General features: G+C 45.5%; 1 protein-coding gene and 1 long non-coding RNA gene across 2 annotated transcripts; one reads left to right on the forward strand and one right to left on the reverse strand.

The window, feature by feature from the left end:
* The first annotated feature begins 44,396 nt into the window (after positions 1-44,396).
* Positions 44,397-89,743, forward strand: LOC120939938. Its single transcript, XR_005749381.1, has 2 exons — positions 44,397-44,523; positions 89,475-89,743. It is a non-coding gene; the product is annotated as an uncharacterized LOC120939938 (long non-coding RNA).
* LOC120939937 (metalloreductase STEAP4-like) lies at positions 83,599-111,493 on the reverse strand. The gene is made up of 6 exons (XM_040352401.1): positions 111,382-111,493; positions 111,080-111,239; positions 94,053-94,514; positions 88,066-88,593; positions 85,311-85,475; positions 83,599-84,213 (listed from the first exon to the last, which is right to left on the reverse strand). Exons 2-6 carry the CDS (start codon positions 111,101-111,103, stop codon positions 83,944-83,946), a joined length of 1,449 nt encoding a protein of 482 aa, XP_040208335.1. The 5' UTR covers positions 111,104-111,239; positions 111,382-111,493; the 3' UTR covers positions 83,599-83,943.
* Positions 111,494-144,179: the final 32,686 nt, after the last annotated feature.

Below are 144,179 nucleotides of genomic sequence, written 5' to 3' on the forward strand. Positions count from 1 at the left end.
TCTCTTAGCCCCCCTCTCCCCTCCTCCCCAATTAGCTGGTCGTGCCTAGGGCACAAAATTGGCTAGCACTGGCCCTTTTTAGGTAGGTCAGTGTATGTGTCAAGTCACATGTGTTACAAGGGCAAAGGGGGTGGAGTCAGGGGCAGAGCCAAAGTGGGGGCGGCAAAATTAGGTTTCGCCTAGGGTGTCAAAAATCCTTGCACCAGCCCTGGAGGCAAGTGCTTTCTGAATACAGCACTTGCACCGCTAATCTATCTGAATCTAGCCCCATGTATTTAACGTTTAGTCTGTCACATAGTTTTTGTCCTAATTTTTTTTTTATATTTATTTAACATTTTTTTTCCCCGTTCCATAAACTTTAGCTTGTCCCTGATATTAGTATTCAGTATTGGAATTGAATTATGTATGCGTGCAGATTATAGAACGTCTAGAGTACAAGATGCAGGAGACAAACCAGGAATATATTTCAAATTAGTGTTGTTGACACAGAAAAGCCAGCGGAGGAAATTGATTATTTTGTGACAGTAAGAATGGCTCATCTGGGACTCTCAGCACAATGACACAACGCCTGGAGCGAGACCCGAGCAGCTTAACAGATTTTGTGCCGGAGGAGTGGAAAAGGATAGAGTTGTACTTTACAGAACTTTGCCGGCCTCGAAAGCCTCCACCCGTCTAGCCCAAAAACATAACCTCCCGGTCTGGCTCGTCAAACTTATTTTGGAGGAAAATAAAAACATGCTTCTGAAGTTTTGTTTATGCAAGCTGACGCTTGGAAGTGATTTCAGGCGAAAAGCTGATGCAGAATTTTCTCACAGAGTAACCCAAGGATGTTGACACGTTCATTTCAAATAGGTCAGACCGATGCTGGAAAATGTTACTTAAAAATAAAAAAAATCAGCAGTTTATTCTTACCAGTGATGAGGAATGTTTTCAGAACTTGTTTTTAAAGGGGTCCAAGATGGAGAGTAAGGCCGGCCATACATGACTATGGTATACCAGAATACACCCTGACCGCTAAGACCCCTTTACAGTTAATACCCCCACATTACCCCTTAATAAATAATGAGACCACCACTTAATGTTGGAGTAAAAACTGGCCTTAGCAGCCTCCTTTATTTTAAATACTCTTTAAATAATAAATAACCAATAACCATAAAAACAAACACGTAAATTCCTGAGAAAATACCTCTCCTAAAATGGTGTTAGACTTTGCAGGACCCACTAACCACTAAACTTGTTCACATTTTAACTTTGTAACATTGTAACACTTTTTGGCACTGCGGTGTCCTAACCTCTGGTCATAGGCCTCAAGCCGATGCTGGCTCAAAGACGACCATTGACCGCAGTGCCCCCATTCACCAACCTTCCAGCTACATTAGTAGACTGGCAACTAGACAAAAACCCTTCAGAACCCATCCCACCGCTGGGTACTGGTGTCCATCTTTGGGGTAATATCTTCTCCTGCAAAGTCCGAAACACCCGCCACTGCCACGACGACGTAATCCTCAAACCTGCAAAGAAACAAACACAAAAACAGCACCCAAAACACATACCAAATTATCAAATACCATCAGTACCATATTTACTAATCCAAAAATCTAGGGAGGGTGGGTGGGAACTTCGCTCCCCCACGCCTCACTTGCCCGGGAAACTGGATGGTGGGAGATATATATAATCTCCCCTCCCACAGCTCTTACTCCTCCCCCCCCAGCTACCAGGGTTCTGTTAACCCTGTCATGGCCAGCCCTACGCTGACTTGCAGTTGGCTCCGGGCCTCACTTGATAAAAACAAATTTCTGTTCAAGCTGTTCTATTCCCCCATCCACATGTAGCAAAGTCTACGGGCCCCTGAGGCCTAATGGTGACCTTCAGAGTTCAGGGACTGCTAACATCCATCAGTGTAGAGTAGGGTGACCACATGTCCCGGATTGCCCGGCACAGTCCCGCATTTTGCAGGTCTGTCCCGGGCACATTCATTCCAGGACAATACAGTGTCCCGGAATAAAACTGACACAGCCACCCCCCAGCCCAATCTGATGCCCCCAAAAAAGGCAGCCGCATCACCGCTTTACTCACTGACAGTACTTGTCCTGACCGGGAATGCCTGGAGGAGCACAATCCCACCCCCCTGCTTGTGATTGGGAGAAATCATAAATCCCGCCTCTTGTGTCCAATCACTGTGCTGTGATTTGTTACAGCACACGCTGATTTTTGGGAAGGGAGGGTGTCCCTCAGCCCTGGTTCACACTGGGTACGATTTGGAACGATTTGAGATGCGATTTGACATGTCAAATCGCATCTGAAATCGTCGGCAATTGTCGGCAATGTCACTGTCCTAATCAGTGCGATGTCGCATCTGCGATTTCAAAAAGTAGTTCCTGTACTACTTTTTGCGATTTCGGGCCGCGATTTACATTAAATTGCGGCCAAAATCGCGGCAAAATCGCAGCCGCGAAATCGCGGTAAAATCACGCATTTTACCGCGATTTTGAATTCGCAGCAGTGTGAACCTAGGCTGAATGGTAGTTTGGAAATGTGGTCACCCTAGTGTAGAGTCGGTTACAAGCAGGGCCGGATTTACTCCCTTTGCTGCCCCAAGGCCGGGTCCTTCAATGTCGCCCCCCCCCCCCCCAGCCAAAAAAAAACTGAAAGTCCCCCAACGCTGATAACGTAGATGTACTAACGGAAAACTCATACGGGTGCACCTACATAGAAAATGTATGAGGATTTAGCTGTGTACAGTGTATAGGATTGAGGGGTAATCTGTGTATGGGGGTTTGAGGGGTGATCTGTGTACGGTGTGCAGGATTGAGGGGTAATCTGTGTATGGGAAATTGAGGGGTGATTTGTGTACGGTGTGCAGGATTGAGGGGTGAACTGTGTATGGGGGATTGAGGGGTGATCTGTGTACAGTGTGCAGGATTGAGGGGTAACAGTGGGGGGACAGAAGGGACATTTGGGATAAGTGGGGGGGGGGGGGAGATGACGGACATTTGGGATAAGTGGGGGGAGAGGAGGGACATTGGGGATAAGTGGAGGGAGATGACAGACATTTGGAAAAAGTGGGGGGACAGGAGGGACATTTGGGATAAGTGGGAGGAGAGAAGGGACATTTGGTATAAGTGGGGGGGGGGTGACAGACATTGGGCATAAGTGGGGGGAGAGGGGGGGACATTGGGGTTAAGTGGGGGGACAGGAGGGACATTTGGGATAAGTGGGAGGAGAGAAGGGACATTTGGTATAAGTGGGGGGGGGGTGACAGACATTGGGCATAAGTGGGGGGAGAGGGGGGGACATTGGGGTTAAGTGGGGGGACAGGAGGGACATTTGGGATACGTGGTGGGACAGGAGGGACATTTGGGATTTGTGGGGGGACAGGAGGGACATTGGGGATAAGTGGGGGGACAGGAGGGACATTGGGGATAAGTGGGGGGACAGGAGGGACATTGTGGATAAGTGGGGGGACAGGAGGGACATTGTGGATAAGTGGGGGGGGGGAGATGATGGACATTGGGGATAAGTGGGGGGGAGAGGGGGGGCATTGGGGATAAGTGAGAGGGCATTGGGATAAGTGGAGAAGAGGGCGATGCTCTGTGTATGTCTGTAGTGTAGACTGTGTGAGCGTAGTTTGCCCTATGTGACTTTGTTATACATGCTGAGTGACCCAGAGATGTCCATTTACATTTACAGCAGCACACATGTCCATGGAACAGCAGAGGAGCAGAGCTCTGAGCAGTATACTGCATGGACTCATTGGACTGGAAGCAGCTCAGTGTCCCGAGTCTCACAGCCAATAGGAAGCCAGGGAAGTCTGCATGCACTTCTTGTGAGTAGAGAGGCAGAACTCACAGTGCTGGCTTTGCCTTGGAGAGGACGATTAGTTGCAGTAGCAGCTGCTCCCTCGTCTCACCTGCTTTTTTTTGTTCACCATCGATCAGATCTGTCTGCCACACTCACTGGCTGTCTGCCACAACCAATGGGGAATGATGAGTCCCAAAACTGCGGTCAGGAGGAGAGGAGGAGGAGAAAATAGCAAAGGCGGGACTCCAGGAGCATTGAGGACAGGTCAGCCCCGCCGCCTCACATGACCCTGTTCGCCCAATCACAGAGAGCCGGCCGCCCAGCTGACATTAAACATGGCGGCCGGATCACAGGGGGACACAGGAAATAGAAATTAGGCTAACGGAGCCAGAGTTACACACGCTGATACGGGATTTTGCCCCCTCAAATGTTGCGCCTGGTGCCGCGGCCCCCCTTGCACCCCCACACTACGCCACTGCGCGGCGCCACCCCTGCACCCACTGCTGCCCCGAGGCCTGACCTTGGTGACCTTGATATGATTAAACCTTTTTATTTTAAGATTATACAAATTGATAGGGGGTGTACCATCGTCCTAGTATTATGGAATAAATAGAGGGGTCTCAAGGATTCCCCAATGAACCCTGAAACTCCAGTGGAATAATGTGGGCAGGGAGGACTATACCGGTACTTGATAATTAGGTTCAAAAGCCTGAATAGTTCATGTTTAAGAAAATATTTATTAACAAATAAACATTGAAGACAAGAATAAAATTACATAACATAAAAACATTACAGAGATACAAACTTGACCACAATCAGGTCACCGGTTGTGCAATCCCCATTTAACAGACGGGGTAAAGTATCAGTGAGAAAATTGAAATCATGAGACCAGCAGTCTCGAGTCTCGACTAGTTTCGCTTTCGCTTCGTCAGGAGACGGTCTAGAGGCACAAGGTCCCTTGTACCCAGAGAGAGGGTCCCAGTTGGACGGTAAGTGCACGTGAACTCAGACCAAGTCTAGTGGAACAGACCTGTGTGCCCAATTGGGCATTAAAGTGTTGAGGGGGTTATGGGTCCCAGGACATAAAAGTCCTGTAGATAGAGTAGATGCTCGCAGTAATGGCCAGGTAAAGAAGGCCAATGCAGAGGGCTGGTAATAGATCAGTTACCAGTCAGTGGAAATAACCAACAAGCAAGCTTTTGGTTGTAAGGTATGTATATGTCCTGGGACCTGGCTCCGGAGCCAGGTCCCAGGACATATACATACCTTACAACCAAAAGCTTGCTTGTTGGTTATTTCCACTGACTGGTAACTGATCTATTACCAGCCCTCTGCATTGGCCCGGTATAGTCCTCCCTGCCCACATTATTCCACTGGAGTTTCAGGGTTCATTGGGGAATCCTTGAGACCCCTCTATTTATACCTTGGTGACCTTGTCGGGAATCCGCCCCTGGTTACAAGGCATGGTGGGTATGATGCAAGATGAAATGGTGGGTACCAGACACTTTTTGAATGCAAAGAGATTTATTGTCTCTTAAACAGAACTGTGGGAGAGAGAGTTAGGGCCAGGACACCCTTAGGTAGTTGTAAAGATAATTAGCAGACTCTGAAACTTCTATAGGTGGACATCTATGCAGGTGAAGGCCTCCAGCCAGACACCACTTCTGTATAGGTAGGACTTCTGTCTCCTATAACAGTAAAGGTATTCAACTATCTGCAACACGAACAGTTCTCTTTACCCCCACACTTACTCACTGTGGGTCTTCACTCATTGAGCTCCCAGTCTCTCCCACTAGACTTCAGATCCAATAGCCACTGGATCCTCTGAGCTCTCTCACTGTAGCACTCAGCATCTTCCTCAAGTGTCACCCCTGCTTCACTGCTGGGCAGGGCTGGACTGGGACAAAATTTTGGCCCTGGACTTCATCCAGACTGGCCCACTTTGACAGGTCTTTCCAATGGCGGCCGGACAACTCCCGCAACCCGCCACCCAAGCCCCCTCTCCCCCTTCACTAGCCACTAGCCGTTCTACTCTAATAAAGTAAAACGGCTGGTACTTTTATAGGCAGTACCAGTGGGGAAGCTACACATTATTTCACCCGGGGGAAAGGAATCAGTTCGGTGCCCCCCCCCTTATGGGACAAGTTTAGGCAGAAGTGAGAAACTCCCAGGCCATAGCTGTTGAGTTAGCTGTCTGTCCCTTCCCCCATGCTCCTCTGTCGTCCCCCCTGCTCCTCTGTGCCTCCCCTTGCTTCTCTGTTCCCCCCAGGTGAGCGCTGCGGGGAGGGAGAGGAGGTGAGCGCTGCTGGAAGGGAGAGACAGAGGAGCGGAGGGGGGCGGCTGTCTGCTGTCACTGAAGCCGGCCCACTGAGCCATCGGCCCACCGGGAAACTCCCTGTAGTCCCAATGGCCAGTCCATACCTGCTGCTGGGTCCCTGGCTTGGCACTCACAGATAGTCTTCAAGCTTCACCCCTGCTGACACGTTCGGTCCCTGCCTTGGCACTCCACAAGCGTCACCTCTGCTGTCCCGCTGGGTCCCTGACTTGGCACTTGCTGAAGTTTTCCCACTTCTTCACCGTCCCCGGTGGCAAGAAGTCTACTCTGGTACTTGCCACAGCTTACTCACAGTGATCTTGGATAGCAAGTTGGATGGTCCCTTTGCAGTGACAGCTTCCCCTCTACCTCCAACCACAATTGGTTCCCCCGGCTGGCGGAAACCATTACTTCTGGTTGTACTACAAGCCCGCAGTCCCAACCCTAGGCTGCTTTCCTGCTTCTGCATAGGCCCGGGATAGGCCTGAAGTTTCTGACCTAGCAGCCAGGGGGAAAACTGAGAACCGAGTGATCAAACACCACCGATTACTCAGGCTCTCAATGGCTGAGCCGGGTGCCAGTCCAGGCATGTGGGCGAATTCCCAACCATATGGTCACGATCTTTCACGAGCCTGGACGATCTCTGTGACATCACCCACAAGCTTTGGCTGTATTTGTCCTTAAAATTGGTTCTGCCTGATCTAAGATGACTGCTAGAGTCACATGGGGCGACAGAATCCAAATAGATTGCTTCCCCAGTGACCCTGGAAACCATAGAGGAACCAAGTTCCTTTTGACTTCCTCTCCAACTGCAGTGCTACTGCGAAATATCTCCACCTGCAGTGCCGAAAGTAGACTGCACCCACCTACAGATTGACTACAGATTGACTAGTGTACAACCAACTAGCCCATACATGGATCGAAATTAGGCCGGTCCCAGCTGATCCAGCTGAATTTCAAATGAATGGCCAGCTTAGGGGAAGCTGTTATGTATTCGTACCCATGGTCACTGGTCAATTCTAAAGATAGTCATTCAGTAAATTGCAGTAAAGTCTGTACAATTAGACTATTCTGACCCTGCATTGTGGGCCGCCACTCCCCTTATTAATGCACCTGGCCCCCTAATCTACATGCGGGGTGCCTGGACGCATGGATTTTTTCTTTTGCGCATGTGATTAGAGCCAGATGCTCGTATAGGCTTCAAAAAAGGGTGGGCTCAGGGCGCACCCAGTTGTGCGACAATAGGGAATTAATATGCACTATTGTCTTCCTGATTCTCCTCCCTGGTCAATCAGGAAGTGGGTCCTGAGACCCGTCACCCTATTGGTGCAGAGGAAGAGGAGAGCGAAGACGCAGGGGAAACCGTTGTAAAGCACCAGGAGGTGGAGACACTGCCTGCGACCTAGATGGGTAAGTACGGGGCTAGTGACCGATCGACCAGGGGGTGGCGGCAGGTGGATTGTTTGGGAATGTATATTTTCTGAAATCTCTATGCCTGGCCTTGAATGTAGCAGAAAATATTTTATTCTGCAGCAAAAGCAACCACATTTTGGGAGCTAAACACTCCCTTTCATCTGGGCTTTCCACTACCCCTCCATCCCTGCCACTGCCATCTCTTCTTCTGGACCAGACTTATTCTCTCTTTTGCCATTAGGCAGCCGCTGGCAGTAAAACTCCCATGCTGGATTTACATTAACTGGCTCTTTGAATCTTACACTGCACATGCACCACAGGCAGTGTACTAAAGAAAACAAGCTGGCAGAGGGGACTTCTAAAGTCTCCTCTACCAAAATCCTGTACCTCCTAGCAAATTATTTTTCCAACATTAGTTATGCTTTAAAAAGGTTTTAAAGTCAAGACATTTTTTTACTTTAATGCATTCCCTGCATTAGGATAATAAAATGTCCTAGTAGTTGTACAGCCTCCCATACCAACCTTAACACTTACCCAAGTCTTCTTTCGATCCAGCTCCATGCCCGGCTGCTGCTGCGGCGCTTTCTCCTCTTCTTTTTTTCACAGGACGCAGAGGCAGCAGCGGGCCCCTCTAGCACTTCCCAATTAACTCCTGTGAGGAGGGAGCGAGAGGTGGGGCTGAACCACGCTATGTGTGTCTACGGATGCACAAAGCCCAGCTCAGGAGCGTGACCACAGCCGGTTTGCCATGAGGGCACTCACAGAAGAGGAAGAGCGAAAGACAGGGACCCCAGAAGAGGTGGTAGGAGACTGCTCTGTGCAGGTAAGTATAACATCTATTTTATTTTCGAAAAAAAAAATACTGGCCCGGATTCAAAGAGATCTGCGCTCTATTTGCGGAGGCGCAGGGCAACGATTTTGCCCTGCGCCCCCGCAAAAATATTTTGCGCTGCCCTCGATTCACGGAGCAGTAGCTCGGCGTAAGCGCGCGCAATGTAAATGATCCCGCCGGGGGCGGGAATCATTTAAATTAGGCGCGTTCCCGCGCCGATCGTAAAGCGCATGCGCCGTCGGGAAACTTTCCCGACGCGCATTGCGGCAAATGACGTCGCAAGGACGTCATTTGCTTCAAAGTGAACGTGAATGGGGTCCAGCGCCATTCACGTATCACTTACGCAAACGGCGTGAAATTCAAATTTCACGACGCGGGAACGGAGGGTATACTTTAGCATTGGCTGCCCCTACTATTAGAAGGGGCAGCCTTACGCTAAAGACGCCGTACGGAAACTCCGTAACTTGCGTACGCAGGGCCCGCGCAACATTGTGAATCGGCGTAAGTATGCAATTTGCATACTATACGCTGACCACAATGGGAGCGCCCCCTAGCGGTCAACGCAAGAATGCAGCCTAAAATCTGCGTGGCATAAGAGCCTTATGCCACGCAGATTTTAGGCTGCAGTTGGCGTAACGAGTTCTCTGAATCAGGAGAACTCGTTACGCCGGCGCAAGTCAGCAATTGCGCTGCGTAACTATGGTTACGCAGGCGCAATTGCTTACTGAATCTGGGCCATTCTTTATAACCACTTTAATGACTTATAATATCGCATGACAATTGACAGCGGTCCTCTACTCCTTACTAAATTATGATTGGTTATTCAGAAAAGAGTCCACTTAACCAAAAGACAAGCGGTAAAAAGCAGGCGATTAGCGCACAGTAAAGCGAAAAAGAGATCTGACAATGGTAAATATGTAGCATGCAAATGGTTGTCAAGGAACAAATTGTTTCTGTCTCCAGAGACAGCAAAGAAGAGAAAATTGCAGCCAAAGGAAGACATCCGTTACTTCTCCTGTTTTCTCACCTTCTGTTCTGGAACTTTAAATCTCAGATTGCTATGGCGGAAAACTGAGAATTTGTGCCTTTAGCATGCTGTGTGATTTTTTTTTTAGCATTTAATTCTCTGTAACAGGAACTGTTCCTGTCACACTGCACTTTTATGACTTCTGGGATTGTACACTCAACTGCTGATCTGGTGCAGTTGGAGGTTGTAGGGACGCGGGAATAGAAGCTTTTTTGGCAATAATTACTATTACAGTACTATTATTATTATTAGTAATGAAGCGATACCCCTGAAGGAGCTGCTTTTGTTTGTTCAGTCCTTTACTCTGCCTCTCAACCCTAAGGTATTCTATCGGGTTGAGGCCAGTCAAGCTCCTTCCCCCCCAAACTTGCTCCTCCATGTCTTTATGGACCTTGCTTTGTACACTTGTGCGCAGTCATGTTGGAACAGGAAGAGGCCATCCCTGTGACGGTAGTAGAACATATCCCCGTCAAACATTCCCTTCTTCCCATAAAAGAAAATCACCCAATATTCCACGAGTAGAACTCCCTGGAATCGCCGAATAATCCACACATGAGCCAAAGCTTAATGCTGGAACAAGACTCTCTTTAATGGCAGCATTCTGCTAGTTATATACAGTTTACAAGCTAATCATCAAAGAACAATGAAATCTCCACCTCCTTTTCACACACTGGGGCTCCCATACAGATTATAGGTAGACACTCTGGTGCCGACCCTGACAAGGCACATTTCTTTAGATAATGACATCAGTGAAGTTAATTACTACAACAAAGCAATCAGAATAATTAACATGAGCTAATTATCTAATCATTTAGCCTGACGATACAATACACATCTCTTAAGGGTAAACACAGGTCTTCTTCACACACAGACATTAAAATAGCAGGGAGAGAATTAAACTGAAGCATATAGGCAATTGCATAAAAGTCCTTCACAATCCCCAAAACTGTTCCCACAAAGTTGGGAGCATGAAATTGTCCAAAATGTCTTGGTATTCTGACGCCTTAAGATTTCTCTTCACCTGAACTAAGGGGCCAAGCCCAACCCCTTAAAAACAACCCCACACCATAACCCCCCCTCCACCAAATGATTTGGGGGGTCGATCAATACTTTTGGCAATATAGCGTGGATGAACAAGTTTGGGGTTGAGGAACTTGACTGGCCTGCACAGAGTGAGTGAGAAACTTGTACTGTATAGCGCAACACATGCGAACTGAATCGCCTCTGGGCACTTGGTATCCATTCCCTGAGTACCCTTTTTTCTCTCAGAACAGATGGGTTTTAATCTTTCTTCTGAAGGCCAAGTAGTTCACCTCTAATCGGATGCTGGTTGGTACAGCGTTCCAAAGTCTAGGTCCTGACCTCTACCCGATAGAACACCTGGATGAATTCAAGCGGAGACTGCGAGCCAGGTCTTCTCATACAACATCAGTGCCTGACCTCACAAATGCGCTTTTGGAAGATTTGTCAAACATTCCCATAGACCCATAGACACACTTCTAAAACTCGTGGACTGCCTTCCCAGAAGAGTTGAAGCTGTTATAATGGAAAAGGGTGGGCCAACTCAACATTGAACCAAGACTGGGATGCCCTTAAAGGAGTTGTAAAGGAAAAAAAAAATTCACCTTAATGCAATCTATGCATTAAGGTGAAAAAACATCTGATGAGACCGCCCCCCCCCCCGAGCCCCCATTTTACTTACCTGACCCCTCGAAAGTCCCGCGCTCGGTCCCGAGTTCATCTTCGTCGCTCAGCCTGGCCGCTGATTGGCTAGAGCGGATGGATTGAGAGCAGTGCAGCCATTGGCTGGCGCTGCTGTCAATTACATCCAGTAACGCGGCGCGCCGAGGGGCGGGGCCGATTGATACAGTGAGCGGCTATGGCCGCTCGCTGTATCACGGGAGCGCGCCCGCAAGGACTCATCACCATGCAAGCTCTGTCGCATGAATGTAATGAGTTCTTGTGGGGAGGACCAGAGACAGCCGCTGAGGGACCCCAGAAGAAAACGAACTGCACAGTGGAGGTAAGTATAAAATGTTGGTTATTTTAAAGACATTTTTTTTTTCCTTTAGTGACACTTTAATGGTCACGTGCGTGTAAAGGCAGATGTTCCAATACTTTTGAAAATTAAGGCCCGGATTCACAGACACTGGCGCATATTTATGCCGCTGTAGCGTATCTCCTTTACGCTACGCCGACGCAGCGCAGAGAGGCAAGCACTGAATTCACAAAGCCAGTGCTTCCAAATCTGCGCTGGGTTTCCAAGGCGTAAGTCGGCGTAAGTGGAAGTGGGCGTGAGCCATGCTAATGAGGCGTGACCCCATGCAAATGATGGGCCGAGCGCCAAACAGATACCTATCGCCAACTGCGCATGCGCCGTCCCATGGGCGCATCTCAGTGCGCATGCTCACAATCACGTCGGAACAACTACCTAAGATACGTCGGATCACTGCCTATGGCGTGAACGTAACCTACGTCTAGTCATATTCACGTCCTACGTAAAATACGTCGGCTTGAGTTCCCTGGTGCAGCCCTTTGCATGGATGCTGCTGAATTACACCTCCTTTATGGGGCATAACTTTACGCCGGACGTATGACTTTACGCACACTGCTTTGGACGGACGTACGTTCGTGAATCGGCGTATCTCCCTCATTTGCATATTTGAATAGAAAATCAATAGGAGCGCCAAATACGTCCAGCGTAAATATGTGCCCACTCTACGCCGGCGTAGGCAAGTTACGTCGGTCGGATGAAGCCTATTTTCTGGCGTATCTTAGTTTTGTGGGCACGGTGCATAGATACGACGGCGCATATTTGCACTTACGCAGCGTATCTCGAGATACGTCGGCGCAAGTGCTTTGTGAATCCGAGCCATAGTGTATATATAACAACGCTAAATGGAAGAAAGTAAATTCTGGCAACTCATCTGCATTATATATTTAGATATTTTGGTAAAAAGGACACCTATAAACTTGCAGTCATTTTTGCAAAATGAAAACAAATGTGTAGGAAGAGATATAAGCTTATTAGGAATGCCATTGAAATCTCAGACTGCGACACAAACCTGACATGCAGCTGTTACATCCGCCATAAATAATGTATGTGCAGCTCAATGGAGAATCATAATCAGACAATCTCAACCACTATCTGGAACAAAGTACTTGAATCAAACTCAACCACGGGGAGGTTGTCTACAGCATGCTAGTTAGGTAGCTGGCCCCTAGGCTGGGGAAGGGGTTAATGTTCTGTACCTCTGTTCCCAGGCTTTTTGGACCCAGTCTACCCCCCCTGTGATATACAGTAAATAAGGGAGAAAGCCAGGTTCCAGAGCTTCAGCCCACTCAGGAAGATGCCATGATAGCTGTGGAGCATCAAAGGGGGACTACTGCACCCAGCAGTTCGTCAGAGGTCACCGGGAGTCCAGAGAACCGCCACGTCTTGGGAAACACCAATATTGGACTATCACCTGTTGCACTGAATTATTTATGTTGGACTGTGCCTCAAAATGTTCAAGTAAAGTTGCCTAAACTGCTCTAAACCTGGTCTACAGTCATTTAAAGGGGTGCATGATGAAAGAATTATGGTCAGCAAAGCACATATGAGGTATGAAGCAAAGCCACTATAAAAGGTTATTGGTAACAAACAGTGATTGGTAACAAAGAACATTGGCTGTGTCTGGACTAGGGATGAGCCGAACTCCCCCCCGTTCGGTTCGCACCAGAACCTTCGAACGGACCGACCGTTGGCGTGAACATTTAGAACCCCATTGAAGTCTTTGGGACTCGAACGTTCGAATTCAAAAGTGCTCATTTTAAAGCCTAATATGCAAGTTATTGATGGAAAACATCTTTGAGAACCCGGGTCTTGCCCCAGGGAACATGTATTAATGGAAAAAAAAGTTTTAAAAATGGTCGTTTTTTCTGGAGCAGGGATTTTAATGATGCTTAAAGTGAAAAGAAAAAAATGAAAAATTCCTTTAAATATCGTACCTGCTGGGTGTCTATAGTATGCCTGTGAAGTGGCACGTGTTTTGAACAGTCCCTGCACAAAATGAGATTACTATAAAAAAAAAGTAATTGAAAACTGCTTGCGACTTTAATGTAATGTCTGGTCCCTGCAATATGGATGAAAGTCATTGAGAAAAATAGCACAGACAGTACACACACCACGTAGCTTTAGGTGCACACTGCAGAGGACAGAGGCAGTACACCACGTGAGAATACTGCCAGTATATTAGGAAGTGCGGATCTAGCGAAACTATACAGGGCCAGATTCTTAAACGAGATATGACGGTGTATCTCCAGATACGCCGTCGTATCTCTAAGTTGCACGGTCGTATCTATTTCGCTTAGATCCGGCAGGCGTAACTGTGTTACACCTTCATATCGTAAATGCATATTTATGCTGGCCGCTAGGTGGCGCTTCCTTCAAATTCCGCGTCGAGTATGCAAATTAGGTAGATACGCGAATTCCCGAAAATGTACGCCCGGCCGACGCAGTAAAGTTACGCCATTTACGTTAGGCTTTTCCCGGCGTATAGTTGCCCCTGCTATATGGTGGTGTAAGTGCGGCGTAACAATGTTAAGTATGGCCGTCGTTCCCGCGTCGAAATTTGAAAAAGTTACGTTGTTTGCGTAAGTCGTCCGTGAATGGGGCTGGACGTCATTTACGTTCACGTCGAAACCAATGACATCCTTGCGGCGTACTTTGGAGCAATGCAGACTGGGAAATTCCACGGATGGCGCATGCGCCGTTCGGGAAAAAACGTCAATCACGTCGCCCCCCTGATCCAAATTTAAATTAGGCGGGGCTTATGCCGGCCGATTTACGCTACGCCGTCGCAACTTACGGAGCAAGTGTTTTGAGAATACAGCACTTGCCCGTGTAAGTTGCGGAGGCGTAACGTAAATCAGATACGTTACGCCCGCACAATTTTACGCGGATGTACGAGAATCTGGCCCACAGTGTATAAATATATATACAACACCTGGGATGCATATATATCCTCTACACACTGTGGGCCAGATTCACAAAGAGATACGACAGCGTATCTCCTGATACGCCGTCGTATCTCTGAGATCCGACGGTCGGATCTATGCGACTGATTCATAAGAATCAGTTACGCATAGATCTCCCTTATATCCGACAGGTGTAAGTGACTTACACAGTCGGATCTTAGGCTGCAATCTTCCGCTGTCCGCTAGGTGGCATTTCGTGTTGTACTCGCAACTAATATGCAAATGAGGAGATACGCCGATTCAGAAACGAACGCCCGCCCGTCGTTTTTTTTTTACGTCGTTTGCGTTCGGCTTTTTCCGGCGGATAGTTACCCCTGCTATATGAGGGGTAGCTAATGTTAAGTATGGCCGTCGTTCCCGCGCCGAGTTTTGAATTTTTACGTCGTTTGCGTAAGTCGGTCGCGAATACGGATGGCTGTAAGTGACGTCATTTGGAGCATGCGCACTGGGAAATTTCGCCGGCTGCGCATGCGCAGTTAAATCGGCGTGGGGATGCACCTGATTTAAATTGTACACTCCCCCTAGCCGCGGAATTTGAGTTCCGCCGGGGGAGTTACGATCCGCCGGCGCAAGTTTGGAGGTAAGTGCTTTGTGAATACTGCACTAGCCTCTCAAAATTGCGCCGGCGGATCGTAAATCACATAGATTACGCGGATCTAAAGATCCACTAATCTATGTGAATCTAGCCCACTGTTATGAGGCGTACTCAATGTTAAGTATGGCCGTCCTTCCCGCTTAGAAATTTGAAATTTTTACATTGTTTGCGTAAGTCGTTCGCGAATAGGGATTTGCGTAGAATGACGTCACCGTCGGAAGCATTGGCTTGTTCCGGGTTAATTTCGAGCATGCGCACTAGAATACCCCCACAGACGGCGCATGCATGCGGGTCACAACGTATTTACATAAAACACGCCCCCATCACAGCCATTTGAATTCCGCGCCATTACGCCGGCCAAAGATACACTACGCCACCGTAAATTACGCCGCGGATTCTTTGTGGATTAAAAAAAAAAAGTAAGTTACGGCGGCGTAGTGTATCTTGGATACGCTACGCCCGGCGCATAAATGCGCCGCTGTACGAGGATCTGCCCTGTAGTCTCTCAAACACGAAGGCCTCGTACACACGACCGAGGAACTCGGTGGGCGAAACACATCGTTTTCCTCGTCGAGTTCTTGTTAGGCTTGTCGAGGAACTCGACGAACCAATTTTCTCCATTCCCGTCGAGGAAAAAGAGAACATGCTCTCTTTTTGGCTCGAGTTCCTCGACAGTTTCCTCGCTGAAAAATGTACACAAGACCGGTTTCCTCGGCAAAAAAAATCTCCCACCAATTTTCTTGATGGATTCTGCCGAGGAAACCGGTCGTGTGTACGAGGCCTAAGGGCCAGATCCACAAAGAACAATTTGCGCCGTAAGTTACGGAGGCGTAGCATAAATGTGCCGGCGTAAGCGCGCCTAAATCAAATGAGGAACAGGGGGGCGTGTTTTATGTAAACTAAGCATGACCCCACGTAAATGACGCTTTTTTTGGAACGGCACATGCGCGTGCATGCTCAGTCCCGACGTCCATACCTAACATTGTGTACACCTCATAGAGGCAGGGGTAACATTACGCCGAAAAAAGCCTTACGTAAAAAAAATGCGCCAGGCGGACGTACGTTTGAGAATCGGCGTATCTAGCTAATTTGCATACTGTACGCGGAAATCAACGGAAGCGCCACCTAGCGGCCAGCGTAAATATGCACCTAAGATCCGACGGCGTACTAAGACGTACGTCAGTCGGATCGAGCCCACATTCAGTCGTATCTTGTTTTGTGGGTACAAAACAAAGATACGACGGCGCATCGTAGAACTTACGCGGCGTATCAATAGATACACCGCCGTAAGTTCTTTGTGAATCTGGGCCAACAAGTCTAGGATTGCTTCATAATGAAGAGATGACATCAAATCCTTTAGGTGCATACATCGCAGGAAATGAAAACAAGATATATTATGTACCGGACAATAAATTTATAAGAGAGGGAGGGAAATGTTATGAAATCTCCTCAGACGCCTGCGTTGTGTTGTCTGTGATTGTTTGACAGTAGACAGATTGTATTCTCCTCTGTTTGTTCTCCTCTCATGTTATATCAACACCACTGAAGATCCTGAATTATTTATATTCTCCATGATAAGAATGAACCTGTAAACTGTAAAACCGCAAGAAAATCACACAGCTGTACACCGACGGCTCACTTCCACTGTGATTACACATAGCGGAAGTCGATTGGCAGGTACAGGGTACTCTATGTCCTTCAGCGCCCGCCGATTCTCAGGCAGAGACACAGAACTGCAATCTGCCTATGTAAACAAGGCAGATCGCCGTTCTGAAAGGATGGAATGTGTGTGAATAAATTCCATCTCTTGCTCTAGTAAAAGCCCCTCCCACAGTATAGTAAAACACGGGTTAGGCACACAGTTAACCCTTTGGTCGCTCCTGATGTTAACCCCAATTCATGGCCAGTGCCATTATTTTTAGCATATTGCATATTTAGGGCCAGATTCACGTAGCTCAGCGGATCTATAGATCCGCTCGATCTACGTGAATTAAGATCCGCTCCCGCAAGTTTAGGAGGCAAGTGGCTAATTCACAAACAACTTACCTCCAAACTTGCGACGGCGGATCCTAAATCCCCCGGCGGAATTCAAATTCCGAGGCTAGGGGAGTGTCATATTTAAATCAGGCGCGTTCCCGCGCCGATTTAAATGCGCATGCGTCGTCCGGGGAATTTCCCGGCGTGCATTGCTCCCACTGACATCACTAGGACGTCAGTGGTTGCGACGTGAGCGGGACTTGCGACGCGCGTGTTCGTGAATCGGCGTACGCAAACGACGTAGGAAAATTCAAATTCGACGCGGGAACGCCGGCTATACTTAACATTGGCTGCGCCTGATAAAAGAAGGGGTAAGTATACGACGGAAAACCGCTACGGAAACGACGTAAGAACATTGCGACGGGTCCGCGTACGTTCGTGAATTTGCGTATCTCGCTGATTTACATATTATTTATCGTAAATCAGCGGAAACGCCCCTGGCGCCATTTTTTTATTGAAAAAAAGATCCGACAGTGTAACACATTGTAACACTGTCGGATCTAGCCCTATCTATGCGTAATTGATTCTATGAATCAGGCGCATAGATAGGACCAGTGTAAGTCAGAGATACGATGGTGTATCTGTAGATACACCGTCGTATCTCTTTGTGAATCTGGCCCTTAGTGTCACTGGTCCCTAAGAAGTGTCAAAACGTCAGTTATGCCCCGTACACACGATCGGAGATTCCGACAGCAAACGTCCAATGTGAGCTTTTGAACGGAAATTCCGACCGTGTGTGTGCTCCATTAGACTTTCGCTGTTGGAATTTCCGCCAACAAAAGATTGAGTGCTGGTTTTCCTATCCTATCGGAAAATCCTATCCTATCAGAAAATACGATTGACTGTAGCAATACCGATGCACAAAATTCCGACGCATGCTCGGAAACAATTTGACGCATGCTCGGAAGCATTGAACTTAATTTTCTCGGCTCGTCGTAGTGTTGTACATCACCGCGTTCTTGGCAGATGAAAGTTCAGAGAACTTTTGTGTGGCCGTGTGTATGCCAGACAAGCTTGAGCGGAATTCCGTCGGAAAAACCATCCAAGGTTTTTCAGATGGAAAATCCGATCGTGTATACGCGGCATTAGTGTCCTATTTTTCCGCTCCAATATCGCAGACCTGCTAATCCCCACCATTACAGGCTTTGGACTGGTTTCTTTCTCAGGTGTGTCTGTGAAAATTTGGTGTGCCTGGCTGTGCAGGGTGGCGGATCCCATTTCACCTGCAGCTCCTATTGTGATGGAATGCACTAAAATGAATATTTTTGTGTTATGTTACTTTTCTCCTGAGCTACTCAAATGTTGCCTTTCTTTCATTATATCGTTTATTTGTTCTATTTCCTTTTATTGCTTGATCTATATAAGATATATGGAGTTATTATGTATGGGTATATACTACAATACTGTTATTATCCTTACATGAAGAAACAGATAATGTTTTAAAGACACAGTACATATCAGCTTGAAAGGAGACAAAGAGCTATTCAGCTGTCATCCCCCCTCGCTCCTCATTCCAAAGCCCCTCCATATAGTAAAACAAATATGGCGATTGTGGAAGGAACTTTTGTGCCTCGTGACAAGAGAACTGTTTATGCCAAATATGGACTTGCAAGTAGAAACCACCCCTCCTCGCCCTTGTTCCTTGAGCTGCTTATGTCCATATATATGACTCTGAAAAGAAAACCCCTGCAAACTTGGGTTTAAGATCCCTGTATGACACAAAGGCATTTGTGCTAATTAAAGAGTTTTGAAACGTGTGAAGTGTGCCAGGAACAGACGTCACAAGGGCGTGTAATAAGGGACTGAACTATATGAACTGACCAATCTGGATGCTTATGTTTGTGATGTCATGTTGTTAATAAAAGGAGCCGCACAGGCTCCACCCAGTCTCTCTCTGGCTGGACACCGAAAGAAGCAGTTCTGTTTTCTGCAGGCTTTCATGTTTTGGGTCAAACGGCAGAATGGGGTTCGCCCTGAGAATTGTGTCAGGGGTCTCATCTTTATCACTATGTGTGGTGCGCTACATAAATTACTTTTCCTTCTCAATCTGCAGCCTCAGTAATCTTCTCTAAAATTAAATGCAATATGGCAATCTGGTGGCCTTCTGTACACAGATGGCGTTCGGAATTCCCACAGAAATGTAATTTTACTGCTTGTGTGCATGCCTCTCTACACAGTCTCATAGGCCAACATGCCCAGTTGAGGCTGTCAATCTCCTGCTGTGTGCTGGAAGGGGGTGGGGCAATCTTCTGGGATTGTCTGGTGTTGGCACTGTCAGAAGTGACACATGCAGATAGCAGAGGGATGAGAGAGCAGACAGAAATCCCACTCGCTGCTTTGGACCAAGGAAAGTACAACCTATAGAAGGATATGAATTGTTCATTTTTAATTTTAAAGGTTTATAACCACTTTAGTACGTGAAACTCCTCATCGGTGGAAATAATTGTTTCACAACCCTGGTGCCCTGGCTTCTCCCCAATCACGCTCATTCTCAAGTTACAATGTTGCACATAACAAGCTCTATGACTACAGCTGGCTGACTTCCATTCTTTGTTTGCAATCCTTCACTGTCTGAATGGAAAACCAAAAGTTCCTTGGCATCAAAGTTGCAACTTTTTTTGTTTTTCATTTATCTAGAAGAGTGTTTTGATAGCTTTGTCTGTTTTTTTTTTTTGGATTAAATATTTTTACTTTAAAGCGGCTTTCCACACAAAAGTGAAAGCTCTGCTTATCTGCCTCCTCCGCCCTCCAGTGCCACATGTGGCACCTTTCGGGGGGGGGGGGGGGGGGCGGGTACCTGTTTTTGACAGGTACCTGTCCCCACTTCCAAAAGATCTCGCTGGCACATGCGCAGTCGGGAACTGCCTTTAAGCCGAAAGACTTCACTGCTGATTTCCCTTACCACGAATGGCAGCAGCAGCACCTGAGAGCCAATGGACACAGCGCTGGATTTCAGGGCAGGTAAGTGTCCTAATATTAAAAGTCAGCAGCTACAGTATGTAGCCTCTTTAGGTAGAGTATGGCCCCATGCACACGAGACGCTGGTAAACTCATTTGGGCATTTTTTTCAACTGCCCCTGAACACATTTAATGTTATCCTATGTGTCCATGCACACATTCACGTTTTTTTGCGTTTTAAAGCAGTTGGGTTTAGGCTCGTTTTGGGTTCAGACTAGGGTTGTCCCGATACCACTTTTTTAGGACCGAGTACAAGTACCGATACTTTTTTTCAAGTACTCGCCGATACCGAATACCGATACTTTTTTTTTTTTTTAATGTGATGTGACAGTGGCGTTTTTTTCTTTTGTTTGTTTTTTTTTTACTTTTTTTTATTTTATTTTTATTTTTTACAGTGGCGTTTTATTTTTTATTTTTTTAGAGGGGGGTAGTGGATTGTCAGTGTGTTTTTGAATTTTTTTATTACTATTTACATATTTTTTTATTATTTTTTTTATTTATTGCAATTTTTATTTTATTTTTTAATCAGCCCTGTTGGGGGGGGCTTTGGTGAGATATCAGGGGTCTTAACAGACCTCTGACATCTCCCCTTCGAGACAGAGAAAGGGACTAGGGATACAGATTCCCCTGTCCCTTTCTCAGCAGCATCAGCTGCGCTGAAAATGAATGGAGTGAAGACAGCGTCTTCTCTTCATTCATAAACTGAAACATTGTAATCAACAGGTTACGATGTTTCAGTTCTGTGAATGGACAGAGTCATCGCTGACTCTGTCCATTCGGAACAGTAAGGAGCCGGGTTTACCGGCTCCTACCGCCGCTCTCCATCCTGACAGTTCCGGGGGGGGGCACAGGGGAGAGAAGGAAACGGCAGGGGACGCACGGGGGGAGAGAAGGAAACCGCGGGGGGGCATGGGGGAGAGAAGGAAACATTGGGATGCACGGGGGAGAGAAGGAAACATCGGGACGCACGGGGGAGAGAAGGAAACATCGGGGGACACGGAGGAGAGAAGGAAACAACGGGGGACACGGAGGAGAGAAGGAAACGGCGGCGGGGGCACGGAGGGAGAAGGAAACAGCGCCGGGGGCATGGAGGGAGAAGGAAAACACGGCGGGGGGCACAGAGGTTGAGAGACTGCAGAAAAAGGGAGGGGGGGCTGGAGGAGGACACAGGATAAGTATCGGGTGAAGCATCGGGAGCATTTGCCCGAGTACAAGTACTCGGGCAAATGCTTGGTATCGGTCCCGATACCGATACTAGTATCGGTATCGGGACAACCCTAGTTCAGACGCAAACGTTTTTGCGTTTCAAAGCTTTGGTAGGGTCTACAATGTCTTTGTTATGAACGCTGATAGCCGCAAACGCGGTAAAATGCCGCTAAACGCGTCAAAACGCCGTGAAATTCGCTGCAAAAATGGACGTTTTAAACAGCGGTTTTTGCCTTTGAAAACTTGAGTTTACATGTGTTTGCATTTGCTTCTCGTGTGCATGGGGCCTAAGACTTATTGCATATACTCTAGTATAAGCCGACCCAAATATAAGCCGAGGCACCTAATTTTACCCCAAAAAATGGGAAAACGCATTGACTCGAGTATAAGCCTAGGGTGTCCATCTGCATGCCTCACTGTGCCTCACTGTGCCTCACTGTGTCCATGTGTATGCCTCACTGTGTCCATGCCTCACTGTGCCCATGCCTCACTGTGCCCATGCCTCACTGTGTCCATGACTAGACTTACGTTTAACATGGTATATAGAAGGGGTGCCCAGGTTTGAAAAATCGGTGCTATATAGAAGGGGTCCAGGGGACCTACGGACGGCTGGTACCGGGTCCCCAAACTTACCGGAGAAATTACCGTTTAACATGGGAGCCTATTGAAGGGGTGCCCGAATTTGAAAAATCGGTGCTCCCTGGCCGTAGGTCCCCGGACAACAAACTTTGCACACTTGCAGAGGAAGAGTGGGGCTACATGTGCAAAGGTCCCCAAAGTATGGGAGATTAGGCGCAAAAAGGTGACTTGAGTATAAGCCGAGGGGGGCATTTTTAGCACAAAAAAAGTGCTGAAAAACTTGGCTTATACTCGAGTATATACGGTATTCTACCTAAAGCGGGCCCTTCTCAGAAGAGCTTACAATCTAATAGGGTAGGACAGGTGGTACAAAAGGTTGTAACTGTGGGGAATGAGCTGATGGAAGTGGTAAAAGATTAGTTGGAGAAGTGATAGGCTTCCCTGAAGAGATGAGTTTTCAGGGATCGCCTGAAGATAGCAAGAGTAGGGGATAGCCGGACAGCTTGAGGTAGCGAGTTCCAGAGGATGGGAGAGGCTCTGGAGAAATCCTCGAGACGAGAGAGCTTGACAGTAGGTCTTAAGAAGAGCGGAGAGGACGGTTTGGGATGTGTTTGGAGACAACTTGTAGCTTGGGGCAGAGTTTTGGATGGCTTTGTAAGTTGTGGTTAGTATTTTGAATTTAATTCGCTGGGTGATCAGGATAGTAATTATTAGGGATTCTCTCAGACCAGAAAGTTATTTTAAGGGTTCTTCTGTATTGAAAAGGTTGAGAAAAGCTGCATTAGAGAGTCCTTTAATCAGATGGAGTAGTCTATTGGTTGATGCAGTAAATCATTTTGAGGATTTCAATTTGGCGGGTTATTCCTTTTTCCTCCTTTGGAGCTTGGAGCCTTTTTATAGATACAGGCCCGGATTCAGAAAGAAGTTACGACGGTGTATCTCGAGATACGCCGTTGTAACTCCAAATGCGGGCCGTCGCAACTCGGCGCCTGTTTCATAGAATCGGATACGCCTCACAGTTGCCTAGATACGAGCGGCGTAAGTCTCTTACGCCGTCGTATCTGAGTTGCATATTTACGCTGGCCGCTAGATGGCGCTTCCGTAGATTTATGTGTCGAATATGGTAATGAGTTAGATACACCGATTCAGAAACGTACGTGCGGCCGGCGCATTTTTTACGTCGTTTATGTAAGGCTTTTTTTCGGCGTAAGGTTACCCCTGCTCTATGAAGCGTAGCCAATGTTAAGTATGGACGTCGGGCCAGCGTCGAATTTTTGCGTTGTTTACGTACGCGAATAGGGCTGTGCGTAAGTTACGTTCACGTCTAAAGCATTGACTATTTGCTGCGTAATTTGGAGCATGCGCACTGGGATATTTTCAAGGACGGCGCATGCGCCGTTCGTTAAGAACGTCAATTACGTGGGGTCACGGCTAATTAGCATACAACACGCCCCCTACCAGCCTATTTTGAATTACGCGGGCTTACGCCAGCCAATATACGCTACGTCGCCGTAACTTTAGGCGCAAGGTCTTTCTGAATACAGGACTTGCCTCTCAAAGTTACGGCGGCGTAGCGTATATGAGATACGCTACGCCTGCCTAAAGATAGGCAGATGTTTCTGAATCCGGACCACAGTCTTTTCTATTGGAGGAGCCAAGCGTTAGATTTTTTTTTTGGAAAGTGAGTTGCTTTGATGGTGCATTTATAAGCCCATATCAGTTAAACACACCCTTTAAAGCCCCCAAGAACTCTTCGCAAATTCGGCATTCAGTTGTGTAGAGCTTTGCATCTTTAATCTGTTGAGTGTCAGTCCCTGCAAAACAACCAGATGTTTTTAGTTTGAATTGCCAGGAGAAGAAATGTCTCCTAGCAGAGCTGTTGATTTATCAAATGTGAAGGGCTAAACCGACAGCAGAAAGAGCATTTGTGCATGCAAAGCTTTAGAGACTGCTAAATATCTCTCTGCAAACATGTCACATGCACAACTGTGCCTTTGTTCCTCCATTATCTGCCCTCATACCAATTATCCATCAGGTTAGGCTAATTTATACCCAAAATGGCAATAATTAGGCCATGAATTTTCAGCTAGTGGTTCTTCATCTGATTAATACCTGCTAGAGTCTGTCTCTATAAATGATCCTTGTACAACTGTTTTTATAGTTCCCCACATGATCTGCACAATTCATTCAGACATTAAGCCAAGGTTCACACTGGGTACAATTTCCTTCGATTTGAGATGCGATTTCACATGTGAAATCGCATCTCAAATCGGCGGCATTTTCCGGCAATTGTCGGCAATGACACCGTCCTAATCGGTGCGACGCCGCATCTGCGGCGCTGCACCGATTTCAAAAAGTAGTTCCTGGACTACTTTTTGCGATTTTGGGCCGCGATTTACATAGACATCTGTGCAGAAACCTGCACAGATGTCTCTTAAATCGCGGCCGAAATCGGGACTGCCAGCGGGAGTGAAGCTGTGCGAGTTCAGCTGAACTCGCACGGCTTCACTCCCCCAGCCCAGTGTGAACCTGGGCTAAAAGGCCTTATCATTATTGAAGCCATCTCTTGCTGAAACTATGATAGATCTGGTTTTGAATATTGACTACACAAACAATATTGCTTTGTATCTCTAAGGCCCCGTACACACGACCAAACATGTATGCTGAAACTGGTCCGCGGGCCAGTTTCAGCATACATGTTCGGTCGTGTGTAGGCGCGAGCGGGCTGAATTCCAGCAAACATTTGCCCGCTGGGCCTTTTCCCAGCGGGCAAATATTCCTGGACGTGTTTTAAAACCGTCCGCTGGAATCCTGCCCGCTCGGACATGTACGGTCGTCAGTACAGACCTACCGTACATGTCCGAGCGCCCGCCGTCCCTCGCATGCGTCGAATGACTTCGACGCATGCGTGGAAGCCTTTAAATGGCAGGCCCGCCCACGTCGCCGCGTCATCGGCGCGTCATCGTCGCGGCGACGACGCGGACATGCCCCGCGTAGTGTTTACGCGCGGACTTCTGTACGATGGTTAGTACAGCCATCGTACAGAAGCCCTCTGGCAGGCATGTACGGTGAAAACGGTCCGACGGACCGCTTTCATCGTACATGTTTGCTCGTGAGTACCCGGCCTTAGGGTCACTAAAGGATTTTTTTTTTTAGCTAAATAGCTTCCTTTACCTTACTGCAGTACTGGTTTCATGTCCTCATTGCTCGTTTTTGCTTTGATGTTGCTGTAATACTACTCTGTTCTGGACACTTCCTGGTTGTCTGGCTCCTTATGAAAAAAGTCATGGGAGCGTTTAGTTTTGTTTTCCTAGACATGACTCTCTATGGCACTGTCCAGCACAGAGGCATGAAATAGATGCAAAAACTAAACTGAAACTAGTTTAGTCTTTGCATGTTAAGAGGCACATTATATGATTGATTTTTATCTATTTTTAATTGTTTTTAAAACAAATCAGTTAACTATTATGTCTCTATACCCTGTAAACAGTAATTTCAGCAATTTTTTTTTTCCTTTAGTGACCCTTTAAGCCCCATACACACGGTCACACTTTTTGCCAACCAACTTCAAAATCGTCAACTTTTCTAATTTGTGTGACCGTGTGTACGCTCCATCGGACCAACTTTTTCGGGTTTCATCCGACAAAAAGTTGGGTCTGCAAACGGACCAACTTTTCGGCAACAAAAGTCCGATGGTGCCTTGTCTGACTGTGTGTACAGCAAGCCAACCAACTTTTGGACAAAGTGCAAATATGCATGCCCAGAACCAATGTTAAAATCAACCAACAATAGCAGAAGTTAACCAAAGGGTGGCGGTAAAGAGCAGAAAAACCACGTGATGTTGGGTAATTTTTAGAAAAGTTTGCAGAAAAGTCTGACCGTGTGTATGCTATGGGTGTGACTGGACAAATCAATTAAGACAAAAATCCAAGGGAAAGTTTGTTGGATGTGTGACTGTGTGTATGAGCCTTTATGCCGCGTACACACCATCACTTTATGTGATGAAAAAAAATGACGTTTTTAAAAACGTCACTTTAATTGACCGTGTGTGGGGGAAAACGTCGTTTTATGTCTTGTAAAAAACGACAGAAAAAAATTGAAGCATGCTTCAATTTTATGTGTCGTTTTTCAAAAGTGCACTTTTTACTTCACAGAAATTGACCGTGTGTAGCAAAAAACGTTGTTTTCTAAGACGTTTTTTCATCCACGCATGCCCAGAAGCAAGCTTCAATGGTAAAACGTGGTGGAACGTAACCTCACTTTGCAAGATCATTGTGAGAAAACGATGGTGTGTAGGCAACTTCGTCTTAGAAAATTGAAGTTTCAAAAACGTCATTTTTTACTTCACAGAAAGTGTCGTTTTTTTTCATCACATAAAGTGATGGTGTGTACGGGGCATAAGATTCATTGAGAATTTTGATCATATTAGGAATATTATTATTTTTTCTGTGGTGCCAAGCAAGTGTTTTTTGTTTTGCTAAATCTGACATATTTTTTTTTTTTTTGGAGGTACGATTAAAATTAGTTGTTTTTAACAAAAGAAATATTTTTAAAAAACGATTGGGTACTTTCTGGATTGAATTCTTTTTTTTTCTCAAACAAATGTTTTTATTGAGCATATATATATAAAAAAAAACAGTTTACAGTCTCCAGAGCATATTCACATTGAAAACTGGATTGAATTCTTGGAGATATCCCTCCTTAGATGAGTTGCGCCTGGATCTCCTTCAACTTGTCGCCCAGGTACCGACTGACAGGTGGTTAATCCCTCAGTGTCCGGCTACCTTGATCCCCGGTGGTTTGTCCAGGCCCTTTTGGACCGCCAGCCTCTCAATGGTGCTCCTCAGACTGACTCCCCACCGAACAGCAGTACAGCTTGGGATCCTCAAAGGTGGGAACCCAGTCACTCACTGGGTCCCCGTCGCTGTTCAGATGCTCCGGGCCAGCATGGTCCCGGAACCAGGAACACCGCGTGGCACGCACGCCCTGGCCAGGTAGGCCATAACGCCGGGGCGCTGTGATGTGGCCACCCTAAAGGTGGGTGCCACACTGGACGGAAGAAGACCCAGACCAAATGGCGTCTGCCTCATAAATACCCCTCCCAGCATGCACAGCGAGGACAAACCCTCCTGATTCGCTGCTGGGAAAGAGCACCCAAACCTTGACTCCACTGCTGCCACCTATCGCACCGGGGGATGGAAGAACACCCCAGTACAACAAAATAAGCCCACAGCACAGCCAAGCTGAGACAGAGACCCTGTTTTGCATTTAACAATATGGATCAGAGTTTAACTACACTCTGATCTACCCTTAACTATAAAGTACACAGGCGCTACACACCCAAAAATGAAACTTCCACTTTAAAGAAAGGTGACCCCCTGATATCCCACATTTGGCATGTCATTTTTTTTTGGGGGGGGGGGCGGAAACTCTCTTTAATTTAGAGGGTTCCAGCTCCCACTTTCTCCTTAGGTCGCCTCGGCGACCGGAAGAAAGTCACCTCTCCCCCCTCCCTCTCCGCAATCATCTGGAACACGTCGGATGATTGCTCCGCCAATCACGGTGCGCAACGCGGCTCGCGCATGATTAGTGCGTGCCCGGCTGAGAAGCCACAGCCGGGCGCCCACAGTGACAATGCCGGGGCCGCGGAGAGGAGGGGGAGATGAGCGGGGCTTCGTTCCCCCGCATCGATGGATACTGGGACAGTTTTGCCCTCCTGTGACCCATTTTCAGCAGAGAGCAGTCTGTAGTCCTCTCTCTGCTGACGTCACTGGAATCAGTCCAGGCACCGCGTCATCTCTACTCTGGGAGTCTGGATCCTTCAGGTGCCTGTCTAGGCCTCTCAGCGGGCCGCCACAATCCGTCTTGTTTACATAGGCATATTGTCATTCTGCCTATGTCCCATATAATCGACGGGTGCCGGCGGATATCGAGTCCACGGTACCCGCCACTGGGCTCCTGTTGAGTGTGATCGTAGCAGGTCGCGTTAGTCTCAGCCCCGGAAATGTCAGATCACGTACTAGGTACAAGATTTGGCACAGAGCGGACGCTCTGCTGCACTTTATGTACGGTGGACGGTCTGCAAGTGGCCAATCGCCACTTTTATTAAGCTCTTATACCTGTATAATCTTAATGTAGGGTGACCAGACATCCCTGGTTTCAGGGGACAGTCCCCGGATTAAGGACACTGTCCCCGGACCAAGTCTGTCCCCGGTTTTGTCCCCGAATAGGATTTCAACAGGGGCTGGGGCAATTTCAAAGACAGTCAGTGCAGAATGAAAAAAAAAAAAATCTGAATTACAAACCCCCGCTCCGCCGCTCCTACTGGCTTAGGGGGGTGTATTGTTTTCCATTATCTGTGTACCTTTCTGATGATCATGTGCTGGTCGGAGCGGAGGGAATATTTCTTCAGTTTTGGGTGAGTTCCCATTCAGCTCCACTCACATGTTCTTCTGGCTTGGCTCAAGTCCCGGCCAGCTGCCTGCCTGCTTATCTCCTTGCCTTCCCCAGTGGAGTGATCTCCCTCCGCACCCCATCCAGTAGTACCAGGGGCCCGGAGGGTAAGACTTGAGAGGCTGTGAGGCGGGCGGCGGCGGTGATGGGCAGAGTCGCTGATTGCCGCCATTACTAGTAAAAAAAAAATATGTCCCCGGATTTCATTAAAAAAATCTGGTCACCTTATCTTAATGGACCACAAAAATATTTACATTTGCACTGTGGGCCCAATTATTCAGTGATAGCTTTGTCTACTTAAAGTGGATGTAAACCCGATTCATGAAATTTGAGCTGGGTACATATATCTGCAGTGTTTTGTTATCTCTCTTCAAAGAGCTAAGTCCCGTAGCTCTCTCCTGAACCGTTCCTCTGTTATCAGCCTGATAACGCCTGACAAATTCTCTGACACATCAGATAAAAGCAGCCTGACATTTTTGTCAGGGGAGGTTGCTAAAATAGATTAGCAGGAAGCTGGCCTTATTACATAACACCTTTGAGAGTCTCAGCCTATGATGAGAGGGCGTGTGTGCCTTTCCTCCAATCAGCAATGTTATTTATCTTGGCTGTATGCCCAGACATCACACTCTGTGTTAACCAGGAAGAGAAAATATCCTAATGCCCTGTACACGCGATAGGTTAGTCTGATGAAAACGGTCTGATGGGTTCTTCCATCGGTTATCTGATGAAGCTGACTGATGATCAGTCGTGCCTACACACCATCAGTTAAAAAACGATCGTGTCAGACGTAAAACACAACGACGTGCTGAAAAAAATTAAGTTCAATGCTTCCGAGCATGCGTCAACTTGATTCTGAGCATGTCTGGATTTTTAACCGATGGACGTTCCTACAGACAATCGTTTTTTTCTATAGGTTTTTTATCCATCAGATAATTTTAAAACAAGTTCCTATTTTTTTAACCTATGGATAAATAACCGATGGGGCCCACACACGATCGGTTTGGTCTGATGAAAACGGTCCATCAGACCATTTTCATCAGACTAACCTATCGTGTGTAGGCAGTATAACACAATCTGAACTACAGCAGATATACATATAAAACCTATGTAGGGAGATTTGGTTCATCTCTGTGTATCATCTGAGGCTGTTCACTTCACTGGGTGTATGGAGGGTTTACATCCACTGTAGGATGACAAAGTACCGTAATATATACATATATTGCAGCCTGCAATACGCCAGAGGGGTGGTTAAACATTGTCGGCTATGCCGAACGCCGAAGCCGCCTGAAAAAAAGGGTCCGGGACTTGTTTTGAGCTTCAGGCGTACGGCGTTTCGGGCGTTCGGCGTGGAGATGTGAACCATCTCCATAGCCGACAATGTTAAATCACCCCTCCAGCGTATTTCAGGCTGCAATAGCGTCGGGCGTAAAAATGCCTAGGTGTGAATGGAGCCTCAGGCTGGGTTCACACTACTACACTACTTTCATCCTACTTTGCTCTGCTACATTGGTCCTACATTTATCCTACATTGGTCCTACATCCATCCTACTTTCATGAACAGGATACTACTTTGGTCCGACTTCAATGATATTCAATGGGCCTTAAGTAGGATCAATGTAGGACCAAAAGTAGTACAGGGAGCATTTTCAAAGTCCGACCGACTTGTGTAGGACGCTACAAGACGCTCTCATAGGGAAACATTGAACACAGAGCAAAGTAGGATGAAAGTAGTGTAGTAGTGTGAACCTAGCATCAAACTTACACTAAAAAGTGCAAGATCAGGTGCAGAGCATGCCAATGTTTTTTCTAAATGAAAACAAGTTTTGTTTTTTTAACACAAAAAAATTGCAAAAAAAGTTAAATATAAATAGGTAAAATATAAGCAATAATGCAAAAAAAGAATGAAAATAAATTAACAGAACAATAATTGCCATGGGGAGAAGGAGAGGCAGCAAGCATGGGGCTCCAAGTTAGGGCTGATTAGGGTTAACCATAGGTTAATATAGAGTTTTAATAAGAAAAGGCAATATAATGATGTTTCAGAGAATGGCAAAATTACTTGCAAATGAAAAAAGGCGCTTTTTTAAATTGTGCAATTTTTTTTTATGTTACACTGAAAAAATAAAACAAATCAAAACCAAAAAAATGTAAGCAAAAAATATAAAAAAAATGAAATAGTATAGCTAAGGAGAGAAAAGTTACCAGTTAATTAGGGCCAATTGGGGTTATATATGGGTTAATAATCAGCCTAAGCAAACATTATTTCTAGATTGTAAGCTCTAATGAGCAGGGCCCTCTGATCCCTCCTGTATTGAATGTATTGAAACTGTACTGTCTTCACTGATTTGTAAAGCGCTGCACAAACTGTTGGCACTATATAAATCCTGAATAATAATAATAATAATAATAATAATAATAATGAGTTCAATAATTCTGGTACAAAGCGTAGAAAAGTTATTTGCAAATGATTAAAGCTTCGTACACAGAATCAGATTTTCTGTGTACAAAGCGTAGGACTTTTGTCCGAAGGGCGTTGGCCAGAGAGCCCCCCTTACATCGATATCACCAGATAACCCCTCTTTACATCAGGTTCCCAGAGAGCCTCCCCTTACATCAGGGTCCCCAGAGAACTCCTCCTTAAATCAGGGTCCCCAGAGAGCCCCCTTACATCAGGGTCCCCAGAGAGCCCCGCCTTACATCAGGGTCCCCAGAGAGCCCCCCTTACATCAGGGTCCCCAGAGAGTCTCCCCTTGCAACAGGGTCCCCAGATACCCCCTTCTTACATCAGGGTCCCCAGAGAGCCCCCCTTACATCAGGGTCCCCAGAGAGTCTCCCCTTGCAACAGGGTCCCCAGATACCCCCTTCTTACATCAGGGTCCCCAGAGAGCCCCCCTTACATCAGGGTCCCCAGAGAGCCCCCCCTTACATCAGGGTCCCCAGAGAGCCCCCCTTACATCAGGGTTTCCAGATAACCCCCCCTTACATCCGGGTCCCCAGAGAGCCCCCCATACATCAGGGTGCCCAGAGAGCCCCCCATACATTAGGGTTTCCAGAGAGCCCCCCTTACATCATGGTCCACAGAGGCCCCCCTTACACGAGGTTCCTTAGAGGACCCCCCTCTTACATCAGGGTCCCCAGAGAGCCCCCCTTACATTAGGGTCCCCAGACAGCCCCCCCTTCCAGAGGTTCCCAGTGTACCTGACTGGTCTCTGATGTCTGTGCACCTCCAACCCCCCGCACAGGGCGAAGTGGGTGATCGGCAGCTCTATGGTTCCCGTGGATCACGCAATATCCCTGGGGCTTGTAGTTCTCTTCCCGAGATGTATACAGTGGAGAAGGGAGGGGCCTCTGACCTAGGCAGCTATCAACAACAGTGTACAAGCACAGAGCAACTCACTTGGCCCCTCCCCTTTCCACTGTATACACTTGGGAGGAGAACTACAAGCCCCATGGAGATCCCACGGGCACCATAGAGCTGCTAATCGTCATCTCCCACTCCCCCCTCTGCATCCCAAACTGAAAGCCACAGGTGCAGGGGGAGATGCCAGGCCTTGTGCCCCCCCCCCACAGCGGCAGAACGGCAGGGCCCAGACTGCTGCGACCCTGAAAGTTCCGCCACTGGTTCTGCAGTGCTTAGAAGAAGAATGCTTTACTGCATATACAGACTGATTTTACTGTTGTGGGTTTAGTAACACTTTAAGTACAGGCAGATGATTCATGTAGCAAATACTTCCTGGAACCCATCTACCCTTAGCTTAGGCATACAGGGCACCCCTTACATCTGATCCCCCCTTATCTTAGTGTACTCACTTGCTTGTAGGCAGAAGAGAGAAGGGAGGGAGGGGGCAGACTTCGGTCACATACATTGGATGGTGAGCTCTCTCACCCGAGGATGGAGGCTCAGGCATTGACACCCTTGTATCTGCCATTTGCTGAGCTTCAAACTTCCAGCCCACACATCCCTTTCCTGAGGCACAGAACACTGGGGATTAGAGTGAGTAGGCAGACAGAGGGGTAGGGGCAGGAGGAGGAGGAGCAGATCAAGCCCTTTCTCCTCTCCTATTAGTGTAAGGGGGTGGGGTCCATGTGCACACCTATGCACTTGGTGGTTGTGGTACTTGGTGAGTCCATTCTGAATATTGTGTCCGGGTTTCAGGTGGTCAGAAAACCTGGACTGTCCGGGGGAATCCCGGATAGGTGGCAACCCTACCAGGAACCAGGAAGCAGCTGAAGAAATGTAAAAAAACAAGTACATATAATATATCTTCCTATCTATTTACTAATGCTAACAGCATAAGGATTACAAATTCGGGGAAGTTACACCTGCAGGTAAACCTAGATTAAGGCTTACCTGTAGGTGCCTACACGCTCTCGGAGATATTTGCAATTTCCCCGAGCACCGCCACCTTCTGGGCATGCGCCTTCTTGAAAGGGCACTCTGGGGTGCCAAGGTTCGTCTTCACTGACATATAGGGTAGGCTAATACCGCGTACACACGACCGTTTTTCATGACGAGAAAAATTAAATTTTTTAAATTGGTCGTTAAAAAACTATCATGTGTGGGCTCCAGAGCATTTTTCTCGACGAGAAAAAACGGAAAATTGTATCATACTTACCAGTAATTTTCCTTTCCTGGTGCCTATCCATGGCAGGATACTTGTGATAGAGGTCCGCCTCGACTCCTCCTTCAGGGCTAGTGAATAGAATAAATTAAAGGCATAGCCCCTCCCCCAACATTCTCCGTAATATAGAATACCGAGGGTGGGAGCGTATGCTGCCATGGATAGGCACCAGGAAAGGAAAATTACTGGTAAGTATGATACAATTTTCAGTTTTCCTGGTGCCTCCATGGCAGCATACTTGTGATAAATAACTAGCTGATATGGGTGGGATAATGCTTAACAATAAACGTTTAATTAGAAGAAGACATAGCATCCTGAACTGCCCTTCTTCCAAACTCAACAGTCGTGAGAGCTCCTAGACCAATATGGTAGTGTCTGAGGAACGTATGGTGAGAAGACCAGGTGGCGGCCCTGCACACCGTCTTCAACAAAACATTAGCCCTTGCTGCCCAGGAAGCCGAGACTGCCCTTGTAGAATGAGCATTTACTCAGGATGAAGAATATTCTTTACCCTGTAAGCCTACTGGATTAACTTTACAACCCAAGATGCCAGAGTTCTGATGGAAGCTTCTTTGCCCCTGTATTTACTGAACAGTACAATGAAAAGTCTCTCAGTTTTTGAAGGGGTCGTGGCTGCTAGGTAGGCCCTGAGCACTCTGGATACATCCAGCTCACGACAAGACTCTGAACCTGTGTCTGTAAACACTGGTAGTGCCCAGGTTCCAACAGGTGGCTTGGAGTAGCGACCTTAGGTGTGAACCCTCGAAGGGGCGAAGTTCCGCCCTGTTCGGGAAGAAGGAGATGTGGCCGTCACCCATCCCTAAGGTGTGAAGTTCCGAGTTCCTTCTGCCAGATGTAATGGCTAGCAGGAAAGCCGTCTTTAGTGTCAGGTTCCATATTGCTACTTGTTCCACTGGAGCAAAGGGATGGTCAGATAGAATTTCAAGGACCAGGGACAATCCCACTTAGGAAATGATCGTCTGACAGGTGTCGCCGAATCTTCAATACTCCTCTGAGGAAAGTGATTACCAAGAGATCCTCCACCCATCTCTTACTTGTTGCGGCAGAGACTGCTTCTACCTGCACTTTGAGGGAGCTCAGACCAAGCCCCAGATCAAGTCCTGTCTGAATGAAACCTAAAATATTGGACGTAGAGGGAAGGATTGGATCAAATCCATTTCCGGTAGCAGATGACAAGAACTTGTCCCAGATTTTTGATTATATGGCATTAGTTGCCGGTTTTTCTGGCTTTTAGAAGGGTTGTTATGACTCCTGGGGAACACCCTAGGGACTCGAACCCTCGCCTCTCAACCTCCAGATTCGAAGATTCAACTTCTGGAGGGTTTGGATGAACTAGACTGCCCTGCGACAGAAGTTGAGGGACAGGAGGGATCCTGATTGGAGAGCTCACACTGAGGCGCATGGCTAGAGGGAACCAGGGTCTCTTCAGCCAATACGGAAGTACTGCCACCACCTGGACTGACTCCCTGAGGAGCCTCAGGAGGAATTTGAATATTAATGGCCTGGGAGGAAAGCCATATGCTGTGGTGAACCTTCAGGGGCATGACAGGGCATCCACTGCCTCGGCTTGTGGATGCTGCATTCGAGAGAAGAATCTGTCCAGCTTGGTATTCTTTGGGGAGACGAACAGGTCTACCTGAGGGGGATCCCACATGCTGGCAATCTGATGGAAGACGAGGGGGTGGAAAGCCCATTCGTTGTTGTCCAGGAAGTTTCTGGGCAACGTGTCTGCTTCCGTGTTCAACCTGCCCGGCAGATACATTGCTCTGGGGTCCAGGAGGTTCTTCTCTGCCCAGAGTGTGATCAGCATCACCACCTTGAGGAACGACCTGCTGCGAGTGCCTCCTTGCTTCTGCAGATAAGCGACAGCTGCCATGTTGTCTAGATGTAGAAGTATTCTCTGGCCTCTGATTTGGGACGCCAAAGTTAGTGCTAAGAAGGCTGTCCTCATCTCCAAGATGTAGGATACCACTCCCTGGGTAGAACATGACCATCTACCCTGTATTCTGGTTTCCCCGGAATGGGCTCCCCAGCCCTGTCCGCTTGCATCGGACATAATTGTGATCCAAGGATGGGGGACCAGGTGACTAGGTTTGGAGAGGTTTTCTGGAACTGTCCACCAGTGAAGATTCCTGTGCATTACTCCCGTCAGCAGTATCGTCTGGGATAGTCGTCGTTTCTTCCACTGCGCCAAGAAACCTGTCTGGAACTACCTTAAGTGCCAAAGGGCCCAAGGAACCATGGGTATACAAGGAGACACTGTGCAAATGAGGCTCAGACATTGTGAAGCTGCCAGATACGGGCTCCGGATGACCTTGATCATTCTCTGGGTGACAATCCTTGCCTTTGGCGGTGGTAATGACACTGTCCCCTCCTGAGTGTTGAACATTGCACCCAGGTAGATGATCTGCTGTGTGGGTGCTAGTTGACTCCTTTCGGAATTTATTAGCCACCATAGCTCTTTTAGGGACTGTAGAAGAATTTCCCGGTGACATACCAACTGATCCGGATTGCTTGCTAGGAGGAGGATGTCGTCCGAGTAGTGGAATATCCTCAAGCCCCTTTCCCGCAGGGGAACCAAAGCGGATATTAGTATCTTGGTGAACACCCTGGGAGAGGTGCACAGACCGAAAGGCAGGGCTTGAAACTGTAGGTGGGTCCATCCCACTGCAAATCTCAGACATTTTTGAAATGCAGATAGAATTAGAACGTGTAGGTACGCATCCTGCAGAAATCATCCAATCTTATGGCTGGACTGCCTGAATAATCCTCTGCAGGGACTCCATTTTGAAGCTTTTGGGGCATATATACCGGCTGAGCCTCTGAAGGCCTGTCACAGGCCTCCACCCACCTGTCCTCTTTGGGACCAGAAATAGGGTGGAGTAGACGCCTGCAAAGCGCTCTGCCAAGGGAACCAGAACAGCCGCCCCCTGAGGCTGAAGTGACGTTAGGAAGTTTTACAGAGCTTGAGCCCTTGGTGGAGAGGATGGAATCTGTTCCTTTGAAAGAATCCCGAGGTGGGGGGATGAGAGAAATTCCAAAGGTGCCCCCATTGAATTGTAGACAGAACCCAGGGGTCCTGACAGCATGTGGTCCAGACTGGGACAAAGAACTTTAGCCTGGCTCCCACTGGGAGTGCCTGGGCTACTCTGGCGTCAAAAAGACTGCTTCTGCTCCTGTGGAGCCGAAAAGATCCTTCATCTTCCTGTTCAAAAAGAATGTCTGAGTACCTTTCCAAGGTCTTTTGTTGTCTCTGGGCTGTCTTGACTGCCTAAATCTATTGGATTTGTCTGGCGGAATCTAGAGGACCTGCCTCTGAATCTTCGCATCCTTCTGTCCTGGGGAAGCACACCAGACTTCCCTCCTGACAGCCTGGAGATAGCTTTAACCGTTTTGTCTCTGAATAGTGCTTTTCCACTGAATGGGATTTTGCACCAATTTTGTTTGGAGAATAAGTCAGCCAGCCAATCTTCCAGCCAGAAGACTCTCTTCACCATTACTGAATGCAACATGGATCTTGCAGAGCATCTGATCGTGTCAATGGCCGCCACCCTGACAAAGTCTGCTGACAATCTAAGTTCTTCCAAGGCTTTAATTATATCCTCCTTGGGGACATCCTGACGCAAAGCCGTCTCAATATTATATGTCCAAGATCTTATGGCATTTGATACCGATGTGAGGGCGATAGCTGGCTTACATGCTGCTCCCGCGGCTAAATAGCTCCTCTTCAGCTCCAGGTTGGTTCGCATGCCTAGAGGGTCTTTTGAAGGAAGCGGAATCCTCCATTGGTAAAGCGCGCTCTTTTTTTTTTTTACGAGTCGCACCACCGATGCGTTTACCACTGGCATGGATTCTGTTAATGGGTATAGTTTATTGAACCAGCCCCATGAAAGTTTTCTATCAGTCTTTGCCCATTCATTCTGAATGACCTGGCTAATGTCGCCTCAACAAGAAGAGAACCTGCCTCCCTTTGAGGATGGGAAGTAACTCGTAGACCCTTGGGGAGGCTCTTCTGCGTCTTTTCAGGTGACTGCAGTTTTGACTGCCTGGAAGAACAGCTTTACCAAGGAGAGACTGAAGCCAGAAGGTTGACTCCTCTGAAGAGTCTACAGGTGGTGAATCTCTAGCTGGTCAGCCTGACAGTGGCAGAGGTGTACTGACTGCTGCAGGACCAGGGAGATTAGGTTCTGTATCCTGAACCTGGGACAACTGCTGAAGTGGTTGAGCGGGGACCCAAGTCGCAAGCTTGGAGAAAGAGTCCTTCATTGTTCACTTGAGCAGGTCTACAGCGTGCTGATTTTTTAGCTCGCAGCCGGACTCATAGTCCATAAAGCAGTCCTTACAGACCACTCTGGTAGTGGAGTGGCCCCACCTGTCCAGCATTTCTTCTTTGTATAGGTCCTAGGAGAGGGGGAAGGATCTTGTCCTCTGGATCTTGATCTCTCTGATCTATGACGTGAAGAATGAGACCTGCGGTCTGATCTGTCGTCATCACGGTGTCTTGAAGATTTTCTGGACCTCTTGGAGTAGGCAGGGCCACGGTGTAAGGAACTCACATTAGACAGTGAGCACACTTTTTTTCTTCTTTTTTTCAATACTCACATATAGTTGGTCACATACCTAATAGGGGTGCGAGGATCTTTGTTTGCAAGATAAATGATTAATTGCGGAGTTAGGCAAAAGGATCAGCTGCGGAAATTTAGTAAGAAAGGGGGAAAAAAAAAAGGAACTATGGAGTTTTTTTTTTTTTTTAAAGCGGTGGTTCCCCCTAAAACTAATTTCTAACAATAGATTCGTAAGACCCGTTACACTGCGGGTAGGCTGGCTTTTTTTTTTTTTTTTTCGTACATACCTCGATCTCCCCGTCTCGTCCCTAGGCGGTGGGCGGAACTAGTTGATTGACGATCCTCGGAGGGGCGCGTACGTGACGTCACGACTTTCCGAAAGAAGCCGAACGTCGCTGCGCATGCGCCGTATAGAGTCGGCTCTATACGGCGCATGCGCAGCGACGTTCGGCTTCTTTCGGAAAGTCGTGACGTCACGTACGCGCCCCTCCGAGGAACGTCAATCAACTAGGAACGCCCACCGACAAGGAACGAGACGGGGAGATATCGGTATGTACTAAAAAAAAAAAAAAAAAAAAAAAAAGCCAGCCTACCCGCAGTGTAACGGGTCTTACGAATCTATTGTTAGCAATGTGTTTTAGGGGGAACCACCCCTTTAAATAACATACATTTATTTTAATTATTTTATCTAGCACCATTTTTTTTTTTTTTTTGAGAATAAACACAAAAAGGTAGCTACCACAGAGCAGCATCAGTGAAACCTAGCAGGGCACAGCTGAGGAGACTCTGACAGCTAACCCTGAATCTGAACTTAACTAGGCTCAGGTGGATGGGCTAATAATCCCATAAACCATCATTGCAAGCCTGTCAGGATAAAAGGCACCTGCCCCATCAAACTGACCGGACTTAAAGGGAGCATCACAAAAAATAAAACAACAAGCACACCCTTTTTTTTTTTTCTTTTTTTAAAGGAGACCTAACAGGCAAGTTAAAGGAAGGAAGGGATGGGAGAGGGGAGAGACAAAAAACAATATATGCCTAAAAATAAAATGGAAACCACCAGCCTGGAAAGATGTGAGCTGATCCTTTTGCGACTCCACTGCATTCATCATGGATGCGATAGCAGACTTCGTTCCTAAGCGGAAACTCTGCGAAATGACCCCAACAGATCCACAGAGGGGTCTCCCAGACTTATTAGCGCTAAGAGCGGCCCAAGAACAGGGACTGCGCACGGGAAAGGCTAAACCCGGCGGACGCTGCCGACTGCAGAGGTATGGACATACATCTACTCTTCACCAGCACAAGAAGGTATGAGGGAAAAAAGGAGAATGTTGGGGGAGGGGCTATGCCTTTAATTTATTCTATTCACTAGCCCTGAAGGAGGAGTCGAGGCGGAGCTCTATCACAAGTATGCTGCCATGGAGGCACCAGGAAATGGGCATTAAAAATTTAGAACATACTCTATTTTTTCTCGTCGTTTTTCACGTCGTCGTTTTTCTCGTCGTGAACAACAGTCGTGTGTAGGCTTTAACGACGGGAAAAAAACACGCATGCTCAAAAGCAAGTTATGAGAAGGGAAATTTGCATAAGCAGCCCAAAGGGTGGCGCCATCCGAATGGAACTTCCCCTTTATAGTGCCGTCGTACATGTTGTACGTCACCGCGCTTTGCTCAAGCATTTTTTATCACGATCGTGTGTATGCAAGGCAGGCTTGTGTACGCGGCATTAGGAAGACAGTCCTGGCACTTTCACTTTGAAAAAAATTGGGCTAACTTTACTGTTGTCTTATTTTTTAATTCAAAAAAGTTAATTTTTTTCAAAAAAAGTGCGCTTGTAAGACCGCTGCGCAAATACGGTGTGACAAAAAGTATTGCAATGACCACTATTTTATTCTCTAGAGTGTTAGAAAAAATATATATACAATGTTTTGGGGGTTTTAAGTCATTTTCAATCTTTTTTAATCTTGTAAACACAGAGGACCAGATTCAGGTAGGAGAGCGGATCTTTAGATTGGCGTAATGTATGTCATTTACGTTACGCCGCCGCAAGTTTTTCAGGCAAGTGCTTTTCTCACAAAGCACTTGCCTGTAAAGTTGAAGCGGCGTAGCGTAAATCACCCGGCGGAATTCAAATTCGGCGGTTAGGGGGCGTGTATCATTTAAATCAAGCGCGTCCCCGCGCCAAACGGACTGCGCCTGCGCCGGCCGCGACTGAATCCCAGTGCGCATGCTCCAAATGACGTCGGCAAATCGTCATGCTTTCGACGTGAACGTAAATCATGTCCAGCCGTATTCGCGAACGACTTACGCAAACGACATACAAAATTAAAAACTCGGCGCGGGAACGACGGCCATACTTAACATAGGATACGCCGCACATACCCCTCATATAGCAGGGGTAACTTTACGCCAGAAAAAGCCGAACGCAAATGACGTAAAAAAAAAAGCCGGGCGGTCGTTCGTTTCTGAATCGGCGTAAATACGAATTTGCATATTCCTTGCGGAAAAATACGGAAGCGCCACCTAGCGGCCAGCCTGAAATTGCAGCCTAAGATAAGACGGTGTAAGACACTTACACCTGTCGGATCTTAGGAATATCTATGCGGAACCTGATTCTCTGAATCAGGCGCATAGATACGACCGGCCGGCCTTAGAGATACGACGGCGTATCAGAAGATACGCCGTCGTATCTCTTTCTGAATCTGGCCCAGTGTCTGTAAAACAGGCAAGGTCCTTAAGTGGTTAATGCGAGTTATATTTTCTATACAAATCTAAAAATAAATAAAAAATCAGGGACACAGGTGAGAAGAAATATTTGATACAAGTCAGTGCTTTTACTGTCCGCATGCTGCGAGGCTGTAATGACCACATCTTTGAACATGCTGTTAGCAGTATAAATCCCTGCCTGCTTTTATCACCTCGGCATTGTGCAACACTGATTGCCGGCAAGGCCATATAGCACTTCTGTGGCATTAAAAATATTCCAGCAAACAATCTGCTGTCAGATCGTTCCACCCCTGACTTTCTCTGATTGATTCCAACTGAACTGAACATATCATATACAGTGTGGTCTGCAGAGTGAGCTCATGTAAAGCAATAAAGGGAAATATCAGGGATACATTTAATACTATCACACTACACATTCTACTTACATAATTGTTTTCCTTCATTTTGATACAAGAAAAATGTGGGGATCTCTTGATACCAAGCCAAGGTCAGGTGGATCAAGAAAGATTTGGTGCAAGGATAACCTTGGCTGCATGCCGACAAAGGACTAGCAAGAATGATTATTCTTTTTTATTATACAGGGACAAATATTAGAAACATTTAAAGGGTCACTAAAGGAAAACATTTTTTTAGCTGAAATGACTGTTTACAGGGCATAGAGACATAATAGTTAACTGATTCCTTTTAAAAATGATTAAAAATAGATAAAAAAACAATCATATAATGTGCCTGCAGTGTAGTTTCGTTTTTGCTGTTGTTTGCTGGTTCTCTGATGTACAGAGAGCCACTAGAGGGCAGTCAGCCAATAGAGAGCAGTGATACTTTGTCTAAAACCCCTCAGCACCAATCCAGTTTCGTTTTACACACAGTAATCACACCTCCTTGATTAGTGACCACCGTGAGAAATCTCCCAGTACTGTGGTGATCAGGAAACAGGCAACCAGGAAGTGTCCAGAACAGAGAGGATTTACAGCAACATGAAAGCAAAAACGAACAATGAGGTCATGAAACCAGGACTGCAGCAAGGTAAAGGAAGCTATTTAGCTAAAAAAAAAAATTCCTTTAGTGACCCTTTAATGTCATTTTAATTAACCACTTCTCTACTTTGGGTGTTTTTCAGATTTGGTGTTTACAAGACTAAAACAGTTTTTTTTGCTAGAAAATTACTTAAAACCCACAAACATTATATATATATTTTTTTTTTTCTAATACCCTAGAGAATAAAATGGCGATCATTGCAATACTTTTTGTCACACCATATTTGCGCAGCGCTCCTACAAGCGCACTTTTTTTGGAAAAAAAACACTTTTTTGAATTAAAAAATAAGACAGCAATAAATTTGGCCCAATTTTTTTATATATTGTGAAAGATAATGTTACGCCGAGTAAAATGGTACCCAACATGTCACGCTTACAAATTGCGCCCGCTCGTGGCATGGCGTCAAACTTTTACCCTTAAAAATCTTGATAGGTGACGTTTAAAAAATTCTATAGGTTGCATTTTTTGAGTTACAGAGTAGGCCTAAGGCTAAAATGATTGCTCTCGCTCTAACGATCGCGGCGATACCTCACTTGTGTCGTTTGAACACCGTTTTCATATGCAGGCGCTACTCGCGTATGCGCTCGCTTCTGCGCACGAGCTCGTCGGGACGGGGTGCTTTAAAAAATTTTTTTTGTATTTATTTTATTATTTTTTACACTGGAAAAAAATAAATAAAAAAATGATCACTTTTATTCCTATTACAAGGAATGTAAACATCCCTTATAATAGAAAAAAGCATGACAGGTCCTATTAAATATGAGATCTGGGGTCAAAAAGACCTCAGATCTCATATTTAGACTAAAATGCAAAAAAAAAAAAAAAAAAAAATTGAAAAAATTGAAACTATCATTTTTTCACCAGCAGAGCTATGGGGACGGGCGAAGGAGATTTTTCCTTCAGTCTTGTCCCCAGTCAGCAGCCGAACGCACCCGATCTCGTCCGCCGCTACCGACGGCTCCGGTAAGCGGCGGAGGGCGCGGGAGAGCGGCGGGAGGGGGGGGGCCCTTCTCCCGCCGCCGATAACGGTGATCTCGCGGCGAATCCGCCGCAGAGACCACCGTTATCGTTAACAGAATCCGCCGCGGAGACCGCCGTTATCGTTAACAGAACCGCTGACACTAAAGATGGATACCTTGGTTGTGGCAGCAGCTGCTGCCGTTACCGAGATATCTATCTTTAAAGTTAGGCCGTATAAAGACGTACAGCGGTTTGGAAGTGGTTAAGCTCGTCGGTAGAGGTTCAGTCCTCCAAAAAACAAAACAGTTTTTGACAGATGTTGGAGAGTTAGACCCCCTGGTAGTTATTTATAACTCATGGGGTGAAATTTCTATGATGAGTTCCCAGATCTAGAAAATGAAAGGAGGTTCCCTGAAATATTTATATTTTTGAGTTTAGATACATTTTAAGGGGTGTATTTATAAAACTATTTGGGGTAGATCCACATACAATTAGATGGGCGCAGCGTATGTGAGATACGCTACGCCGCTGTAACTTACTTTTGGCAGCTATGAATCCACAAAGAATTTGCGCCGTAAGTTACGGCGGCGTAGTGTATCTCTCGCGGTGTAACGGCGCCTAATTCAAATCGGCGAGTAGGGGGGCGTGTTTCATTTAAATGAAGCGCGTCCCCGCGCCTGAATGAACGGCGCATGCGCTGTTCCTAAATTTCCCGCCGTGCATTGTGCTAAATGACGTCGCAAGGACGTAATTTTTTTTAACGTAGACGTGAATTACGTCCATCCCGATTCACGAACGACTTACACAAAAAAGATAAAAAAAAATTCAAATTAAACGCGGGAACGACGGCCATACTTAACATGCCAGGTTTAACTATACGCGACAAAATAGCAGCTTTAACTATACGCCGGAAAAAGCCGACTACAGACGACGTTCGTGGATCGTCGGAAATAGCTAATTTGCATACCCGACGCGGAAAACAACGTGAACGCCACCCAGCGGATGCCGAAAAAAGGCATCTTAGAACGGAAGGCGTAAGAAGACGTGCACCTGTCGGATCTAACCCAGAAGCCATCATATCTTGGTTTGAGGATTCAAAACAACGATACGACGCAGGAAATTTGAAAGTACGCCAACGTATCAGTAGATACACCGGCGTACTCGGATCTGCCCCTTTGCATAGAAATCCACCCCATGAAAGGGTATGTACATTTACTCTGTGCAAATGGGGCAATTTATTGTGCTGGTCGAATGTTTTTAATTGATTTTAACCTCTTGACCTCTGAGCACAGGTAGGCTGCATTTGATGGGCACTGGTGAGGCTGCATTTGATGGGTGCTGATAGGCTGCATTTGATGAATGCTGGTGAGGCTGCAGCCAATGGCTGCGCTGCTATCAATCCGTCCAGCCTAGCCAATCAACTGCCAGGCTGGAACTTGAAGAGGATCACGAGGACGCGCGCAGGACTTTCGAGGGGTGAGGTAAGAAAAACGGGGGTTCTGGGGGGGGGGGGGTGGTACCATTGGATGTTTACCTTTACAGCCCCTTTAAAGTCCCACCTTTGTCCTTCTTTGTTCTATATATGATTGTTGTATTTTAATTTATTGATTGTAAACGTTCAAATTAAAAAGCAAACAAATATGTTATACCTACCTGCTCTGTGCAATGGTTTTACACAGAGCAGCCCGATCCATCTTCTTGGATCCCCCATATTCACTCCTTGCCCCCCTCCACCAAGTGCCCCTATAATGGCTCGTCCATACAGATCAGCTCCCTTCTCACTGGCTGTGATTGACAGCAGTGTGAGCCAATGGCTTCTGCTACTGTCTCTGAGCCAATAAGGAGTGAGAGAGAGAAGAGAGTCTATGTTCTTGGGCACATCACAGGATCGAGATCAGGGTCAGGTATAAGGGGAGTTTGGGGAGGGGGGGGGGGGGGTCCATCCTGAAGGTATTTTATCTTAATGCAGAGGATACATTAAGATAAAAAAAAAACACCTTCAGTCTTTAGAACCACTTTAGTTATTTTCATTACTGTTCTAGATAATAATAATACATTGTAGCAATTATACTGAACATGTTTTTTATATTTTCCATCAATTTCCTAATGCATCATGTAATATGTTTTTCTCAGTGGTGAACCTTCATCATAAAACATACTGTACTGGTGACCACTTCCTGACCTGTAGAAATAAATCCACAGCAATGAATTTCCGTTGTATTCCCAGGTCTAATATCCAAGTCAGAGATTGCTGTCTCTCCGTCTCTCCGTCAGTATATGATGAAGCCTTGGGTTTTCCCTGGACATGTTACAATTGCAATGTGTAAACGCAAGAGCATGAGAACAGTTGCTGCAGGGTAAGCACAGTATAACGTTGTATTTATACACCAAGGTTTAAAGTGAACCTGCACTCCAGTTATGGGAAATAAATGTTAGTTCCTAACCAGACTAGGGTTGCCACCTGTCTGGGATTCACCTGGACAGTCCAGGTTTCGAATCATGTGTCCGGGTTTCAGACAACCTGAAACCTGGACACAAAATTTATAATAGACTGTGGCTCCCCAAGTAACCAATACCACAATACGTCACAGTACGTCTACAAAAAAGGGGATAGATTTATGGCATTTGTATTAATATATATTTTTTACTAGTAATAGCGGCGATCTGCGATTTTTATCGTGACTGCGACATTATGGCAGACACATCGGACACTTTTGACGCTATTTTGGGACCATTGTCATTTATACAGCGATCAGTGCTATAAAAAATGCACTGATTACTGTATAAATGTAACTGGCAGTGAAGTGGTTAACACTAGGGGGTAAGGAAGGGGTTACGTGTGTCCTAGGGAGTGATTCTAACGGTGGGGGGGGTGGGCTACGAGTGACACGACAGTGATCACTGCTTCCGATGACAGGGAGCAGTAGATCAGTGTCCTGTCACTAGGCAGGACAAGGAAATGCCTTGTTTACATAGGCATCTCCCCGTTCTGCAGCTCCGTGACACGATCGTGGGACACCGGCGGACATCGAGTCCGCGTGGCCGGCCACGGAGCTCGCGGCAGGGGTGCGCACACTCACACGAAGGCAAATTCAAAGCAACTTGCAGGTAGTGCCATTTTGCCGACGTATATCTACAGGCGGAAGTCAGCAAGTGGTTAAACTATAAGACCCCTTTCACACTGAGGCAGTTTTCATGCATTTTAGTGCAAAAAAAACACCTGTAATGTAGTGCCTGTAATCTAGGGTGACCAGACATCCCCAGTTTCAGGGGACAGTCCCCGGATTGAGGACACTGTCCCGGGACCAAGTCTGTCCCTGGTTTTGTCCCCAGATTGGATTTAATAGGGGGCAGGGGCAATTTCAAAGACAGTCGGTGCAAAATTAAAATGAAAAAATTAGAATTACACACCACCGCTCCGCCGTGCCTACTAGCATAGGGGGGTTGTATTTTTCCCATTATCTGTTCCCCTTTCTGATGATCATGTGCTGGTCGGAGCAGAGGGAATATATCCTCAGTTTCGGGTGCATGCCCATTCAGCTCTGCTCGCATGTTCTTCTGCCTTGGCTCATATCCTGGCCAGCCACCTGCCGATCTCCTTGCCTTCCCTGGCGGAGTGATCTTCCTCCGCTCCCCATCCAGTAGTAGCCGGGGCCCAAAGAGTAAGACTTGACAGACTGTGAGGCGGGCGGCGACGGGCAGAGAGTCGCTGATTGTTGCCATTACTAGTAAAGAAAAAATATGTCCCTGGATTTCATTTTAAAAATCTGGTCACCCTACTGTAATCTGCCTCACATGCCTCCCCAGCGTGAAAGCCTGACTGCTTTCACACTGTGGCGGTGCGCTTGCAGAACATGAAAAAAAGTCCTGCAAGCAGCATCTTTGGGGTGGTTTGTGACCGGTGTATACATCGCTCCTACACCGACCCTGCCCATTCAAATGAATGGGCAGCGTTTCCGAAGCACCTGTGAAGCGCCACAACATGGGCGGTTTTAACCCTTTCTTTGGCTGCTAGTGGGGGTTAAAAGCACCCCGCTAGTGGCCGAAATAGCGCCACTAAAACAGCGGTAAAGTGCCCAGAAAATTTGCGGTGCTTTACCGCTAACAGACCCGCTGCCCCAGTCTGAAAGCAGCCTTATTGCTGTCTGTATCCCTTTTGAGGAAATCCCCCTCACTTCCTGTTTTGTCACTGGGGGTGTACTTTGTTTTTGTTTTCTTTATTTAGTGATTGTGAAGATTTTTTGGGGGGGGGGGTATGTTTTTTCTTACATTATATTTTGTGCATTTGATCCTGTTTGTGTATTTGTTATTTGTCTACTGCTGTTTTGATTGTTTTATATTTCATCATCATTTACTCCTAAACAGAAAAAAACAAGGTTACAACGGGCTAAAGAAAAGCAATCATGGACTGTGGATGACTGGATAGAAGTGATATCCAATGATGAATCAACACATCTGTATTGGGCAGGGTGATGATGCCGGAACTTTTGTTTGGTGCCATTCCAATGACATGTATGAAAAAAGCATACAAATTTCCACAATCATTGATGATATGGGGTCGCATGTCAGGTAAAGGTACGGGGGAGATGAGTCATTAAATCCTCAATAAATGCACAAGTTTGTATCGAGATTTGAGACACTTTTCTTTTTCCATCAATTGAAAGGATGTTTGGTGACGATGACATAATTTTTCAGGATGAAATCTGATGCAGATTAGACATGTGTGGTTTGTTTCGTTCCGAATAATAATTAAGATTAATTTTCGTTATTTGGAAATTCGGATGTATTCTAATTTTCGAATTAGAATAGTACCGAATTTAAAACGAATCAGCAATGACGAAAAAAATTTGGACGAAATTCAAATTGTTTTCAAATCGTTTTTGAATACATTTCGAATTCAAAAAGTTTTCAAATTTGAATTCAAAAAGTTTTCAAATTTGAATTCGAAAAGTTTTCAAATTTGAATTCGAAAAGTTTTCAAATTCGAATTTGAAATGTTTTCGAATAGTTTTCCAAATTCCAAAGAGAATTAAATAGAATAGAAAATAAAGGAATAGAATCTAAAAAATATATATAATTTTTTTTTCAGATTATATTCTTTTATTTTCCAGTCTATTATATTATTTTTGGAAATTCGAAAACTAATCAAATTCGTAAACTATTCAAATTCGAAAACTTTTAGAAAACTTTTTCTATACTAAAACTATTCGAAAACTTTTTGAATTTGAAAATTATTTGAAAACTTTTCGAATTCGAAATCGAAAACAATTTTTTTCATGTAAACAAGGAATTTCCCTGTTCTGCCTTGTGACAGGACAGTGATCTTCTGCTCCCTGTCATCGGGAGCAGTAGCCCAGCCCCACCACAGTTAGAATCACTCCCTAGGGCACACTTAACCCCTTCATCGCCCCCTACTGGTTAACCCCTTCCCTGCCAGGGTAATTTACACAGTAATCAGTGCATTTTTATAGCACTGATTGCTGTATAAATGACAATGGTCCCAAAATTGGGTCAAAAGTGTCCGATTTGTCTGCCGCAATATCACAGTCACAATAAAAATTGAAGATAGCCGCCATTACTAGTGTAACGCTCACCCCCGAAGGAGCCGCTGATTGATTTTGAGATCGGCAAATTAAGTTACCCTGACATGGCTCCATGGGGTGCGGTGGTAGAACAGATAGTGAGCGAATGTCCAGACAGTGACTGAAAAGTTTTCAATGCTTTATTTCCAGGCCAAACACGGCCAACATCAACATCAGTTTGGAAGGACAAGGTTGATGAAAAGGATAGTAGGAGAGAACCTTGCAGTATCAGGCCTGGATATTGGATGGAGCAGTCGGTACTGCTCTGCATAACACCAACTTCTATAACACGTCGCAATTATCTTAGAGTGGGTAAAGTGCCCCCAGACAGATCCCTATGATAGGCCTGGCAGCCGAAGCATCACTCTGAATTGTCTGGGAGGAACAGGTCTGTCTCACAGACCCGGCTCTAGGGCCCCTGCTACAGGCCAATTTCAATAAAGGACTTAGGTGAATAAAGAGCATCTCCTCCCAGCAAACTTCTTCCTAAACAGGCTCCTGGATGACAGCAATCATACCTGTCAGTGGTCCGGACACCCAATTCCAGACTGACTGGGATTTTCTCAATAGATTCTGGAACCCAGCGAAACACTGGGGTCCCCTTTCTCCTCAGGATGAGGGTCAATGCAGTCTCGAGCTTTGGCCAGGTGGGCCGCGCTGGCGGGGTCCATGGATGCGCGTACCCTGAAGGTGGGTACCGCACTTGGAATGGGACCCCAAAGTTTTTGGAACACATGACCCCTATCCCAGATATACTCTCCCCCAGCAGGCCTTGCGAGGGAAAACTCCTCTAATTGGCTGCTGGGAAAGCTTGCTCTGCCAGAACCCCTCTAGCGCCAACTGCTGGCCAGGGATGGCACTGCATCCCCAGACCACAGTCTGACCCAGCGGATAATTCTGGAACGACAGAGGTTCCGGAATTTGAACAAATCATGAATGGGAGCAACATAACTCTCCCATTCGCCACTAACTTTGGTGTAGTGCCCATGCTGAAAGCAGGGGGGCGCTACACTAGTAAAACAAATAATAATAAAAATGTCAAACCAATCAATATACACTTATTGCGACTTTTTGGCGCTCTTTTTTGTTTATTTTTTGTTTATAGCGCAAAAAGCCAAAGGCAAACAACGTAAAAAAAAAGCGCCGGGCGGTCGTTCGTTTCTGAATCGGCGTAAATGCTCATTTGCATATTCGACGTGTAAAAGATATGGAAGCGCCACCTAGCGCCCGGCCTGGAATTGCAGCCTAAGATCCGACGGTGTAAGTCACTTACACCTGTGGGATCTTAGGCATATCTATAAAAACTGCAGAGGTGATAAAATATCACCAAAAGAAAACTCTATTTGTTGGGAAAGAAGGACCTCAATTTTGTTTGGGAGCCACGTCGCACGACCGCGCAATTGTCACTTAAAGCGACGCAATGCCGAATCACAAAAAATGGCCCGGTCATTGGGCAGCCAAATCCTCCGGGGCTGAAGCCGTTAATACCACTACAATTTCTCCTTCCCCATTGACTACAATCCATTTAATTTTCCCGAAATCTCCCAATTTTCAACAATATTTTGGGAAAGTGAAAACTCTCAATTTCCATCATCCTTACTCCTCATAAGGGACACAAACAACAATAAAAACAAGACAGAGGCTCCAAACTTTCCCCGCACTATCCAAGGCTTAAACAACATTTTTGCTGGAGAGATTCTTTGGGTGTAAATCACTCACACATTGGGCTAGATTCAGATAGGTTAGCGGATCTTTAGATCTGATTTACGTTACGCCGCCGCTATTTTTTGAGGCAAGTGCTTTATTCAGAAAGCACTTGCCTCTAAATTTGCGGCGGCGTATCGTAAATCCCCCGGCGGAATTCAAATTCCGCGGCTAGGGGGCGTGTACTATTTAAATCAGGCGCGTCCCCGCCCCGATCGAACAGCGCATGCGCCGTCCGCAAATTTTCCCAGCGCGCATTGCTCCAAATGACGTCGCAAGGACGTCATTGGTTTCGACGTTAACGTAAATTACGTCCGGCCGTATTCGCGAACGACTTACGCAAACAACGTAAACAATTCAAAACTCGGTGCGGGAACGACGGCCATACTTAACATAGGATACACCGCACTTACCTCTGCTATAGCAGGGGTAACTTTACGCCGGAAAAAGCCAAAGGCAAACAACGTAAAAAAAAAGCGCCGGGCGGTCGTTCGTTTCTGAATCGGCGTAAATGCTCATTTGCATATTCGACGTGTAAAAGATATGGAAGCGCCATCTAGCGCCCGGCCTGGAATTGCAGCCTAAGATCCGACGGTGTAAGTCACTTACACCTGTGGGATCTTAGGCATATCTATGCGTAACCTGATTTTATGAATCAGGCGCATAGATACGACGGCCGGACTCAGAGATACGACGGCGTATCAGGAGATACACCGTCGTATCTTCTTTCTGAATCCGGCCCATTGAATATAATTTCTTATGCTGATAACTGTTCTAGCAATGTTTCGGGACTGAAGTTAGCCGATATGCGTTCAGTTCCGAGGATCAAAGGCCTGCCAAGGAAAGTGAAGGATTGCGTTGCATATCTAAATAAGCTTTTTGAATTTTTGACCTTTATACATGAAATATACATTAAAAATTTGAACAGATGGTTGCCGAAACGTAGTCCAGCATACTGTGACAACTGACTGGATGCTGCGTTTTACCTGTTGCCAAAATGTTGGATTATTTATTTATACCGTAAGATGAAGAGATGTTTTTAGGGAGGAGGGGGAGGGGAAGACTGTTGTGTCTACTTGGATGTCAAAACTTACTGAAAAAAAAAGGACTACTATAGAGGAAAATATTAAATATAGTTTTCTTGTGACTGTATAGGGTTAAAGTGTATTTACTATAAACCCAAGAATACAATTTAAAATATTGTAGTTACCCAGTCCTATAGTCCTAGTTTTCTCTCCTATATTTTACTTAGATATATCCTGCCAGTAACACTTCCTGTCTTAGGGTGACAACACTAACTCGCTATACAGTATATATGGAGGAGCAGTATTATCACCCTAGAAGAGACTACAAAGACCCCATAGCTGGTAGTGGTGGGGGGATCTGAAGCATGCCGATAAAATGACCAGTTACACTTACCGGTAGCTGTATTTCTGGTAAGTCTTACAGGACGGCACCCTGAGAGATGACTGGCTTCTCCTGACAGGAAACACAATCAAAAAGAGGTTAAAAACCCCGCCCCTTCCCGTGCTCCTCAGTTTGAGATAAAGTATGAACCCACCAGTGCACGGAAAAAACACCACAAAAAAATATAATACAAACCAATAATGTATCCCAAGGGTGGGAAGTAGGCCTGCCGTCCTGTAAGACTTACCAGAAATACAGCTACCGGTAAGTGTAACTGGTCATTTCTCTAGTCGTCTTCCAGGACGGCACCCTGAGAGAGAAGCAAGTAGCTTCAGGCCTACCTTAGGGCGGGACCACTGCTTGCAGGACCTTTCTCCCGAAAACCAAGTCCTGAGGTGACAGTAGGTCAACTCTATAATGTTTCAGGAACGTGTTCTGGCTTGACCACGTCGCTGCTCTGCAAATCTGCTCCACCGAAGCTCCGGCCCTTTCTGCCCAGGAGGTTGCTAGTGATCGTGTGGAGTGTGCTTTAACATTAGGAGCTACCTTACCGGCTTGTACATAAGCTAAGGAAATTGTCTGCCTAATCCATCTGGAAATAGAGGCTCTGGACGCTTGAAGGCCTCTTTTCTGACCCGAAAAACAAATTAATAGATGAGTAGAACGTCTAAAGACTGTAACTCTTTCTAAGTAAGCTAATAGACATCGTCTAACATCCAGACAATGAAAGGAAGCTTCTCCTTCATTCTGGGGATTTGAACAAAAAGAAGGGAGGATTACCTCCTGTGACCTGTGGAACTTTGTCACTACCTTAGGAAGGTAAAGGGGGTCCTGACTTAGAACGACCCTGTCCTCAAATAAGCGAAAAAATGGCTCTTTAATGGAGAGCGCCTGCATATCACCTATCCTCTTGGCCGTTGTGATTGCCAAGAGGAAGGCGAATTTAAAGGTGAGTAACCTGATGGGGATAGTGTCGATTGGCTCAAACGGAGCCTTGGTAAGTTGGTTTAACACTAACGAAAGATCCCAGGGTGGAACCCTAGAGATCTGAACTGGGGACAACCTGTCTCTGGCTATAAGAAACCTCTTAACCAGGGGGTCCAGGGATAAACGTCTATCCAAAAAATATGACAAGGCTGCTACCTGAACCCTTAGTGTTCTCGTGGCTAACCCTTTGTCTACTCCATCTTGGAGAAAATCTAAGATGACCGAGGTCTCCTGCTGAGAAACATGTCTCTCTGAGCACCAGCGAGAGAAGATACCCCAGGTTTTGGCATATATACGCCTAGTGACTACCTTCCTACTGGCTAGAAGCGTGTCAATAACTCTCTCTGAGCAGCCCTTCTCCCTCAGGCTCCGCCTCTCAAGCACCAGGCCGTCAGCTTGAAGAAGCCGGGTTCTGGGTGAAAAATCGGACCCTGACGAAGAAGGTCCGCCCGGACAGGGAGAAGAAGGGGAGGCAACACTGACCCTCGCTCTAGAGCGGGAAACCAGGCCCTCTTGGGCCACCAGGGTGTGACGAGAATGAACTTCCCTACTGCTAGATTTACCTTCTGCAGGACTCTCGGAATTAGGCTCAAAGGAGGGAAGGCATAGGCTAGCTGAAACCTCCACACCTGTGCCAGTGCATCCACCCCCTCCGAGCCGTGTTCTCGGGAGAGAGAGAAGAATCTCTTCACCTTCCGGTTTGCCCTGCGGGCGAAGAGATCTATCTCTGGGCTGCCAAAGTGCTGGCATATTAGACTGAAAATCTCTGTATTTAGTTCCCATTCCCCCTGGAGAATGGGATGGCGACTTAAATAGTCTGCCTCCAGATTGAGGGTCCCTTTCAGGTGTACCGCCGAGAGCGAGAGAATTCTCTGCTCGGCCCAGCCCAGGATCTCTAAGGACAAGTCTAGAAGGGTGCGAGATCTGGTGCCCCCCTGATGGTTGAGGAAGGCCACCGCGGTCGCATTGTCGGAAATGATCTGGACCTCCTGGTCCAAGACTCTGTCCTCGAATGCCTTCAGAGCCTCTCCGACCGCTAATAGCTTGCGGTAATTTGAAGAGGCCCCCTTCTGTCGTTGTCCCCAGGTACCCTGGGCACAGAGATCGTCCAGATGTGCGCCCCACCCCCATGAGCTGGCGTCCGTGGTGATCCTGACCGGATTGGTCTGGCCCCACGACAGACCTTGCTGTAGGTTCTGTGGGATGAGCCACCAACCCAGTGAGAGTTTCACTGGTTCTGGGAGACTGACACTGAGCTCTAGGGATTCCCTTTTTCCGTCCCAGGAGGAGAGAAGGAAAAATTGTAGGGGTCTGGAGTGGAGCTGAGCCCACGGGACTGCTGGAATACAGGAAGTCATTAGACCTAAGACTCTCATGATGTCCCTGAAGGAGGACTCTGCTCTTTCCAACGTTGATCTGACCACTGACATGAGACCTCGGATCTTGTCGCTGGGTAAAAGGAGCTTCCCTCCCAGGGAGTCTATCAGAAACCCTAGATAGAGTTTCTGCTGTTCTGGAAGGAGAGAGGACTTCTCCCTGTTGATGATCCACCCCAAGGACTCGAGGGTAGTCATTGCAGTGGCCAGATCCGCAAGAAGGAGATCCCGACTTTGATTGTATAGTATCAAGTCGTCGAGATAGGGAACTATCGCTATCCCTTGTAGGTGCAGGAAAGCGATCGCCTCCGCCAGGACCTTGGTAAAGACCCTTGGACTGGAGGCCAATCCGAAAGGAAGGGCAGCAAATTGCCAATGCTGCACTCCCTGGACGGAGGCGATCGCGAACCTGAGGAACCTCTGATGCCCCAAGAAAATCGGGACATGGAGGTATGCGTCTCGTAAATCGATGGTGACCATGAATACCTCCCTCAGTAGGAGCCTCCTGAGGCTGTAAATGCTCTCCATACGAAACTTCTTGTGGAGGAGGGAGGTATTCAGGGGCTTCAGATTTATTATCAGACGAAATTTCCCTGAAGGTTTGGGAACCATAAAGATGTGGGAGTACACACCCAACCCTCTCTGGTACACCGGGACTGGGACTATGACCCCCTGATGTGCCAGTTCTGCAACATTTTGTAGAAGGGCTGCTGATTTGAGAGGGTCCCTGGGTAAATGCGTCAAAATAAAGTTTTGAGGGGGAAGCTGACGGAACTCTAGCTTGTAACCTTCCCTTACAATCTGGAGAATATGTGGACTTTGAGTAATACTCTCCCATCTGGGAAGGAACTGGGAGAGTCTTCCCCCGACCTTCCCGTCATTTGGAGTCCTTGTCGCTGGGCTTGGGATTGGAAAAGAGGATACCTCCTTTTTGCTTTTCCTTCCCAGTACCCCAACGCCTGTTGTAAGGGGGCTTTTTCTCTGAGGGACGGTTCTTACCTCCAAATCCACCCTGGGGGCCTCGAAAAAACTTTTTCTTGTTTTGTCTAGGCTTAGCAGGAAAGCGAACCCCTTTCTCTGAGGATCTAGTCAGGGCCTGATCCAGGCCTGAACCAAAGAGCAGGGAGCCCTCAAAGGGAAGACCACAAAGGCGGTTTTTGGACGCAAGGTCCCCGTTCCACATTTTGACCCACACTGCCCTTCTGGCAGAATTGAGGAGGGCTCCTGTTTTTGCAGTAGAACGCACAGTCTCTACAGAGGCGTCTGCTAAATATGCTACTGCGCTCCCTAAGAGTTGAAGGGATTCTAAAATTTCCTTAGAATCTGACCCCTGGGACACATGTTCCTGCAATTTTGAGATCCAGGAATTGGCATTTCTTGCAACACAGGCCGAGGCTAAGGCGGGGCCCAAGGCAGCCGCGTTAGCCTCCCAGGCCCTACGCAAGGAGGTCTCTGCCCGCCGATCCATAGGATCCCTCAAATTGCCTGTGTCCTCAAAAGAGAGATCCGATTGCTTGGAAACTTGCGCGAGCGGAGCGTCTAGTCTAGGAATCTTAAAACAAGTTGATTCCTCCTCCTCCTTAAAGGGGCAACGTCGTTTCCAGGTCTTGTACCTTAAAAGCTTCTTCTCTGGCTCTGCCCATTCCCTGAGGATAATATCCTTTAGGGACTGGTGTACCGGAATAGCCTTGGCCTGAGGTTTTAGCAGGCCCTGGTATAGCCTATCCTGAGTGGAAATTACTTCCGCAGGTTGAGGGATCTCTTCAGAGGCATATACTGCCTCTAGGAGGCCTTCCATATCGTCCGCAGCAAAGACATACCTGCCTGCCCTAGTATCCTCGCTCTCTTCCTCTGCCTGACCAAGAGAGCCACCCTCCTGAGGGGGAATCTCTGAGTCCTCGGAGTCAGATACTAAGGAACCAAGGGATTCCTGGCGGACTCTAAAGATCTGTGAAGAGGAACTCTCCTGAGAAGAGGGCCCTGCGATGGGGGGTTCAGGCTCTTTGCTCTTTAAAGACACATGAAATTCCTTGAGCGTAGAGAGCATTTCTGACTGTACCTCAAGAAACCCCTTCAGAATCTCAGAGGTCTCCTTCCCTGCTAGCTTAACAATACACTTAGCACAAAAGGGTTTGAAATAATCTGAGGGTAATTTGCAACTACAGTAGCCACATTTCTTGGAACGACTAGTGCTGCTTGAACGACTAGCCCCCCCCTGGGCAGTGCAATCCTCCCCTAAAAAGGAAAAGGTACACAGGCATGTATGTAAATGCTGAGAAATCACATTGGATTTTAGCCCACCATACCTGTATTCAAGAAGACTCACCCCCTGTGGTCTCCTCTGCAGCCAGGGTCGAAGATGACCGGCCCTCTCGCTCCATCGCGGGAGGATGATGGCTCTGCTCTCTCTCAGCTGCTGCTGTCCTCTTTCCGGTAGGACGTACCGTGTGTCTCCGGTGTAGTGGTAAGCCGGGACTGGCGTGCTGGAGCTGCGCTGCGCCATCTTTACCAGGCCGACCCGGAAGTGACACACACGCGCGCGCCTGAGTGTGTGACGTCCTTGCCCCGCGCCGCCGGCTCTGAGAGACGCCGGTTTGGCGCCAAAATTCGAACGGCAATGAACGCCCAGGGATCCAGGACGACCCGGCCGCAGCCCCAGAGCGCACAGAAGGCCCCCACCCCCGGAGAGAGCTCGACCCAAAAACCTCCAAGGTAAGGGGAAGGCTCAGGGAGAGAGAGGATCAGCCCCTGGAGCTCCAGAATAGACACCTATCCCCAGGAGACTCCAGCACTCAGGGGGGTTCTTCTGCTCACATAGTGAGGCCCCCCTGAGTAAGAAGGGACCCCCTAGGAGTGGAAGTATTCGCTGAACCCAAAGGCTACCCAGTGCCTGCGGTTCAGTTCCCAGGGGGGGACCACCAGCCCCAGGCCTTAGGTCAGAAAAAAATAAACGTTTCGCTGTGGGGAAACACAATCAAGAACTGAGGAGCACGGGAAGGGGCGGGGTTTTTAACCTCTTTTTGATTGTGTTTCCTGTCAGGAGAAGCCAGTCATCTCTCAGGGTGCCGTCCTGGAAGACGACTAGAGAAAGTGATCTTGCGGAGAATCCGCTGCAGAGACCACTATTATCCTAAAGTGGACCGCCCACTTTTGAAGAGGATACCGGGGTTATGGTAGCTAGCTGCTACCATAACGGTATTCCTCTTCAAAGTAGCGACGTATAACGACGGTGGGCGTCCGTAAGTGGTTAAAGAATATGTTACCTCAACATTTCATATTCCTGATATGTGGCTGGTACCATGTACACCATGCACATTGTATTTGTGTCAAAAAGTATCCTGTTCTCTTTGTATTGCTTCCATTGTGTGAACACCTGGTGTTCCTGCAAGTCCCCCTGCTTCCCTATTGCAAACTAACCATGCTAGACATAAGAGCACATCTATCTCAGTGTGGTCAGTTTTCTGCCTGTCCTCCAATGGCCAAGACTTGTGCTGACACACCTACCTTGCATAGCCATTCACTAAGAAGATCAGTGTACTGCTGTTTCCCCACCCCCACCACACCAAGCCCCTTATGTAACTGAGAACAGAGATTATGAAAGCTCTTATAATAAAATAAAATAAATAAGTATTTTACACACACATCTATATATATATATATTTTCGAACCGTGAAGTTCAGTTTCAAAAAACGGACTGAAGTTCAGTTTCATCGGTCCAAACCGTCCGTGTGTACGCCCCATCGGTCTTTTGTCCTTCGGACAAAAATTTTGAGAACTTGCTTTAAGTTCGAACCGATGGACCGCTGACCGATAGGTCCAAACCGATGGTTAGTACACAAAAGCATCGATTCAAAACCCGCGCATGCTCAGAATCAAGTCGACGCATGTTTGGAAGTATTGAACTTCGTTTTTTCAGCACGTCGTGTGTTTTACGTCCCCGCGTTCTGACCCGATCGGTTTTTGGAACGATGATGTGCACGCATATAAGACCATCAGTCTGCTTCAGCGGTGAACCGATGAAAACAGTCCGTCGGACCATTCTCATCGAATGGATCGACCGTGTGTACGCGGCCTAAGGGGGACTGGCAGTCATACTGATGAGGGGTCTGCACTGGGGGGTCACTGTCTGCCTGTACTACTGGGGGGGTCACTGTCTGCCTGTACTACTGGGGGGTCACTGTCTGCCTGTACTACTGGGGGGGTCACTGTCTGAATGTGCTACTGGGAGGTCATTGTCTGCCTGTACTACTGGGGGGGTCACTGTCTGCCTGTACTACTAGGGGGTGTCTGCACTGAGGGGGGTTACCGTCTTTACTACTGTGTGGGGTGTCTGCACTGGGGGGCGGGGTTACTGTCTTTACTACTGGGGGGTGTCTGTACTGAGGGGGGTGTACTACTGGGGTGTCTGTACTGAGGGGGGGGTCTGTACTGAGGGGACGACGACACCATTTATTTATTTTTTTGCACCAGGTGACACCAACCCTAGTGATGCCACTGCAGTGGGGGAGATGTGAATATTACAGTGGGGGAGGGAGATGTGGATATTACAGTGGGGGGAGGGAGGAGATTTTTTTTTTTTTTTTTTTTGCTGATCCGTGACTCCTGATCCGAGGAACGATCCGAACCGTGAGTTTTTTGATCCATTGCACCCCTAATATATATATATATATATATATATATATATATATATATATATATATATATATATATATATATATATATACTGTATGTATATATATATATATATATATATATATATATATATATACATATCCTAATCCGGATATGCCTAATGCCTAATCCTGATACTTTTTTTTTTTTTTTTCGGAGTGGGGGTGGAGAACGGGCGGAGAGGGGGCGGAGAGCGGGCGGGAACCGATCAGAGAGGAGACTGAGGGGGCAGCGAGGAAGGCGGAGTGGAGGCGGAGAAGAAGTCGGAGAGAGGGCGAAGAGCAGAGCAGTCCCCAGGTATGTATAACATCACACTGGAGGAGAGCTGCTGCCGCTGCCGCCGTCTAGCTGATCGGCGCTCAGGCCAGGGAACATAACAGCTTTCATTTGAATAGCTGCTGTTCCCCGCCGCGCGTCATCATGGCCCCTCCCCCTTGTCGGGCACTTTTCCCAGGATTGGACAGGTGATCTGTCTATCAAAGTGCCCGGACAAGGGGGAGAGGCCATGACGACGCGCGGCGGGGAACAGCAGCTATTCAAATGAAAGCTGTTATGTTCCCTGGCCTGAGCGCCGATCAGCTAGACGGCGGGGGAGACATGGCTGCATATGGGGGGGAGACATGGCTGCATATGGGGGGGAGACATGGCTGCATATGGGGGGGGGGGAGACATGGCTGCATATGGGGGGGGGAGACATGGCTGCATATGGGGGGGGAGTCATGGCTGCATATGGGGGGGAGTCATGGCTGCATATGGGGGGGGGAGACATAGCTGCATATGGGGGGGAGACATGGCTGCATATGGGGGGGGAGACATGGCTGCATATGGAGGGGGGAGACATGGCTGCATATGGGGAGGGGAGACATAGCTGCATATGGGGGGGGGGAGACAATGCTGCATATGGGGGGTGGAGACATGGCTACATATGGGGGGTGGAGACATGGCTGCATATGGGGGGTGGAGACATGGCTGCATATGGGGGGGGGAGACGTGGCTGCATATGGGGGGGAGACGTGGCTGCATATGGGGGGGAGACGTGGCTGCTTTTGGGGGGGAGACGTGGCTGCTTTTGGGGGGGGAGACATGGCTGCATATGGGGGGGACACAAGGCTGCATTTGGGGACACATGGCTGCATTTTAAAAAAATATCGGTATTCGGTATCGGCGAGTACATGAAAAAAAGTATCGGTACTTGTACTCGGTCCTAAAAAAGTGGTATCGGGACAACCCTACCGGTGAGGATGAAGAAAAAGCCCCGAGTGTTTGCCGCATCCGAGTACATTGTTAGCCCCGAGCGTCTGGGAGTCTTGTAGAAAAAATGGCAAAAAAAATTTTAAATCAGCAGTAATGGCAATAGTGGCAATGGTAAACGTCATACATTTATCTCTCTACAAACGTATTGAAGATTTCAAATACTGTGTCATTCCCACTATGTGAATCATATGTACGGTATTTGTCAAGATTTACTGAAGTATGCTAGCCTAGTCATTTTAACCACTTCAGCCCCAGAAGAATCCCCCCCCCCCCCTTCCTGACCAGAGCACGTTTTGCGATTTGGCACTGCGTCGCTTTAACTGACAATTGCATAGTTGCCAACATTTGAAAAAAAATTCCAGGGACACTTTGCAGCACAGCTATTAACTAAGGCGAAGGTGCATTTTGCCGCCCCCCCCCCCCCCGGCGTGCGCGCGCGCAGGCACACGCACCATACATTATATCTGTGCTCCATTAAGCTTTAATGGTTATGATGCTTAAAGTGATCGTTTAACGTATTTATCTTTTACAGAGAAAGATAGCATAGATAGCATTATTCTGCATTGCGCTGTATAATGTACTATTGCTCGGATATGTAGTCCTCTATAGCTGGTGGTATTCTCCATTACGCTGTATAATGATTATACTGCGCAATGCAGATTACCACTGACCAGTTATAGAGGAACTACAAATCCCAGCAATAATACATTATACAGTGCAATTGAGAATACCAGCAGCTAGAGGAACAACAAATCCCAGCAATACATTATATAAAATGCAATGCAGAATACCAGCAGTTACAGAGGACTACAAATCCCAGCATTAAATCACAGATCACCACCATTACTAGTAAACCTTTACCTGCCTTCAGTTGCGGATTGTCACTCACCACGTCACCTGGCTTCAGATGTGGATTGTCACTTGCCACATCACCTGCCACATGCTGCGAATTTTCACTTGCCACGACGTGTGGCGGATTGACACTTGACACACGTGGCTGGATTATTAATTTTGCCAATCAAGGGGACTTTAGTAGCTATCTCTGCCACTGCCCAATGTCCTTGTTTTAGCACATAACGGTGGGAATATTGTGGAGGGCTGATGTTATTTATCTACACCTTCTTGCAGTATGCCTTGGGTTTTGTCAATGTTTCCCACAATACAGTATTGAGTATTTGTCCATACTATAATAAATATGTATATGATGACATTATAGTTTACACTGTTAATTCTGAATATAATTGCTGCAGCTGCAAACTGTGTACAATACTGTCTGTCTACAGCTTGAGTCAGGCAGTATTGCAGACACACCATCTGACCGTACTGGCCACACTGACACATCAGACTGTCTGTACCTTCTTCTCAGCTCCAGCCTGAGCCTCCACTAAACAGTGCAGACCATGTGGGACAGCCAGCCAAGGCACTGCGCGGGATCCTCTGCTCTATTGTAGGTGGGACTGGACTGGAGGACGAAATAAAATCACAATGATGTGGGCGGCGCACCGTGCCTACGCTCAGCACCTCATTGGCTGTCAGGAAGCATCCTAAATGTAATCTTGATGGGCATTGGTGGGTTCTGGCAGGCGGCGCAGTCACGTCCTATCTAATTGGCAGACACAGACAGCGCAGGATGGGCGGACCATGATGCCTGCACTCTGCACGAATCCTCCCTCCCCATTATAATGTGTATATATCCTTCTACTTCCTCCGTGAACGTGCTCCATCCCGGCCAGCTGCTCCCTCCCCCTCCATTCATCCCTCCGACAGCACACACACAGCGCTTACTTGCCGCTTTTACTGCAGTCTACATGTCAGCCAGACAGCCGCAACCTCCCTCCTACGTGACCAAAACATCATCCCTGCCACACAGGGCCGCGCCCCCGACACGCCCCTCGGCCAATCGCCTGCCCCAAGGTGGACAAGCGGTACCCCTCCGTCCTATCGCGGTGAGGCTGGGCGTGGCTGGGCTCCATGTGCTTCTTGTTTTTGTGTACGTGCTGTGTGCTGGGGAAGGAGTAGAGACCCACTAGCCGGGACTAGGTCCCAAATAACGGGACTGTCCCTTTAAAAACGGGACAGTTGGCAAGTATGCAATTGTGCAGTCGTGGGACGTTGCACCCAAACAATTTTTTTCTTTTTTTATTTATTATATGGTTATTTAAATTTTTGTTTTGCTGTTCAAAATTAATATAAGCTGTTGCTTGGGTACTGTGCCACATGAGTGTAGTAATGTGTTGTTCAATGGCATTAGTTCATTTTTTTTTTTTGGAGGGGGGGGGGCCCCATACAACATTTTGTTATGGGGCCCTGTGATTTCTAGTTACGCTCCTGGTTGTAACTCTGAAAAAAAAAAATCCTTTTCCTTTAAAGCATGATAGATTACATAGGCTAAGTTGGCAGCTTCCTTGGCTGTAAAGGGTGGAAAGGCTTCATTCTCATTTAAACCCCAATGAAGGGGGCAAACCCTGGCTCTTAAATTTATTGGCTTTGTATAGTGTCTTCCACGTAATTTTTACATTGGAATGCAATTATATTAGAACTATAGTATTATGGTGCAGTCCTTCAATCTCAGATCCACTCATTTTCAACACAACCCAAGGTGACCATTGGGACCCTTTGGTGTATAGAAGCTGTTGTGGAAATTTTATGAAGATGTATTTTATATGTATTGTCATAGTGTCACCCATTGTTGGTTCTCCCGCAACCCGCTCTAAAGAGCTGACTGGGGCGGACTGAGACTGGTTGAGATAAACTTCCTGATTTGGAGAAGGGTGTTTGTGGAGTGGGGGTGTCGGCCGTAGGCATGTGCATTTCGTTTCGTTCCGAATCGAAATTCGGACGAATTTTTCATTATTCGGACATTCGGATGCATACGAATTCCCGAATTGCAATATTAATGAATTTACCGAATCCGAACGAACGTTTTCGATTCCGAATCGAAAACCCGCGGACGAAATTCGATCGGAATTCGATTTTTTTTTTTTTCAAATTCCGATCGAATTCGAAAAAAATTTTTTATTTTTTTTATTTTTAATTCCGATCGAATTTCGTCCGCGGGTTTTCGATTTGGAATTCGAAAAAAAAAAAAATTTTTTTTTTTTTTGAATTCCGATCGAATTTCGTCCGCGGGTTTTCGATTCGGAATTCGAATTTTTTTTTTTTTTTTTCGAATTCCGATCGAATTTTGAAATTATATTCGAAAAGAGACTATTTGTTGTCGAATTTCGGTCAAAAACGAACGAATTCCGAAAACGGTCGAAATATTTTTTCGACCGGATTTTTCGAAATTCGGTCGAAAACGAACGAGTTCCGAAAACGAATTTAACACATGTAACAAACCTAACTTAATGAAATTAATTAAATAACGAATTAAAACGAAACGAAACGAAATTTTCCCTTTTGCACATGCCTAGTCGGCCGGCGAAAGGGCCCCTGTGCCATGCACAGATATTTGCCTGTGGGATGCGTCCACTCTGCAAACGCATTGTTGGTTTAGCGGATATATTCTCTTATAATCTCTCGGTGCCTGATAAACACTGTATTGTGATGTGAGCATACACCTGCAGATAAGCTCCCCTCATCAGGAACTGTGTTCATTGGTTATTGTATTATTACTGCATCGTATTGTTATTGAATTATTACTGTATCGTTATTGTATCATATCATGTTGTTGTTGTATTATATTGTATTCATGTATTGTATGTATTTAAATATCCCTGTCGGAAGGGTTAACATATACTGTCACATCCATATATGAGCATTTGCTGTGTGGAGCCCCCATTCTGTGTCCTGGCTTCCCATGGAGGAGGTCACATCCTGTGACATCACTTCCTATGGTCACACGCTGTGACCTCCTCCAATCAGCTGTGGTCTGTGAAGGCTTTTGTTACAATAAAAGGACGCTGTATGGGCGTCAGCAGACCAGTGTTTGCTGGGAGTTATGATGATGAGAACAGACTGGTGATGATGTCTCTTGATTTGAATGAATGGTGAGTGAAACTTTTAGCCTAAAGATGCATTATTTCACTAAGATGAAGTGTGTGCTAAATAGCACAAGGCAAAATGGCGGTGTGCTCTGCATATAACCAATTCAGCCACGTAAAAGAACTTGCTTCCAAAATTAGTTGGCATTGTATACAGCCTTTCATGGCCTCCAGGTAAAAGAGGTTCTTATTTCCAAAGACAACTTTATAGTACAAATCATAATAAGATGGCTTTATAATGATAAATGGTACAGTGTTAATTAAATTAATAAAATATTGCTGTATATTGTGCCATTTCAGGAAAGTAAGGCCCGGAGCAAAATAAAATAGAATAAAAGATAGCGCAGGGCCGGCATGACAGCGTGAGAAGGGGAAGCAACTATGGGGTTAAGGATTGTAGGTGGAGAATGGGGGAGAGGTGGATTGGCTGGAGCAACAGGATGAGGAGGGGCTTGTGGTAGTTAGTTAAGGGATAGCTGGGGTCTCCTGGACAGCAGAGAAAGGGACGGGTGACAAGCAGGCAGGTTCCCACCCACCCTGTGTTTTGATTGGTTGGTTTGCTTTATCTCTTTGCAGGTGCAATATGAACAAAGGACTTCATGGCAGCTGATCGTGTGGCGTGGTTGGTCTTTTGACGGTGGAAGAAAATACGGTTGAGATGGAAGTTTGGGGGGCTTATCAGTGGTATGTGCCCCTCTGATGTATTCCAGTTACTAAGGTTAGCTGGAATACGGTAATGGTTTCCCTGCGGGTGCGAGTTGTCTCCGAACCGGTGTGTCACGGCTGGAGGCCTGGTATGGTAAAGTGTTACAAGTGGAACAAGTTGGAATTCTGGGTGCCGTCATAAGACCAACAGGCCGATAAGTTGTTTTTGTTAATAAAAAGGCTGCTATGGCCATTTGTACTCCAATTCATGTGTGATCTCATTAATTTAGTTAATAGCAAGGGGGATGGTGAGTACTCATGGTCGGGCAGACACAAAACAAGGTGGGACATCTTATCTACACTGGTTATGTACCAAAATAGACTTGTAAAAAATTCAACATGTCCACTTTAAGGTGAACCTGTGACTTCAGTGGCTGCATACTTGCTCCAGGCTCCATAAGTAGTGACGTCTGAGCACTGCACCTTCAAAAAGAAGTGAGCAGTGGTTGCTTCCATATTTATTTCCTGAGGCCCCGTACACACGGCCAAGAAACTCAATGAGCAAAACACATCGTTTTGCTCGTCGAGTTCCTTGTGAAGCCGCCGAGGATCTCGGCGAGCCAAGTTTCCCCGTTGACTAACGAGGAAATAGAGAACATGTTCTCTATTTGGCCCAACGAGATCCTCGTCGGTTTCCTCGGCCGAAAGTGTACACACGGCCGGGTTTCACGGTAGAATCCAGCTCCGATCGAGTTTCTGTCTGAATTCTGCCGAGAAACTCGGTCGTGTGTACGGGGCCTGAGAGGTTATCTCTTTGAGGACAAAGAACTCTACAATATTCCCCAACAAGTTCACCAACTAACTTGATAGCTTAATGTGTGGTGTAAAATGTCCCCTGATAATAGCTCCACCTCCAGCTTCTTTGGATCCATTGAGCCTGTAAAATTTGACCTATACTTCACAAAATGTTCTTAGGCCCCGTACACACGGTCGGACCGAACCGATGAGAATGAACCAAAGTTAATTTTCATCGGACCAAACCCACCGTGTGTTTAGGCTATCGGTCTGTTTTCCTTCGGTCCAAAATGTTAAAACATGCTTCAAAACCGAACCGATGGACCGCTGCCCCATCGGACCAAACCGATGGTTAGTACAGAAAACCATCGGTTCAAAACCCCCGCATGCTCAGAATCAAGTCGACGCATGCTTGGAAGCATTGAACTTCGTTTTATTCAGCACGTCGTGTGTTTTACGTCACCGAGTTCTGACCCGATCGGATTTTGAACTGATGGTGTGTACACACATCAGACCGTACGGCCACTTCAGAGGTGAACCGATAAAAAGGGTCCGTCAGACCATTCTCATCGGTTTTGTCCGACCGTGTGTACGGGGCCTTACTCTTTAACACAAGTCGGTTTGTACTTTAGGTTAATTGGTTCTTTAATTGAAAATTTCTCTCTGCATAATGCCCCGGTTTTTCACACGGCCACCCCTGATAGCTCATAAATATGTACTCTTGCCCCCAGCAAGTCCTACTGAGCATCTGGGATTAGTCTCCTGCTTGTGTCTCGGCTCATACGCCGTGGTGAAATGGCTCAAACAATACACAAATTGCTTTTGTTTGACATTTGAATGGTTTTCCAAAACACATTTTACTTTTACTGAGAGATAAATCACATCCAAAATATTTATCAACATGAGAGGAAACGAAGGGAGCCGCTGAAAGGGGGAATAAATATGAATCGGGCCGGCTGGATGGTGAGAGGAACTTGGCAGGCCAGAACCCTGCGGCAGAAGTTTAACGGTTTCGTCTGCCTGGTCCAGCGCCATTCGTGGCTCTCCATCCAGCAACTGGAGAGACTTTATGGACAGAGATAATCTGCATGTCAGGAAAGTGGCCTCTTACTATGAATTACGTTTTACTGCAGAAATTAAAATAAATACAAACAATATTAAAAAGTTCCATAGCACGATTGCTTGTGGTGGTATTCTATGTTTTATGCCGCGTGCACACGATCAGTCCATTCGATGAGAACGGTCTGATGGACCGTTTCCATCGGTTAACCGATGAAGATGACTGATGGTCAGTCGTGCCTACACACCATCGGTTAAAAAAACGATCGTGTCAGAACGCAGTGACGTAAAACACAACGACGTGCTGAAAAAACCGAAGTTCCATGCTTATAAGCATGCGTCGACTTGATTCGGAGAATGCGTGGATTTTTAACCGATGGTTGTGCCTACTAACGATCGGTTAGGTATCCATTGGTTAAATTTAAAACAAGATTGCTTTTTTTTAACCTATGGATAAATAACCGATGGGGCCCACACACGATCGGTTTGGTCCGATGAAAACGGTCCATCAGACCGTTCTCATCCGTTTGACCGATCCTGTGTATGCCGCATGAGACATGTGATTAAATGTAGCCTGCACTTGTAGAGCAAAGCTGCAGATCTTTGACAGTGATCCCCACTATCCCCTTGAATGGGTCACATCATTTCTCAACAGCTGCTACCTAGAGTGTGTCATGCGATCCCTCATCAGTTACTTTACAGAATGGGTCTTGGGATCTCATATCAGCTACTATGTAAAATGGGTCATGTGATCTCTCTTCAGCCTAGAATTGGTCTGTCTTCTTTCATCAGCTAATATGGGCCATATTTCTTATAAGCTATAACGTACACACGTCCGAGAAACTCGACGAGCAAAACACATCGTTTTGCTCGTCGAGTTCCTTGTGAAGCTGCCGAAGATCTCGGCGAGCCAAGTTTCCTCATTGACTAACGAGGAAATAGAGAACATGTTCTCTATTTGGCCCAACGAGATCCTCGTCGGTTTCCTCGGCCAAAAGTGTACACATGACCGGGTTTCTCGGCAGAATACGGCTCCGATCGAGTTTCTGGCTGAATTCTGCCGAGAAACTCGGTCGTGTGTACGGGGCCTGAAGGGTAATGTGATCACTTATCCGCTACAACCTGGAATGGGTTATGTCATCTCTTATTATCTATTTTCTAGAATGAGTCATGTGATCTCTTATCAGCTATCATCTAGAAGGGGTCATGTGATCTCCCATTGACTACTACATAGAATGAATCAAGTAAACTCTTATCAGTTATCACCTAGAAAGAGTCAAGTGATTTCTTATGAGCTATTACCTAGAATGAGTCATGTGGTCTCTTATTAGCTATCACCTAGAAGGGGTCATGTGATCTCCTATTGGCTACTACATAGACTGAATCAAGTAAACTCTTATCGGTTATCACCTAGAAGGAGTCAAGTGATTTCTTATGAGTTACTACCTAGAATGAGTCATGTGGCCTCTTATTATCTATAAGTTAGAACAGTGTTTCTCAACTCCAGTCCTCAAGGAGCCCCAACAGGTTGTTTTCAGGATTTACAGTATTTTGCACAGGGGATTTGCTCAGTTTCACTGCCTTAGTAATTACCACAGCCGTTTCATCTGAGGGAAATCTTGAAAACATGACCTGTTTGGGGCGCCTTGAGGACTGGACTTGAGAAACACTGACCTAGAAGGGTTCATGTGATCTCACATCAGCTTGTAGGCAGGTTTAATTTGGCCTCCCTGCAAGGATGGAGCTGTCAGGCAGCCCAGAGAGAGGGGAGAACAAGTGGGAACCCATGTTCTTTTCAGGCCTCCATAGATGTCATCAGGGCAGCAGCTGTCCGGTTGGATGCTGCTGCCCTGACTGACCTCTGTGGCTCAATGTATGTATTTTGGCCTCTGTTGAACTTCCTCAATACCTCCATGTTAATACAACTTGTCACAACTTTTAGTCTCTGTGGGAGTGCTCTTACCTACAGGCATCGAGCCCAGAGTCCCGCCCACAAGCTGCTTCTTAGAATAGGTCATGTGATCTCATATCATTCATCTCCTAGAAGGGATCACGTGATATCTATTGATCATTATTTAGAATGGACCGTGTGAGCTATTTTTAACTATCACCTAAAGGGGTGAAGTGATCTCTTATCAGTTACTACCAAAAATGGTTCATGTGATCTCTTATCAGCTACTACCTAGAATGGATTAGATGATCTCTCTGCAGCTACTACCTAGAATTGGTCATGTGATTTCTCATCAGCTACTACCTAGATTGGACCATGTGATTTCTCTTCAGCTACTATCTAACAAGTCTCATGTGATTTTTTTTATCCCCAATTATGATGTCACAGTATGAAGAGGCAATTATAGAAAATAACTGCATTTGGACTTGTAAAAGCTGTAGCTGTGGGCAGAGCTAATAATGTTGTATGGAATATCATGCCATTGGTGTCCTGGAGACACACAAGAATCATATGAGTCCTACAGCTTGTCAGTAACAAAGCAAAAGTGTAGTGTCAGTCTTGTACTAAATTCACATTCACCCTAGGCCTAGGTGCATTTACTTCTCTGGGTTTCAGTACACAGTTTGTGATGATCATCATCATAGATATCGACAATGCACGTGGGACCTTTTGCAAGTGTAGGTGATACAATGGCATATATTAGACTAGAGCAGGGGTGGTCAACTTTCTTTATATAGGAGACCTCAAGTGTGGCCTCTGACATCCCCAAAGGGCCACAGATAATAGTCTATGAAAATGATACTACAAAAAAACTGAAGATAAAAACGAGATGGTCAATAGCTACATGCTGCTGGAGACAGTCAGAGACTGGAGATACATTACATGAGACTGCAGTTCTCTAATCTAAAGACAATGGCCCGGATTCACGTAGAACCGCGTATCTTTGTGCGGGCGTAACGTATCCTATTTAAGTTACGCCTCCGCAACTTTGACAGGCAAGTGCCATATTCTCAAACCAAAGTTGCGGCGGCGTAGCGTAAATAGGCCGGCGTAAGCCTGCCTAATTCGAATGTGGTAGATGTGGGCGTGTGTTATGTAAATTTAATGTGACCCCACGTAAATAACGCTTTTTAAGAACATGCGCCGTCCGTGAAAGTATCCCAGTGCGCATGCTCCAAATTAACCCGCAAGAAGCCCATGCTTTCGACGTGAACGTAAATGACACCCAGCCCTATTCGCGAACGTCTTACGCAAGCGACGTCAAATTTTCAAAATTTGACGTGGGAATGACGTCCATATTTAACATTGGTACGCCTCATGTACGCCTCATATAGCAGGGGTAACTTTACGCCGGAAAAAGCCTAACGTAAACGGCATATCTGTACTGCGTCGGCCGGGCGTACGTTTCGTGAATTTGTGTATCTAGCTGATTTACATATTTATAGGCGTAAATCAGCGTACACGCCCCTAGCGGCCAGCATAAATATGCAGTTAAGATCCGACGGCGTAAGAGACTTACGCCAGTCAGATCTAATACAAATCTATGCGTAACTGATTCTAAGAATCAGGCGCATAGATATGACGGCTCGGACGCAGAGTTACGACGGCGTATCTGGAGATACGCCGGCGTAACTCGTACGAGAATCCGGGCCATAGTATACAGCCAATCACTTGTGCAAAGTGTCTAATATGAAAAAAAAAATCATATTGGACACATTAATGTCTTGGTGACGAAATGCGTAGGATCAGGGACTTTGCTACATACTACGTCACTTCTGCCTAGTGAAACACACGCTGGCTCCAGGGCATTGCGGAGCAGCGGAAGCCCTTCTGAGTAATCAGTAGATCATTCTAGGTGCCAGAATACCTCACCGGTTTTGTAAGGGGATATATATTTTTTACTTTAAAAATAGAACTGAGTTACGCTATGATATTCCACATGGTCCTTTCCTTCTCTTGAGCTTCATTGGAGATGCGGATCCATTACTTCTGGGTGGGAACACAGCAGAAAATAGAAGCCTTGTAGACCTGTCTTGGTAGTCCATATTGGCGAATGAGTGCACACCCTGGTGGGGGCATGGATGGTGAATTGCAGTGGAACACTTGTGAATGCATGCAACACTTTTTGGAATGCGTTCTTTATGAGGTTTTAATTCGTTTCACAGATATCACTGGGACTATATACTCTTGTTGATTGACTTTTAAGCACTTTATTGTTATTTTTTGTTGAAGAACGTTTTAAGCATTTTATTGATTCATGTCTGCATAATATTTATTTCTTTATTTTATAAGCACTATGGGCCAGATTCACAAAAGAGATACGACGGCGTATCTCCTGATACGCCGTCCTATCTCTGTGTTCCGCCCGTCCTAACTATGCGGCTGATTCATAGAATCAGTTATGCATAGATAGCCCTAAGATCCGACAGGTGTAATTGACTTACACCATCGGATCTTAGGATGCAATTCTAGGCCGGCCGCTAGGTGGCGATTCCATTGCGGTCAGCGTAGAATATGCAAATGACTAGTTACGGCGATTCACGAACGTCCGCGATGCCCGTCGATCTAAATTTACGTTGTTTCCGTAGCGATATGCGTCGTAAAGTTAGGGCTGCCTCCTAGGTGGTCTAAGCAATGTTAAGTATGGCCGTCATTTTAAATTTCACGTCGTTTGCGTAAGTCGTCCATGAATGGCGCTGGACGCCATTTACGTTAACGTCAAACCAATGATGTCCGTGCGACGTCATTTAGCGCAATGCACGTCGGGTAATTTTCCCGACGGAGCATGCGCAGTACGTTCGGTGCGGGAACGCGCCTAATTTAAATGATGCCCGCCCCATTTGAATTAGGCGGGCTTGCGCCGAGCGGATTTACGTTACACCGCCGCAAGTTTACAGGTAAGAGCTTTGTGAATCAGGCACTTACGCTGTAAACTTGGGGCGGTGTAACGTAAATCAGATACGTTACGCTGCCGCGGAGCAACGTAAATGTACCTGAATCTGGCCCTATATTTGCACTGATAGCACTTTATTTTATTTACATAGTATAAATTGATTTATGGTTTATATAAAGTGCAGCACAGGTTTCATAACCATCTATGCAGTTCACTAATACAGTGCATCCGGAAAGAATTCACAGCGCTTCATTTTTTCTAACATTTGCCTTATTCCAAAATGGAGTAAATTCATTTTTTTCCTCAAAATTCTATAAGCAATACCCCATAATGACAACATTACAGAGGTTTGTTTAAAATCTTTGCAAATTTATTAAAAATATAGAACAAAAAAAAAATCACATGCCTTTGCTCAATACTTTATTGAAACACCTTTGGCACCAATTACAGCCTCAAATCTTTTTGAGTATGATGCTACAAGCTTGGCACACCTGTTTTTGGGCAGTTTCTCCCATTCTGCTTTGCAGGACCTCTCGAGCTCCATCCGGTTGGATGGGGAGTGTTGGTGCACATCCATTTTCAGATCTCTCCAGAGATGTTCAATCGGTTTCAAGCCACTCAAGGACCTTCACAGAGTTGTTCTGTAGCCACTCCTTTGTTATCTTGGCCGTGGGCTTAGGGTCGTTGTCCTGTTGGAAGATGAACCTTTGTCCCAGTCTGAGGCCCAGAGAGCTTGAGAGTAGGTTTTCATCAAGGATGTCTCTGTACATTCAGGTAGGAAGGCTGCCGCTCCAGGTGAGCACACTAGAACAATCAATGTCCACTCAGGAACCAATGGGTGCCGGCAATGCACGGGATATGCAAAAGAAGAAAGATATGGACAGCCGCACTCCAATTTCTTAAAAAAGACGTGCCCTTTATTGGGTAAAGGAAAAATGCACTACAAGTATCAGCACACAGTGGGAAAAACAGCTGACGCGTTTCGCATTGGATATCAATGCTTAGTCATAGCTACAAATGAAAATAAAAATAAAATTGGAGTGCGGCTGTCCATATCTTTCTTCTTTTGCATGTCTCTGTAGATTGCTGCATTCATCTTTTCCTCGATCCTGACTAGTCTCCCAGTTCCTGCCACTGAAAAACATGCTTCACTGTAGGGATGGTATTGGCCAGGTGCCTGGTTTCCTCCAGACATGATGCATGCCATTCTGGCCAAAGAGTTTAAACTCTGTTTCATCAGACCAGAGGATTTTGTTTCTCATGGTCTGAGAGTCCTTCAGGTGCCTCTTGGCAAACTCCAGGTGGACTGTCATGTGCCTTTTTACTGAGGAGTGGCTTCAGTCTGGCTACTCTACCATACAGGCCTGATTGGTGGAGTGCTACAGAGATGGTTTTTCTTCGGAAAGGTTCTCCTCTCTCCACAGAGAAATGCTGGAGCTTTGCCATCGGGTTCTTGGTCACCTCCCTGGCTAAGGCCCATCTCCCCTGATCGCTCAGTTTGTCCGGACTGCCCGCTCTAGGAAGAGTCCTGGTGGTTTCAAACGTCTTCCATTTATGGATGACGGAGGCCACTGTGCTCATTGGGACCTTCAATGGAACCCTTTCTCAGATCTGTGCCTAGAAAAAAATTCTGTCTCGAAGGTCTACAGACAATTCCTTGGACTTTGTGGCTTGGGTTGTACTCTGACGCGCGATATTGATACCTTATATATAGACAGGTGTGTGCCTTTCCAAATCATGTCCAATCAACTGAATTTACCACAGCTGGACTATAAACATCTCAAGGAGGTTGTAGAAACATCTGAAGGATGATCAGTGGAAACAGGATGCACCTGAGCTCAATTTCGAGTGTCATGGCAAAGGCTGTGAATACTTATGTACATGTTTTCTTCATTTTTTTTTTTAAATAAATTTGCAAAGATTTCAAACAAATGTCCTTTACGTTGGCATTATGGGATATTGTTTGTAGAATTTTGAGGGAAAAAATGTAATCCATTTTGGAATAAGGCTGTAACATAACAAAATGTGGAAAAAGTGAAGCGCTGTCAATACTTTCTGGATGCACTGTATTACAGCTCCTATACAAATCCATGCGTTGTGCTTCCTACAGCCCCCTTTAAAAAAGCCTACTTTCTGATAGGGCTCTGAGACCAAAGGGCTGAATGTGACTCCTAGGCTGCAGGTTGGGCACCAGAGGATTAGAGCTATATGGTCAACCTTTGATCTTTCAACAAAAATAATAATTATTGAGCCATTACTAATGTCACATCTTCGTGTGAATTTTAAGCCAGTTTTGATCATACAATCATTCATTTTTAAAAACCGGAGTGTTCACTAGATCGTTTTTTGTACAGAAAATCACAAAAATTAGTGACTAATTGCATTCTCTGCAGGATCCTGGCAAGCTAGAAGTTTAATAATCTCTTTTGCCTGTTCACATAATTCCCTGATTAAAGTTGAACTCCAGGCAAACAGCTAAATACACAACAGAAATTCATATAAAGGAGCTGTTTTGCCTACCAATGGATCTGTATTTCTATCCATCCAGTTCTGAAATGTACACAGTTCTACCACACAGCACAGCCATGGTAGGAGACCTAATTTTTTTTTCTGCATATTTTGGCGCTGTTTTGACACAACACCGGCAACCGTATACACTCTGGTACACGGTATTATGAGCATATATTGTTAGTCTGCTCCGATACTAACCAACAAAATGGCTGCCTCTATGGCGGCAACAACTTTTTTCTTGTTACCCGCTGTTGTGTCAAAACAGCAAAGTCTTCTTGTACCGGAGTGTGCACGGTTTCCGGTGTTGTGTCAAAATGGCAAGTCATCGAAATCCAATTACTGATGGTTTACAGTAACCGGAAGTGACGTAATTGGAGATCTTGATGAATTGGCTATTTTGACAGAACACTGACACTTACCCCATCTAGGCAGTGGGCAGCAGGTGTCACAGATAAGCTGCGGAGCTGATCTGTGTCTTACCTGGCTGGCACCAGTTGTTCCACTAGCTTGTGTTCAGCTCTGGCTGCACTCAGCAGCTATGGGTGTCACCGGCTTTACCTGTTGCTTAATATATCCTTCCTTCCTGCTACTTCCTGTCCAGCCCCCCATTTGCCTCGCTATTTAAATTCCAATCAGACCAATTTCTGGTTGCTTGAGCAACACTTGTTTCTGAGCACCCTTCCTGTAACCTGCTTAACCTGGCTTCTTGTGAACTGATCTCTTGTGTACCAACTCGGCTAGGTCTCCTGATTATGTTGTCTGCTGCCCGCCCCGACCTTGGCTCGCTATCCGGCTCTCCTTTTGCTTTATCCATCTGTGTCTGACTGTGCCTCCTGGTACTCTCCTCGCGAGCAGGGTGAACCTGGCGGTCGTGACCTGGGGTCAGCACACAGCTAAGCCCAAACCCTCGTGAGGGGGTCCCTGGCGGAATACCGGCTGGCCCTTAGATTCCACACCCTGGGGAATCCCGTGTCACCTGCTCGCCTGTGGGCTCACATCAGTACTATTGTGACAGCAGGCATTGGGCATCAGGAAGTGGACATTGGGCATCAGGCAGCGGGCAGCAGGCATTGAGCATCAGCCAGCAAGCATTGGGCATCAGGCAGCAGGTATTAGGCAGCGGCTCCTGTGTCCTTTCCTCCATTGGCCGTGCGTCTCCTCCTCTCCCCCCAGTCTTCCAATAGGATTGCCTGTCCTTTCAGCCAATTGGGTGACGGATCTCAGGCCTGCTTCCTGACTGGCCAGGAGAAGGATCAGTGTTACAATAGTGAATATTCATTTGCTATTGTAACACACTTGGGTGGGCTCCAAGCGCATTCTCTGCGCCCAAACTCACCCTATTTTTAAGCCTATTAGAGCCTCTGGTGCTAATCAGTGCTATAACCCCCCCCCCCCCATATTTTTGCATCTGCTGTCCTGCAAGGGGCTGGACGCATGATTATGGGAGGCAATGGCATGGATAGGGGGGATGCCACCCGTGCGCCCTTAATGGACGGGCCGCCCCTGCTGGACAGTAAAAGGAAGCACATCGATGAGCTAATTTCTTAGTCTGTCTGCTCTTTCTCCTATACCAGGCTAATTTCATGTACTTTCACTTCTTGCATTTAAAAAATACATTTAGGACTGTATGGATAAATACAGCGCTGCATAAGTATGGACCTAGAGTTCAGCTTCAAAAATGACTCCACATGATCAAAATCAGTGTCTGTAGCTCTAGACTTTAGGTAATGAAAGAAACTGTATATTTGGCCCATGTTGGTACTGAAGTTATTCTAGCAAGACAGGGATAAGCTAAGCTAGGTTTATATATAAGGAAAAATAAATCTGAAAAGCCAAGGCAAGTGGCTTTTCCTGGAGTCCTGCTTGACTGCTGAAAAGAGTCAGAAGGAAGCTTTCCAGTGCCTTTTATTTTATTTTTGTTCCGTTCTTTTTCACCTTCTTAGGAGATACTCTGGCACTTATTCTTATTAACGATGAGAGGAATTATTTCAGCTTTTATAGTAAAATTATCAGTATTGCCAAAGCAGAAACTCTCAATTGCACTTATTGAGCTGCTTAGGGGAAATTTTCTTGAGAAAAAAAAAATAACTTTTTTTTTTTCGTTATTTATGTTATTTCTTTTCTTTTTTTTTGAAGGGGTATTTATTTAATCATTTAATGTTCATTTCATTTTCATGTAATTGTGCACATTTGTTTTACATTATTTGTATACCATTGCTTCCATTTTTTATTTTACTTTTTTTTCCCTCTCTTTTTTCCCTTTCTAGGAAAATAAGCAGAACAATAACGGTGTGTGTGTGTTTGTGTGTGTGTGTCTTTGCAAAAGAACAAGAAAAGGAGCTTCTGTAATCCTCAGTTGCCATTTAAAGCCTATTTCACCCTTAGGACTCTGCTTTTGCAAAGCAGATGCCAAAAATAAATAAAAAGTAGGAAAAAATCATAAGCACACAAATGCATTTTACTTTTTTTTATAATTATTTTTTTAAGCTTATTTACACAGAAAATGTATAGCTATTTTATTCCTTTATAAATTGTAAATTTCAATGTGAATTGCAATAAGTGCTTGTTTTAGAATTTAAAATTTCTACAGTGTGAAAATATTAACAAAAAACAAGTTTGCTGTATTCCATAGTACGTTTCAGAGATCATTTTTCATCTTCGTCTCAATTAAGTTCTGTGGTTGGCACTGTTTATAGAAAAGACCAGGTTGGGTTCCTTAAAGTCAGACTCCAGCCAAACAGGCAAGAGCACTGCACAAAAATGTATAAAAAAGTGGGCATAACTTTTTGACTAATTTATATACCGTAGGTTGGTAGAGTAACTCTTCCTCTGACAGGTAGATCTACACGTGACCCGACATACATAACACTAGCTCCTGATTGCACGTGGCATCTCTCAGATCTACACTTTGTAAAGTCAAACCGAGAGAAGTACTAAGAAAGGGGCAGGGAGGGGCTGGACTGGAATGAGAAAGACAGAGCCTGGCAGGGCACATGCTGCAGTACATGTACCTGGATGCTGGATATGGGTGAAAAGGCAGCAGGGGTGGTGCCAGGACATTGCAGCCCGTAATGACAGGTCCTCAGCGCAGACTGGCAGTATTACGTAGGGTTGCTGCTGCCTGCAATGCAAATACCTGCTAGACACCAACATTTATTTTGCATTATAGTGGCAACTGCCTGAGAGTAGGAAACGGTTAATGGACAGAGCTGTAGGTACAAATAGGCAGCTGCTTGTTACACACTACTGACCACTGCACTGTGCCTTATTTTATCTGCCCTGCTGACCCCATCTTCTGCCCTGCTTACTCCTGTTCTTTCCCTAACCTCTGCCCTACTGACCCATTCATCTGCCCTACTGACCCATTCCTCTGCCCTACTGGCCCCTGCTGACCCTGCCCTCTGCACTACTGACACTGTCTGCCCTGCTGACCTCCTGTACACTGCCGTACTGACCCCTGTCCTCTGCCCTGTTGACCCCTGTACTCTGCCCTACAAACTACTGACCTCTGTACACTGCCGTACCTACTACTGACCTTTGTAAACTATTCTACAAATGACTAACCCCTGTACAATGCCCTACAAACTCCAGTATCAGACTGATGGGGGTGACCGAATTCTCTCAAAACATGAAAAAATTGTAAAAGTTTTGGTCATACCATCTGTTTTATTGGGGCTTTGCAAGTTCATTTCTTTGAAAAGAAAAAAGGGCTGCACCCTGGTGAACTTTTGTTCTCTTCCATGTTGCTCAGGTAGATCTCCACTTATCAAAGGTTGCCTATCCCTTCACTATAGTATGTCTTCTTTTTCATTACAGGTAAATAATGGATTTCGAACTGAAGCAACGTGCTGTCATTAAGTTCTTGATGAAGAAGGGATATAGGCCAGTGGTGGCCTGTCCCAAAATATTGACCAACAGCCACCACTGCTATAGGCTGTCTGACATCCATAGAAGTATACAGACTGTTTATAGAGATGACACTTTGACAAGAGTCACTAATGAAAAGAAATTGCTCTTGTCAACGGTGTCATCTCTGCAAACATTCTGTAGCATTCTGTGGATGTCGGACAGCCTGCAACCTCCTTTATCAAGAACTCAATGACAGCATGCTGCTTCTGTTTGAAATCCTCTTTTACCTGCAATGAAAAAGAAGAAGAGTTACTATAGATGGTAGATGGCCACAGATTGATCGAAATTTAGACATTTCACCAGGAACCAGACACATTTTGATCTAATTAGGGACAGGCTGGTCATGCTGAAGTCGATCTATCGATCAACTCTAGTGCAACCAGCCTGTTGCTTTTTTCATTCAAACACTTCTGGCCAAATACGGCGCAGCAGGAGGAAGACTTTTTTTGCCCTTCTAGCTATCTAGGTAAAATATACATTTTTTTTTCTTCATATCAGATATATGAAAAAATGTACGTACCTTTACAACCCCTTTAAACTGTGGTTTCAGAACACACAATAAAGACACTTTTTTCCGCTCAAGGAAAAAGTAATATATATATAAATAACAAATATATATCCCGCATAGCGCTGATGCCAAGTAACTAAGTAAATTGCCAAATGAAGAATTAGTACATATGTAACTCTTTGGAACATTGCTGAGAGAGAGCATTTAGGAGCCAAATAGACTGAAAGTGAGGATTTTTTGAAAAAGAAATAGAATATAAAACAGCAGCAAGAATAAGATAGCATAAGAACATAAGACAGTAAGATAAGAACGAATAATACTTCCTGTAACTAGGCAGATGATATTAGAAGAATAATGACAACTCATTGGACAATTTTGCAGACCAATAAAAGGTTGGGATTCATTTGTTGGGGAAAAACATTTAAAACATTGAGCAAGGCAAAATACATATTTTTTTCTCATAATTTTTATTGTTTTCTGGATAATTTGTACAAACAAGAGGTTATCATACAGCATGTGTCAAATAACGTTTATATTGGAAGAATGGTAAATACAGTATGCGTGGTTCATCTGATAATAATAATTTGTACTCTTAATGAACTAGTAATTTTTAAGCATGGATGAACAGTTGGACCATTTTACAGTTTAACATTTTATCAATTCTGGATTCCTTGTTAAAAACACCTTCTAACTGAGGGCCAGATTCACGTAGCTGAGCGGCGGCGTAACGTATCTTAAAGATACGTTCCACCGCCGCAAGTTTTCATCGCAAGTGCCTGATTCACCAAGCACTTGCGATGAAAACCTACGCCGGCGCAAGGCGGGCCAATTCAAATGGGCGTGTGCCATTTAAATTAGGCACGCTCCCGCGCCGGACCTACTGCGCATGCTCCGTTTCTTAACTCCCGCCGTGCTTTGCGCGCCGTGACGTCATTTTTTCGAATGGTGACGCGCGTAGCGTACTTCCGTATTCCCAGACGTGTTACGCAAACGACGTTAAATTTTAAATTTCGACGCGGGAACGACGGCCATACTTTAGACAGGAATACGATTGCTGACTAAAGTTAAGGCACCCAAAACGACTACTAACTTTGCGACGGGAAACTAGACTAGCGACGACGTAGCGAACGCGGAAAACCGTTGTGGATCGCCGTAACTCCTAATTTGCATACCCGACGCTGGTTTACGACGCAAACTCCCCCCAGCGGCGGCCGCGGTATTGCATCCTAAGATCCGGCAGTGTAAAACAATTACACCTGTCGGATCTTAGGGATATCTATGCGTAACTGGTTCTATGAATCAGTCGCATAGATACTCTGAGAGATACGACAGAGTATCTGAGATACTCCATCGTATCTCCGCTGTGAATCTGGCCCTATGTGGCAGATCCACGTACCTTTGCGCCGGGCGCAGCGTATCTAAGATACACTACGCCGCCGAAACTTATTTTTTTTGTTGAACCCACAAAGAATTTGCGCCGTAAGTTACGGCGGCGTAGTGTATCTCTTGCGGCGTAAGGGCGCAGAATTGAAATGGATGGGATGGGGGCGTGTTTTATGTAAATACGTCGTGACCCGACGTAAACAACGTTTTTTTTTAAACTGCGCATGCGCCATCCGTGGGGGTATCCCAGTGCGCATGCTCGAAATTAAACCGGAACCAGCCAATGCTTACGACGGTGACGTCATTCTACGCAAATTTCTATTCGCGAACGACTTACGCAAACGACGTAAAAAATGCAAAATTGTACACGGGAACGACGGCCATACTTAACATTGAGTACGCCTCATAATAGCAGCTTTAACTATACGCCGGAAAAAGCCGAACGCAAACGACGTAAAAAAATGCGCCGGCCGGACGTACGTTCGTGGATCGCCGTAACTAGCTAATTTGCATACTCGACGCGGAATTCGACGGGAACGCCACCTAGCGGCCGCCCAAAAATTGCAGCTTAGATCCGACGGCGTACTAAGACGTACGCCTGTCGGATCTAGCCGAGATGCCGTCATATCTTGTTTTGTGGATACCAAAACAAAGATACGACGCGCAAAATTTGAAATTACGCGGCGTATCAAGAGATACGCCGGCGTAATTTCTTTGAGGATCCGCCCCAAAATTGGTAAGAACCATTTTAGAAAAGAAATAGGCTCATATAGATCGAGAGGCAAATTTAGATGCCAACAATTTGAATAATACAAATATATCAGAGAAGGTTTTGAAATTTTTACAAAACATTTATACCATAAATAAACTGCTCAACATAATGCTGTCATCTATTACTAAGTTGCATCTAGAAAAAACAATGAAACTCTAATGCCGCATACACACGACTGTTTTCCATGATGAGGAAAATGCAATTTTTTAAATTGATCCTGAAAATCGGTCATGTGTGGGCTCCAGAGCATTTTTCTTGACGAGAAAAATGGGCATTACAAATTTAGAACATGCTCTATTTTTTCTCGTTGTTTTTTACATTGTCATTTTTCTCGTCGTGAAAAATGGTCGTGTGTAGGCTTTAACGACGGGGAAAAAACACGCATGCTCAGAAGCAATTTATGAGAAGGCAAATTTGCATAATCCTTCCTTGCAGAAGGAAAAAAAAAATGTTTGTTTATTGGAAAATCATGTTCAGGACTAGCTAAAAAAAAAAAAATATCTATGAAAACTCTGACAGCTTGGATACTGAATAGCCATTAATGTACACAGTGATAATAATCATTGTAATGTACCTTTTTCAGGGGCTTGTTACAAGCCACTTTATATACATGCTTAAAGCTAAACGCTAGACATGTATCAAAACACACAAATTAAATATGCATCTGAGAATGGATTTACCTGACAAAGGATTTGTATTTCTGTCCATCCAGTTCAGAGATTGACACAGCTCTGCCTCACAGCACAGCCTTGTCTAGAAATGGCAGAAGACCTGGTTTTTTTTCTCTCTACCAACCAATTATTACAGGTCTTGTAATTTCCTCATGCCTCGTACACACAACCGTTTTTTCCGTCGGGAAAGCCGGCCGTGTGTAGGGGGAAAAAGCTATCGAGCAGGTTCTCGGTTTTCCCCTCGGTTTTCCAGGTGGGCTTTTTATCGCTGGGAAAATCGATCGTGTGTACAAGGCATTAGCCTGTAACTGGAGGGTAAAGAATAAGTAACAAGTTTAGAAGCTCATCATTCTTCTCTCCTCCTTTCAGCATGTTTCTTGTTAGAATATGAACTGACGGGCTTCTTGTGCTGCTCCTCCCTTTCTCAGTCCAAGCTCTGCTGTACAGAGGATGGCAAGAGGCTGATACTATGGTAAATTCAGGTATTAACTCTAACGTGCGTTTTAAATTTGCCAGGAGTTCAGCTTTACGTTCAGTTTATGAAATAGAGACCTTAATATAGACAATTCAAACTATCCAGCTATTAGTAAGGACAGTGATGTTAGTGCAGGGGTTGACAAATTTGCTTGAAATCTAGGAGCCAGCTAAAAAAGTTAGGAGCCAGAAAACGCGCCCCGTCCCGATGAGCTTGCGCGCAGAAGCGAACACATACGTGAGCAGCGCCCGAAAATGTGCACGGTGTTCAAACCACACATGTGAGGTATCACCACGATTGGTAGAGCGAGAGCAATAATTCTAGCCCTAGACCTTCTCTGTAACTAAAAACATGCAACCTGTAGATTTTTTTAAACGTCGCCTATGAAGATTTTAAAGGGTAAAAGTTTGTCGGCATTCCACGAGCGTGACATGTTGGGTATGAATTTACTCGGCGTAACATTATCTTTCATAATATTAAAAAAAATGGCGATAACTTTACTGTTGTCTTATTTTTTAATTTAAAAAAGTGTAATTTTTTCCCAAAAAAGTGCGCTTGTAAGACCGCTGCGCAAATACGGCGTGACAGAAAGTATTGCAACAATCGCCATTTTATTCTCTAGGCTGTTAGGATAAAAAATATATATAATGTTTGGGGGTTCTAATTAGAGGGAAGAATATGGCATTGAAAAATAGTGAAAAATTACATTAGAATTGCTGTTTAACTTGTAATGCTTAACTTGTAATACCAACGGCCACCACCAGATGGCGCCAGCTCACATCTGGTGGTAATAACTTGTAATACCAACGGCTCACCACCAGATGGGGCCAGCTCACCTTCCAAGCCAAGTAGCCAGGACACTATTTCTAGTCGCCATGGCGACCTGTCGAGCCCTGTGTTAGTGGCTGTACAAGTAGAAATTAAGCTCTGCTAGATATGACCACTTATAATAACAGGACACTTTATGAAATGTTACTTAAATATTAGGGCAATAGTAGTCACTATATTATAAAACCGGAGTCAGTTATATATAAGCTATTAAAAAAGTAAAAAAAAAAAAAATACTATTTTAGAAAAGCAAATGTAACGTATACCGCATGTAAACCCCAAAAACACACCTTGTAGCCTTTAATGAATATGTTAACCCAACGTTTCATAGTCCTGATATGTGCCTGCTGTATAATTTACTTGTATAAGAAAGTCTCCTGTTCTCTTTTGGCCCCGTACACACGACCGAGTTTCTTGGCAGAATTCAGCCAGAAACTCGGTTCAGAGCTGAATTCTGCCGAGAAACCCGGCCGTGTGTACACTTTCGGCCGAGGAAGCCGACGAGGACCTCGGCGAGGAAATAGAGAACATGTTCTCTATTTCCTCGTTGTTCTATGGGAGAACTCGGCCCACCGAGCTCCTCGGCGGCTCCAGGACTGAACACGCCGAGGAACTCGGTGTGTTTGGCACGTCAAGTTCCTCGGCCGTGTGTACGGGGCCTTTGTATTGCTTCCTTTGTGTGAAATCCCTGGTGTTCCTGCCAGTCCCCCTGCTTTCCAATAAACACTGACCACGTTAAGCATGAGAGCACAGCATGGTCGGTTCTTTGCTGTGCTGGGAACTCAGTCTGCTCTCCTCCAATGATCAGACTTGTGCAGACCCCCCACCCCCCATAGTCATCCACTGGGAAGATCAGTGTGCCGATGCATCTCCTCCCCACCTCTCTGAGATACAATCCCTCTACTTTCCAATAAACACTGACCAAACTAAGCATGAGAGCACAGCATACAGGGCCGCTATCAGTTGGGTACAGGCATTACACCTGTAAGGGGCCTGATGGTCCCCAGGGGCCCGGCTGCCCCCCCCTGTTTTTTTTATTGTTTTTTTATTTATTTTTTGCATTACACCTGTAAGGGGCCCGATGGTCCCCAGGGCCCCTTAGGCCTCGTACACACGACCGAACATGTCTGCTGAAACTGGTCCGTCGGACCAGTTTTAGCAGACATGTTCGGTCGTGTGTAGGGCTGACCGGACAATTTTCCAGCCGACCGGACAGGTTTCCAGCGGACAACTGTTTCTTAGCATGCTAAGAAACATGTCTGCTGGAACCATGTCCGCCGGACATGTCCGATGGTCAGTACGACTCATCGGACATGTCCGCTGGCCCGAGAACCCGCGCATGACGTCAAAGTGATTCGACGCATGCGTGGAAGCATTGAACTTCCGGGTTCGCGCACGTCGCCGCGTCATCGTCGCCGCCACATAACCGCGTCGTAACCGCGTCGTCACCGCGTCGTCTGTCCGCGGGAAATTTGGTCTGATGGTGTGTACAGCCATCAGACCAAATGATCCCAGCGGACATGTCCGATGAAAACGGTCCGCGGACCGTTTTCATCGGACATGTTGGGTCGTCTGTACGAGGCCTTACAGGCCCGGCTGGCCCCCTCCCGTTTTCTTTTAACTTATAATTGTTTTGCATTACACCTGTAATGGTCCCCATGGCCCCCTCCCATTTTATTTTTTTGCATTACACCTGTAAGGGGCCCGATGATCCCCACTTCTGGAGAGAAGAGATTACACTTGTTTTTCTTTTCGTCAGTACCGCCCTCTCCGGTTCTCTGCTCCAGGGGAGGCTGCCTAAAGCTGTGTAAGGGGCCCCAAAATTTGTGATGGTAAGCTCTTTAGCTGTGCTGGGAACTCAGTCTGCTCTCCTCCAATGATCAGACTAATGCTGACCCCCCCCCCCTCCCTCACAGTCATCCACTGGGAAGATCAGTGTGCTGCTGCTTCTCCTCCCCCCACCTCTCTAAGATCCTTATGCAGCTGAGAACAGAGGGTATGTGATCACTTATAAAAAAAAGGGGGGGAAAGGGTATTTATAATGATTGTTATATCTATACACAACCTATACACAAATATTTTGCCTTTTATTTCTATTTTGAAATAGATGGTTGTTTTACAAGGGGAGGGTTTACATATGCTTTTAAACCATATGATTTTTATTATTATTATTATTTTTTAATCTAGAAAAATTTACCCTATTAGCCATGTGATCCCCTGGCCTTTCCTGTAACAGGGTGACAACCCTCATCCACTGCCTTGCAATTAAGCAGTGGTGTTGTCACACCACCAAGAGCATTCTCGCTGTGACCCTACAGGTCTCTTCAACACATAGGAAGAACAAGGCGGTAAAATCTGGGGGTATTTTTGATGCACCTCTGTAACATACTGACTCAGTACATCCTATACATAATTATATAGCGACATGGCCATTTTTAAACTTCTTATCTGCTTGAGCTGTGGACCGTCTTTCCCAGCCCTGCCGTATTTTGGTAATCCGCTTATCAATACACGGGATTATGAGAATGAATTTGAAGATCAGCACGACACATGGGATGACCAAAGAGAGCGTATAGGCAGGGGGCATATACCATCTGAAATGACCAACATTCAGGAACCTGTTCCAGCCAAACACAAATGCGTGTCCTGTGCACAGCACCAGGGTGAGGTAGCCGAGTTTAGACTGAAAAAAAGAAGTAATAACATTGTTAGGAATCATTATTAAGACCAATGGGAATGCAAATCTATATTTAAAAGATAACTAAACCAAGAAAACCAAGAACAGAAATGTAATACATTGCAGCTTACAGTCCTTAGATATAGTGGCTGCATTAGTTTTCTAAATTTTCAGTACAGAATGTTGATCTTGCCAGTAATGTGTGTGCTTGTCACTTCCCATGTGCTGCACCGAAAAATATCTTCATTCTTTTTTTTTTCCGGTAAACTGACCATTGCCATGCAAAAATGTGTGCACAGCCTATTGCATTAGAAGAAAATAAATATATACGTATATATATATATATATATATATATATATATATATATGATCCACCCCGTGTGAAAGGGGCCATAACTAGAACCTTCAGGGCCCCATTGCAAGATACCATGAAGGGCCCTGCTAACCCCTGGTCGGTGCCCTTCCCTCCGGGCCTGGTCAAATTCCCGATGATCCTGGGGCCCTTTACTTCCATTGCTGGGCCCTTTATTATTATCCCACCATTTCACAGCTAACAAACCACCCCCCACGCTCCTTCGTCGCTCGTTCAATCACCTCCTTTCCCCCCATCGATCAATCCCTGCATTGTTTCCTTTCCGCCAGTCCTTCACTTACCCCATCCAGGTCCCGGCTTTGGCAGCTTCCCCCTGCTTCTCCACCCATGTCCGCTCAGTCGCTTCTTCTCCCGGTCATTTAGGATTTAAGACTCGCGGTTAATTGGGCGTTAGGACTCCCGGCCAATCGGTCTCAGAAGCAGAAAGACATTAGCGGGTGTGCTCGGGGTGGAGAGCACCCTTTTTTAAGGCAATTAAAGCCTCAGACTCCAATCATGTGCTTCGAAAAAAAACAAAAAACATTGGTATCCATGCGTCTGGCGCCCTGCATGTACATTAGGGGCCAGGCGCATGGATTAGGGGTGGGCGCCGCCCCTGTACCCTTCTTGAGCAGCTGCCACTGGCCAAGCGCAAGACTGAGATTGGTCATAATATGAGCAGATTTTGCATGCTGTATGATCGACCTAGGTTTTGTCACTGTGTGCAATCAGAGAGAATTATCTATTATACCTGGACAAAGCGGAATTCTCTCCAGTTGACAGAGTTACTAACAGATGGCAATGATGTTATTCCAAGGAGAACATAGAAGAAAAATCCAAGAATTCCCAGGGCTATGTATAAGTCTGACCTCCAGGCTGTGATTGTTGAGAAGGTGCTGGTTTCATTATTCTTGGCCTGTTGAAGATGGTTCATAGTTTATTACGCTGAAATCAATACAACATTGAGATTTTGTTTTTCAAGACAATAAAGTCAAGAGTAAAGCTTTGTACACACGATCAAATTGTTGGCCAACCGAGTGTCAGATTTTTGTCTTAAGGGCGTGTGCCTGGATCTTGTCTTGCATACTAACGTTACACAATTTTTGTGCAACAAACACGAACGTAGTGACTTACTACGAGGAATTTCAGCTCTTGAGCGCCACCCTTTGGGCCCCTTCTGCTAATATTGTGTTTGGTGGGCAATGATTGCGAGCATGCGGGTTTGTCCTTTCAACTTTTGTGTACCAACCTTTAGAAAATCTGACAACCAACCACTGTCCGCCGAAAATTTACTAGCATGTCATCCAACATTTGTTGGCAGAAAGTTGGACAACAATTGTCAAAAGGAGCGTACTAGCGGTCAGATTTTAGGACAACAGTCTGTCAACAGACAACCCCCTGCCAACAATTGGATCGTGTGTACGAGGCTTAAGCCGTGTTTGTGGCAAAATAATGGATATATGTATTACTTTGTTATCTTAGGTATTGACAAGCTTATATCTGAAGCAATAGGCCCATAATTGTAATATAAAATTTGCTCTGGCCCATTACCTTTAAGTGTAAATTTTGACAAAAACAAAAGAAGAGAGCTCCAACAGCATAATTCTGTATTAAAACGGAGCTCCACACTAAAGTGGAACTCCTGCTGATCGGAACCCTCCCCCCCTCCGGTGTCACATTTGACACCTTTCAGGGGGAGGGGGTGCAGATACCTGTCTAAAGACAGGTATTTGCACCCACTTCCGGCCACAGACCGCGGGCAGGACGTTGCCTCCCCCCCCCCCCCCCCGTTGTGTTCTGGGAACACTCGGCTCCCAGAGCACAGCGGGAGCCAATCAGCAGGCGCAGCGCGACTCACACATGCGCCGTAGGGAACCGGGCAGTGAAGCCGGAGTGCTTCACTTCCTGGTTCCCTCACCGAGGATGGCGGGGGGGGTAGCAGAGTGACAAGCGATCGCTTGTCCTCTGCTGCGGACGGCGCTGGACTCCAGGACAGGTAAGTGTGCCGATATTAAAAGTCAGCAGCTGCAGTATTTGTAGCTGCTGACTTTTAATATTTTTTCTTTTCAGCGGACATCCGCTTTAAGAAAAAGTACAGTATATACTCGAGTATAAGCCGAGTTTTTCAGCACATTTTTTTTGTGCTAAAAAATGCCCCCCTCGGCTTATACGCGAGTCACCTTTTTGCACCTGATCTCCCAGATTTTGGGGACCCAGTATCAGCCAACTATAGGTCCCCTGAACCCCAAACTTGACACACATATAGCCCCACTCGTCCTCTACAAGTCCTCTACAAGTGTGCAAAGCCGAGGAGCACCGAATTTTTCAAATTCGGGCACCCCTTCCATAGACTCCCATGATAAACGGTCATTTCTCCGGTAACTTTGGGGACCCGGTACCGGCTGTAGGTCCCCTGGACCCCAAACTTTTCACACATGTAGCCCCAGTTCTCCTCTACAAGTGTGCAAAGTTTTCTGTCTGGGGAACCTTTGGCCAGGGGAGCACCGATTTTTCAAAGCCGGCCACCCCTTCTATACACTCCCATGTTAAATGTAAGTCTAGTCATGGACACAGGCATGGGCACAGTGAGGCATGGACACAGTGAGGTATGAGCACAGTGAGGCATGGGCACAGTGAGGCATGGACACAGTGAGGCATGGACACAGTGAGGTATGAGCACAGTGAGGCATGGGCACAGTGAGGTATGAGCACAGTGAGGTATGAGCACAGTGAGGCATGGGCACAGTGAGGCATGGGCACAGTGAGGCATGGGCACAGTGAGGCATGGACACAGTGAGGCATGGACATGGACAAAGTGAGGCAAAGTGAGTCACAGTGAGGCATGGACATGGACAAAGTGAGGCAAAGTGAGTCACAGTGAGGCATGCAGATGGACATCCTAATCTTATACTCGAGTCAATACGTTTTCCCATTTTTTTGTAGTGAAATTAGGTGCCTCGGCTTATATTTGAGTATATACGGTAATACAGATCCAAATGTAGGATATTTAAAAAGTGCCTTAAAATCTATGAAGTTCAACCAGAAGATTCGGCACTCTTAATGCCCTCTCTATGGTGGTGGATATCACAAAGTGTTTGTTACACTGTCCAGAAGAGTTTGCATATATCTGTCACATTTCAGACTATTGAGACTATTTAATGTACTCATGGTGTAATAAAGACTCATCGGGGTTGATTTATTAAAACTGGAGAGTGCAAAATCCGGAACAACTCTGCATAGAAACCAATCAGCGTCCGATTTTTTTTTTTGCTAAAGTTTAATTAAACAAGCTAAAGTTAGAAGCTGATTGGCTACCATACACAGCTGCACCAGATTTTGAACTCTCTAGTTTCAGTAAATCAATCCCATTGGGTCATATAAACTTCACGTCAATGACCGGCCTAAGTCCTGACATGCAGGCAACTAGTATCCTTTAAAGGACGTCAGAAATGGTGGCCCTTTCACTTCTCTTAGTATACATTTTCTTTAAACTTCAACCAGCTTACCTGGGCTATGGTGTTGGTGGCTATCCTGTGCCGTACATAATATCGAATTGGAATCACCAGCGTGTAGATGGCATGGAGAAAGGCATAGGACAGGGCAACCAATCCCAGCTGCTTCCTACACAACATCCAGCGGTCCAGCCAGTTGGGGAAGCGGCTGTACTTTGTGCCACGATACAGCTGAATAATGGCGGCAAACACTCCTGGAAGGTAGACCAAGGCCAGCAGTATGAGAGAGACAATGGGGAATACCTTGTTCGGAATTGAGATGGCCAGTCGGAAGGAGATATCTTTTTCAAGGACAACCGCAGAGTAGACAACGTCATTGATCACGCAGTAAAGAAAAACAAGAACAGTTAGTCCTGCGCATAGGTAAAAGGGGAGTCTCCACATAGGGAAAAGCTGGAGGGGGTAATTCTCGATTTCTTTAGCTGCCACTAATGATCCGTTATCTTGTGGTGTCAACCCAATGGCACGGGCAATGTCCATCACCTTCTGTTTGGCTGTGTTGTCATCTGAGCACACAAAGACCTGCAGTAGAACATTCACTCATTAGTATGCAAAAAATGGTATAAAAATATTACTTTCTATAGTTTCCAATTACAGAGCTTTTAATCTCAATATAACATATACATGGTGCTATGGGACCTCTTCTACCCTCTCTGTAGGATGAATATGAGGATATAACAGTCTGGAGAGGGGGAACCAAGAAATTGTAATCTGGCTGTCCCTTCAGGATTAGAAGTGTGAAGGATCTCCTTATAAGGATAATAGCATTCATTAGGGAAAAAGCCAGGAGACTAGACCCCCAACTCTATCTGAAACTAAAATAAAAATGTTTTTGTGGAATTCTGCTCAAAAAGCTTAAAGCTCCATACACCCAGTGAAGTGAACAGCCTCAGATGAGAAACAGGGATGAACCAAATCTTCCTACATAGGTTTTACATGTATATCTGCTGTCTTCACATTTATATACTGTTTAGAAAGTCACCCTCTCCACAGATACTCTCAGAGGTGTTTTCTAACAGGGCCAGCTCCCTGCTAATATATTTTAGCAACTTCCCCTGACAAAAATGTCAGGCTGCTTGTATCTGATGTTGTGATGGACTTGAAACTAAAATGAAAATTGTATGTTATGATTAGAACTATTAAAATGTTTCTCGGTTTATATTTCTTTAATTCTTTTTATATTTCCATATTTCTTTTTATATATGCATATGTATGTATGAGAATGATCAATACTGCTTATTTTCCTTAAAGAGTTTATATCAGGAATGATATATGATGGTTTTTAAAGTCAAAAGAACACAGCATTGAAATTGAAGGACAAGCATGTTCTCCCATCCCCCCTCTGTATTTCTTGTATAGCTTCAAGAGGAAACTGACTTTGCCCCCTCCTGTCTCCCCCGCAGAAGGAATTTGTGTCTCGTGACTTTGGAAGGAACTTTGAATCTTGTAACGAGAACTGTCTTGTACTATGAAGAAGAACATGGAATAGGAAACCATCCCTTATATGAACTGGCCAATGAGGGTTCCCTGCTAAGCACAGGGGGCGTGTAATAAGGGGGCTGGGATGAATGAATTATATGGGTTGACCAATGAGAATACATTTTGTGATCGTGTGCTGATAATAAAGGCAACTGCCCAGACGGCAGCCATTCTCTCTGCTGTTGAAACGTTGGAAGGTGAGCATGTGGTCTGTTTTCTCCATAGATTGCACTGTTTCACCATAGTAATTTGAATCAAATGGTAGAAATGGGTAACCTTGAGATTGTATCAGGAAATCAATTAATTAATGAGTCTCTATCAATGTGTCTGAGGCCTCGTACACACGACTGAGAAACTCATCGTAAAAGAAACATCGTTTTCCTCGACGAGTTCCTTGTCAGGCTTGTCGAGAATCTTGTTAAAGCGGATGTGCCACGGGAACAAAATATTAAAAGCCAGCAGCTACAAATACTGCAGCTGCTGACTTTTAATATTAGGACACTTACCTGTCCTGGAGTCCAGCGCCGATCGCAGCAGAGCACGAGCGATCGCTCGTCACTCTGCTGCTCCCCCCGCCATCCACGCTGAGGGAACCAGGAAGTGAAGCGCTGCGGCTTCACTGCCCGGTTCCCTACGGCGCATGCGCGAGTCGCGCTGCGCCCGCCGATTGGCTCACACGCTGTGTGCTGGGAGCCGAGTGTTCCCAGCACACAACGGGCGAAAGACGGGATGTGACGGAATGCCCGTCTTTTGCCCGTAGCGTGTGGCCGGAAGTGGGTGCAAATACCTGTCTTTAGACAGGTATCTGCACCCCCCTCCCCCCTGAAAGGTGTCAAATGTGACACCGGAGGGGGGGAGGGTTCCGATCAGCGGGACTCCACTTTAGGGTGGAGAACCGCTTTAAGCTTTCTTTGAGTACACACTGTCAAGACAAAATCTTGTCATTCTCAAATGCGGTGACGTACAACACGTACGACGGCACTATAACGGGGAAGTTCGATTCCACTGGCGCCACCCTTGGGGCTGCTTTTACTAATCTCATGTTACTGCGTGTTAAGTAAATGTTTGGTGAGAGACGATTTGCGCTTTTCAGTCTGTTACAGCGTGACGAATGTGCTATCTCCATTACGAACGCTATTTTTACCGAAGGTATGCTCCCATCTCATACTTTATTCTGAGCATGCGCGGGTTTCTAAGCATACACACGAACGTGTTTCTCTTCGTAAACCAGCCCCACGAGAAACACGACGAGGAAATTGAGACTCCCAGACGAGGAAAAAGAGAACTTGTTCTCTTTTTTTCTCGTCGAGAACCACAACAGTTTTCTCAACGAAAAACATACACACGACCGTTTTCCTCGGCAAAAAAGCTCTGCCACCAAGTTTCTTGATAGATTCTGTCAAGGAAAACGGTCGTGTGTACGAGGCCTGAGAATTTGTCAGGAGTTATCAGGCTGGTAATAGAGGAACGGTTCAGGAGAAAGCTATGGGACTTAGCTCTTTGAAGAGAGATAACAAAACACTGCAGATATATGTGCCCAGCTCAAATTTCATGAATCGGGTTTACATCCACTTTAATTACATTTTTTTTTATAGTCCTTGTTCTCCAACTTCAACAGATTTTCACTTAAAAATGTCTTATAAAACATATTTTTCTTAGTGGAAATGTGTTTTCTGGTCTTTAACTCCAGTGCTCTTTGCTGGCAAAGCAGAGTATCAGCCATACCCACTGCATTGTTTTATTTTAAAGCGGGATTCCAGTCATAAATATATACCGTATTTATCGGCGTATACCGCGCACTTTTTTGCCCTTAAAATCAGGGCAAAATCGTGCGTGCGCGATATACGCCGATACCCGCTTCCCGCGCTGTGTTTGAACCACTCCACCGACATATACCGAGCGCAGTACACTGGGGTATAGTCGGACATAGTGTACTTTGCTCGGTATATGTCGGCGGAGTGGTTCAAACACAGCGCGGGAAGCGGAGATCGGCTGAAAAACACAGCGGGGAGGACACCACGATGGCTGCAGAAGGACGCCAGACCGGACAACGATGCCGAAAGACGCGACGGACGCCGGGCAAGACACCAACGAGGGGCATCCAAACTGTAAGTATTTCTTTTTTTTCCAGGAATTTTCCTTCTAGGTTAGGGGTGCGCGCTATACGCCGGGGCGCGTTATAGGAAGATAAATACGGTATATATTTTTTTGGCCAGTTTAATTGAATTACACTACATATGAAAATAAATATAGTAAAAGATTCCCAAACGATTGCTAAAGCAATCTAACACTTGCCTGCTTTGCTGTAGCAGATTCTGTGGCCGTTGCCATCCTATGTGTGGGCATTTGAAGCCCAGTACATTTTTTTTTCTGTTTTCATCGCGATCTCGCGCCTGCGCAGTACAGTGGCGCTCGTAGCACAGGTTGTTTGTGCCGTTGTCATGACAACGGGCGGCGGCAGAGGAACGTCCCGCCCCGTTGTTATGACAACGCGATTTCTCGGCACAGAAGAGCGCACAGTCTCCTGGGAAATGATGACACTTATTTCCCAGGAGTCTGTGCGGCTTAGTTAGGAAAGGAGAAGGACCGCGGTCCAGGAAGAAGGCAGATTAGAAATTCTGCCTAGCAACAGGCTATTCCAGGAAGTAAAACATTTTTTTCACACATAACATTTTTAAACTGATTAAAAGGAACATATTGAAGCAAAGTGTGATTTTAGGGTGGAGCTCCGCTTTAATCATAAGTGGATTTTTCCTTTAATGGCTCTACCGTTATGCCGCGTACAGACGGTCGTTTTTTGTGATGAAAAAAAACGACGTTTTAAAAAATGTCATTTAAAATGATTGTGTGTGGGCAAAATTTTGTTTTATGTCTTAAAAAAAACGACAACATTTTTTTTCGAACATGCTTGAATTTTTATTTTTTTTTACAAAACGTCGTTTTTTGTTTCACAGAAATTGACCGTGTGTAGCAAAAAACGACGTTTAAAACGACGTTTTTAAACCCGCGCATGCCCAGAAGCTAGTTATGAAGCGAGCTTCAATGGAAAAAAGTGGTGAACGTAACCTCGCTTTGCTAGAGCATTGTGAAAAAACGATGGTGTGTAGGCAACGTCGTTTTTGAAAATGAAGTTTCAAAAACGTCGTTTTATTTCATGATTTAAAACGTTGTTTTTTTTCATCACAAAAAACGACCGTCTGTACGCGGCATTAGAGTAGAATGCAGCAGTGACCTTGCAGTGCTGATGTTCAATTCCCGCCAGTGATGCAAACCCACCAGAGACACATAGGGGTTGATTTACTAAAGGCAAATAGTCTGTGCACTTTACAAGTGCAGTTGTACTCCCCAAGGGCATTTGCTCTTCAGCTTAGTAAATAAGGGACAGACCCACTGACTTCCATTATCCAATCATGTGCAAGCAAAAAATGCTTTATTTTCCTTGCATGTGATTGGATGTTATATGCAAACTGAAGCTTTACCTCATTTACTAAGCTCTCGAACAAATGCCCTTACAGTGTGCAACTGCAGTCTATTTGGCCCAGATTCTGAAAGGGCTTACGACGGCGCAACGCCATGTGCGCCGTCGTAAGTCCTAATCTGGGCCGTCGTATCTATGCGACTGATTCTTAGAATCAGTTACGCATAGATAACCATTAGATCCGACAGGCGTAAGGCTCTTACGCTGTCGGATTTTAAATGCAATTTTTTTTTTCGCAGCTAGGTGTCGCCACTGTCGTTTTCACGATTGAGTATGCAAATTAGCAAAATACGCAAATTCCCGACGCAGTGAAGATACGACGTTTACGTTAGATTTGCGACGAGTAAAGTTGCCCCTGCTATATGAGGGGCAACCAATGTTAAGTATGGCCGTCGTCCCCGCGTCAAGATTTAAAAATTTACGTTGTTTGCGTACGTCGTCCGTGAATGGGGCTGGACGCCATTTACGTTCACGAAGAAACCAATGACGTCCTTGCGACGTCATTTAGCGCAATGCACGTCGGGAAATTTTAGGGACGGCGCATGCGCAGTACGTTCGGCGTAATTCAAATGATCCACGCCCCCTACCCGGATCATTTGAATTAGGCGGGCTTGCGCCGGGGGATTTACGCTACACCGCCGCAACTTTACAGGCAAGTGCTTTGTGAATCAAGCACTTGCCCGTAAAACTTGCAGCGGCGTACCGTAAATGAGATACGTTACGCCGCCGCAGAGATGCGGCGATCTACGAGAATCTGCCTCTTTGACTTTAGTAAATCAACCCCATGGTGTTTATATGGTGTCCTCAATGTTTGCATGGGTCTCCTCTGGTTGTGCTGGTTTGCGCTCATTCTCCAAGATCATAGTGGTAGGTGATTGGCTTATGCCTATACTGGCCCCCATGCTTATTTCTTTACATGACTGTGGTCAGAACATAAGAGTACTGACTGACAAAACTATTTCAACATGATGTGTTGCAAATATTTATATATAATTGTCAAATTTCTATGACAGTGAATAGTTACCTGTCTGCTGGCATCCAGGGTTCCAGACTGCAGAGACCATGATGACACCGTGTTGAATGCTTTGACGACTTTAGCTCCTGGTAGCATCTGGGCAAGATATTCCGCATTGGATTCTGGGTACTGGTTTATCTTCAGGTTGTTACTGACATCCACTAAGACTTTTCCCTCCAAAACATCTTCAAGTTTCCCGAGAAAAGGACTATAATGGTCCCTCTGTACGGCCAAAATGATCAGTGGGCATTTTTGTGCCGCCTCAGCGTGGCCTAGCACTTCCACCCCCTTGGGGAGCAAATTGGCCCTTGTAGGGTCTCGGCTCCCAAATATCACATGGAAGCCACTCTGTAGCAATTTAAATCCGAGTGATCGGCCAAAGTCCCCAGTTCCAAAAATACAAATGCTGTTGTTTGTTTCAGTTGAATTCAAGTTTAGGGGGGTCAGATCAATCCCATTGGTTTCCATTGTCTGAAAAAGACACACAAATGCAATGTTACAAGTTATTATTTCTGCTCTGCAAGCATGCAACATGGGGATAAGTACTCCCTTCTTGACCAGAGTTTTGCGTATATAGAGCAATTCTGTTTTTAGGGCTTGTTCACACTGCAACGTGGTTCCCATGTTCCGCGTGCGTTTCCCATACCACATTCAAAATGCACTGGGTGTGCAATCTGCAGTGGGTATCAATGTAATTCTAATGTAGGGTTGCCACCTGTCCGAAATTCACCCAGACAGTCCGGGTTTTGAATCACGTGTCTGGGTTTCAGTCCACTTTACCACACATTATTCAGACAGGAATGTGGCTCGGAACAGGGCTTGACAGGAGAGTGAGGGGGCACTATGTGCACCGCATTACTATTCTCTTTGGAGTGTCCTTGGGGTACTTTTCCTCCCACTGATACAATACATTATTTATTTCACTGATACCAACAATGGGTCTTAATTCCTGGTTGTGACATCAATGACGGGGCACTATTTCTCCCATTGATACCAATGATGGGTCACTATTCCTTCCACTTATACTAATGATGGGTCACTATTCTTCCCACTTATACTAATGATGGGTCACTATTTCTCCCACTTATACTAATGATGGGTCACTATTCTTCCCATTTAAACTAATGATGGGTCACTATTCTTCCCACTTAAACTAATGATGGGTCACTATTCTTCCCACTTAAACTAATGATGGGTCACTATTCCTCCCATTGATACCAATGATGGGTCACTATTCCTCCCATTGATACCAATGATGGGTCACTATTCTTCCCACTTAAACTAATGATGGGTCACTATTTCTCCCACTGACACCAATAAGGGGTCACTATTCTTCCCACTGACACCAATGATGAGTCACTATTCCTCCCACTTACACCAATGATGGGTCATTATTCCTCCCACTTACACCAATGATGGGACACTATTCCTCCCACTTACACCAATGATGGGTCATTATTCCTCCCACTGACACCAATTATGGGTCATTATAGTGTATACTAAAGCAATTTTTTTTTTTTTTACTGTGCACCAAGTAAAATTTGGCTTGAAGAAAAAGTGCCAACCTTATCCTAAGGACACCCCAAATGCAGAGCGTCTGTCTGCACCGGATCACAGTTTGCAGTGCAATTTTGAAAACTAGTGCGTGTCAGCCCAGAACTAACAAGGGTTTCTCCAACAAGTACAAAGTCATGTTTTGCTTGGGGATCAAATACTTATTTCACTCACTGAGCTGACACTCAATTTATAACATTTGTATTGTGTGTTTTTGATGGATTTTTGGTTGATATTCTGGGCCAGATTCACGTAGATCAGCGGATCTATAGATCCGCTCGATCTACGTGATTTAAGATCCGCTCCCGCAAGTTTGAGAGGCAAGTGGCTAATTCACAAACCACTTACCTCCAAACTTGCGGCGGCGGATCCTAAATCCCCCGGCGGAATTCAAATTCCGCGGCTAGGGGGAGTGTACTATTTAAATCAGGCGCGTTCCCGCGCCGATTTAAATGTGCATGCGCCGTCCGGGGAATTTCCCGGCGTGCATTGCTCCCACTGACGTCACTAGGACGTCAGTGGTTTCAATGTGAGCGTGACTTGCGACGCGTGTGTTTGTGAATCGGCGTACGCAAACGACGTTAGAAAATTCAAATTCGACGCGGGAACGCCGGCTATACTTAACATTGGCTGCGCCTGATAAAAGCAGGGGTAAGTATACGACGGGAAAGCCGCTACGGAAACGTCGTAAGAAGACTGCGTCGGGTCCGCGTACGTTCGTGAATTTGCGTATCTCGCTGATTTACATATTATTTAAGGTAAATCAGCGGGAACGCCCCCGGCGCCATTTTTAAATGAAAATAAGATCCGACAGTGTAACACATTGTAACACTGTCGGATCTAAGCCCTATCTATGCGTAACTGATTCTATGAATCAGGCGCATAGATAGGACCAGTGTAAGTCAGAGATACGATGGTGTATCTGTAGATACACCGTCGTATCTCTTTGTGAATCTGGCCCTCTGTCTCTATCATTTAAAATACACCTATGATAAAAATGATAGACCCTTAATTTCTTTGTAAGTGGGCAAACTTACAAAATCTGCAGGGGATCAAATAATTTTTTTCCCCGCTGTATATCCATCGCTAAAGAGAATGGGCCAGATTCAGGTAGAAGTGCGGCGGCGTAACGTATCGTAGATACGTTACACCGCCGCAAGTTTTCATCGCAAGTGCCTGATTCACAAAGCACTTGCGATGAAAACTACGCCGGCGGCCTCCGGCGTAAGCCCGCGTAATTTAAATGGGCGTGTGCCATTTAAATTAGGCGCGCTCCCGCGCCGGACCTACTGCGCATGCTCCGTTTCGTAACTCCCGCCGGGCTTTGCGTGAAGTGACGTCATTTTTTCGAACGGCGACGTGCGTAGCGTACTTCCGTATTCCCGGACGTCTTACGTAAACGACGTTGATTTTTAAATTTCGACGCGGGAACGACGGCCATACTTTATACAGCAATACGTTTGCTGTGTAAAGTTAAGGCACCCAAAACGACGACTAACTTTGCGACGGGAAACTAGACTAGCGGCGACGTAGCGAACGCGAAAAACCGTCGTGGATCGCCGTAACTCCTAATTTGCATACCCGACGCTGGTTTACGACGCAAACTCCCCCCAGCGGCGGCCGCGGTACTGCATCCTAAGATCCGACAGTGTAAAACAATTACACCTGTCGGATCTTAGGGATATCTATGCGTAACTGATTCTATGAATCAGTCGCATAGATACTCTGAGAGATACGACGGAGTATCTCCGCTGTGAATCTGGCCCTATGTATGGAGTAATCTCCTCTGCTGGCTATTGTATTCTGACAGGTGATACCTGTGAATGTCAGAAAACCCGATCAGTGATCAGAAGACTTCCCCTATCCTTGTGAGCAGGCCAGGAGTGGTGACATTGTTGTATGCAATCAATTCATTGATTATTAAATAATACTGTAAGAGAAGTATAGCAGATATTCCTTCATGTGACAATTTCGAGCATTTAACCACTTCCCTACCCAGTTATTGTAATATGATGGCCGCAGGAACTCTCTTTCCCTCCAGGCAGCTGTCATATGATGTCCTCGGCTTCCCGGCCCTCTAGGACGCCCGTCGCTTCACACAGGAGCCAATGCGCATGCCCGGTGGCCGCGATGTCCACAGGGCACCCGCGATTGCCTGATAACAAAGAGGGGAAAACTGCCGCTCCAGATGAGTGCACTATGCAATCAGTGTCCTCTCAGAACCAAATGGGTGCCGGCAATGCACGAAGCAAAACTTGAAGAGAAAATATGGACAGCCGTACACCAAAAAATGTTTTAAAAAGGTGGCCTTTAATGGTAAAAGAAAAAAAGGCACTACAAAGCACAGCAAGCAGTGGGGTATATAGCTGACGCATTTCGCACTGGGGTTCAGTGCTTAGTCATAGCTGAGCACAGCTATGACTAAGCACTGAACCCCAGTGCGAAACGCGTCACCTATATACCCCACTGCTTGCTGTGCTTTGTAGTGCCTTTTCTCCTTTTACCATTAAAGGCCACCTTTTTAAAACATTTTTTGGTGTGCGGCTGTCCATATTTTCTCTTCAAGTTTTGCCTGATAACAGAGTGGATCTGTGCGTGTAAACACTCAGATCCACATCCTGTCAGGTGAAAGGAGACCGATGTGTTCGGTGTACAGAGGAACACCAATCGGTCTCCTCCCCTTGTGAGTCCCCTCCTCTTATAGGTTGAATCACTCGCTAGGTAACACATTTAACCCCTTGATCCCCCCCTAGTGTTAACCAGTTCCCTGCCAGTCACATTTACAGTAATCAGTGCATTTTTATAGCACTGATACCAGTATAAATGTCAATGGTCCCAAAATAGTGTCAAAAGTGTCCGATCTGTCCACCGCAATGTGACAATCACGATAAAAATCGCAGATTACTAGTAAAAAAAAAAAAAAATTACATAAAATTATCCCCTATTTTGTGGACGCTATAACTTTTGTTCAAACCAATCAATAGACGCTTATTGCATTTTTTTACCAAAAATATGTAGAAGAATACATATCGGCCTAAACTGAGAAAAAAATAGTTTTACAAAAAAATTGGCATATTTATTATAGCAAAAAGTAAAAAATACTGGGATAGATTCAGATAGAATGGTCTATCTGTCCGCCCGGCGTAACGTATCTCAGATACGTTACGCCGCCGTAATTTAGGGCGCAAGTTCTGTATTCAGAAACAACTTGCGCCCTTAGTTACAGCGGCGTAATGTATCTGTGTCGGCGTAAGCCCGCCTAATTCAAATGTGGATGATGTGGGCGTGTTTTATGTATATTAACTGTGACCCTGCGTATTTGACGTTTTTTTACGAACGGCGCATGCGCCGTTCGTGAAAAAATCCCAGTGCGTGTGCTTGAAATCCCGCCGCAAATCGTCATTGCTTTCAACATGAATGTAAATTACGTCCAGCCCTATTCGCGAACGACTTACGCAAACGACGTAAAATTTTCAAACCTCGACGCGGGAACGACGGCCATACTTAACATAGGATACGCCTCATATAGCAGGGGTAACTATACGCCGAAAAAAGCCGAACGTAAACGACGTAAAAAAATGCGCCGGCCGGACGTACGTTTCTGAATCGGCGTATCTAGCTCGTTTGCATATTCCTTGCGTAAATCTATGGAAGCGCCACCTAGCGGCCAGCGTAAATATGCAGCCTAAGATACGACGGTGAGAAACACTTACGCCGGTCGGATCTTAGGGAAATCTATGCGTAACTGATTCTATGAATCAGGCGCATAGATACGACCGGCCGGACTCAGAGATACAACAGCGTTTCTGGAGATACGCCGTCGTATCTTCTCTCTGAATCTACCCCATTGTGTTTTTTTTCAAACTTGCCATTCTTCTTCTTTTGTTTATAGCTCAATAAATAAAAATCGCAGAGGTGATCAAATACCACCAAATAAAAGGTGTATTTGTGGTAAATAAAGGATGTCAATTTTGTTTGGGAACAGCATGGCAACTGTCAGTTAATGCGACGCAGTGCCGAATAGCAAAAAATGGCTCGGTCATTGGGCAGCCAAACCTTAGGGGCCAGATTCTCTAAGATTCTGCGTTGGCGTAGTGTAAGCCATTTACACCACGCCACCGCAACTTACTGGAGCAAGTGTTGTATTCTTCAAGCACTTGCTCCGTAATTTGCGGCGGCGTAGTGTAAATGGCCCGGCGTATGGCCGCGTAATTCAAAGGGGGCGGCTTGTATTCAAATTAAGCGCCCCCGGGCCAAACGAACTGCGCATGCGCCGGGCGGAAAAAGAGCCCAGTGCGCATGCTCCAGCTCACGACGGAAAACGTCAATGACCCCAACGTGAGCGTCATTGACATAAAGTCGTATTCGCGGACGACTTAGTAAAACGACGTAACCGACGGAAAAAGACGACGCTGACCCGACGCCATACTTAACATGGCATATGGCGGACTGGCGTAAGGTTACCCCTCATATAGCAGGGGTAACCTTGCGCTTATGGAAATGACGTAAACGACGACTACGCGACGCAAATTCGTTCGGGAATCGGCGTATCAGGCTCATTTGCATAGTCAAATGAGAACTGAACGTAAAGGCCACCTAGCGGCCAGCGGCGAATTACATCTAAGATCCGACGGATCTTGGCCGTATCTATGCGAAAATGATTCTAGGAATCACTCGCATAGATACCCGGGCCAAAAAACAGAGATACGACGGAGTTTCCTGAGATACACCGTCGTAACTCTTTTGAGAATCTGGCCCTAGGTGGTTAAATAACACAAGAGGAGCTAAGTGAAGTGTGGCTGATGATTTGAAGAATTTGCATAAAGAAGAAGGTTTTACACTGGTATGCGGACATCCCGTTTTTCCACCCTGCTATGTCCAGCCTCAGTCATCAATCAGTCAATCATCACATTAAAGGACCACTTTAAAATCTCAGAAGGTAGAAGAGATCAATTTTAAAATAAAAAGTTAAGAGATTTACATAGAACTTCATCTGCCAATATATCTGTTTCTGTTGATGATTTTGACAAGTGGGTTTCATTCAAGGTAACCTCTGCTTATGTTTTTGTTGTCATCGGCTCGTTTTTAATTGCCCATTTTTGTGTCAGATTTACTTTATCACTATAATTATCTTGTAGGTTAAATGATTGTTTATACTGATAAAATGTCAGAAAAACAATCACGTCTAGAGAATGATTTGTCAACAAGTTGGAAAATCACTTTGACAGGTATCTCTTTTTATCTGTCATCAGTAATCATCTTTGCACTTAGAAGACTATGAAGTTGTTTTTGTAGGTTAAAAAAAACGTTAGCCCAATTTTCACGAAATCTTCCCAAAATTGGTCTAAGCATCTAGGACATTAATTTCAGTTAGTCCTTCCCTTTTGCTTTCTAGTAGGTAGATTCAGGTACATAGGATTAACTTTAGGGCGGCGTAGCCTAGCCTGTTTAGGCTACACCGCCGTAAATTAGCTAGGCTAGTAGTGATTTTCAATCTACTTACCTGCTAAACTACGGCGGCGTAGCCTCAAACGAGCGGGCGTAAGGGCGCCTAATTCAAATGACTTGGAGGGGGGCGTGTATCATGGTAATGAGGCTTGACCTCACGTTTTTGACGTTTTTTGTCACTGCACATGCGTCGGGTGACTACATTTCCCAGTGCGCTTTGCGGCTAAGTACGCCGTACGGGCCTATTGATTTTGACGTGGACGTAAACTACGTAAATCCCGATTCGCGGACGACTTACGCAAACGACGTAAAAATTCCGAATTTCGCGGCCTATCTCTTACGTAAACAGCGTAAAAGTACTGCGTCGGCCTGGCGTTCATTCGTGAATCGGCGTATCCCCTCATTTACAAAATCTACGCCGGCCGCAATGGAAGCGCCATCTAGCGGCCATCAGCAACATTGCAATCTAAGATAGGACGGCGCAAGCCGTCGTATCTTAGATATGTTTAAGTGTATCTCTGTTAGAGAATACACTTAAACATAGGTCGGTGCAGATTCAGAGTTAGGTCGGCTTATCTGTAGATAAGCTGGCCTAACTCTTTCTGAATCTACCTATATGTGTCCTATAGTGTGCCTATAACTTTATAACCAGTTCAATCACATTAAAAAAAGAACGATAATTTTTTTTTTGTATTGCAACGTGTGGACAGGTTTACCCTCGCTGCGCAATGCATTGCATGATATACAGAAAAGGGAATACTGGAGAATGTCACATACAACACAGTGTTTGGAGAGGAGCACACTGGAATACTGTGGAACCTCGGATTGTGAGTAATGCGGGTTGACAAGCGTTTTGAAATACGAGCACTGTATTTCACCGTATTCACGGTTTGCAAGTGTTGTCTCGCAAAATGAACAGAATTCAGGCCAAGCGGTGTGCAGTACAACGGGGAGGGGGGGGGTGCGCCGGAGCCGAACGGCGCCGATTGGAAATGCACGGAAAGGCCCGAGAACAACTTAGCTGACCTGGGCAAACCTCAAAAAGGCGTGTGAACTGAGTTTTCCAGAGGTTTGCCGAGGTCAGCCAAACTGTCCTCGGGCCTTTCCGGCTGCTTTCAAGGCTCTCCGGTGCCCCCCACCTCTGGCCGCATTTGGTATTGCATGCCATTGAAGTCAATGCGGAACAAATTATTTTAGTTTCCATTGACTTCAATGTGGAAACTCGCTTTGATATGCAAATACTTTGGATTACGAGCATTTACGAGAATTTTTGGCTGGAATTCGGACATGAAACGGATCAGAAGACACACAGGACTCCTGTGCAATTCGCAATGGAGATGTGTGAAGCGGCTCCATAGAGTTCAGATCACAATCTTCTGACATGCGATTTAGATGCAGGGAAATCCACATCCAATTCACAATAGTGTGAACCCAGCCTAAGCTTCAGCTCTAAAAATGCCCAACAAGACAAATCCTATTAATTTCAATGGCCCCGGTTCACATCTGAGCGTTCTGTCGCTTTAAGGAAAATTATAAAATGGTTTTCATTTCTTTACTTGTCAACTCAAAATGCCTGCACAAAAACGCTGAACAAATGCTGCAAAAACACTGCAAAAACGCTGAACAAACGCTGCAAAAACACTGCAAAAATGCTGAACAAATGCTGCAAAAACACTGCAAAAGTGCTGAACAAATGCTGCAAACAAACTGCAAAAACACTGCACAAACGATGCAAAAAAACTGAACAAATGCTGCAAAAACACTGCAAAAACGCTGAACAAATGCTGCAAAAACGATGAACAAACGCTGCAAAAACGATGAACAAACGCTGCAAGAACACTGAACAAATGCTGCAAAAACAATGAACAAACGCTGCAAAAACACTGCAAAAACACTGCAAAAAACTGAACAAATGCTGCAAAAAAGCTGAACAAACACTGAAAAAACGCTGAACAAATGCTTCAAAAACGCTGAACAAATGCTTCAAAAACGCTGAACAAATGCTTCAAAAACGCTGAACAAATGCTTCAAAAATGCAGAACAAATGCCACAAAAACACTGAACAAATGCTTCAAAAACGCAGAACAAATGCCGCAAAAACACTGAACAAATGCTGCAAAAACAATGAACAAACTCTGCAAAACCACTGCAAAAACGCTGACCAAATGCTGCAAAAACGCTGAACAAATGCTTCAAAAACGCAGAACAAATGCCGCAAAAACACTAAACAAATGCTTCAAAAACGCAGAACAAATGCCACAAAAACACTGAACAAATGCTTCAAAAACGCAGAACAAATGCCGCAAAAACACTGAACAAATGCTGCAAAAACAATGAACAAACTCTGCAAAACCACTGCAAAAACGCTGACCAAATGCTGCAAAAACACTGCAAAAACGCTGAACAAATGCTTCAAAAACGCTGAACAAATGCTTCAAAAACGCTGAACAAATGCTTCAAAAACGCTGAACAAATGCTGCAAAAACACTGAACAAATGCTTCAAAAACGCAGAACAAATGCCGCAAAAACACTGAACAAATGCTTCAAAAACGCTGAACAAATGCTGCAAAAACAATGAACAAATGCTGCAAAAACAATGAACAAACTCTGCAAAAACAATGAACAAACGCTGACCAAATGCTGCAAAAAAAATGCAAAAACGCTGAACAAACGCTGCAAAAACACTGCAAAAATGCTGAACAAATGCTGCAAAAACACTGCAAAAGTGCTGAACAAATGCTGCAAACAAACTGCAAAAACACTGCACAAACGATGCAAAAAAACTGAACAAATGCTGCAAAAACACTGCAAAAACGCTGAACAAATGCTGCAAAAACGATGAACAAACGCTGCAAAAACGATGAACAAACGCTGCAAGAACACTGAACAAATGCTGCAAAAACAATGAACAAACGCTGCAAAAACACTGCAAAAACACTGCAAAAAACTGAACAAATGCTGCAAAAAAGCTGAACAAACACTGAAAAAACGCTGAACAAATGCTTCAAAAACGCTGAACAAATGCTTCAAAAACGCTGAACAAATGCTTCAAAAACGCTGAACAAATGCTTCAAAAATGCAGAACAAATGCCACAAAAACACTGAACAAATGCTTCAAAAACGCAGAACAAATGCCGCAAAAACACTGAACAAATGCTGCAAAAACAATGAACAAACTCTGCAAAACCACTGCAAAAACGCTGACCAAATGCTGCAAAAACGCTGAACAAATGCTTCAAAAACGCAGAACAAATGCCGCAAAAACACTAAACAAATGCTTCAAAAACGCAGAACAAATGCCACAAAAACACTGAACAAATGCTTCAAAAACGCAGAACAAATGCCGCAAAAACACTGAACAAATGCTGCAAAAACAATGAACAAACTCTGCAAAACCACTGCAAAAACGCTGACCAAATGCTGCAAAAACACTGCAAAAACGCTGAACAAATGCTTCAAAAACGCTGAACAAATGCTTCAAAAACGCTGAACAAATGCTTCAAAAACGCTGAACAAATGCTGCAAAAACACTGAACAAATGCTTCAAAAACGCAGAACAAATGCCGCAAAAACACTGAACAAATGCTTAAAAAACGCTGAACAAATGCTGCAAAAACAATGAACAAATGCTGCAAAAACAATGAACAAACTCTGCAAAAACAATGAACAAACGCTGACCAAATGCTGCAAAAAAAATGCAAAAACGCTGACAAAATGCTGCAAAAACGCTGAACAAAGGCTGTAAAAATGCAAAACAAATGCTGTAAAAACACTGCAAAAATGCTGCGAAAACGCTGAACAAATGCTGCAAAAACACTGAGAAAACGCTGAACAAATGCTGCAAAAACACTGCAAAAATGCCCAAAAAATGGCTGTAAAAATAGCAACACCTAGATGTGAAGGGCGCCTGATCATTTCTGTACAGGTCAGACCGGCCCATAGACGCACAGAGAGAGAGAGGGGAGCAGAGCAGTCGCTGCGCAGTGCAGCTGTACACATCAGGAAAGTAAACCCGGAATATATAATGGGAAATATTTACAAACTATACACAGAAACTATTTTTTTTAGAGATTAACACCCAGTGATAAAATCCCTGTATTTATCTAAAAAATGCTGTATAAGATCCTTGTTTCCCATTAATTTTTGACTTCATGCGATAAATCCTTCTTTTTTTTTTGGAAGTAAACTATTTTCATTTGATGATACAACAGATACTAGTAACTGCAGAGCCCGATGTGAACTTTTTCCATTACATTGAAATCCCAGCATGCCTTGTGAAAGTCATACATCCTTATCTCCTGTCTAACCTCATGCCAGCCATAAATTCCATTTCCATTTAGAAGTGTGAGCGGACTACACCTGTGAGCCGAGGGACCAGCTGCTGCGTTATCTCTTATTTATTTTTTTAGAACCTGTAAACAGTTTTGAAACCCATTTGTCTTGCTAATCATTTTTATTCTGAAAGTGTGAGAGTTCCCGATTTTATTGTTCCATTTTGTTTGTTACATAAAATGCCTCCTGTGCGATCTTCGCCCATCTGCCCACCTAAACGCAAAGTACAGGGCCAAACTATAGATTACCCAATGGGAAGGTGAGGTGGTTTATTGTAGCCGGTGCTACGGCCGCCATACTACAGTCTTTGCAGTCTGCTTAAAGCAGAAGTAAACCCATCGATTTAACAGTTTGTAAAAAACAGTTACATTCCCAACATTCCAGAAATGCTAATTGTCACTTTGGTTGTGTTCTCAAACAAACTGTCAAACCATCCAATGTCTGGTGTCATAACTGATCACATGTGCAGCACCATGGCAGTTGAATATTAAACCGAGGCCAAGATGGCAGCTTCCTGGGCTGAAAATGACTTTAACTACTTGAGGTAGGTTGGCTCCTCTGAGCGAATCGCTGTAGCTGTACGGCAGCCACTTTAAGGGTTAAAAAAGGAGCGCGTGCGCCGCCAGGGGCTCACGTGCGCTCCTGCAGTGCGACACCAGAGCCGTTCCGCGTGGCTGGCGGCCATGATATCCACCATCGACCCGTGATCGCTCCTCAGAGAGCCAGAACGGGGATCTGTCAATGTAAACAGGCAGATCCCCATTCTGACAGGGGAGTAGAGATAGATCTGCTGTTCCTAGTGATTAGGAACAGCTATCTCTCTCTCTACTCCTTGTCTGCCGCCCCATCCCCTCACAGTTAGAAGCACCTCCCTAGGGAACACAACCCCTTGATCGCCCCCTAGTGTTAACCCCTTTCCTGCCAGTGACATTTATGGCACTTTCACATTAGGGTGGGTTTACGCCGGCGGTAAAGCGCCTCTATGTTTAGTGTTAGCATTAGTGTTGGAAGAACAGGGAGAGTTAGTGTTAGAAGAACAGGGAGCATTAGTGTTAGAAGAACGGGGAGAGTTGGTGTTAGAAGAACAGGGAGAGTTAGTGTTAGAAAAACAGGGAGAGTTAGTGTTAAAAGAACGGGGAGAGTTAGTGTTAGAAGAACAGAGAGAGTCAGTGTAAGGGCCCTTTCACACGGGCGGACGAACGGTCCGTTTTTTACAAGTCCGTTTACGGACTCACAATGCATCCCTATGGGATTGTGGACGTTAGCGGATGAGCATCCGCTAACGTCTGTAAAGATCCGCCTCCGTAAAGATCCTATCTTTCTTCCGTCCGGCGGAACGGATCGGTTGAATACGGACACACAGTCCGTATTCATCCGATTCCCCATAGGGGAGAGCGGAGGAAAGACAGGGTGGTCTCTGCACAGTGTGCGGGGACCGCCCTGTCCGCCGACAGCTCAGCGGGGATTTACGGATGATCCCTGCTGAGCAGACGGACACACACGGGGCGGATCAATACGGATCTGTTACGTGTGAAAGAGCCCTTAGAAGAACAGGGAGAGTTAGGCCTCGTACACACGATAGGTTAACCAGAGGACACCGGTCTGAAGGACCGTTGTCATAGGTTAACCGATGAAGCTGACTGATGGTCCGTCACGCCTACACACCATAGGTTAAATAACCGATCGTGTCAGAACGCGGTGACGTAAAACACAACGACGTGCTGAAAAAAACGAAGTTCAATGCTTCCAAGCATGCGTCGACTTGATTCTGAGCATGCGTGGATTTTTAACCGATGGTCGTGCCTACTAACGATCGGTTTTGACCTATCGGTTAGGAATCCATCGGTTAATTTTAAAGGAAGTTGGCTTTTTTTAACCTATGGTTAAATAACCTATGGGGCCCACACACGATCGGGTTTGACCGATGAAAACGGTCTTTCAGACCGTTGTCCTCTGGTTAACCTATCGTGTGTACGAGGCCTTGGTGTTAGGAGAACAGGGAGGGTTAGTGTTAGGAGAACAGGGAGGGTTAGTGTTAAGAGAACAGGGAGGGTTAGTGTTAGGCTGGGTACACACGAACAAACATGTATGGTGAAAGCGGTCCGTCGGACCGTTTTCACCATACATGTCTGCCAGAGGGCTTCTGTACGATGGTTGTACACACCATCGTACAGAAGTCCGCGCGTAAACAATACGCGGGGCGTGTCCGCGGTGTCGCCGCGTCGATGACGCGGTGTCGCCGCGACAATGACGCAGCGACGTGGGCGGCCCGCCTTTAAAATGCTTCCACGCATGCGTCGAAGTCATTCGACGCATGCGAGGGACGGCGGGCGCCTGGACATGTACGGTAGGTCTGTACTGACGACCGTACATGTCCGAGCGGGCAGGATTCCAGCGGACGGTTTTAAAACACGTCCAGGAATATTTGTCTGCTGGGAAAAGGCCCGGCGGGCAAATGTTTGCTGGAATTCGGCCCGCTCGCGCCCACACACGACCGAACATGTCTGCTGAAACTGGCCCGCGGACCAGTTTCAGCAGACATGTTTGGTCGTGAGTATGGGGCCTTAGGAGAACAGGGAGGGTTAATGTTAGAAGAACAGGGAGGGTTAATGTTAGAAGAACAGGGAGTGTTAGAAGAACAGGGATCGTTAGTGTTAAGAGAACAGGGAGGGTTAGTGTTAGGAGAACAGGGAGGGTTAGTGTTAGGAGAACAGGGAGGGTTAGTGTTAGGAGAACAGGGAGGGTTAGTGTTAGGAGAACAGGGAGGGTTAGTGTTAGGAGAACAGGGAGGGTTAATGTTAGAAGAACAGGGAGGGTTAATGTTAGAAGAACAGGGAGTGTTAGAAGAACAGGGATCGTTAGTGTTAAGAGAACAGGGAGGGTTAGTGTTAGGAGAACAGGGAGGGTTAGTGTTAGGAGAACAGGGAGGGTTAGTGTTAGGAGAACAGGGAGGGTTAGTGTTAGAAGAACAGGGAGGGTTAATGTTAGAAGAACAGGGAGTGTTAAGAGAACAGGGAGGGTTAGTGTTAGGAGAACAGGCAGGGTTAGTGTTAGGAGAACAGAACAGGGAGGGTTAGTGTTTGGAGAACAGGGAGAGTTAGTGTTAGAAGAACAGGGAGGGTTAGTGTTAGGAGAACAGGCAGGGTTAGTGTTAGGAGAACAGAACAGGGAGGGTTAGTGTTAGGAGAACCGGGAGGGTTAGTGTTAGGAGAACCGGGAGGGTTAGTGTTAGGAGAACCGGGAGGGTTAGTGTTAGGAGAACAGGGAGGGTTAGTGTTAGGAGAACAGGGAGGGTTAGTGTTAAGAGAACAGGGAGGGTTAGTGTTAGAAGAACAGGGAGGGTTAATGTTAGAAGAACAGGGAGTGTTAAGAGAACAGGGAGGGTTAGTGTTAGGAGAACAGGCAGGGTTAGTGTTAGGAGAACAGGCAGGGTTAGTGTTTGGAGAACAGGGAGAGTTAGTGTTAGAAGAACAGGGAGGGTTAGTGTCAGGCCCCGTACACACGACCAGTTTCTTTGGCAGAATTCAGCTTCCGACCGAGTTTCTGGCTGAATTCTGCCGAGAAACCCGGCCGTGTGTACACTTTCGGCCGAGGAAGCCGACGAGGACCTCGGCGAGGAAATAGAGAACATGTTCTCTATTTCCTCGTTGTTCTATGGGAGCTCTCGGCCCGCCGAGCTCCTCGGCGGCTTCAGGGCTGAACTGGCCGAGGAACTCGATGTGTTTGGCACGTCGAGTTCCTCGGCCGTGTGTACGGGGCCTTAGGAGAACAGGCAGGGTTAGTGTTAGGAGAACAGAACAGGGAGGGTTAGTGTTTGGAGAACAGGGAGAGTTAGTGTTAGGAGAACAGGGAGGGTTAGTGTTAGGAGAACCGGGAGAGTTAGTGTTAGGAGAACAGGGAGGGTTAGTGTTAGGAGAACCGGGAGGGTTAGTGTTAGAAGAACCGGGAGGGTTAATGTTAGGAGAACCGGGAGGGTTAGTGTTAGAAGAACAGGGAGGGTTAGTGTTAGGGGAACAGGGAGGGTTAGTGTTAGGAGAACCGGGAGGGTTAGTGTTAGGAGAACAGGGAGGGTTAGTGTAAGGGTTAAAGGAAGGGTTAAGCCCCATACACACGATCAGTTTTCCTGCAGGTTTTTCTCTTCGGGTTTACCAAAACCATCTAATATGAGGTCAAACCTCAAGAGTTTCAATTTGTATGCAATCAGGCCGGCCCTTGCACACATGGTTTTGGTAAACCTGAAGAGATCAGGTCATCTTACTATCTCCTTCCCTTTGCAAATGTTTCTATGGCAACGACTCAAACACAGATATGCTCTCCTAAGGAGTGTTTGTTACCCTGGGATCCTCCCACAATCTCTTAACAATAAACAAAACAAGATGGTCAGAGACTGCAGACATGATACATGAGATGGTCAGAGACTGCAGATATGATACATGAGATGATCAGAGACTGAAGACATACTACATAAGATGGTCAGAGGCGGCAGATATGATACAAGAAATGGTCACAGACTGCAGATCAGATACAAGAGATGGTCAGAAACTGCAGATATGATACATGAGATGGTCAGAGACTGCAGACAAGATACAAGAGATGGTCAGAGACTGCAGACATAGTACAAGAGATGGTCAGAGACTGCAGACATATTACATAAGATGGTCAGAGACTGCAGACAAGATACAAGAGATGGTCAGAAACTGCAGATATGATACATGAGATGGTCAGAGACTGCAGACAAGATACAAGAGATGGTCAGAGACTGCAGACATAGTACAAGAGATGGTCAGAGACTGCAGACATATTACATAAGATGGTCAGAGACTGCAGACAAGATACAAGAGATGGTCAGAGACTGCAGACATAGTACAAGAGATAGTCAGAGACTGCAGACATACTACAGGAGATGGTCAGAGACAGCAAACATACTACATAAGATGGTCAGAGACTGCAGACATGATACAAAAGATGGTCAGAGACTGCAGATATGATACAAGAGATGGTCATAGACTGCAGACATAGTACAAGATATGGTCAGAGACTGCAGACATACTACATAATCTGGTCAGAGACTGCGGACAAGATACAAGAGATGGTCAGAGACTACAAACATACTACAGGAGATGGTCAGAGACTGCAAACATAGTACAAGAGATGGTCAAAGACTGCATAAATAGTACAAGAGATGGTCAGAGACTGCAGACATAGTACAAGAGATGGTCAGAGGCTGCAGACATGATACAAGAGATGTTCAGAGACTGCAGACATGATACAAGAGATGGTCAGAGACGGCAGACATGATACAAGAGATGGTCAGAGACTGCATAAATAGTACAAGAGATGGTCAGAGACTGCAGACATGATACAAGAGATGGTCAGAGACTGCATAAATAGTACAAGAGATGGTCAGAGACTGCAGACATACTACAGGAGATGGTCAAAGTCTGAGAATCTATCTTTGTCAACAGTTAATATTTGAAGACGCTAAATGATTCCAGTGAAACACAAATAGCCACTAGAGATAAAAAAAAAGACCCTTCTATATATATATAAAACAATAACCCAATAATGGTTTAGCAAGAATGTCAAAATTGGAAATCCACATGATAAATAAATCTCAGTATTAGCTCACAGTATTTACTTATTGAAAACACACTGCAGGGTCCTTTTGAAGAACAATACAAAGTAAAGTGACTTTACTTACCAAGAAGTGACAGATGTGTTTCATAAAAGATACAAAGCCCAGGAGGATATCTTCGGAGAGGTCCCTCCGCTGTGCACGCCGACTCTGCGTCTCTGCTGAACCCTGATCGGATGGTATTATATTTTGGCCGAAGATTTCACAACATTACAGAAATTACATTCTGTTGAAAGATTTGGCAAAAGTTTACAAAGCATGAAAAAAAAAAAAAAAATAACATAATGAACTCTCTTGACTTTGTGCTCCTGGCTGAGAACTTTTTGTTTCTAAGTCATAGGAAAAGATTGTGAGAAGATGATATTTACCTGAATCTGAAAGATGCTCTTTAATAAGTTCTGAAGACGCCTCGGGGAAATGTATTCAAAGACGAGCTGCTGCTGAGTGTGTTTTAATACCAGCCTTGGCTGATCCTTGATCCTGTCTATTTATTTTGGTAGAAGATTTCACAACGTCCCTACTACCCGGAAACCACAGCCCAATGAAGCATCTGCCAAAACCAAACAAGGCAAAAAAACAAAAAAAAGGCTGTAATAAAATATTTTGTACAAGTGTTCTTGGCAAAGGGTTTGATTAAAAGTAACTAAAGGAAAAAATTCCCTTTACAAATACAAAAGCTTTAAAATAAAACTCTAATAAATACAATTAGCCTAATAAATACAATTAGCTCCACGTTTAACGTCCCTTTAACCACTTACTGTAAGACCCGGACCATTATGCAGGTTTTTGCGATTCGGCACTGCGTCGCTTTAACTGACAATTGCGCGGTCGTGTGACATGGCTCCCAAACAAAATTGGCGTCGTTTTTTCCCCACAAATAGAGCTTTCTTTTGGTGGTATTAGATCACCTCTGCGGTTTTTAGTTTTTGCACTATAAACAAAAATAGAGCGACAATTTTGAAAAAAATGCAACATTTTTTACTTTTTGCTATAATAAATATCCCCCAAAAATATATAAAAAAACGTTTTTTTTCCCTCAGTTTAGGCCAATACGTATTCTTCTACTTATTTTTGGTAAAACAAAAATCGCAATTAGCGTTTATCGATTGGTTTGCGCAAAATTTATAGCGTTTACAAAATAGGGGATAGTTTTATGGCATTTTTATTAATATTTTTTTTTTTTTATACTAGTAATGGCGGCGATCAGCGATTTTTTTCACGACTGCGACATTATGGCGGACACATTGGACACTTTTGACACATTTTTGGACTATTGTCATTTTCACAGCGAAAAGTGCTATAAGAATGCACTGATTACTGTGAAAACGACAATGGCAGTTTAGGCGCTAACCACTAGGGGGCACTGAAGGGGTTAAGTGTGACCTCATATGTGTTTCTAACTGGACGTGTGACGTCAGTGATCGTCTTTCCCTATATCAGGGAACAGACGATCACTGACATTGCCACAATGAAGAACGGGGAAGGTGTGTTTACACTCACCTCTCCCCGTTCTTCAGCTCTGGTGACTGATCGCGGGACACCGGCGGCGATCGGGTCCGTGGGTCCCACGGGCGCGGTCACGGAGCTTCGGACCGGGTCGCGAGCGGGCCACCGGCGGCCCGCTCGCGACCCCGCGGCTGGGCCTTAAATAGACACGTACAGGTATGTGCTTGTGCCCAGCCGTGCCATTCTGCCAACGTATATCGGTGTGAAGGGGTCCTTAAGAGGTTAAAGAGTTAATTTCCGGTTAGGTTGGCCAAAACGAGCTATTGACTGTGTCATAACCCTAGTCAGATTTTTTTTTGCCATCTGTGTCCTATTGCAGAGATATCCCTTCACTTCCTGTCCCATGGTCAAACAGGAAGTGAGAGGAAATCCCTGCAAATTAACCACTTAACCACCCTCCTTCGTGACCAGGCCATTTTTTGCAATATGGCAATGCGTTGCTTTAACACAATTGCGCCGTGTGATGCTGTACCCAAAAAAAAATTACATCAGTTTTTTCCACAAATAGAGCTTTCTTTTGGTGGTATTTGATCACCTCTGCGGTTTTTATTTTTTGCGCTATAAACAAAAAAAGACTGACAATTTTGAAAAAAAAAAAAAAAATGCAATATTTTTTACTTATAAAACACACCCAATAAAAAAATGAAATAAAATCTATTCAGGCCAATATGTATTGAGCTACATATTTTTTGTAAAAAAAACAAACAAATAGGCATATATTGATTGGTTTGCGCAAAAGTAGCATCTACAAACTATGGTATACATTTATGGGCATTTTTTTACTAGTAATGGTGGTGATCTGCTATGCTTAGCGAGACTGCGACATTGCGGCGGACAAAATCTGACACTAAGTGACACTTTTTGGGGACCAGTGACACCAATACAGTGATCATTGCTAAAAAAATATGCACTGTCACTGTACTAATGACACTGGCAGGGAAGGGGTTAACATCAGGGGCGATCAAAGGGTTAAATGTGTTCCCTGGGAGCACTTGCTAACTGTGGGTGGGGTGGGGGTTGTTTTGACTGGATGAAGACAGAGATCCGTGTTCCACAAGCAATCCATCTTCGGGGGTGCTTTAAACATTTATTTTTTCTTATTTATTTGATTTTCTTTTAAATTATCACTTTTATTGATGTCACAAGGAAGGTAAACATCCCTTTTGGCAGTAATAGGTGGTGACAGGTACTCTTTATGGAGGTATCAGGGGTCTAAAATACCCCAAATCCCTCCTTTACACTTCAAAGTATTCAGATCGCCATTGGCAGCCAAGAAATCCGGAAGTGACGTTGCCTCCGCGTTTACACTAAGGAGACTGGATCAAAGACGTTTCCGGCTTCCTTCCAGTATCACTCTAGCCGGCGGAAGTGCCGGATCACGGATCGGGTCTCCCGGTGGGACGGAAGGCCCAGGAAGAGCGGCAGAAGGCCTCGGGAGGGGGTGACGTCCCCTCTAGATCCTCTGGGATAACAGCTGAGCGGCCACTCTAAAAAATGCTGAATGCTGAGGCCGCATATGTGCGTACGCTCGGCAGGAAGGAGTTATTGTCCCGTTAAATGGTGGTGGTCAACTTTCTTGAAATGGGGCCTCCCAATGCAGCCCCCAAAATCACCAAAGGGTCACATAAAATTAAAGTGGTTGTAAAGTCAGAGTAGAAATACTGCCAGCCCTTCTGTTATACCAAGGTATGCTACACAGTGTACATGTTTGTTTTAAAATGCTGATAAATACCTTATTTCAAATCGCCTCAGTGCAGTTAAGTGACCTCCCGTTGCTCTCCTCTCCCGATCGAAGGGCTACAGTGGGAGTGGCTGAGATCCTCCTCTGCCATCAGCCGGGAGGTCACGTGACTGCTGTGCTGGCTGCTCTGACCATCCCACTGTTGCCCTTAGATTAGGGGAGGAGAGCAGCAGAGGCGATCTCAAGGAAGGTATTTAGCGTCATCATTCAAAACAAACATTTACACTGTGTAGTATACCTTGGTATAACAGGGACTGGCAGTAATCCCACTCTGACTTTGCTGTCAGCTACTAATAGCAGCAGGAGGGGACGGGCGGGGAGGAGATCGCTCACACACAGGAGCTGATAGGCAGGGAGGGAGGGGAGAGGGGGGAGAGAGGAGAGGCTGCGGGATGACGGAGGCACATAAACTGACCACGGTATCATGGATCAGCATCCATGATTACTGTGGTCAGTTTATATAGGGGGATGCAGGAACATTCAGGATCAACCAGTTTTTTTACAGTTTAAAAAAATGAACAGATTAGACACAATCTCTATGCTTTTTAACCTGCTTTAAAGGAACAGGATCTCTCTTTCTTTTTTTTTTTGCGTTACAATCTCTTTATGTGAATATTCATTATCAGAGACATCAGACACACAACAGGATATAGCCAAAGACTATGGTTATTGTACAGGAAATGGTCAGAGACTGCAGGCACGACACAAGAGATGGCCAGAGACTTAAGGTACGACACAAGACATGGTTAGAGACTGCAGGCATGACACAAGAGATGGTCAGAGACTACAGGCACAACACAAGAGATGGTCAGAGACTGAAGGCACGACACAAGACATGGTCAGAGACTGCAGGCACGACACAAAAGATGGTCAGAGATTGCAGGCACGACACAAGAGATGGTCAAGAGACTGAAGGCACGACACAAGAGGTGGTCAGAGACTAGAGGCACGACACAAGAGATGGTCAGAGACTGCAGATATGATACAAGAGATGGTCAGAGACTGCAGATATGATACAAGAGATGGTCAGAGACTGCAGATATGATACAAGAGATGGTCAGAGACTATGGGGATGATACAATAGATCTGCAACATGTTACAAGAGATAGTCAGAGATTGTGGACATGACACAAGAGATGACCAGAGACTGCAGGCATGACACAAGAGAATGAAGAGATGGTCAGAGACTGCTGCCATGACACAATAGATGAACAAACAACAGTCCGTTTTAGTGCAAATAAGTAATGAAGCCTTTCTACATATAAAAAGTCCCAGCTGAGGAAATCATCAAATCCACATCAAGTAATGTACGGGTTAAAACAGCTGTCTTCAAACTGAGAAGGGTATTTGTAGTAACATATAAGAACACCAGAGGGCGCAATCTAAGTGCAGTATATAGTTATTTTATTATCATTATTAATTTACAGGATTTATATAGCGCCAACAGTTTGCACATGAGGCATTACAGACATTACAGTTACAATACAATTCAATACAGGATTTATGATACAATAGATGGTCAGAGACTGTGGACATGATTCAAGTGATTGAAGTGATGGTCAGAGACTGCATACATGATACAAGAGATGGTCAGAGACTGCAAACATGATACAAGAGATGGTCAGAGACTCTGGATAAGATACAAAAGATGGTCAGAGACTGTGGACATGATTATGCTGATGGTCAGAGACTCTAAACATGAAACAAGAGATGGCCAATAACTATGGGCATGACAAAAGGAGATGGGCTTAAACTGCAGACATGCTGCAGGAGACCATCAGAGACTGTGAGCATAATATAGGAGCTGTTGGAGACAGCTAACCTGCTTCAAGAGACAGTCATTGACTGGAGAGACATTACACTAGACAGATAGAGATCACTGATATACAGGACAATAGGGAAACACTTGCCACTGTCTGTAGCGGCCCAAAGGGCCACATTCATTGGGCACCAGGGCTTTCAATAGTTAATTTGGGCCAAGATAGCCCAAACAAATGATTTGAGTGACTGTAGTACCATCCATGGGACTCCTCCAGCCACTCACCTGTAATGCCAGCTCCCTCCAACTCTTCACCTGTGTACTCACACCTACCCGGGACTTCACTGTGAAGGACTCTTATCCTCCTATCACCATTGTTTTAAATACGATGACTGTGATAATGTTTGGTTCAGTGGATTACTAACTAATATACACATAATTTCCTTAAAATCAAACATAATTTGGGGTATTATGTACAAATACATGAATAATATTCTTCTCACAATCTGATGTCCAGGTCATAACAAGTTAGCAAATAATATACAAAGGGTGCACTGGATTGGTCCTTAGTGGACTTATTGTGCAATTTCCCTACAACTTGTGGTTTAGCAGACTTATGCCGCGTAAACACGATCAGAAATTCCGACAAGAAAACCGTGGATTTTTTTCCGACGGAATTTTGGCTCAAACTTGTGTTGCATACACACGGGGTGACGTACAACACTACAACGAGCCGAGAAAAATGAAGTTTAATGATTCCGAGCATGCGTTTTTTTTGCGAGTTGGAATTGTATACAGACGATTTCTTGTCGGAAAAATTGAGAACCAGCCCTCATTTTTTTGCTGTCAGAAATTCCGACAGAAAAAGTCAGATGAAGCATACACATGGTCGTAATTTCCAACCAAAAGCTCACATTGAACTTTTCCTTTTGGAAATTCCGACCGTGTGTATGCAGCATTAAAGTAATTATGTGTATAATATTGTTGCAACTGTAACAGGATGACCCGTGACCCCCAGAGACTTTGTGAGGATGGGGGATACTCCCCCCTCAAAGCGACCCAGCAGAAGGGCTGGCAACGGAGCAGAGTGGCACAAGCCTCTGCTCTCATCTAGCAGGAGAGGGAGTTCCTGTGGGAGTGGATGGGACTGTGGTCTCCACTCAAAGTGACACAGCGGAAGAGCTGGCAACAGAGCAGAGCGCCACAAGCCTCTGCTCTCAACTAGCAGGAGAGGGAGTTCCTGTGGGAGTGGATGGGACTGTGGTCTCCACTCAAAGCGACCCAGCAGAAGAGCTGGCAACAGAGCAGAGTGCCACAAGCCTCTGCTCTCTACTAACGGAAGAGGGAGTTCCTGGGGCAGTGGATGGGATTGTGGTTTCCACTGACACAAACCCCAGAAAATGGTGCGTCACCGAGACCGGAGGATGTCGGCTTGGCTTTGCAAGCATCGGGGGATTTTCACCTACCAGTGGATGGGACTTCAGTCTCCACTGGTATACCCCAGGGATGGGGGCCAGTTGGCCCAGATCCCCAACCACATGATGGACTGAGCCCAGTCACCCTGTCTTCTCTCCAGCGTCTGAAAGGACTCCAGGGAGAAGGGCCAGTCCGGGCCTCTCCCCAGCGGCAGGCAGGTTCTCTGAGAGAGACAGAGGTTGGCGGGGTCAGTAATGCTCTGTTTGGAGCAATTTATTTGGGGTACGGTATGGATACCAGCATTGGAGGACTGGATCTACTGACTGACTTTGGAGTCAACCCGTTCGGGGTCTCCTCCTGTGTCAGTCTCCCACCGAAAGGGGAGAGATGTAACAGGATGACCCGTGACCCCCAGAGACTTTGTGAGGATGGTGGATACTCCTGTGCTAGCAGCCCTAAGAACTCTTGGGTCTAAGTTCACCCTGTGCCCCTTTTGGGCATAGGGTGGCTAATCATAATTCATGTATTACATGAGATGGGACATTAATAATAAATCATGTTTGCAGGATGTCTTGAGATATTACAAGTTGTTGGCTATTCAATGTGGTGACTCATTCTATGATTAGCCCTGACTAGTGACATGCTAATTGAGTCAGGGCCTGGAAGACATTCCATTAACCATTGTGTAAGGCTGTATAGGTGTTAATCCAGGTCTGCTCCCAGACCTCTAATTATGTATGCTAAATACTGTTTATGTGTGGAATGTACTTGTCGGAGACAGAACGTCTGCCTAGGGAACTCAGTGTGTGATGGTGTTTTGTTTGTTATGCTGTTAATGAAGGAATGTGCAGTGATGAGATGATGATAATTATAGGCCGGCGCCGACACGTCTAGAATGTTTAGTAATTAGCCTTAGTGTGTGATTAGAGGGGTGGAGATCTCATTGTCCCTTTGAATACTGTCACATGGTTGTACTGTATATAAGACTGAGAAGAAACCATAAAAATTGTCATTAAATTTGGAACAGTACAGAGCTGTGTCTCGTCTTGATTCTGGGAAAATGGGATGCCTGCTGATTTGTCTGTGTGTCAGATGAGCTGTCGTGGATGGGATGATTTCTAGTTGAATACAGGTAAAATATTTCATACTATGGATAGGCTGGATTGGTCCTCAGTGGATATTTTGATGCTATGAAAAGGTCATGTAGACTAAGAATTTGTATCTTAGCATATACCTATGTGATGAACGTTTAGAGCAGGAGTCTCCAAACTTTCTAAACAAAGGGCCAGTTTACTGTTCTTAAGACTTTAGGGGGCCGGACATCGGTGTCAGTGGGAGGAATAATGCCCAATGGTTGGTGCTAGTGGAAGAAATGTGGTACCCCATTTTTTGTGTCAGTGTAAGAAATGGTACCCTATTATTGGTAGTAGGAGGAATACTGCCCCATTGTTGGTGTCAGTGGGGGTAATAGTGCCCCATCATCACATCCCATCATTGGTGTCAGTGGGAGGAATAGTACCCCGTCATTAGTGTCGGTGGGAGGTATAGTACCCCATCATTCGTGTCAGTGGGAGGAATAGTACCCTATTGTTGGTGTCAGTGGGTGATATAGTGTCTTGTATCATTGAGAGGGAAAACTACCCTGAGGGCCAGATAAAGGCAAGCAAAGGGCCGCATCCGGCCGCAGTTTGGAGACCACTGGTTTAGAGCAATATACATACAGTAGGTAGATCATACTGCTATTTCAACATATATCCTGATTCCTTCATGGCTAAGAAAATGGAAATGAGCAATTTCTGGAGTTTTTAAGTCATTTCATTAACGATAAAGGTCTTTTGTATGAGTAGATACACACAGTTGCACAATGGTTCATGTTTGTTATGTTTAAATAAAGCATGTACCAAATTTTCATTAAAAAAAATAAGTGTCTGGTAGTCCCAATAACAAAGAACATGTAAAAGAGGATTATGCAAGCCTGAAGGATTAATTAGATTTTTGATGAGAAGAGCAAGGGCGTTGGTTAAAGCAGTGTTTCTAAAAGTACACTTAATCTTAATAATAAGAAAAAAATATGACATCATATTTGCAGTTACATTAATTACATTAATTGCATAATACATTGTTACAGCCAATTTGGATATCCTTTGCTGCTACAAAGAGTACCCACTTCACAATGGGTATTGTTGGTACCACTGCCCATATCCTGGCTTTGCACACTTAAAAGGAAGCCAGACTATTTAATTCAAAGAAAAATCTTTGCCTAAGATTATATGATATGTGTCTTTACTTATGAAAGCTTCCCTTGTGTTGACTTCCAAAAGCCCTGAGACTGCTGCTGGGTGGCGCCTTCTTGGATGTGAAGTCAGCAGCCCCAACAGACTTAGGGCTGTCCCTCAAGTGACATTCTATAACAATTATTTAACCACTTACCCACCATCCGTCATCGTTATACATCGGCAAGTCGGCACGATCCCGCGAACCGTCATAGCTGTATGTCGGTCCCTTTAGGAGGGATAGCGGCCGCATGCGCTGCATCGCGGGGGTGCCGATGCTCGTGACCGGCGGTCGCGATGACCGCCGGCCAGGAGCAAACACGGGCAAGAGAGGCAGAACAGGGACGTGTGAGTGTGTGTGTGTAAACACACACATCCCTGTTCTGTGAGAAAAGACAGACCGTGAGTTCCTAATAGCTAGGAACCACGATCTGTCATTTCCTCTAGGTCAGTCCCCTCCCTCTACAGTTAGAAACACACAAGGGAACACAATTAAACCCTTGATCGCCCCCTAGTGTTAACCCCTTCCCTGTTAGTGAAATTTTTACAGTAGTGCATTTGTATAGCACTGATCGCTGTATACATGCCAATGGTCCCAAAAATGTGTCAAACGTGTCCGATGTGTCCGGCATAATGTCGCAGTCCCGATAAAATCGCCGCCATTACTAGTAAAAAAATAATAATAATAAAAATGCTATAAATCTATCCCATATTTTGTAGATGCTATAACTTTTGCGCAAACCAATCAATATACGCTTATTGCCATTTTTATTACCAAAAATATGTGGAAGAATACATAGTGGCCTAAACTGAGAAAAATTGCTTTTTTTTTAAAAAAAAATGGGGATATTTATTATAGCAAGTATATACAAAGTATAAAATATTGTGTTTTTTTCAAAATCGTCTTTCTTTTTTTGTTTATAGTGCAAAAAATAAAAATCACAGGGATGATCAAATACCACCAAAAGAAAGCTCAATTTGTGGGAAAAAAAGTACATAAACTTTGTTTGGGTACAGCATCACACGACTGCGCAATTGTCAGTAAAATGACGCAGTGCCGAATCGCAAAAAATGACCCGTCATTGGGCAGCCAATTCTTCAGGGGGGTTGAAGTGGTTAAACCAAGGTTCCTTCAGAAGTTGTTAGGGATTTTTCGAGCTGTGGCTAATTTTCCCCTCGTCTCATGGTGCCTTCATCTTTCAGGTCCAGTGCCACTTGACAGAGCCAGTAGCATGGCACCAATGACCTTTTCAGCCAATTGTCAGGCCTCGTACACATGACCGGAAATGTCCGCTGAAACTGGTCCGCCGACCAGTTTCAGCGGACAGATCCGATCGTGTGTACAGGCTAGCGGACAGATTTCCAGCGGACAAATGTTTCTTAGCATGCTAAGAAACATGTCCGCTGGAAAGCTGTCCGGCGGACATGTCCGCTGGTTAGTACGTCTAACTAGCGGACCGAAATCCTGCGCATGCGTCGAATTGATTCAACGCATGCGTGGAAGCATTGAACTCGCGCGAGAGAGAACGTCGGTGTCGTCTACGTCACTGCGTTCTCTGTCCGTGCGGATTTCGGTTTGATGGTGTGTACAGCCATCAGATCGAAATCCCTGAGCGGACTGTTTTCATCGGACATGTCCGCTGGTGTGTACGAGGCCTAAGAGTGTCATTCTAACCAGCATTGCAAGGGCTCATTCTTTCCACTAATCACCAATGTAAGGGGTGTTTTTTCTTATGATCACTGATGGACTAGACTTAGCAGTTCACTTGTCAATTATCAGTTATTTCAGCTCACTCCCTCTGTTTGCCCTGGTTTCCATTGTCTCTGGTATAGATAATGATGGCAAAACCTAAATTGTATACAGGCACACCCCGATTTACGTACCCTCACTTTACGTACACTTGTGAGCACGGACACATTGGCGTATATGGGAAATCTTGGTCAGCTTTACATAGCACTGCTCCCGAACCATAAGTGACAGGAACACCAAACTTGGAGAGCACAAGAGGGGACCCAGGACTACAACATATTCAATTTTGGGGTCGGCCAGCTTGCCTAGGTGATCAGTTATGCCTGTAAATGACTGTTGCAATGCAGTACATGCATTGAGAAGTAAAAAAAGATATTGCTTCACTTTAAGTACATTTTCGTTTTACATACATAGGCCCAGATTCACAAAGCACTTACGCCGACGTATAACAAGTTACGCCGACGTAAGTGCAAATGTGCGCCGTCGTATCTGTGCACCAGACCCACAAACTAATATGCGCATAAAAACAGGCTACACCCCCCGACATATCTTGCTTACGCCGGCGTAGAGCGGGCGCACATTTAGGCTGGGAGCATGGTGCCGCTCCCAAGGATTAGCCATTCAAACATGCAAATGAGGAAAATACGGCGATTCACGAACGTGCGTGTGCCCGGCGCATGCTACGCGAGATGCGCATAAGTTGTACGTCCGGCGTAAAGTTATTTCCCATAAAGGAGGTGCAACCCGGGAACAGACATGCTCAGGTCTGCACCAGGGAACACAAGCCAGCGTATTGTGCGTTGGACGTGTGTCTGGCTGGGCGTAAGTTATGTTCACGGCGTACGCAGTGATCCGGCGTAGCATAGGCAGTTGTGCCAGTGTGGTTGTGAGCAGGCGCAGGGGGGTGTGCTGTTCATGCGTCCACGTCACGGCGCATGCGCAGTTTGTGATACGTACCTGTCTGGCGCTCAGGCCATCATTTGCATTGGGTCACGCCCACTTTCACCTACAGCGGCGTACACCTTCGAAACCCACGCCACGCTGGCGCAGCGTTGGGAGCACTGGCTTGCTGAATCCAGTGCTTGCCTCTCAGCACTGTGTTGGCGTAGTGTACGGTGGTTACTCTACGGCGGCGTAATGTGTGCCTTGCTCTTTGTGAATCTGGGCCATGCTCTGGTCCCATTGTGTACTTAAAAGTGGGGTATGCCTGTAATTATTTTGGGATCTCCAAATGGAGACACTTTTTTTAAAATGGAAAATTTAAAATGTATGTTAAATGTGTAAAACAAAAACAAACAAAAAAAGTTAAATATTAATTGTTAATAAAATATAAAAAAAATAGAAGGAAAAAAATAGTTGAATGAATAAGGCATTAATTAGGGCTGATTAGAGGAATCTAGGGGGTAATAAGGGAACAATGGAAGAACATTTTATTAATTAAAAAAAGGAAACTCTTATTATTTTAAACTTGTCAGGTTGCTTTAATTTGCATTAGTTAATTTATATTTAATTTAATTTAAAAAAACATCTTTGTGGATCTAAGTTCATTCTTTTGATCTGCAGATGAATAAACAGAAAGATACTAAAGTAACATTATGTTACATTGCATCTTTTTACATTTAAACAAATGTGTTATTTATAAACATTGGCCCAGATTCTCGTAGATGGGCGTAAAACTGCGGCGGCGTAACGTATGTCATTTACGTTACGCCGCCGCAAGTTTTACAGGCAAGTGCTTTATTCACAAAGAACTTGCCTGTAAAGTTGCGGTGGCGTAGCTTAAATCCCCGGCGCAAGCCCGCCTAATTTAAATGAGCCGGGTAGGGGGCGTGGATCATTTAAATTAGGCGCGTTCCCGCGCCTGAACGTACTGCGCATGCGCCATCCGGAAAATTTCCCGGCGTGCATTGCACTAAATGACGTCGCAAGGCCGTCATTGGTTTTGACGTGAACATAAATGGCATCCAGCCACATTCACGGACGAGTTACGCAAACAACGTAAATTTTTTAATTTCGAAGCGGGAACGACAGCCATACTTAACATTGGTTGCCCCTCATATAGCAGGGGCAACTTTACGCGTCGCAAATCTAACGTAAACGTCGTAACTTCACTGCGTCGACCGCGCGTACGTTCGGGAATTCTCGTATTTTGCTAATTTGCATACTCAACGGGGAAAACGACGGAGGCGACACCTAGCGGCGGAAAAAAAAATTGCATTTAAGATCCGACAGCGTAAGAGCCTTATGCCTGTCGGATCTAATGGATATCTATGCGTAACTGATTCTAAGAATCAGTCGCATAGATACGATGGCCCAGATTAAAACTTACGACGTCGTACATTGCGTTGCGCCGTTGTAAGCCCTTTGAGAATCTGGGCCTCTGTTTCAGACTGCTTTTTTGACAGCTAAAACTGCAGACACCTTCTCTGAACATACTGAGCCATTAACAAATAGAAAAGTATAGACTTCATGGGCGTATTTAAAAAGGGTTAAACATTTTTGTTAATGAAAAATATTTGAAGACATAGACATTTATAAAAAAACATATAAATCAGTACAAGTGGCTAAGAAGTGTCTCAGTGGCCACACAGCAGCCCAGAGTCCAGCTGGACTCAATGGGCTAACACTGGTAGACCAGAAAGATACCTGGTTAAAAAATTCTCAGCAACTTGTACTGAGTTATATGTTTTTTTTTTATATAATGGTCTATGTTTTTAAATATTTTTCATTAATAAACATTGTTAACCCTTTTTAAATATGCCTATAAAGTCAATTATTTCCTATTTGTTAATGGCTCAGACTCTCTAATAGGACGTGGCATAGTATATCTTATTGTACTGTCCACAGTGCCACTCTAAAGTTTTCTCTATTTTCTCTGAACATACAGTGATCCCTATTGATTCATTTATTAATCAAAGCCAATTACTGTATATTTGGAGGAGCAGGTCCCAGAGGCAGTGCAGAGCGACTGGACATGCTACACATGTCCTGTGTACAATGATGACTTTTTTTGGCATATATAGCACACCCAAAGCTTGAAACTAGTTAAACTGGAACATAGTTAAAATAAAGTGCAAACTCAGTATGCGCTTAAGGCCTCGTACACAGGATAGGTTAACCAGAGGACAACGGTCTGAAGGACCGTTTTCATCAGTCCAAACCGATCGTGTGTAGGCCCCATAGGTTATATTTCAATGTTTTTATTGAAGAAAAGAAACAGCATAGTCAGCATACATAGGCCAATCTTCGAACAATTGCAGTTTCTAACAAAATAAGTCTAGGCATCACATATTATCAATACCTCGCGTAGAAAAGAACAACAATAAAACAAAAACAAAACAAACCCCTATAGGAGCCTAGAAACCCTTATAAAATCAAACTCAAGTAGGGTAAGATTCAAAAGGAAATACCAAGTGATACATAACATGGGATCTGTATAATACTCCTGAGAACCTTAAAAGCAAACAAGGTTCTAAAGTGACCTAGTGTAAATTGAAAACCAATTACATTCAAGAGTTAATAGAAGAAAAGAGAGAGAAAGAAAAGGAGAGGAAATAAGGAAAAGAAAAAAAGAGGGGGAGGAGTAGGAGAGTAGGAGAGTAGAAGAGGGTCGACCCAGAGCTCATTGAGGAACCGAAATATAATGAATCCACGGATCCCAGACTTTCTCGAATTTTTCAGATTTATTATGTATATGCGTGAGTTTATCGTTTACCATAATCCAATTTACTTTGCTTTTGACATAGTCCAGAGGGACACCCAATTGTTTCCACTGACGGGCTATTGCTATTCTTGCCGCTAACAAAATATATGTGATTAATTTCACAGATGTCCTGGGCACCTCATCAGGCAATCTGTGAAACAAGGCTATCTCGGGGGATCTACGGATATTCACCCCCGTTACTGAATGTATCAAATTAAATATCCTAATCCAGAACCTAGTCACCGTAGGGCATTGCCACCAGACATGATACATTGTCCCCAATTGACCACAACCCCTAAAGCAATTAGGCGAAGCAGACGCGTGCATTTTAGCCACCCGAATCGGTACCAAATACCAACTTAAAAGTGTTTTATAGTTGGCTTCAATCAGCGTGGTATTGATGGAAACTTTAGATAAATTAAATGCTATGTCTTGCCAGTCAGCCAAATCAATGACCATATTCAGGTCTTTTTCCCACTGCTTCATATAGGGGAGCTTCGAATGTGGTTCAGCAAGGGACGTATAGACCACAGATATCCGTCCTGACACTAACCCCCTTGCCCGGCAACCCAACTCAAATGTTGTAAGTGCAAGTGGCTCAGTCACAAGATTAAGCTTACGCCTGACAAAAGAGACAATTTGATTAAATCGAAATATTTCACTATCTGGTACCTGTAACTTGTCCTTAAAATGTTGGAAAGAATGTATCTGATGCCCATTAAGATAGTCCCCAATTCTAAGTAAACCCTTATTCAACCACCAGTGAAATGATTGTGGCACCAACCCAGGTGGGAACTCCGGATTACAAAAAATAGGAGCTAAAGGAGTGTGTGGGGATGCTAAAGATGCCCGGTGACAAACTCTGTCCCAAACCGCCAATGAATGTGATAGAGAGGGGCATAGTATAGGAGGGCGTAATCGACTGGGGAGCCACATCAATGTTCCTATAGCCAGTGGGTGACAGGAAAGCGCCTCAATCGAAACCCAAAGAGGCGTGGGTCCCCCATAGGTTATTTAACCTTAGGTTAAAAAAATGACAACTTGCTTTAAAATTTATGTTCCCCTGTGCCCCTGTTCTGAGTAAGTCTAATGGGAGTGGTTTCATAGTTATCAATCAGCTGTGCACCTGCAGGGCTCTAATGATGAAAGTGGCAGGGTCAGCATCCCTTTAGCCGTCATTTCCTTATGGGAGTATATTACCAAAAATGACATTTATGTTGCAGGGGATGGTGGAAATCTGACTTGTATCGTAGTGCAGACTTCTGGGAAAATTACAGAGCTGCAGATTGAAAAGGAAAGGTAATTTTTAATAACATTCAAAGATGACTTGTGTCACAATTTATACGCTATCTTTTTTTTTCTTTATTTGCTTCCCCCCCCCCCCACAAAAGTGGTGTTACACTTTAAATTGGCTGTCTCCTTAAAAAAAAAATATTGAGACCCTGTTTCCTTATAGCAGGTTAAATAGCACAGTGCTTGTGCTGTCTAACCTGCCCCCTGTAAAAAACCTGGCTGATCCTGCCAGTTTCTGCCCTCCCCCTGTAACTGACCACAGTATATCATGGCTGCTGAGCCCTGACACTGTGGTCCAGTTTATGTGCCTTTGTCATCCGCTGTCTCTCCTCTGTTCTTCTCTGTCCTCTCCCCCTCCCCTCCCTGCCTGTCAGTTTGGGAGTCTGTGTCTCTGTATCTAACCGCACCCCCCCCCCCCCCCCCGCCACTGCTGCCAGCCCCTCTCTTTTAAGCTTCCATCCTGCACTGTATAAGTGTTCATTAGAAACAAAGCCTCTAAATGCCTTTTTCTGATGTATCTTCAGGCCGGTCATGTGACTCTGATCCAGGTCTGCAGCAGGAGGAGCCGAGCGGGCAGCTTGGTGATCACGTGACTCCCGGCTGACGCCGATCGGAGGATCAGAGTCTGAAGATGCTTCACAAAAAGGTATTTAGAGGCTTTGATTTTAACAAACACTTATACTGTGCAGGATGGTATCTAAAAATAGGGGGGCTGGCAGAAAAACTAAAAGTAGGGTTGCAAACCCTTTAAAGTGGATGTAAACATGATTTTTTTTTTTTTATGAAGTCTTCTACCTGGTACAGTAGAAGATGTCAAGTCATCTGTGCCCAGTCTTGCCAGGAAGAGTTAGTCCAGCTCTGAGCAATCTTCTTGTCTTCTTTTAGTAAGATAAAAAAGGACACACCTATAATTGTGTGTCGCTACATCCCCCACTGCTGTGACTGACTTCTTATTTCTTTATCCCACAAACGAGAAAGAGAGCAGAGAGTGTTACGATTCCAACTTCACACCCCTCCTCCTTTCTTCTCCAGCTCTCCCAGGATTGGCTGCTCCACACCTCAGCCTGATTGGGCATGCTGAAGTCAAGGGGATTAATTTCCTGAGTTTTGACTGGATGTTACTCATCATGGATAGTAATCCTTGAGATCAGCAGAAGATCAGTGTGAGGAGGATATTCGTGGTGCAATCAGCTCCCACTGCCAGCAGAAAGAGTAGGAGCGTGTAGAGGTGGGCATAGAGTCTTGTGACATCATGACTCCACCCACCAAGCTCCGGCATGGAGACCCACCCACCGATTCCAGAGTTGCGCAGGGCTCCTACTGCTGAAGGGGGTGACATTTGCAATGTAGGGATACATGCAGGAGGCTTGCATGTATATATACATTAATACTGGGTGAGTGGTGGGTTTACATCCACTTTAACACATCCAACACAGAAAACACTCCCCTTCATCAGGGCTTCAGTAAAATCATACAATTGAATGAACTCAAAATAAGCCTCTCCTGTTTAATTTTTGCTGCTGTTAATGCAGATGCTGCTGACTAGCAAATCTCCTGGTCCAGCAACCAACTTCCTTAAATAGATTTCCTCAGGGAAGCCCTGCTTTGAGCCGAAATGCATTGGAAGTCTTTTAGTGCAACCCAATAAATCAATTTGGACTCTTCTATCATTTTGTCTGGTGTGCCTTTTATTAGTTATTTTTTACTTGTAAAGTGCTGGATGCCCACTGGAAGGTAATCATTTATTTTGAAAGCAGCCTAAACTTAGCCATTGAGCTCTCTAAATCTTTTTTTTCCTCCCACTACCTTGTATGAACTAAGATTCATATCCCAGTGCCTTTTGGATGTCTTTTTCTTCACCTGAGAAACACCTGTGATGGAAGTGAAATAAAATGAATATTTTATTCTATGCTATTTTGTGTTATGATTACTTTCCTCCGTGAGCTACTCAAATGTTACATATGTATGTGTGAAAATATACCACAGTGCTGTTACTTTCCTTAAGAGACATTATAGGGTTAAAGGAACCTTCAGGAAGTGATTACGTGAAGACAGCTGTTATCCCTCCCTTGTACGCACTCCTAAACTCCCTCCTTCCGGCCCATCCCATCGAGTGAAGAAGATGGCCCCCAAAGACTTTGAAACATGTGCCACGATGCCAAGAACAGACATCACAGGGGCGTGTAAAAAGGGACTATGTATAGACTGAACCAATCAAATGTGCTTATGTGTGTGATGTCATGTTGTCTTTAAAAGGACCAATAAAGTGGGTTCTGTCTCCCTCTATGGCTGAACGTTGGAAGGTGAAGATGTAGACTCTTTCTCTCTCTGGTCTGCATGTTTCACCATATGATTTGGGTCAACGGCAGAATGGGGTTAAGCCCTGAGGTTGTATCAGGGGTCTCAATCTTTATCACACCATGTCATGACTTGACTTGACAATGGAGACCACACCTCCGAAACGTGGCAACTGCTACATGTGTTTCTTCCTGTCTGCCTGTCCCCGTGTTGCGGTCTTTGAACTACGAAATACGGCGCTGGCTGGACCAGGCACATGCTCAGTAGTGTTTAGTGGCTTCCAAGGAATCTGAGCTGTCAGCTGGCCTCATTGGAGGTGTTTACCACCTAGACCCTAGAGTGGCCATAGAGGACTGATGACAATTATAAAGACGTGCTTTACATTTATGGAACCATATTAGTGTATTTGGTTATGGTTTTTTTTTAGCCACTTACAATAAACTAGATTACACTAGGGCGGGTTGCGCTCTCTTTTTCTTGTGATGATATGCAGTGCTTTATCAAAAAATATGTCATCCAGTGTGGGGTTTACATCTGCCTGGAATTCAGTTTTAATAAAGAGGGCTCTTGTATTTTCCTTTATCCTACTTATTATAGGTCCTGATAGGTAACTAAGATATCATTATCTGTCTGCCAGACATACCTGTCACTGGTATTATCTGTTTGGCAGGACAGTACAAAGAAGCATTGGAGGGCACAGCAGATACTTGGGAGTGCTGCCAATCTGTTCCGCGCATGGATTATGTCTGTATTAACAGCCTCTGTCTTCATTGGTTATGCAATGTGGCACTTGAGATAAAACAGGTTTTTCTTTCAGGGCTGCTTGTTAAATCCATCAACGCCCATTAATTCTGCTCTCCTGTGAAAGGTATCCTACACAGCCATAGTAATACAGGTGTCTGATTATATAGTTCTTCATTTGTAAGCTTTCACTTCTAACACTTTATATTTGTAACTTATTTGCTCAACATCCTTTCTTTCTCAAGTTACACTTAATTACACCCTTCCCTTTTTGTCCTTCTTTGGTCTTGTCTACTTTTACTGATTGCCAGTTGCGTATAGTGCAATACAGTGCAGCCTACAAGAACCTCAAGACAGAAGCAGTGCATGCAGGGAGGTCTGGCATGTTTTTTTTCCCATGGTTGTCCATCTATGTGACGAATAATTACAAGAACACTGAAACAAACATGTTGTTTAAAGTAAAAATCCTGTTTTTTTAAGCATTTGAATGCCGGTGACTTGTCGTTAAGGTTCCCCTAACGAGAAAGTTCCTTTAAGGACTGCGCAGACGCAATCCTTGCCGACGGAAATCTCCGAACCTTGGCCAGCATCCAGGCTCATTCTTTAACATCCCCGTGGATTGGAGGATGTTAAAAAAAGAGCCAGGGGGCCGAGCGAAGCGAGGATGTGAGGCCGACTGGCCACTTTCCTCAAAGTCCACGTCGCCCTGGATGCCGGCCGAGGTTCGGAGATTTCCGTCGGCAAGGATTGCGCCTGCGCAGTCCTTAAAGGAACTTTCTCGTTAGCCGGAACCATATCGGCAGATCACCGGGGGCTGTCTTCAAAAGGCACAAGGACTCCTTGCAGCAGTAGATCACTACTATAGTAATCAGCCAGCAATGGATCACTGTAGACCTCATGCACACAGGCAGTCTGAGGCATTTGTTGTCGTGCTTTCTGAGATTTTTGCATGTAAGCATTTATGAGTTCACACAAACAGGACGTATATTTGGGTACAGCCATTCATTACTATGGGAGGCTGTGCGTTGCCATGGCTATTTTAGTGATTTTTTTTACAGAATTAATACTGAATATGGATACAATATAATAATACATTTTAACTATCATCCAGAATTTAGAAATTCTGCTGTCTGTTCAAATGCTAATTAACTTGTTTAACTGGTTTGTAAAGGCTAGTTAAACACATATAATAGTTGGCAGGAAATGGTGGGAGGCAAGAAATTAAATAACACTGTGTGCTGAAGACAAGGGGGGGGGGGGGTCTGGAAGAAGACCTGAGTAGAAGCAATGGACTCCATAACAAGAAGAAAACCTGGGTATAAGAAAGGGGGTTCCATAACACCAAGGAAGGTCTAGCCAGAGTGGAATTCACAAGACCAAAGAATGAACTTCATCTGGATATGACACAAAATTTACACTACAAGAGCACATCGTTTCCTAGCTTCCTGCAATCACTTGAGTAGAGCCTGCAATCCTGTTTGTTACGGACCATTGTTAATGCTTATTTGCTCTTGGTTGGTTAGGTAGCATGTGCATGTGTGTTGTATGCATATTTGTTATACTCTGTATGTTGAATATTGTTTTCCTACAATTGTAAGTAGTTGGTACATACAGTGTTCTTGTGTAATAAAAGCACATTGACATACTACAAGGAATGTTTTTGCTTCCTTGGCTTTACTGCAAAGTAACCTAAAAGATACAAGCAAAACAGGTTGTCTGTCCTGGGTCCAGAAATATGCCTTCAATGTACGCTGGATGCCTCAAACTGCCCATGTGCATGAGGCCTTAGATGTGATCTGTTGCTGCACAGCTGCATGTGAGGTCCGGATTAGGTATTATTATATGTATCTGAATATGCTACCAAATTGAAGTCCTGCTGGGCAGCAACAAAAATTAACATCAAAATAAAGGGGCAGATCCACAGAGATCTGCACCCGCGCAGCGTATCAGAGATACGCTACGCCGCCGTAACTTTCCCGGCTTTGGTTCGAATCCTGAAAGATTGCGCGCCGAAAGTTACGGCGGCATAGTCTATCTCTGGCGGCGTAACGGCGCGGAATTCAAATCGGCGATTAGGGGGCGTGTTTCATTTAAATGAAGCGCGTCCCCATGCCGAATGAACTGCGCATGCTCCGTTTCTAAATTTCCCGCCGCGCATTGCGCTAAATGACGTCATTTTTTTAAACTTAGACGTGAATTACGTCCATCCCGATTCACAGACGACTTACGCAAAAAAAAATTCTAAATAAACGCGGGAACGACGGCCATACTTAACATGGCTTATCTAACTATATGCAACGAAATACCAGCTTTAACTATACACCGGAAAAAGCCGACTAGAGACGCCGTAAAAAAAAAAAATGCTCTGGCCGCTCTGTGGATCTGTCCCAAAGTTTGCAAAAAAAAAAAAAAGGGAGCTGAATTGCGCACCGCACAGAGATTTTGACTTGAGATCCACTTTAAATATGGATGGCTAAATAGACCAGACCATTAGTTTCAAATACATACTTCCCATAAGATTATATAATAATGAATTTTAGCCATATTTACCTGTAAAAGCCCCAGAAGACACAAAACTATAGTCTTTGCCTTCACTCCTTCCACAGCAGTTACCGTATTTATCGGCATATAATACGCACAGTATAACAGGCACCTTCATTTTAAGAGGGAAGTTTTAGGAAAAAAACTTACATTTTAAATAAAGGACTTTGAAGCAAAAAAGGGTCAGTGCCCATCAATGCAGCCTGATCAATGTCCATCTGCAGCCTCAAAATTGCCCATCAATTCAGCTTAATCAATGCCCATATGCAGCTTCACAATTGCCCATTAATGTAGCTTGATCAATGCCCATCTGCAGCCTCACAATTGCCCATCAATGCAGCTTGATTAATGCCCATCTGCAGCCTCACAATTGCCCATCAATGCAGCTTGATTAATGCCCATCTGCAGCCTCACAATTGCCCATTAATGCAGCCTGATCAATGCCCATCTGCAGCCTCACAATTGCCCATCAATGCAGCTTAATCACTGCCCATCTGCAGCCTCACAATTGCCCATCAATGCAGCTTAATCACTGCCCATCTGTAGCCTCACAATTGCCCATCAATGCAGCTTGATTAATGCCCATCTGCAGCCTCACAATTGCCCATTAATGCAGCCTGATCAATGCCCATCTGCAGCCTCACAATTGCCCATCAATGCAGCTTAATCACTGCCCATCTGCAGCCTCACAATTGCCCATCAATGCAGCTTAATCACTGCCCATCTGCAGCCTCACAATTGCCCATCAATGCAGCTTAATCACTGCCCATCTGTAGCCTCACAATTGCCCATCAATACAGCTTGATTAATGCCCATTTCAGGGTGGGGGCAGGGTGAGCCCAGTCATTTTACATACAGCGAGAATCTCCTGTTTACTCGGCAGCCTCTTTAATACAAAGACGCGCCTCCTGGACCGGCTTCTATGATAGACAGAACACTGGTCCAATGCTGGCCCAGGAGACGGGACTTCCTATTACAGAGGCTGCTGAGTAAACAGGAGATTCTCGCTGTATTTAATCTGACGGCGCTCGTCCCGCCCACCCCTCCACGTTCTCTCAGAGGCAGCCCAAATTGCAGTAACGGCGTATAACAAGCACACACTATTTGCAACCGATTTGCAGGGTGAAAAAGTGAGTGTTATACGCCAATAAATATAGTACATAAAAGGTTATGTAATGAGGTGAGGGACGGAAGAGCTGGGCCAGCACAGAGACCCATTAGACCTCCCAGAAGAAGAGAGGGCTATGATGTGCAAGGAGAAGGGGGCTATACTAGGGAATCAAATTACTACTAAAGGCAAAATGCTTGTTTTAAATCTGGATAGAGTGGATAGCTGTATGAACAGCTGTTATCATTTTTTTTTTTGCTGTCTGTGTCCCTGTTAGAAAGATTCACACTCTCTAATTGTCCTGATCACCAATGTCCACGGGAATGAAAGTGAGGGTAAATCCAACGAGTTTCCACCACAACAGGTATAGGGGGATTTTTCCCTTACATTTTAAAAATACCCTTTCACTTCCTGTTGAGTTTACAAGACAGGAAGTGAAGGGAAATCTCTGTAATTGGACACAGGTGGCAAAAAACCTGATAGGGGTTTTAACACTTCCTTACTTCCGGCCCACCAAGCCATTTCATGTGGCCCTCGCACCTCTCCTGCAGCTGCGTAACTCCCCTCATCTTCACCCCCACCTTGTCTCAGAAATCGTCAGCAGAGAGGAGGACAGAATTCCTTCTACAGGAAGGAATTTGCCTTGCCCGACTTGTTTATTCCCCGACTTGCTCATTCCCGACTTAGTTGGGGTAGGCGGTACACTTTGGTGGGGGTGGGTCAGCCACGCCATGTGACCTTTGACCTCTGGGAACCCCCTTCTGACCTTTGACCTTTGGGGGAGGTCCCTGTTTCAATTCCTGAGTCCTAGCCATATTCTTCAATGGAAACCCTAACCCTAACCCCCTTTGCCTCTCTGTGCAGACACAGCAACCCCTCATCTTCGCCTTCCCGGGTCTCAGATTTTTTTTTTTCCGCATATAAAAATTGTGTTTAAATCACACATGTGAGGTATCGCTGCGATTGTTAGAGTGAGAGCAATAATTTTAGCCCTCTTCTGTGTAACTCAAAACTGGTAACCTGTAGACATTTTTAAACGTTGCCTATGGAGATTTTTAAGGGTAAAAGTATGTCGCCATTCCACCAGCGGGCGCAATTTTGAAGCGTAACATGTTGGGTATCAATTTACTCGGTGTAATATTATCTTTCACAATATAAAAAAAAATGGGCTAACTTTACTGTTGTCTTATTTTTTTAATTTAAAAAAAGTGTATTTTTCCCCAAAAAAGTGTGCTTGTAAGAGCGCTGCGCAAATACGGTGTCACTGAAAGTATTGCAACGACCGCCATTTTATTCTCTAGGGTGGTAGAAAAAAATATATATACTGTTTGGGGGTCCTAAGTAATTTTCTAGCAAAAAAATTATTTTAACTTGTAAACACAGAGGGCCAGATTCTTAAAAGGCTTACGACGGCGCAACGCCATTTGCGCCGTCGTAAGTCCTAATCTGGCGTATCTATGCGACTGATTCTTAGAATCAGTTACGCATAGATATCCCTTAGATCTGACAGGCGTAAGGCTCTTACGCTGTCAGATCTTAAATGCAATTTTTTTCCCGCCGCTACAGGTGTCGCCTCGTCGTTTTCCCCCGTCGTCTATGCAAATTAGCTATTTACGCCGATCCCCGACGTACACGCGGACGACGCAGTGAATTTACGAAGTTTCTGTAAGCGTAAACTTGCCCCTGCTATATGAGGGGCAAGTTTACGTAGGTCCGTTGTATGCAGGGCTGGTACAAGGCCATTTGGTGCCCAGGGCGAAGATGGCAAACTGCGCCGCCCCCCCCCCCCCCCCCCCCCCCCGTTTTTAAGAAAGAATCAATGTTGTTTCAAAACTGGCGGCAATTGATGGGGCAAACTGACAACAAGTGATGGTTACCATTGTTGCCAGTTTGCCCCATCAATTGCCGCCCGTGTGTTCTGCCTGTGTGCCCATCAATTGCCGCCAGTGTGCTGCCAGTTTGTCCCATCAATTGCCGCCAGTGTGACCATCAAACGCAGCCACTGTGCCATCAAACACAGCCACCTAGTGGTTGTGTTTGATGGCACAGTGGCTGCGTTTGATGGGCACAGCTGAGTGGCTGCGTTTGATGGGCACGGTGGCTGCGTGTGATGGGCACAGTGGCTCCATGTGATGGTCACAGCTGAGTGGCTGCGTGTGATGGGCACAATGGCTGCGTTTGATGGGCACAGTGGCTGCGTGTGATGGGCACAGTGGCTGCATTTCATGGGCACATTGGCGACAATTGATGGCACAGTGGCTGCGTGTGTTGGCACAGTGGCTGCATGTGATGGCACAGTGGCTGCATGTGATGGCATAGTGAGGCTGCAATTGATGTTCTTTTTTTTTTTTTGCTAGTCAGAGAAGGCAAGCATGGCTCAAAATAACACAAACACTTTTTTTTTATTTGCCATTTTTTATTAACAAAGTGCTGGTCACCTCAGTGAGCCTCCTCCACCAGCATACTGGTGGCAATTGATCGGGCAAACTGGCAGCACGCTGGCGGCAATTGAGGGGCACAGTGTGGCAAACTGGCAACAATTGATGGTTACAGTGGCTGCGTTTGATGGGCACAGTGGCTGCGTTTGATGGGCACAGTGGCTGCGTGTGATGGGCACAGTGGCTGCGAGTGATTGGCACAGTGGCTGCGTGTGATTGGCACAGTGGCTGCGTGTAATTGGCACAGTGGCTGCGTTTGATCGGCACAGTGGCTGCGTTTGATGGGCAAAGTGGTGAGAATTGACGAGTGGCACAGTGGCTGCGCGTGATGGCACAGGGGCTGCGCGTGATGGCACAGGGGCTGCATGTGATGGCACAGGGGCTGCGTTTGATGGGCACAGTGGCGACAATTGACGAGTGGCACAGTGGCTGCGTGTGATGGCACAGTGTCTGCATGTGATTGCACAGTGGCTGCGTGGGAGAGGCACAGTGGCTGCATGTGATGGCACAGTGGCGACAATTGATGGCACAGTGGCTACGGTTGGTGGGCACATAGTGGCTGCATGTGATGGCACAGTGAGGCTGCAATTAATGTTTTTTTTTTTTACAGAAAAGGCAAGCTCAAAATAACACAAAATCATTTTTTAAACTGCTTTTTTATATTAAAAAAATTATGGTCATCTCAGTCCAAACCCCCCCCCCCCCTCCCCCAAGGGGGGGGATTGGACTGAGATGACCATAATTTTTTTAATAAAAAAATTAGTTTGTTATTTGTTTTACATTTTCTTACTTTTTACAGTCAGTAGTAGCAGGCGCAGCTAGTGAAGGCAGGCGCAGCTCTGCAGCAAGCTCCTCGTGGCTTGTTCTTCACGCGCCGACACTGCGAGTCCCTGTAGGCTGCGCGAGTCCTCCTCCCTCTCTCACCTCGCCTCCGGGGTGAGCCGCGTGACGTCACACGGCGCACGCCGGAATCAACCAAATTAATCCTCCATGGAGGGGGGGGGGGGGCGAGGAAACGCAGAGGAGGAAAGGGAGCCTGAGCCAGGAGCGCAGTCGGTCGGCACAAAATTTCTAAAGTGCCACTGCGCTGTCTATGAAACGCACTGCCACTGACACACTGATCCAACTAGTGTGTCGGCCGCGGCTGATTGCGCCCCCCTCTTGTAGAAAATGGTAGCGCCAAGGGCACTCGCCCCTCCCGCCCCTGCCTTGTACCGGCTCTGGTTGTATGCCATGTTAAAGCGGGAGTTCACCCATTTGTAAAAAAAAAAAAATTCTCCCCTTAGCTTCCTGCTCGTTCGGTCTAGGGGAATCGGCTATTTGTATTAAAATATGAGCAGTACTTACCCGTTTTCGAGCTGCATGTTCTTCCGTCGCTTCCGGGTATGGGTCTTCGGGAGCGGGCGTTCCTTCTTGATTGACAGCCTTCCGAGAGGCTTCCGACGGTCGCATCCATCGCGTCACTCGTAGCCGAAAGAAGCCGAACGTCGGTGCGGCTCTATACTGCGCCTGCGCACCGACGTTCGGCTTCTTTCGGAAAATCGTGACGCGATGGATGCGACCGTCGGAAGCCTCTCGGAAGCCTGTCAATCAAGAAGGAACTCCCATTCCCGAAGCCCATACCCGGAAGCGACGGAGAGGATGCATCTCGTAAACAGGTAAGTACTGCACATATTTTAAAATAAATAGCCGATTCCCCTAGTAATAACGAGCAGGAATCTAAGGGGGAAAAGTGCCCTCTAAGGGTGAACCCCCGCTTTAAGTATGGCGTCCGGTCAGCGTTGTCTTTTTCGGTCCTTTACGTCGTTTTCGTAAGTCGTTCGCGAATACGACTTTACGTCAATGACGCTCACGTCGGCGTCATTGATGTTTTCCGTCGTGAGCTGGAGCATGCGCACTGGGCTATTTTTATGCCCGACGCATGCGCAGTTCGATCGTCGCGGGGGCGCGCTTAATTTAAATACAAGCTGCCCCCTTTGAATTACGCGGCCTTACGCCAGGCCATTAACACTACGCCGCCGCAAATTACGGAGCAAGTGCTTGGAGAATACGGCACTTGCTCCAGTAATTTGCGGCGTAGTGTAAATGCCTTACGCTACGCCGCTGCGGATTCTACCAGAATCTGGCCCAGAGTCTGAAAAACAGGCTCGGTCCTTAAAGAGGAAGTAAACCCTCTAAAGCATTTATATAAAAACAAACCCCTGCAAAAGAAAGGCATAATGAGCTAGTATGCATTATGAATTACTTAGCTGAGATCGAAGCCTCCGCCATTGATACCCGAGTTACTTCCGGGTATCGCGGCTCCAGTGCTGTGATTGGCCAGAGCCGCGATGACGTTACTCCCGCGCTTGCGTGCAGGAGCCATCAGTGACGGCACGATCGACCACACTAATGGCACGCTCAGTGCGCCTGCACCGTTGTCTACAGCGCGCATGACCCGTAGACATCGGTGCAGTCTTTTCTTCAAATATCTCCTAAACCGTGTAGGTTTAGGAGATATTTGTTGCACCAACGGGTAAGCCTTAATCTAGGCTTACCTGTATGTTAAAGTGGTCTGTATGGGTTTACAACCACTTCAATGCCCTGTACACACGACCGTCTTTCCATCAGAATAAACTTGGATGTTTTTTTCCGACAGAATTCCGCTCAAGCTGTCTTGCATACACACGGTCACACCAAATTTCGACCGTCAAGAACGCGGTGACGTACAACACTACAAAGAGTCGAGAAAAATGAAGTTCAGTGCTTCCGAGCATGCGTCAACTTGATTCCAAGCATGCATGGTTTTTAGTGCGTCGGAATTCCATACAGACGAGCGGATTTTCCGATATGAATATTTTCCGTCAAAAAAAGTCTGATGGGGCATGCACACAGTCGGAATATCCAATGAAAAGCTCCCATCGGACTTTTACCATCGGAAATTTGGACCTTGTGTACGCGGCATAAGTGGTTAAAGGTACAACCAGCTTTTTGAGAGCATTTAAAATGCTGATGTGGCCCACGATGAAATTGAGTTTGAGACCCCCGGCCTAGAGTGTGCCACCTGTTGGCTGCAGTTGTAGATATGAAATATTATTATGCAATATGTACTGCACAAAGAGAATGGAAAAAATATATTTTGAAGTTTTGCACAATCATGAATAAAAAATACAAACACATAATTGGAGTGAATGTTGCAGTGTTTGCTGGAATGCAACACCAGTTTTCTTATTGGTTGGAACTGCTGTTGTAAACCTCTTGAACCTTTAGCAGTGCGGTCAAAAAATGTAAATCTTAAGGCCAAATAAAAATAACCAGTTGGGGTTATGTAAATTCTCCTCTTTAATGCCATGGAATGATTGTGTACGTCAGGATTATTGTTCAATCCAGAGTGCAGATTAAATTCCATAGTGCGAAAGACAACTCTGACCCATTCTTATTGGCCGGCACATAATAGAAGCTCACAGTATAATGCCACGTACACGCGATAGGTTAGTCTGATAAAAACGGTCTGATGGATTTTTCCATCAGTTATCCGATGAAGCTGACTGATGATCAGTCGTGCCTACACACCATCAGTTAAAAAAATTATCGTGTCAAAACGCGATGACGTAAAACACAACGACGTGCTGAAAAAAATTAAGTTCAATGGTTCCGAGCATGCGTCGACTTGATTCTGAGCATGCGTGGATTTTTAACCGATGGACGTGCCCACAGACGATCGTTTTTTTCTATAGGTTTTTTATCCATCAGATAAATTTAAAACAAGTTCCTATTTTTTTAACCTATGGATAAATAACCGATGGGGCCCACACACGATCGGTTTGGTCTGATGAAAACGGTCCATCAGACCTGGTGTCCATTTTAACAGTTAAGGTTAGCACAGAGGTCCATATAGATGTTGGACTGATTTTCTCACAGCAGCTATTCAGCATCTTTAGCTCCAGGAGCGGCCGATCCATAAGGGACAAAAGGGCGCTGCCCCCCTAGTTTTACGAGATGCCCCCCTAGTTTGCACAGCACTCATCGGTTCCTATGAGTCTTTTTTGTTTTTCAAGACCCTTAAAATTAGAGCCTGAGGCTCTAATTGGCTTGAAAAACGTTGGGCTCGGGTGGCGCAGAGCACTATGCTCCGAACCCACCCACTTGTGACACTAGCAAATAAATAGTCAATATTATCTTCCGGCTTCTCCTCCTGGCCAATCAGGACAGGAGGCGGATCAGGTTGGCCAAGAAGAGAAGCCAAGGAAGCTGGTGTTCTATCAGATTACCGCTACCCGTCAGATCGTGTAACAGAAGTTACTGTATGTGCCGACCAAACAATACTTACTGCGCATGCGATGTGCGTTCCAACATGCGTTCCACGGCACTATGCGTTCCAAACACTTCATGATCTGACGGGTAGCGGCAATCTGATAGAACACTTGGGAAGCCACCGCGGTGGAGGGGTGAGTGTGGACCTGGGGAGGGTTTTGTTTGCCGCCCCCCCCCCCCACCAAAAAAGTTTAGCATCAGCCACCTCTGTATAGCACATGTGTCAAACACAAGGCTCCTGGGCTGAACCCAGCATGCCAGGCCATTTCATGTGGCCCTCGCACCCTGGGCTTCTTTTCACCGAAACATGGCACACCGCTGAGATGGCTAACATTCTCGCCGGAGTTTCTTCGGGGTTCGGTGCTGTGATTGGCTGGAGCCACGATTACGTAACTCGTGTACATTCGTGCAGGAGCCGGCAGTCACGGCACACGGCCCTAAAGAATTGGTACTGGTGGCTGTTTCTTTAGAGAGCATGTGTCGATGACGTCGGCGTATATAGTAAATATCTCCTAAATGGTGCAAGTTTACGAGATATTTACAGTAGCTGCAGGTAAGCGTTAATATGGGCCTACCTATAGGCAGGGCTGCTGTTAGAAATCACAGGGCCCCGTACAGCCTACCTGACAGGGCCCCCCAGCCCCCCCCCCAAATATATCAAAACAATATTTTCACAAACAAATACACTAAAATCATTATTAGCGGACACAAACCTGTGTGAATTAGCCCTTTTTTAAAGTTTTGAAAAATCTTTAAACTTTTTTGTTAATATAATTTATTAAAGAATGTTAAAATGTATTAAAATGTATTTTATTTATTTTTTATGAGACAGGTAAGCCAGCAGTGCCATGGGGGGCATCACAGTGACATGGGGCACAGAAGGGGATCAGAAGAAGGCAGAACAGGAAGGGGGAAGTAATTCTGTAATTGTCCCTCCATACGTCTACAATGATTCCCTCTGCTGTCCGGGCCCCCTTGTTTGCCCGGGCCCCCTACAGAAGGGCTGGTGGTCCCCCCCTATCAGCGGCCCTGCCTATAGGTACAATTGAAAAGGAAGACTTTTATCGGCGTATACCGCGCACTATTTTGCCCTGAAAATCAGGGCAAAATCGTGGGTGCGCGATATACGCCGATACCCGCTTTCCCGCCACGAGTTTGAATACTGCGCCGGCATATACCGAGCGCAGTACACTTGTGTATCTTCGGGCAGTCTCGGTGCCTCTCGCACTGACGTCCTGAGCGTACAGGACGTCAGCACGACAGTTGCCGAGCCTGTCCGAAGATACACGAGTGTACTGCGCTCGGTATATGCCGGCGCAGTATTCAAACTCGTGGCGGGAAACGAGCGGGGAGGACGCGAGGACGCCGCAGAAGGACACCGGACCCGCCGAAGAGGACACCGGACCCGCCGAAGAGGACACCCGACCCGCCGAAGAGGACACCCGACCCACTGAAGACGGACGCCGGACCCGCCCGAAGAGGACACCCGAAGCCGCAGAAGGACGCCGGACCCGACGAGGCCGCCGATGAACGCCGCGCAAGACACCAAAACTGTAAGTACAAAAAAACAAAAAAACTTTTTTTACACAGGATTGGGGGCCACTTTAGGGGTGCGCAGTATACGCGGGAGCGCTTTATACCGCGATAAATACGGTACTTCCTTTTTAATGCAATTTAGCCACACTCACCATTTGTTGTGGTTTGGCGGGGAGTGTGGTTGAGCTCCTGCACCTATTCTCAGAGAACAAAACCCTGGATAAATTGATATAATCTTATAGAGGCAATTGGCCCTTGGTGGACCAATGCAGATGTGGTCCACCATGAAATTGAGTTTGACACCCCTGGTCTATTCTGATTTCACTGCCTCATACAGAAACCCACCAGCCAAGAATCACATTACAAAGTGATCATTTCCTTAACCTAGTCTGTATTTATGTGGGAGAATAATGCATTAAATGTAATGCACTGTGTAAGCATGAATATATTACATGTTTCATGAATAAGTTTTTTTTTTTTTAGTATTTCAGTTTTCGTGGATATTAGCTTTCTTAAGGTGTATCTTATACTCGAATATGATAGACAGTAGATATTTTTTTTATTTTGGATGGTGTGGGAACCAGTTATGCCGCGTACACACGGTCGTTTTTTGTGATAAAAAAAAACGTAGTTTTTTATCATGATGAAAAACTATGGTTTTCAAACTTCATTTTAAAAAACGACGTTGCCTACACACCATCGTTTATTCAAAATGCTCTAGCAAAACGCGGTTACGTACAACACGTACGACGGCACTCTGTTCTATTCATGCTCGCGTCATAACTTGCTTCTGAGCATGCGCGGGTTTAAAAACGTTGTTTTAAACGTCATTTTAGCCCACACACAATCATTTTTTATGACACAAAAAACAACGTTTTGAAAAACGACATAAAAAATTGAAGCATGTTCGAATTTTTTTTTTGTCGTTTTTCAGAAGACATAAAACGACGTTTTCCCCACACGGTCATTTTAAATGACGTTTTTAAAAATGTTGTTTTTTTTCATCACAAAAAACGACCGTGTGTACGTGGCATTAGGTTCAACCTCTTTATTTCAGTGTTATCAAGGCAGAAAAAATGCGGGACACCACAATAGTATAAACAAGCACTTAAAGACCACTTGAACTTTCAGTTGAAATCAGTTGAAATCATTTAAATACTTTAACCACTTCAACCCCAGAAGAATTCACCCCCTTCCTGACCAGAGCACTTTTTGCGATTCGTCACTTCATCACTTTAACTGACAATTGTGCGACCGCGATAAGTCCATATGTGACATATTCATGTGACATGCCTGACGAAGGGGTCCTGTGTGACTCCGAAACTTGCACTTGTCTTGTGTTTTGATCATGCAATAAACTACCCGCTTGGACGCCACTTTGTGCTGATCCATGGTGTGCTGGCAAATATATTTATCAAGTTATTGAACGTCTTTCAACACTATATTTTCAATATTAGTTGGATTTAATTCATTTATCCAGTCAAGGATTTATGGACTTTAACTATCACCAATACCATTAGTTCACATGTGGTGTTGCGCAATATATTCTAGATTGTTTTATCACAATTGATTCACTGTTAGCGCTACACTTTTCCACATATGCTGGCAAATATCTACCTTGCTACATTATGGCGGACACATCGGACACTGTTGACGCTATTTTGGGACGATTGTCATTTATACAGCGATCAGTGCTATAAAAATGCACTGTTACTGTGTAAAGGACACTGGCAGGGAAGGGGTTAACCACTAGGGGGCGAGGAAGGGGTTAAGTGTGTCCTAGGGAGGGATTTTAACTGTGAGGGGGCTGGGCTAAAAGTGATATGACATTGATCACTGCTCCCGATCACAGGGAGCTGTAGATCAGTGTCCTGTCACGAGGCAGAATAGGCAAATGCCTTGTTTACACTGGCATCTCCCCGTTCTGCCACTTTGTGACACGATCGTGGGACACCGGTAGCCGTGCCAATCTGCCAACGTATGTCTACTGGCGGTGGTCAGCAAGCGGTTAAGGTACATAGAAACAAAAGGATTGCAAAAATCACACAGTTAAGCCTCGTACACACGACCGAGGAACTCGACGAGCGAAACACATCGTTTTCCTCGTCGAGTTCCTTGTCAGGCTGTCGAGGAACTCGACAAGGCCAGTTTCTCCATTCCCGTCGAGGAAATAGAGAACTTGCTCTCTTTTTGGCTCGTCGAGTTTCTCGACAGTTTCCTCGACAAAAATGTACACACGACCGGTTTCCTCGGCAAAAGAATATCTCCCAGTTTCTTGCTGGTTTTTGCCGAGAAACTCGGTCGTGTGTACGAGGCTTTAGTTTTCTTTAGAGTAGGAAAGCCTGTCTTCTGGCAGCAGATGCAGAAAAAGGACCCTTGTGACTTTCCGTGTGAAAGCAGCGATCTCTCTGCAGAGGTGTGATGCACCCTCTACCAAGTCAAACCTATAGCTCTGCCATAAACAAAGCTTATGCTCCCTGCTGATTGGAGATGTCTAGCTTTGACTTGGCAGGGACTTTCAACCACCTTTCGTATTGATGCATCTGGAATGTTATTTAGCTGTTGAGCTTTTACATGTCCATCATGGACAGTTTGGGGTTTGTGTTTTCAATGGTGGTGCAATGGTGAAGGATGAGGCTAAAAGCTTTAGCCAGCCATATCACCGATAGCCTTCAAGAGTTTTACAATGAGGGGGGAGTTAAAAAATGGACATTTCATTGTTGAGAGTCCCACAGAGATATGACGCCGCGTACACACGATCATTTTTCGG

Source organism: Rana temporaria, chromosome 5 (genome assembly GCF_905171775.1).
Source record: "Rana temporaria chromosome 5, aRanTem1.1, whole genome shotgun sequence".
Lineage (NCBI taxonomy): Eukaryota > Metazoa > Chordata > Amphibia > Anura > Ranidae > Rana > Rana temporaria.

Excerpts from the sequence above, each read along its gene's own strand:
- LOC120939937 (XM_040352401.1), bottom strand. The coding sequence starts at position 111,103 with ATGAAACACATCTGTCACTTCTTG. Across the intron at positions 88,594-94,052 it reads CCCTGGATGCCAGCAGACAG|GTCTTTGTGTGCTCAGATGA; the intron begins GTAACTATTCAC and ends GTTCTACTGCAG. Across the intron at positions 84,214-85,310 it reads GAGAATTCCGCTTTGTCCAG|TCTAAACTCGGCTACCTCAC; the intron begins GTATAATAGATA and ends TCTTTTTTTCAG.